At 41.5% G+C, this 144179-nt stretch overlaps 1 long non-coding RNA gene and 1 pseudogene across 2 annotated transcripts; both read left to right on the forward strand.

Annotated features, from left to right (window-relative positions):
- Positions 1-33804: 33804 nt before the first annotated feature.
- LOC309631482 lies at positions 33805-105631 on the forward strand. Its single transcript, XR_014246300.1, has 3 exons — positions 33805-38338; positions 42287-42358; positions 103423-105631. It is a non-coding gene; the product is annotated as an uncharacterized lncRNA (long non-coding RNA).
- Positions 71010-81807, forward strand: LOC309631437 (eukaryotic translation initiation factor 4B pseudogene; annotated as a pseudogene). Its single transcript has one exon. The product of its transcript is annotated as a eukaryotic translation initiation factor 4B pseudogene (transcript).
- Positions 105632-144179: the final 38548 nt, after the last annotated feature.

The raw sequence follows: 144179 nt of genomic DNA on the forward strand, positions 1-144179 counted from the left end.
ATAATGTGACATAGAGCAATCTTGTGTGTTACAGAATGGCTGGGTCATAACTGGTTAATTCAATTGTTCAGAACATGAACAATTAGAACAATCTTCTAAGAAACTTAGTGTTTTTTTAGTTGTATTTTTTACCATAATATTGCAGCATAATTTTAAAGGTTACACGCTTTTACAAGACTTACAATGAAAACATGCAGACCCCTTATCTACTCTACCCCACCACCAACTCCCTCTCCCCAGCCATGTTCAGTTTTTCTAGCTGTTTCTTCTGTAATCTATACTGTATTTCTAAATGACGCGCGTGTACTATACTATTGCTTCCTGAGGGGATGGATTAGTTTTCTGTTGCTGCTGTAACAAATGACCATAACATGGTGGCTCAAACAACAGACTTACTATTTTACAGTTCTGTAGAACAGAAGTCTGACACAGGTCACGCTGGGCTAAAATCAAGGTGTCAGCTGTGTTTTCTGGATGCCCTAGAGCAGAATCCATTTCCTTGCCTCTTCTAGCTCCTAGAGGCCACCCACATTCCTTGGCTCGTGGCCCTCTTCATCTATCTTCAAAGCCAGCAAACCTGCATCACTGTGCTTTTCTTCTGTAGTCACATCTTCCCCTGAGTGACACTCTGCCTCCTTCTTTCAGTTTTAAGGATGCTTGTGATTATATTGGGCTCACTAAATAATCCAGCATAATCTTCCTGTTATAAAGTCAACTTATTAACTACCTTAGTTCCGTCTAGTACCTTAATTTGTCTTTGCCATGTAATGTAACACATTCATAGGTTCTGAGGATTAGGATATGGACAGTTTTGGGGGAGGGGGCATTTGTTTTGATTAACACAGGGGCCTTGGGGACTTCACTATCCCCAAAGTAGACTTTTTGCCCAATCCCCTTGTTTTTAGTGTTAGCAGCCTATCTTTTGCTATTCCTGGCATCTCTGAGTCCCTTGGTTCAATTTCTCCCCCAATCTTCAGCTGCTATGAAGGAAGATCAGACTACATGTGATTGGAAGGGGAACCCAGGACTTTATCTGCTTCCTTACCAATTTTTCTATTTCCTATCCTGTCCCATTCCCCCATCCTTAGCAGTGCCATGTCCCTGCCAATTCCTGAAACTCTCTTGAGATTCTTCGGGTTGTGAATTGGCTTTTTTCCCTGAAAGAAGTTGGCTTCTTTCTGCTTATAAGCATTTTTGCCCATGATTTTTACCTCTCTCATTCTCTTGTTTCTTATGGGTAAAATAATTCTTTGCTGCAATTTTATGAGGGTTTCAAGAGGGAATGGAGACAAACATGTGTGTTCCATCAGCCATGTCCAACCAGAAGTCTAGGATACTCATTTTACAGAAGAAAAAAGCAAGGTCCCAAGGATATCAAATAACTTGCTTATGCTCACAAAGCCAGTCAATTTGAAACCAGAATTCCTGTCTAGGCTTTTCTGATTCTTGCATTGGGAAGAAGATTAAATGAGATGAACTTTAAGTTCTCTCCCTAATCTAAGACTTTATGGATACAGTTAACCACAGTGATTCTCAAGATTTATTGCCTCTCTCACCAGAAAGGCAATTTAAATTTATATACATGCCATATAGCATCTACAACATAATAATTACCTGGAGAAATTTATATGTCTTTATAACTCATGTGTGTCATAAACAAAACGGTCACCTGATAAATATTGGAATGAAATAATAATAAATGCTTATTTGCCAAACAGATTTGATCCTCAGGGTCTCCTAACCTATAATTCTAGAAACAGTCACTGTCAGGTCTAAGGCTCAGATTAAGCCCCTGATACAATGTGATGGTAATTCTATAGCAGGATTCTGTGCTTTGTGAGTCAGCAGTCTGCTCATACAGTGTTCCCAAGGCTCTTTCATAAGCACATTTAAGATAAGAGGCCATGGCCATCTGTGTGGATTATTAGCACTTGGTAGATCTTGGCACAGGATCTAGACTTCAGGAAATTTTTCTTGTTAACACTTTTGGTATTCGGGGGCTGGAAGGCATCAGTGTTAGCAATAACGTCCTGCAGTTTCCTATATTCAGACAGAGTGAAGATGGTGTTAAGTCTGGGCTATAACCTTAAATGGTTTAAGAACTGAAAAACTTATAGTGTCAAGAGAATGAGAAGATAAACCACAGACTGGGAGAAAATACTGGCCAAACACAGATCTGATAAAACTGTAATCCAAAATACACAAAGAACTCTGAAAACTCAACAATAAGAAAACAAACCAACCAATTAAAATGGGTAAAAGACCTTAGCAGATACCTCACCAAAGAAGATATACAGACGGCAAATAAGCATATGAAAAGACGCTCCACAGCTTAAGTCATTAGGGAATGGCAAATTAACACAACAGTAAGATACCACTACACACCCAGTAGAATGCCCAAAATCCAGAACACTGAGAATACCAAATGCTGACAGCGAGGTGGAACAACAGGAACTCTCATTCATTGCTGATGGGAGTGTGAAGTGATGCAGCCACTTTGGAAGACAGTTTGGCAATTTCTTACAAAACTAAATGTACTCTTACCATACAATCCAGCAATCGCGCTCCTTGGTACTTAACCAAAAGAGTAGAAAACTTATGTCCACACCAAAACCTGCACATGGATGTTTGCTCATAATTGCCAAAACTTGGAAGCAACCAAGATGTCCTTCAGTAGGTGAAGGGATAAACTGTGATACATCCAGACAATAGAATATTATTCAGTGTTAAAAAGAAATGGCTATCGAGCCATAAAAAGACATGGAGGAACCTTAAATGTGCATTACTAAGTGAAGGAAGCCATCTGTAAAGACTACATAGTATATGATCCCAACTACAGGTCATTCTGGAAAAGGTCAAAAACTATGGGGAGAGTGAAAAGATCAGTGGTTAGAAGGGGTTCTGGGGTGGGAGGGAGGGATGAATAGGTGAAACACAGAGGATGTTTAGGGCAGTGAAACTACTTTGTGTGATACTATAATGGTGATACATGTTATTCTACATTTGTCCAAACTCATAGAATGTACAACACCGAGAGTGAACCCTAACGTAAACTATGAATTTTGGTTGAAGATGATGTGTCAGTGTAGGTTCATCGATTGTAACAAATGTACCGCTTTGGTGCAGATGTTGATAACGGGTAAGTCTGTGTATGTGTGGTGACAAGGGGTACATGGGAACACTCTGTATCTTCTGCTCAATTTTGCTTTGAGCTTAAAACTGATTTAAAAAAAAAATCCATTTTAAAAAACTTTACAGTGCCCTACCTTCATATAATACGTAAATTATAAATTAAAAAAATTATGGTATTCTCCATATAGAATTCAAAATGGAAACAGTATAAATTATAAATTAAATTAAAAAATTTTTTCCTAAATGACAATGTCCCTGTTTTGAGGGGAAATAGCAAATTCTTTCAAAGAATATTTTTCTCTCCTTTTTGTAGGGGTGTTCCTGCTTACTGAAGCTAGTGGTCTGCATTTGGTTACCCAGCAGTAGGTAGGGGCACCTTGTAATTCCTGTATCCTTTTTCCTTCCCCAGTGGTTCCCTCAGTCCCCATGACCCAGACACACGGAAAGGGGCAAGGCCTGAAAACCCCTGCCCACAGCGAGGACCTGCTTAGGGCACAGATATATCCTTCCTCCTGGATCCTGAAATCCCTCCTGAGCTTGGTGAACCTTCAGAGGCCATTTCCAGGGCTGAAAAAGAGGATTTAGACAGATGTGAACTTAAGAGCTACCCCTCTTGTCTAACTCTGCAAACTGAGGCAAGTCATTTTATCTCTCCAAACCTCAGATGCTTCTGTAACATCTGTTTTAAACTACCAACCCCTTAACACATACACACTATACACACTACTATGTATAAAATGGATAACCAACAAGGACCTACTCTAGAGCACAGGGAACTATAGTCAATATTTTGTAATAACCTATAAGGGAAAAGAATCTGAAAAAAAAAAAAAATATATATATATATATATATATATATATATAAATAAATAAAATAACTGAATCAGTTTGCTGTACACCTGAAACTAACACAACATTGTAAATCAACTAAACTTCAATTAAAAAAAGAGAAAAAAAATTTTTAAAAATGCACTTAAAAAAACTTATTTCATCTGTACTGACGTTTTTTCTACCTGTGCCAATATATGTGTTTAAATGAATAAAATACATATTTTCAAAAGATGTTTATAAAAAAATAAAATAAAATACCAACCCCTTGGGAGGAATGTGAGGGAGAAATGGAATAATACACATAGAAGAGTTAGTGCAGTGCCTGCCAATAGATATCAGTTCCACTCTTCCCTTTCCCATTATAAGGAAGGGGATTCTGGTGATAATAATGCAGAACATTTTATAGTAATTTTAAAATTACAAAGCAGTTTCATATACATTCATAGAATTATCAAGTATTAGTCTTCGAAGATAACTTAAAAATCATCTCACTCTTTGTTCCTATCCGTGAATAAACTGAAGTCAAGAGACTTTATGTAACGTATTCAAGGTCACCCAGTTAGATACTGGCAAAATTATGATGGAAAACATGGGTGATATTTTGTTCCTAAACATACTTCTGGGTATATTTTCTCTTTACTGGATATGTAGAGTAATATCTTATAATAGTAGTGATTGTTTATAATCATTTACCAAATTCCACGATTTTCCCAACACTTTCTCATATAATTCCTACAACAATATTCCAAGGTGGGTACTATTATTTTCCCATTCAAGGAGTCAGGAGTGGAGGCTCAGAGAGGTTGAGTAACATCTACAAGGTCACTCAGCCAATAAGAGACAGTGTAGGAATGGGTCTGACCAACTTCACGTGTGTGCTCCTAACCCTGAAAGGTATTGTCCAAATGGGGTTATGGAAGGACAGTTTGGATGGAATTAGTTGCACTGTTCAAACCATCTGTGTAACTCCCTGTGATCGGTATTTATTGCTAGGAAACATGGCAGTGGAAAGTCTATCTGCTTTGGAGTTAGGCAGACTTGGGTTGGAGTTAGAACTCCAGAGAAGGAGGCCTATTGAGTGGAGTGGTTCATTAGGGACTTTGATGTCAATCTGACCCATGTTCCAGGCCTGGCCCTGCCACTGACCAATTATGTGTCCAGGCCTGGCCCTGCCCTGTCACCAATTATGTGACCTCGGGCAAGTTCCTTGCCCTCTCTAACCTCTCTTTCCCATCTGTGAAACAGACATAATAATAGTAGCAAACTCGCTGGGTTGTTGTAAAGAGGAAACGAGAGCAATGATGTTTATAAAGTATGTACAGAGCACTTTGCACCGTACTCATTACCTAGTGGGTTCTCACTGAATGTTAACTCTCATCACTGTTGCCTTCGTTATTGTTTAACCTCTCTGAGTCTCGCTTTCCTTATTGGGAAAATGGGAAAATGATATCTATATTATAGTGTAATCATTAAGGAAATGTATGTAAAGTGCTTGGTACTTAATAAACGGTGACGCAAAAGTCCAGGGTGTCCTAGAGGCTTTCATCACTACGTCTCAGATAACTGCAGATAAATATTAAGCTATTGGAAAAGTATAGGTAAGTAGTCTCAATGCCGGTAATGTTGCCCAGGGAGGGAAGTTGCTTCCTCATCCCTATTTTCTATTTTGTAAAACCAATGATCAGGGGTAAATGAAAAGCTACAGTGTAGGGAAGATGTGAGCTTTTAAATGGCCAACACACTCTCAACCCCAAGGTTAAAAAGCAAAATCTGTTGGTCTCTTGTCTTTCTCAAAAGTTAACCAAGTTCACTAATTCCTGAGTTCACTGAGACATTAGACTTAGCTTATCAGAAAAATGATTTAAACTAATTAAAATAGAAATAGTTCCAGAAGGCTCTTGAGGAGGGAATGAAAGGCGGGGTGTTTCATGGCTTTGCAAGGAGCGTTGAGTGCACGCCTTTTCTCAAGCGCACTGCTTGTGCTGCGTGAACCACGCTCATGCTTACACCCAAGTGGCGGAGTCTCCTCCTCACACTCCTTGGCAGGCAGGGAAACAAGCGGTTGTCCGACGCTAGTGTCACCTTGGGGAGGGTGTGGCGCTGTGAGGGGCATGGCGGGTCCAGGGGAGCAGGCGTCCTGGACCAGAAGTTCCCTTCAGTGCGCACAGGCAGGAAAAACCAAACATCCCCGGGATGCTATTGTTGGGGGGTGGGCAGAGAGACCACCCAGGAGAGCCCTGCTGGGAGCCCGTGCCTTCAGCCACAGTGCTCTGAGGTCTCCCCGCCTGGCACAAGCTCCTAAAGAAGGCTTGTAGGGGCGTAGGGGTGGGTTCTGCTATCACGATGGCCTCTCTTCTTCAGATTCCCTCCCGGAATACAGGGCGCACAGGGGCGGAGTGGGATGTCGGGAACCATGGGGCAATAGAGAGGGCGGGAGACTTAACCCCAGCTCAGTCTTCTATCAGCTGGGGACCCTGGGTAAGTAGGTAAATCAACTACCCTGCCTTGCTCCCTGACTCCGCCATCTGTAGAATAAGAAGGAGGGCTGTGAAAGTGAACTGCAGAAATGTGTTTGCTGGGATGTATCGTGAGTGCTCCGAATATGTCTTCCAATTTTTTTGAGATCATTAATGTCAAAGGTTGGAGAAATAGAGAATACATCACAAGCAAAAACAGACAAAACAAACACCACCTCCACCCTGGAGGCTTTCCAGGCCTCCTGTTCAAAGCATGAAACAACACCCAGGGGATTGTTTTGATAAATACCCAAAGTCTAAATCAGTAGCACAGTTTAGAAAATAACCCTTGATTTAGATTTTCCTGGCTTAAAACTGCTTTGAAAGACGTTTTCATCAAATGGTGACATACTCGTTCCAAATTAATTTGAGAGATTAAGTCATAAGGACTGTTTGAAGAAACTTGAAAAAAATTCTTCTTGAACACTTGTTATCTCAGTAAGTAAATGAATTTCTAACTTTGGTATTTCAAATTAAGTATTTGCCTATTGTCTAGAAAAAAATTCTTTTTGTATTTCTGAAAAACTCCCTACTGTCATCTTAATTATGACAAAGTATTTAATTTTGTAGGAATACTGCCCTTTCCACAGCTCACATGACTGCACAAAGATCAATTAATGAATTCTGAATCCCTGATTTGCATACAGTTTAAGGCCATAACTATGAAGACTCAGAATCTTCCTTTTTTTATAAATTAGCTCATTTCGGAAGAGCAGCCAAAACTGGATCCCTTGACTATTCCAACCTTTACTATAGGAAACAAAGGTGTGAAAAAATATGTATCCTCAAGTAGAACCTGTAGGTTTCCATAGAGAGAGACAAAATCTACACCTCCCCCAAATAACAGTGCCCAAGAGGGGAGAGGAAATAATATTTATCGAGCATCTGCGTTAGAATCTAAAAACATTAGAGGCATGATCTCATTTTACTTTCACAGACTCCATTTCATTTTAACCCTTACAATAACACTATGACAGAGACATCCCTTCCACTTTTCTGCATCCTGCTTCCCAAACCTGTCTCTCTCTCCATCCATCCTCCCTGCTTCAACTCCAGGTAGACCGGCGCTTCCCAGCACTTTCATATTGTGGCACATGTGGAAAAGCATAATATTTGCGTAGCACCTTGAAACAAGGTGCTTCTGAGGCACTTAGATACCTTGAAACAAGAGTCTTCTCTTGTTTCACATAGCACCTTGAAACAAGAGTCTTCTGAAACACTTCGATAAGGCTTGGTGAGAAAATATATATAATAAGAAAAATAAAATATATATAGTAGAAGATATTAAATACTGAATTTGTACTACCCTTACAAATTAAAACTTTTGGATTTTTTGAGAAACTTAAGCCTGCTTTTGCAAACACAGCTTCAGTATTTATTGGAAAAGTTTATTTAAGCTTAACTTACGATCACTGAAATGCACAGATTTTAATACACCTTTGATCAGTTTTGACAAGTGTACAAATACTACCCCTGCCCCCAATCAAGATACAGAACATCTTTCTGCCTTAAGAAGTTTCTTTGTGCCTGCAATCAGTCAATGCCTGGCCCTAGAAGCAGCTCCTTGATCTGGTATCTAATATTGTGGAAAGGACTTCATATAAAAGGAATAATACTTTATATACTCTTTTGTGTCTGGCTGCATTTATTAAGCACAATATTTTTAAGATTCATTCAGTTTGTTGCATGTATTGGTAATTTGTTACAGGTGTACCTCGTTTTATTGCGCTTCACTTTATTATGTTTGAAGATATTGCTTTTTTTTTTTTTTTTTTTTTTTTTTTACAAATTGAATGTTTGTGGTAACCCTGCATCGAGCAAATCTATCAGTGCCATATTTTCAACGTAGTTTACTGGATATTTGCTTGCTTCATGTCTCTGTGTCACATTTTGGTAATTCTCATGATATTTCAATCTTTTTCTTATTGTTATAGTTATGGTGATCTGTGATCAGTGATCTTTGATGTTACAATTGTAATTGTTTGGGGGCACCATGAACCATGCTCATATAAGAAAGTGAACTTAATTGATAAATGCAGTGTGTGTTCTGACTGCCCCACTGATAGGCTGTTCCCCTGTTTCTCTCCCTCTCCTCGGGCCTCCCTATTCCCTGAGACACAACAATATTGAAATTAGGCCAACTAATAACCCCACAATGGCCTCTAAGTGTTCAAGCAAAAGGAACGCATCTCTCAGTTTAAATCAAAAGCTAGAAAGGATTAAACTTAGTGAGGTAGGCAAGCCAAAAGCTGAGATAGGCCAAAAGCTAGGCCTCTTGCACCAAACACTTAGCTAATTTGTGAATGCAAAGGAAAAGTTCTTGAAGAAATTAAAAGCACTACTCCACTGAACACACAAATGACAAGAAAGCAAAACAGCCTTACTGCTGTTGTGAGAAAGTTTTAGTGGTCTGGATAGAAATTCAAACCAGCCACAACATTCTTTTAAGCCAAAGGCTAATCCAGAGCAAAGCCCTAACTCTCTTGAGTTCTATGAAGGCTGAGAGAGGCGAGGAAGCTGCAGAAGAAAAGTTTAAAGCTAGCAGAGGTTGGTTCATAAGGTTTAAGGAAAGAAGCCATCTCCACACATAAAAGTACAAGGTGAAGCAGCAAGTGCTGATGTAGAAGCTGCAGCAAGTTATCCAGAAGATCTGGCTAAGAGAGTTAACGAGGGTGGCTACACTAAACAGCAGATTTTCAATGTAGACAAAACAGCCTTGTGTTGGAAGAAGATACCATCTAAGACTTTCATAGCTAGAGAGGAGAAGTCAATGCCTGGCTTCAGCGCTTCAGAGAACAACCTGACTCTCTTGTTAGGGACTAACGCAGCTGGTGACTTTAAACTGAAGCCAATGTTTATTTACCATTCTGAAAATCCTACGACCCTTCAGAATTGCACTAAATCTACTCTGCCTGTGCTCTATAAATGGATCAACAAAGCCTGGATGATAGCACATCTACTTACAACATTGTTTACTGGATATTTTAAACCCACTATTGAGACCTACTGCTCAGAAAAAAGATTCCTTTCAAAGTACTACTGCTCATTGACAACGCACCTGGTCACCCAAGAGCTCAAATGGAGATGTACAACAAGATTCATGTTGTTTTCATGCCTGCTAACACAACATCCATTCTAGAGCCCATGGATCAAGGAGTAATTTCGACTTTCAAGTCTTATTATTTAAGAAATACATTTTGTAAGGTTATCATTGCCATAGATAGTGACAGATTTGGGCAAAGTAAATTAAAATACTTCTGGAAAGGATGCACAATTCTAGATGCCACTAAGAACATTTGTTATTCATAGGAAGAAGTCAAAATATCAACATTCACAGGCATTTGGAGTAAGTTGACTTCAACCCTCATAGATGACTTGGAGGGGCTCAAGACTTCACTGGAGGAATTAACTGCAGATGTGGTGGAAATAGCAAGAGAACTAAAATTAAAAGTGGAGCCTGAAGATGTGACTGAATTGCTGCAATCTCATGATAATACTTTAATGGATTAGGAGTTGCTTTCTTATGGATGAGCAATGAAAGTGGTTTCTTGAGGTGGAATCTATCAGTACTCCTGGTGAAGATATGAAGATGGTTGAAATGACAACAAAGGATTTAGAATATGACATAAACTTAGTTGATAAACAGCAGCAGGGTCTGAGAGGATCGACTCCAATTTTGAAAGAAGTTCTACTGTGGGTAAAATGCTAACAAACAGCATTGCGTGCTGCAGAGAAGTTATTAATGACAGGAAGAGTCAGTCTATGTGACAAACTTCATGGTTGTCTTATTTTGCCATGGCCACCCCAGCCTTCAGCAACCACTACCCTGGTCAGTTAACAGCTATCAACATTGGGGCAAGACCTACACAAACAAAAATCTCCCTTAAGTCTCAGATGCTGGTCAGCATTATTTTTAGCAATATTTTTTAATTAGGGTATGTGCATTGTTTTATAAGACATGATGCTATTTCGCACTTAATAGACTACAGTCTAGTATAAACATAACTATTATAGGCACTAGGAAGCCAAAAATTTTGTGTGACTTGCTTTACTGCAGTATTGGGATATTCACTTTATTGCAGTGGTCTGGAACCAAACCTGCAATATCTCCAAGGTATATATGTATATGGATATCCTGTTGTACCTGTATATGGATATCCAGTTGTACCTCCATCATTTTTTTTAATGATACTTTTCTTTTCTCTCTGAATTTCTCAGGTGCCCTTGTTGAAAAATCATTTTACTATACAGGTGTGGGTTATTTTCTGAACTCTCTGTTTAATTCCAAGAATCTATTTGTCTATCTTTTACCAATATCACACTATTTTGATTAATGTAGCTTAAAAGGAAGTACTGAAGTGAGGTTAAGTCCTCCAAATTTGTTTTTTCTTTTTCAAACTTGCTTTGACTATTCTAATCCTTTGTTTTTTCTCTAAAGTTTTAGAATCAACTTGTCAATTTCTACACACAGTCTGCTGTTATTTTGGCTGGGATAGCACTGACACTAGGGCGTTTGTGTAGAATTCCCATAGTAACACACTGAGTCTTCCAATTCATGAACATGGTATATTTTCCCATTTATGTCTTTAATTTCTCTTAGCAATGATGTTTAGTTTACAGTATAAAAGTATTGTGTATCTTTAAAAAAATTTTTTTTAAATTTTTTATTGACATATAGTTGATTTATCTTTTGTTAAACTGATTCTTAAGTGTTTTATGTTTTGGGGTGCTATTATAAGATGGTATTTTCTTTTAAGTTTTCAGTTGTTCATTGCCAGTATATAGAAAAAACATTTGATTTTATATATTGACTTTGTATTCTGTATCTTTGTTAAATTTTACTTATTAGTTCTAGTCTTTGTACATACTTCAGTATATTCTGTGTACAAAATTATTCTATCTAGGAAAAAAGACTTCTGCCTTTATAAACTTCATGCTTTTCATTTTTTAGTGGTCTTACTGTGCTGGCTAGGACCTCTAGTAAATCTGTGATAAAGGATAAGTAGTGACAATGAACATTCTTATCTTGTTCCCAGTCTTAGGAGGAAAGCATTTAAAATTCATTGATATTAGTAATAGGTTATTCATGGATGACTTTTACTAGGTTGGGAAATTTACATTGATTCTGAGTTTAAGATATTTTTTATGATGTGAAATAGTGCTGAATTTTGTTAAATGATTTTCTGAATTCATTAACAGAATCATATGATTTTTTTCCCTTTAATCTGTTAATATGGTTAATTAGATTGATTCTCCGAGGCTTAAACAATCTTACACTCCTGGGATAAACTCCACCATGTCAGGATGGATTATTCTTTTTATACATATATATGTATGTTTTATATTATATATATATATATATCTGAATTCAATATGCTAATATTTTGTTAAGGATTTTTGCATTTATATTCATAAAGACTGGGGTTTTTGTAGAAAAATTTTAATTGACATGTTCAATTTCTTTAACGGATCTAGGATTTTCTTTTTTGTTGTGTCAATTATGCTTTTCAAGGAATATGTTTATATCATTTGAGTTATCAAATTACTAGTATGAAGCTGTTCATAATATTCTCTTATTATCATTTAATGTCTGGAGGATCTGTAATTTTGCTGCTTCCTTCATTGTTGATATGTGTATGTGTGTGTGTGTTTTTTTTCATGCTCGATATTTATCACTCATTGATCTTTTCAAAAATTCTACATTTGTTGATTTTTTTGCTATTACTTGTTTTATATTTCCTTGATTTTGCTCTAGTTTTTATTTTCTTTTACTTATGTGCTTTGGATTAATGCTCCACCTTTTTTAGCTTCTTAAAGCAGAAGCTTGGGTCATTGATCTTACATCTGTACTCTTTCTTAATATAGACATTTAAAACTAGGAAGTTTCCTCTAAGAACTGCTTTATCTGTGTTCCATAAAATTTGAAATTGTGTGTTTCACTATATTTCTGTTCAAAATATTTTCCAGTTTATTTTGCTGATTTTTAAAAACCCATTTGTTATCAGAAATGTGTTGTATAATTTCCAAATATTTGAAAATTTTCTAGATTTGTACTATCCAATACAGTAGCCACTGGTCATATATGGATATTTAAATTTAAATTAATTGAATGAATTAAGATAAAAAATTCAGTTGCTAAGTCACTCTAGCCAAATTTCAAGGGCTCAGTAGTCACACATGGATAGTGACCACCTTATTGGGCAGTACAGATACAGAACATTTTCATCATTGTGGAAAATTCTATTGTAATATTTTATTGCTGTTGATTTCTAATTTAACACTATTGCAGCTGGAGACTGTACTCTGTATGATTTTGACTTTTGAAATCTACGGAGATATTTTATGGCCAAGAAAATAGTCTATCTTGATGAATTTTTCATGTGCACTCTATTATTGGGTGTAGTGTTCTGTAACTGTTAAGTCGAGTTATATCTTCCATGTCTTTGTTAATTTTTTTGTCTAGTTGTCCTGAGAGATAAGTGTTAAATTCTTCAACAAAAATTGTGGATCCATATATACTATTTTTTAGTTCTGTTGCAGTTAAAATTATTATATTCTCTTGATCACCTAACCCTTTTATCGTTATGAAATGCCTCTCTATCCTAGTAACACTCTTTATATTGAAGTCTACTTTTGTCATAAAATATAGTAATGGTAGATTTTAATTATTAGCATTTGTGTGGTATATCCTTTTTCATTTTCCACTCTTTTACTTTCAAATTTTCTGTGTCTTTACATTCAAAGTGTATTTCTTGTCAACAACATACACTTTGGTCTTGTTTATTTTTAGCCAGTCTGACGATCTCTGGCTTTTAATTTGGCTCTTTAGTCCATATGCATTTATTGATATATGTGAATTTTAATTTACCATAGTGATATTTGATTTATATTGTTCCATCTGCTCCTTGTTTTCATTTTGTTCCATTTTTTTAAATTGGAGTATAATTGCTTTACAGTGTTGTGTTAGTTTCTGCTGTACAACAAAGTGAATCAGATATATATATATATATCTCCCCTTCCCCTTGATCCTCCCTCCCACCCCCCCATCCCACCCCTCTAGGTCATCACAGAGTACCGAGCTGAGTTCCCTGCACTATACAGCAGCTTCCCACTAACTATCTCTTTTACACGTGGTAGTGTATATATGTCAATGCTACTCTCTCAATTCGTCCCACCCTCCCCTTCCCCACCATGTCTACAAGTCCGTTCTCTACGTCTGCATCCCTTTTCCTGCCCTGCAAATAGGTTCCTCCTTTTCTGCCTTTTTTTGTGTGTGTGTGAATTAAGTATTTTTAGGTATTTATTTTATTTTTATTTTCCATGGTAGTTATTATCATTAGTTATGTCTCTCATTATTATTTTTTTAGTGGTTGATCTAGAGGTTACAATATGATTTCTAACTTGTCACATCTACAATGAAAAATTATTCTACCACTTCACAAACAATGTAAGAATCTTAAAATAATATATTTTAATTACTATTCTCTCACTTTGTGCTCTTCTTATATATTTTACTTCTAAATATGCCAGAACCTCACATTACGATGTTATTATTTTTACTTTAAAATGTTGTCTTTACATTGTGTATATTTATGTGTGTGTGTGTATGTGTGTGTGTTTTCTATGTCCTTTATATTTACTGACATGTTTTCTCTTCCTTCACAGAGAACTGGGTCTCTATCTAGTATTATCTTTATTCAGCTAAAATAATTTATTTTAGTATTCCTTATAGTAGAGGTCTGTTTGATACAATTTCCTTCACTTTTACCTTTTTGAAAATATCTTTATTTTGCCTTCCTTAATTTTCATGAAATATTTCCACTAGACCTAGAATTCTAGATTGATTTTTTTTCTCCTTTCAGTACCTTAAAGATGTCATCCCACTGTCTTCTGGTCTCCATTGTTTCCAGTGAGAAGCTATGATTTCTATTGTTGTTCCCCTTTACGTAATGTGTCTTATTTTCTCTGGCAGCTTTTAAGATTTTCTCTTTATGTTTGCTTTTCAGCAGTTTGACTATGATGTTTCTAAGGGTGCTTTTGTTAGTATTTCTTTGTATTTATCTTTCTTTGGGTTTGCTGAGCTTATTGAATCATGGGTTGATGTCTCTCATGTATTTAAAAAGATTCTAGGCCATTCAAATATTTCTCGTGGGACACAAATTACATGTTTATTTGGACATTATATATATCCCAGGTGTGTGTGTGTGTGTGTGTGTGTGTGTGTGTGTGTGTGTGTATGTGTGTGTGTATATATGTGTCAGATATCTTGAATGCAGAGTTTCAGATATCTCTTGAAAATGAACTGTCTGACTGTTTTCAATTTCTCTGATTCCTTTTTCTGCTGTGTCCAGTCTGCTAATAAACTCATTGAAATAAGTCTTTATCTCTGATATATTTTTTGTTTCTAGCATTTCCATGTGGCTATGAAATTGTCCATCTGTTCAAACATGTTCACTTTTTCTATATATTTCTATATTTTTCTACATATATATCTATATATTTTTCATTATATATATTTATTATTATTATTTTTAAATGCCTGTCTGATAATTCCGACAGCAATGCTATTTACTAGGTGTGGTTCTATTTACTGTTTTCTGTTTAAGGAAGACTTACTTTTCCATGTGTCTTGTAACTTGATTTTGACCGAATTCAGACATGATAAATTATCAGTGAATATTAGAGTTTGAAGAAAACAATAATGATATCTAGAAAATGGTAGACTTTTTTGCCTGGCAGACTGTTAGGGAGAAGTTTTGAGACAATCTAGTCTGTCATTGATCCAGGTCTGAAAGTTTTGCTGCTTGAGTTAGATTTAGTTCACTGTGTGCTTCACATTATTTGACGGAGGAATCAGAACCTTTCCTTTAGCAGAACTTGGAATATAAGTGCCTGGGGGGATTTTATCACTTCTTCTTTCCTGCCCTTAACTTTAGCAGCCTCTGTGTGCTTTGTCTTCTGCCTGCCTCCCAACTGCCCATGGCCCCTGCCTTGTACTCCGTGTTAGGCCTGGGGGTTTCTCTCAATACTGCTGTTCTGCCCTTGGACTCCGGCTGGCCCTATGCACTGATGTTTGGGGGTCTTCCTCAGCTCTCCAGCTCCTCCCCCAGTAGGGAGAAGGACCGAACCTGGTAAGGTAAGGTCCTTAAGTGTCTGTGGCATTTCTTTCAGCTCTCCTTGGACTCCAGCAGGCTCCACCCACCTGCACATGGGGAAAGAGAGGGGTGCTTTCCTCAGCTCTCCAGCTCCTCTCCCAGGAGTAGACAGCTACTGCCTCAAAATCAGCACCAGGATCTTAGAGCTGGGGGAGTTCCCTAAGTTCTCCTGCTCAGACTCTGCAGTCTCCACACACCTGTGCATTGGGGGTGTCTCAGCAATCTTGCCATACCCCAATCTGTCTGGTGGGCATTCAGTGAAGACTTGCAGAAGGACTTGGTGGATAGGGGCAGACCCCTCTGTGTCTGAGCTCCTGAAGATATAAACCCATTTAAAATTGCACTAAATACAACGCACCCCAATATTCATAGCAGCATTACTTACAATAGCCAAGACACAGAAGCAACCTAAATGTCCATCAACAGATGAATGGATAAAGAAGATGTGGTATATCTGTATGTCTTCTCTGGAGAAATGTCTATTTGGATCTTCTGCCCATTTTTTGATTGGGTTGTTTGTTTTTTTGATATTGAGCTGCATGAGCAGTTTGTATATTTTGGAGATTAATCCCTTGTTGGTCGCTTCATTTGCAAATATTTTCTTGTGTTCTGTGGGTTGTCTATTCATTTTATTTATGGTTTTCTTTGCTGTGCAAAAGCTTTTAAGTTTAATTAGGTCCCATTTGTTTATTTTTGGCCAAAAAGCACATAAAAAGATGCTCAACATCACTAATTATTAGAGAAATGCAAATCAAAACTACAGTGAGGTATCACCTCACACCAGTTAGAATGGGCATCATCAAAAAAATCTACAAAAACAATAAATGCTGGAGAGGGTATGAAGAAAAGGGAATCCTCCTACACTGTTGGTGGGAATGGAAACTGGTACAGCCACTATGGAGAACAGTATAGAGGTTCCTTGAAAAACTAAATATAGAGCTACTATATGATCCAGCAATCCCACTCCTGGGCATATACCTGAGCAAACCATAATTCAGAAAGATACATGCACCCCAATATTCATTGCAGCACTATTTACAATAGCCAGGACATGGAAGCAGCCTAAATGTCCATCGATGGATGAATGGATAAAGAAGATGTGATACATATATACATATATACATTGAATATTACATATATACAATGAATATTACTCAGCCATAAAAAAGAACAAAATAATGCCATTTGCAGTGACATGGATGGACCTAGAGATTGTCATACTGAGTGAAGTTAAGTCAGACAAAAACAAATATATGATATTGCTTATATGTGGAATCTAAAAAAATGGTACAAATGAACCTATTTACGAAACAGAAATAGAGTCACAGATGTAGAAAACAAACTTATGGTAACCAAGGGGGAAAGGCATTGGGGGGGGTGGATAAACTGGGAGATTGGGATTGACATATACACACTACTATATATAAAATAGATAACTAGTAAGGACCTACTGTATAGCACAGGGAACTCTACTCAATTCTCTGTAATGACTTATATGGGAAAAGAATCTAAAAGAGAGTGGATATATGTATATGTATAACTGATCCATTTGCTGTAGAGCAGAAACTAACACAACATTGTAAATCAACTATACTCCAATAACAATTAATTTAAAAAAAGAAGAAGATGTGGTACATATATACAATGGAATATTGCTCAGCCATAAAAAGAGAATGAAATAATGCCATTTGCAGCAACATGGATGGATTATCATACTAAGTAAGTCAGATGGAGAAAGACAAATATCTTATGGTGTCACTTACATGTGGAATCTAAAAATATGGTACAAATGAACTTATTTACAAAACAGAGATAGACTCACAGACATAGAAAACAAACTTATGGTTACCAAAGGGGGAAGCGGGGGAGGGAGGGATAAGTTCGGAGTTCGGGATTAGCAGATACAAACTGCTATATAAAATAGATCAACAATAAGGTCCTACTGTATAGCATAGGGAACTATACTCAATATCTTGTAATAACCTATATGGGAAAAAATCTGAAAAAGAATATATATATCTGAATCACTCTGTTGTACACCTGAAACTAACACAACATTGTAAATCAACTATACTTCAATTTCAAAAAATGCACTAAAGAGTCAGCTGTTTTTCTCATCAGCTTCCTCTTCCATTCACAGTGCTGCCAAGGATAAAAGCCGCTCTCAAGGAGAATGTTGTTGCTTTTTGGATTTGGGTTCATTAAGTTTCTTTACGACCTGAACACTTGCACAGGCTTTAAAAAACTACGATTTTGTAGATATCTGGCTTGTTCTTGTTGTCAGGGTAAGAGCGATGTTCTCTCGTGACTTTCCTCATCCCAAGTGGAAGGGGAAGTCACCATAGCTTTTTCTATCGAGTTTTATGCTGAAATGGTTGCAAGCATATCCTAACTAGCTTTTTAATGTGCCCTCGTCAAATTCGCATCACGACCATTGAAAATAGAGTTTCACACAGAGGTGATAAAATATTGGAAACCATTTTTTATGACCATTCAAACATGTGCAAGAGTTAAAGTTATGTTTGAAAACCTTAATAGTGCTTCCTTTTCTTCTATTGACAAATGGTATGTTAAATTTTATTTTGTAATAATGCAACCAGAGTTCAAATGCAAACTATTTTTGGCATATGAAGTGTTTGAAAATAACAGTGAGGCTCCAATTTACAAAACATGCATGGCAAAGACTTCACCGGGAAGCTATCTGGATTGCTACTAAGAGCACATCAGCCACGAAGCAACACTTTCTAATCTGTGTGAAATAGAGGTGTGGAGCTACACTACCCAGTGCCTTCCAGGGCCCCTTGGCTACCTTCATGCCAACAAGCTGCACCTTGGCCTATGAGCCCTGTTCTGTGGGCATTTGGAATATGAACTCTAGTGGGTCCATGGGTCTCTTGGTCGTGATGGGCAGCTGAGTGCTTTGCAGCTGGCTGCTGATGTAGAGGTCCAGATGGAACCACTCTGGATGCCACCTGAGAAAACCGTGGGCCCACCATTAGACCTCACCATGCCTGCATCCCCCTTCAAGGAGCCCTAGAAGCGTTCCGTGACTAGAAGTGCCTGGCCTTGTGTTTCTGGCACTCCTGGCTTCCTTGGATGTGCAGAGGGCTGAGGGAATTGGTATCTCAAAGTCCACCTTCAACCATTGGCACACCCCGATTGGGGAGCTCAGAGACAGAAGAGGTCCCACACTGTTTCCAGGCCGCCCAGGCTCCCCTGCTTTTCTCTCACTTAACCCTGCGTTCTGAGCTTCGTTCTCACTTGGAAGGTTGCCAGGTAAAACGCTGACAAAAATAGCAGGTAAGGAATGGATAATGTTTTCATATAAATATGTCTCAAACACTGCAGAAACAAACTCCTACTAAAAAAAATTACTTTCTATTTGAAATTCTAACTTTACTGGGAGTCCTATATTTTTGTTTGTGAAATCTGGAAAGCCTACTCACTGGGATATAGCCAGTAATAAGGCAAACCCCTGGTTATTTTAGTCCTTGATTAGCTATGTTCAGTTGACCAGCACACTCAACCTCTGTACCTTCATCAGCTCCACTGTCAGGCAGGGTTGGGTGAGACTCAAATGAGATAACGAATGTAAGTGCTATTGGTGTATTATAAACTGCTCTACAGAGGTAAGACAGCATAGTGACTACAGAAATGACTAAGTCTAGTTAAACGCCTAACTGTAACAGAGAAGAACAAAACTGACACCATATTGGGTCTCTTCCTTTAGCTCTAACCCTTGTGCTCTGTTGCCTGTGCTTAGTCACGCTGGCTCTGCACCTTTGTAAAAGAATATTGCCTATAGCTTGAAATATCTCAATGCTCTGCCTTCTAGTCTTAGCTTCTAAATGTATAACAATTTTCCATTCATACAGAGACAAAAAGTTGCAGAACAGAAAACAGCAATTGTCTTGGAACATTACAGGAACATTGTGAGGAGACCTAGGCCGACAGCTGCAAGAACAAAGGATTCCGGCATCAAGAAGTCTGCAACAGCCAGCCACACCCCTTCCCCTTTTAGTAGAAAAGAAGCCTGAATTCTAACTCAGGTAAGATGGTCCTTTGGGACATTAGTCCACTATCTTCTCAGACTACTGGCTTTTTAAACAAAATAGCTTTTCCTTGCTCCAGCACTTTGTCTTTTGATTTATTGACCTGTTGTGCAGTGAGTAGTACTAGCTTGGACTTTGTAACATAGCCATTTTTTAAAAGTCCTTTTACACTGCTCTCATTTCAGGCTGCAATGTCTGTCCATGGAGGAGACAGGATAGCATAGTTGTGGACTTCTAAACTTGAAACCTTAGTCTAAACCCTGACTCTACCAGTCAACTAGCTGTGGGATGTTGGACAAACGAATGGCCATGTCTATGCCTCAGACTCCCACTTTGTAAAATAGAGGTACTGTTAGTACAGAGCTCACAGGGTGCTATGTACTTGCACTTAGAATAGTATCAGCAGGTAGCAAGTGTTCAACATGTGAGCAGATCATCCCTATTCTGCATCAAACAGGAGATTGCCACCACTACCTTTTTACAAGCATTTCCCCACGATACTGATAGATGTTCTATGAAAAAAAAAAGTTTCTATGATTAAAAGTTTGGGAAATGCTACACATCACATGCCCTTTTGAAGCTCCACAGCATATATTTGCACATCAAAGCTACTGAGATGATCCACTGTAGAGAAACTTGTTCTATTTATTGACCCAGGATTTCTTAAACTTATTAATACATAAAACACCTTTTTAATGGCCCATCTATTAACAACCTGTGTAACTATGTAGACATCCCTGTTAAAAAAGTCCTTCCAATGCAAGGGAGAAACTCAAGAGGTATTATTGTTTATGGACAATGGGACAAGACATAAAGGTTATGGAATATCATTAAAAGTGACAAAAATAATCAATAGAGGAAGTACAAATGGAGATAAAACTTTACTGAGGTTAGGGGTTGGGATGATTGTTACAGGTGAGCTAAACCTGCATCTACTAAAGAGGGTCAGGAGAGCTCTCAGATTAGCACATAAAGCAAGAGTGATATAAACACATTTTTTTTTTTTTTTGTAGGTCGGACAGGAACTACCCAAACAACTGAAAACAGGGGTGTGGGGAGGGTATGGGACAGGGATGTTGTCTTTCATCACCAATCCCTCTGTAAAGCCTGATTTAAAAAAATATGTACATGAACTACTTGGATAAAAATTTACAAATAAGAAAAAAGACCTTTGAATTCTCAAAGTTTTCAGGCTTAGTTAACTCTGGGCTGGGCCAACCCTACAAGTGATGAAAAAGGAATTTCTTGGGACTAGGACACCCACCCCTCCCACCTCCCCCATTTTGACCACAAACGAAGCTGTGATCACTCACTGCCAGCCAGCTGGAATCTCATGCACGGATTTCTACTTGCTCCCTTTCAATCTTGTGCTTCCTTTAATAATCTTTCCTCTCTCCCTTCTCTCTTTTACACATTTCATGCCATCCTGCAGTTCTATATTGTGGCGTAAGATTAAAAAGAAACTAATAAGCCCAGGGCAACTGTGATTGGTGAATTCAACTACCGTACTATCTAGACAATATTATGACTATTTTTTCTGCAGCAACTCCACAAATGCCTGCTCCTTTATGGCATGTTTTTTAGCAAAAAGATGCTGAAAAGTCTTAGTAATCCTAAGATAAGGACAATTTCAAGATGCAGCAGACTTTAGAAATGGGATCCAGATGCATTGTCTAAGCCCCCTTAAATCACCAAAGCAAGTCAAGGTAGCCTGACTGACTGATTAAATGATTAATTCTGCCTGGATTTAATTTCTGGCTCTTTTTGAATTCAGCTGTGGTGTAGATTAAAACTTTAGTCGTTAACTCAGAAACATGAATTTGCTTTACATGTGAAGATCCCATTAAGGACTAATTCTCATCCATCAAATCTCAGCTCATAATTCACCTCCTTTCTCAACTCCATTTTTCTCCTTCTTCTTCAATTTTACTCCTAATTGCCCATAGGTCTCATACACACCTTTTGTGCCAATGCCTCCTATGCTGTATTACAACCTGTTTACCTGTTTATCCTCACCTTACTTATTAAAAGGTACATTTTAGACACAAAGGTGGTATGTATAAACCCCTCCCCTTGCGTGTAGGCAGGACCTGTGAATATGATAGATTATCACTCCATTGATCAGGTTACTTTATAGGGCAAAGGTGAAGGGAGAGTCATTCTGTGATTACCTTACGTTGTGTAAGACCGTCATCGCAGATGGCAGGGACTCAGCACTGCTGATACCTTCATTTCAGCTCATTGAGACAGATTTTGGACTTCTGATCTTCAGACCTGTAAAATAATAAATGTGGGGTATTTTAAGCCACTAAGTATGTGGTAATTTGTTACAGTAACAATAGGAAACTGAGAGAGATTTCAACCCCTGCCCCGTTCTATATTCTCTTGGTGACTGTCAATCACTGTGCTTACCTTACTTCCTCCCCAAAGAGAAGACAGGATCCAGATTTCCTATCCTGGAATTTGAATTTTAAATGAACTGAGACCAGGATCAGAATGGAAAGCATCTGGAGCTAAATCATCCCAGTGCGAAACCCAGAATAAGTCTCTTAAATGAATTTCAACAGTTGAAATCCCTATAGTTACATCCTTCCCAAGGTTGATTGTTCTGATTACTCTTTGAGCCAGTGCCCCAGCATCTTTATAAATTCCCTTTTTTTTTTTTTTTGGCTTAAGTTAGCCAAATGCAATTTCTTTTGCATGCAGCCAAAAAAACCAAACCAAACCAAAACAACGACAACAAAAAACCTACCAGCTATCATTTTGTCAGCACTTACTATCTTATCTTCTTCCTCAAATATTCTCTCCAGCTTGACTTCCCCTCCCAGGTATTGTGCTTTGCCTTTAATTACATTTTAACTCTATTACAATAATTAACTCTTTACAATAACTCATAATAATTTTAGGATTAGCTATTCTTAGACCCATTTCACTGAAGGGAAACAGACAAAAAAGGGTTAACTTGCCCAATGCCACATGGCTATATCATGACAGCACCTGAATTCAAACATGGGTCTCCTATTTTCGAAGGTCCATTTGCCTGGCCATGAAGCTATATTCCTTTAAAATAAGTGATGTCTGTCAAAGAAAGAAGAAAGAGGCATTCCTCTCAGAGAGAACAGGAGAATCTAAGGTTAAGGGCAAGGAATAGGCTATGTAGTTGCTGTAGCTATAGAAGCTAAGAGGGGAGGCTATTTTCAAAAGGCAGGAAAACACCTGGCTAGAGGATGAATCTATCAAACAACGTTGGTTGCTCCTCTCAATATTGTGTTCTGTGCCGTGATGTTTGGACCACATATTAAGCAAAAGAATTATGAGAAACAAAAGACATAGTTTCTGTTCCCATGAGTCTCAGTAATCTACTTTTGATGATAAGACCAATGGAAGCAAAGGAAAGGGCTGTTGGGGGGATTACAGGAGATAATGCAGGGGAATCTCTCAGCAGGGTGTTTGGCCAGTATCAAGGCTAAATAAACATTTGCTCCAATTCGAGGACTGATGCACCCCTCTGTCAAGGAAGAGAGTCTTCCTTTAGCTATGCTAGTGCCTCCAGCCGAGAGTTGCTCCGGCTTATAGCCCTGATCCAAGGTTGGCTGGTTTCCTGTTTGCCTGTCTGAAGGCAATCTTATTTTTCTCCTATCTCGATTCCTTGGGTGACTTTTCACTTTTTGTTCTCATACATCATCACCAATGCCTGTCAGATAATGTGGCAGGATGGAGTTTTCTCCTTCCACCCCGTGCCCCCCCACCATCCTCTCCCTTCCTCAATAGTGTGGCCAGAAGAGCATCTTCGATGAGATGAAAAAATATGAACATAACAATGCATTGGAGCTATACTTTTAGCAACATTAGCCAGACAAAGGTTGATTTGTCTTTGAAGATTCCCACTGAGGCTGGATGATTCAACCTAATATCCTCCAGAAAGACTGGGAGGACCTAAAACCTTCTTCTCCAGTGCCACCTGGGGGAATCTGATACAGAGTCGGGGTCTAGAGGAAGAGATGAAGGCCTGGAAGAAGGGCAGAGATAAAATGACCAAAAGAGACAAAAGGGAGAACTGGTGGAACAGAGAGGAGGGGGACTGAGAGTCAATGAGAGGGACACGTACACGCCTTCATTCATTCTATGGAGACTTATGGGCACCTACTGTATTTCAGAGAATGTGCTCATGGGAAAAGAAGGCCCCTGACCTCAAGGAATTCACATGACAGTCAATAAACTGGTGAAGAAATGGGCAAACCAGATGAGTTCTGAGAGTGGTGAGTTCTAAGACGAAGACACAAGAGGATAATGTACTGGAGAGGGCCTGGGGATGAGAGTTGGGGGGAGCGATACTGGATTGAGGGCTTGGGAAGGTCTCTGAAGAGATGATAGTTAAGCTGAGATCTGAATGGTGAGCAGGCAGCATGTGGAGATGAAAAGAAAGAGTGGTCCAGGCAAAACCAAAGCCAAAACCAAAACTGCAATTCAACATGAAGGTGCAGAGAAAACTGGTCCAGGTGAAAAGAGAAGGACCAAAGTCTCGGTGGTCATGTACCTGCCATGGTCAAGCAATGGGAAACAGACCTCAGCCAGAGGTGTTCCTGCTCCATCCTTTGGAGCACAGGTATAGGCAGGTTGGTCCATGGTAAGAATTTTCTCTCAGGTAGTGGCCTCCACTCCACTCTCTCAGATAGTACCCTTCCAAATATTCAGGGGAAGCACAGGGGTAAGGTTGCACCTTTTACAGAGGAGGAATCATAGGCACAAGAGTGGGGATGATACTCCCAGAGAAACAGAGCAAATAAGTGGCTGAGCGAAGGGCTCGAGCATATCACAGCCACGTGATGCGTCTCTTAAGCATCCCTTAAGTGATGTGTCACACAACACATCCCTTAAGCCACACAGATGTTCTCTGGATCCAGCTCTTGGGCTGCCTGCTTTCAAAGAATACGCTTCTCTCTTTTCTTTACTCTTTCCACTGCATCTTAAAGAAACCTTGAGTGACATCATTCTTATCAAAAGTTAATATTAACCTTTGAGTGACATCATTCTTATCAAAAGTTAATATTAACCTTTGTTATTTGGCAGTTCTATCATTTTCTTCCTGTTTCCTGTCTCTTCTTCTTTCCTTGTGAAGTCAAGCCTGCCTCCCCCCACTTCATTTACATAGCTGCTGACCCCTTCAGCAGGCCTCTAGAGATAGGGTCTTCTTGGCCAGAAGGGAACACAGCCACTTCAATGTGTCAGAGAAAGGGAGGTAGGCTTTAAATCACAATGTCCCTTACCAAGTATCCAGGAGCATGGGGGTGGCGGGGCCTATCTCTGACATCTCCCCCTCTGCTTATTCTAACATTCCCACTCATCCTGAAAGCAGATATCGTAGGGATTCTTGACCTTTGTAGAAGGTACTGGAATTCTGTGTGGATCCTGGGAAGAATGCAAATTCCAGGGTGCTACCACCAGAGATTCTGATTCAGTGGCCCTGGGATGGGGCCCAGGAATCTGAAGTTAAAAAGCCCTCTCCATTGATTTTTTTTCCTCTCAATCAAATTAAATCTGATTCTGGAGACGGAACTAGTCTGATTTCATCGTTCAATTCAAATACACAAGTTAATATGAGTTTCAGGAGTATTTAAATATAATTTAGATTTAATATTGAGTAAAACTAAGATATTAAAACTGAGAAATAAATGAAAGGATTCATATTGAAGAAGGCTAAGATGATATAATTATTGATAACTTATCCACTTTAAAGTTGTAAAAACAACTAAAACATCAAGTTGCTGTTTCCAATTATTCATCACAAAAATAACTTGACTCCAAGCCTGAATCTCAGTCAGTATTGGGGACTCTCCCTTCCCGGAGGTTAGAGAATCAAGAAGGCCTAGATGGTGTCTGAAAAGCAGTGAGGGTCCTCTAATAACCTGTCTGCCATGAATGCCCTAATAGCTACATTTTCTAAAAGTATCCTTGAATATCCCTTGAATCTGACAGGTATCACTTGAGTTGGACCGTTCTGCTGCTTCCTGGCTGGGCTTGGGTTCTGGGAACCTGGGGGAGGGAGACAGAAGGCTAGGACCCTGGTGTCAAGTGTCCAGCCTCCCCAGGTCGCCAAGGAGTTACTCCCTCCATCCCACTTGGCACTTTCTTCTGGAGAACTCTGCAGAGCCGTGTGGCAGTCAAGCCTCCCAAGGGAAGCTTAAGAATTCCTCTCCTTACCCATCAGGGAACCACTCAGGAATCTGCATTTATAATAAGTTCCCCTGAGGAATTCTGACCTAGGTGGTCTTTGGACCGACTTCTGGTAATGCTGCCTTAAGGAATGCATTCTGGATTCATTTGTTCTTTCATTCATTTTATTCATTCATTCATTCACAAGTGCTTATTGACTGTCCAGGTACTGTTTTAGACACTGAAGAAGGAGCAGTGATCAAAGCAGGAAGAAGTCCTGCCCTCATGGAGCTTACATGTCTCTGTCGTTAGGCAGGCGACAAACAGGTTAACAAAGAAATACACATGCGGCGTAGTGTCAGATGGTGATGGGGAGGAGGATGCAGGGGAAAGGGGAGAGGGCAAGGGTACTACTTTATAAAGGGTGATCAGGTCTCCTGGAGGAGACGTGACCTGGGGCAAGGCCTGGGGACAGTAAGACTGTTCTCTAGGAAAATGAGTCCTGAACAGAGACCTGCACAGGTCTGAGGCTGGGGTGAGGCTGGTGTCTCTGAAGGACAGTGGGAGACCAGCGTGCCTAGAGCAAGATGAGCAGGATGGGGGAGGCAAGAGGAGGAGGACCGAGTTACATGGCTATAGGCAGGGCCAGTCAGGAGGCCATCTGGGCCACGGAAGGATCTAGACTTGTACTGGATTTTGCAGGATAAACCCTTTTGGATGCTGAGGATGACCACCACGGTGCATGCTGCTGGTGCCCTGCCCGAGCCTCTGGGACTCCTTTTCCTTGCTCTGTGTTTCCATCCCCCAGCTTCTCTGAGCATTCAGAGGATGACCCACGCACACGGGAGCCGTCACCCCCGGGAGAACCAGAAGGGCCAGAAGAGCTTGCAGAGCTTAAGGCCTGCCTGGGAGCTGTGGCCCCAAGTCAGTGCTGACTGGTGTGGTTACAAAGGTCCACCTCTTCCCCTTCCCTGGCCTGTTGCCTGCCCACCACTCTCTCACTGGTGTTTTGTCACTTGCACCAAATCTTTGCTTCAAGTTCTGCTTCTGGGAGAACCCATGCCATGACAACCCCTGGGTTGGCTAATTAATACCCACTGAGCCCTCTCTTTGTCAGACCAGGTCCCTCGTCCCCTGTGGCGAGCTGGCTGGCAGCCTCCAGCAGTGATTTTGTGTAATTCCCACTTGCCTCCTATGCCTTTGGCTTTATCTTCCTGATCCTTCTGAATTTCAACATCTCTTTATTACTGAGGGTTCAAAGTGTAATTCTGGGGCGGCAGACTTTCCCATCCAAGAGAGTTTTGGTCTTGGCTCTGACACTTGCTGGTTTTGTGGCCTGTGCCATCTGAGCTGCGGTTTCCTCTTATGGGAAACAGTGACAATCAAGCCACCTGGCCAGGTGGCTGTGCTAGTTAAATGCCACAAAGCACGCGACGTGCCTGGAGTTGCTCAACAAGTACCATAACCTGCCTCTCCTGTCCCACCCTTAGAGCTTAAAACTCTCCTCCCTTTCCTCAAGGAGCTGAAGAAGGCTTTTGAAAATGATTACATGAATAGCAAACATATTTGCATATTGACTAATACTCCAGGAGAGTGCTAAACGCTTTGCAAATGTTATCTCTCTGCGCTCTCCTAAGTTGTCTGTGATTTACTTGAAACCTTTGAGCCAGACAATGTATTCTTTGTGTGTGTGTGTGTGTGTGTGTGTGTGTGTGATTGCAGTTAAGTAGTCATCCGGGTGCAGCTGGTATTGCAACGTGGGCTGAATGTCCAGGAGTGGTCTGCGAACATTCTACCCAGGAGGCCTCTCCCCGGGCTAATGCAGGCTTCTGTATCTGCATCCGCATCAAGATCAGATGTGTTGCCTATTAACTCAGAGAATGTCAGAAATGTTTCCTTACTGGTGAAATTAGTGGCTTCTTAAATAACATGGCATCTGTTAGACATGCGTTTCAATGAGGAAATAAAAATCTTCAAGATATTTGGGCTGGATAAAATATTTTAGAAATGCTCTCTACCTTTGCATGAGTTGGGTATAAAAAACCAGAAAGACCTACAGCCTGATTCCTTAGAAATAACTCAAGAGGGCTATCTCCCTAATCTGTCTGGTGTCCAGAATAAGCAAGGAAGAAGATTCTGGAGCCTGATGCCAATTATAACATGAACAGAATCCCTGCCTCGACAGTCACCATGTGTCTGCTCTGAGGGAACCTCCCATACAAATTGGGGTGGGAACATGAAGGGACTGAGAACTTCGTGGAACTTACAGGCAGGCACTATGGGTCTTTTGGGTTTGCTTGCTAATAAATGCCTATATGTATGGCAGAATTTTGAAATTTCCTTCCTTCTTAACCTGGTGGTTAGCTTGTAGAGGAGAAGTTGGCCAACTCTTCCCTACCTCAACCCTCTTTGGTTACCCGCATCTCCCTAAAAGAACCCAAGAAACGTGCAAGATGAAATCGGCTTGGGTTGGTTCACAATAAATCCTACAGTGGAGGTACCCCAGTTAGAGGAGTCAAGCCACTTGTCTATGGTCGCCAGGAAGTGGCAGAAACAGGGTCCCAGCCACACTCAGTGCAGAGTTCACTCTCTTGAACACTGTTGTTCTACCACCAGACACCCCTCTGTTATCAGCACCTCCTCCATTTTTCTCCATGGATAGGCGTCCATGGCGTGACTGACAGTTGGGCTGGAGAATTCTCTGTTGTGGAGCTGTCCTGTGTATTGCAGGATGTTTGGCGGCAACCCTGCCAATAACATCCCCTACCCCTGTTGTGACGATCAACAGTGTCTCCAGTCATCGTCAAATGTTCCCGGGGAGCAAAGTTGCTCCTGGTTGAGAGGCACTGGTATAGATCCTACCTCCTTGGCAAAATGCTACCTCTTCGTACAAAAACAGCAATGTTTTCCTGAGTGCTTACTATGTGTCAGGCACTGTACCCAGAGCTTTAGCTGTGGATTAGGTATTATTAAGCACCACGTCGGCTCAGAGGGGTAAGACGTGTTTACTTTAGCTGATCCAGGTAAAAGTATGAGGAGCTGAGCCAACATTGCCTACAAGATATGCCAGACTTTTACTGAGCCTGTGTGTGTGTCTGCCTGCTGCAAACAGACCTAAGACCATTGGGCCCTTCGCAGTTGCAAGGCTGTTTAGCGCAGACATGCCTAACATCTCACTGCTAGAGGTCCGTGAGGTCTACAGACCCTGCCAGGCAGGACACACAGTGCACAATGGCCAGGCCCCATATGACAATACAACTCTGGTGCACAACCTCTATAGCAACGAGTCCAGAATGGTCTGGTTGGTCAGTGACCGCCAACTTCCTTATTTTTTTTGGCCCCATTTCAAACTCAGGACCAGCCAGAGAAAGCCGAACACATCCCTCAAGCCAATCACATGAGACCCCTGGCCTCTAGTTATCCCATCTCCAGCTTCTTCATGCCAACAACCTGAAGCCTTCCCTTTCTCTCACTGTAAAGCTTTCCCACTCCTCCACTGGCTAATGCTAGTGATGGTGGTGGACCCCCTTGCTGGAGCAAGCTCTGAATAAAGAACCTCTGTGTTCTCTCCCATGGGTGGTCTCCATTTATTTCCACAGTCTCCTTCCCACCACCTTGCCACCAGGTAGTACGCTACAAGGGAAGCAGGTCTCAGGAGGAATTCTGCCACCTATACAAATACTGAGCAGCAAGCAAGCACAAAAACTGTTATCCAAGCTTGCTCTGCAGGCTTGTGGAAGCCCTAGCCCTCAGTTTGCCCATATGCTTCCAAAGTTTCTTGCACAAAGCTTCAACTGGAGGTAGAGGAGATCATATTCTAGACAAGAGAGGCAAGACACCTTAACTGTCCTCTTGGAATCCCCTTCTCAGGATCTGAACAAGGATCAAATGGGAGTCCTAAGCCTTGTGTCCCACTTGAGAGGGTTTAGGCTGCTGGGTTCACTAAATTCTTATCTTCCTGTTCATACAAGGGCATGCATGCCTGTGCAATATTTATATCCTTTCTACATATACTGAACGCCACTTATTGCACCAATGAGACATGACTTTTGATATCCCTGATGCTACTCTGTAAGCCCTCTAGCAGAGATCAAAATAGCCAGATTGGGAGAGCTGCCACAGAGCTCTGGGGCGTGCATGCCTAATTAGGATTTTTTTATGTGCTAACTAACAGTCCCAGGAGGGTGGATTCCCTGAGAAGGGAGTGTTGGAACAGTATGTGGCACTTAGCAGATGTTGAGATATTATTTTTTGTACGACAGGATAAGATGGAAACATCAAGGTGATGTGTCCCAGATGGACCTCACTTACCCAGGTGGTCACTGGATGAGGTGTGCTCACGTGTGGTTCTGAGAACTCCACCAGCCTGCCCCTGGAGCTCTAGGCTCAGTGCACCCTTTCTGCTCTTCCTAGACAGTGAGCCCCTCTTCTGGAACCTTCCTCCAGAATCAGCATCGAGTTGCTGCTCCCCAGGCCTCCCCATCCTTCACCTCTTCTGTGTCAGGTCTCAAGAGTTTCTTTTGTCCTTCCATTCAAGAGAATCCTGCCTTCGCTTTTCACGCAATTCCTCATCCCCAGGTCTTCTCTTTTCTCTTTTCTGTCCATTCATCTATAATTCTCTCTTTTCTTTACAAGGGAAAAAGATGACTGTGTAAATCCACAGCCTTGGTACTAATGAACCCCCAAGACAGTATTGATAACACTGTTTTCTTGAGGACTGGGGCTATAAATTAATCAACAGGAACTTCAGTTGAATAGAGTCAGGAGAGCAGAATGCAGAGCTCTCACGTCCTGCGAGGACAGCAGAGCTCGACAGGAAGAACAAAGACACCCCTTCTTCCCTGGCAAAGACCCAGCCAATGAAAAGCCATGAACTCTCCGTTCACTGGAGCCCTCCCAACTCCCTTTTCCTCTTTATAAAAGCATGCTTCTCCCCTCGCCGTGGGGGGATTTGCATGGGGCTCATCAGGACTGCAGACTCCAAATCGCAATTCTCTGCTGAACCCGGAAAAACCCATCTTAGCCAGAGAAACATTTGGCAGTCTATTTGCTTCTGGGTCAACATGTTGATGGTCTGCGCGCGAAGCACAGACACTGCTGAAGGCTCTGGGGCTGGTGAGCAAACAGGTGCTGTACCCACAGTTTAGCTCAGTGTCGCTCATTACTTTTCTCTTCAACCCTGGACTTGGAAGATGAATCCCCTGTTTCCCCTGAATCTGAGCTCATTCCCTCTTTGTGTTTGAAACTCTCCAGGCTTTATTTGGGATCTACTTTAAGGTTTCATTTTTCTGGTTAAGGCCTTGTTCTGTAGGCGAGTACACGTTTGGCAGTTCAGTGTGAAAAAAAACCTTTTTCTATATTAAAGTATAGTTGATTTATGATATTATATTAGTTTCAGTTGTATAGCACAGTGAGTCAGTATTTTTACAGATTATACTCCATTAAAAGTTATTACAAGAAAATGTCTATAATCCCCTGTGCTGTAAAACATATCCTTGTTGGTTATCTGTTTTACACACAGTAGTTTGTATCTCTTAATCCCATACTCCTAACTTGTCTCTCCTTAGTCCTTCTCCCCTTTGGTAACCACTAGATTGCTTTCTATATCTGTGAGTCTATTTCTGTTTTGCATATACCTTTGATATTTTTTTAAACATCTTTATTGGAGTATAATTGCTTTACAATGGCGTGTTAGTTTCTGCTGTATACCAAAGTGAATCAGCTATATGTATACATATATCCCCATATACCCTCGCTCTTGCGTGTTCTTCCCATGCTCCCTATCCAACCCCTCTAGAAGGTCACAAAGCACCGAGCTGATCTCCCTGTGCTATGCAGCTGCTCCTCACTACCTATCTATTTTACATTTGGTAGTGTATATATGTCCTTGCTACTCTCTCACTTCGTCCCAGTTTACCCTTCCCCCTTCCCGGGTCCTCAAGTCCATTCTCTACGTCTGTATTTAAACTTGTCTTGCCCCAAGGTTCATCAGAATCACTTTTTTCTTTTAACATTCCGTATATATGTGTTAGCATATGGTATTTGTTTTTCTCTTTCTGACTTACTTCACTCTGTATGACAGACTCTATGTCCATTCACCTCACTACAAATAACTCAGTTTCATTTCTTTTATGCCTGAGTAATATTCCGTTGTATATATGTGCCACATCTTCTTTATCCATTCATCTGTCGATGAACACTTAGGTTGCTTCCATGTCCTGGCTATTGTAAACAGAGCTACAATGAACATTGTGGTACATGACTCTTTTTGAATTATGGTAGTCTCAGGGTATATAGCCAGTAGTTTGATTGCTGGGTCATAGGGTAGTTCTATTTCTAGTTTGTTAAGGAACCTCCATACTGTCCTCCATAGTGGCTATATCAATTTACATTCCCATCAACAGTACGAGAGGGTTCTCTTTTCTCTACACCCTCTCCAGCATTTATTGTTTGTAGATTTTTTGATGATGGCCATTCTGACCGGTGTGAAGTGACACCTCATTGTAGTTTTGATTTGTCTCTAATGATTAGTCATGTTGAGCATCCTTTCATGTGTTTGTTGGCAATCTGTATATCTTCTTTGGAGAAATGTCTATTTAGGTCTTCTGCCCATTTTTGGATTGGGTTGTTGGTTTTTTTGATATTGAGCTGCATGAGCTGCTTGTATATTTTGGAGATTAATCCTTTGTCAGTTGCTTTGTTTGCAAAGGTTTTCTCCCATTCTGAGGTTGTCTTTTCGTCTTGTTTACAGTTTCCTTTTCTTTGCAAAAGCTTTTAAGTTTCATTAGGTCCCATTTGTTTATTTTTGTTTTTATTTCCATTTCTCTAGGAGGTGGGTCAAAAAGGACCTTGCTGTGGTTTATGTCATAGAGTGTTCTGCCTATGTTTTCCTCTAAGAATTTTATAGTGTCTGGCCTTATATTTAGGTCTTTAATCCATTTTGAATTTATTTTTGTGTATGGTGTTAGTGAGTGTTCTAATTTCATTCTTTTACATGCAGCTGTCCAGTTTTCCCAGCACCACTTATTGAAGAGACTGTCTTTTCTCCATTGTATATTCTTGCCTCCTTTGTCAAAGATAAGGTGACCATATGTGCATGGGTTTATCTCTGGGCTTTCTATCCTGTTCCATTGATCGATATTTCTGTTTTTGTGCCAGTACCATAATGTCTTGATTACTATAGCTTTGTAGTATAGTCTGAAGTCAGGGAGCCTGATTCCTCCAGCTCCATTTTTCTTTTCTCAAGATTGCTTTGGCTATTCGGGGTCTTTGGTGTTTCCATACATAATTGTGAAATTTTTTGTTCTAGTTCTGGGAAAAATGCCATTGGTAGTTTGATAGGCATTGCATTGAATCTGTCGATTGCTTTGGGTAGTATAGTCATTTTCACAATATTGATTCTTCCAATCCAAGAACATGGTTTATCTTTCCATCTCTTTGTATCGTCTTTGATTTCTTTCATCAGTGTCTTTTAGTTTTCTGCATACAGGTCTTTGGTCTCCTCAGGTAGGTTTATTCCTAGGTATTTTATTCTTCTTGTTGCAATGGTAAATGGGAGTGTTTCATTAATTTCTCTTTCAGATTTTTCATCATTACTGTATACAAATGCAAGAGATGTCTGTGCATTAATTTTGTATCCTGCTACTTTACCAAATTCATTGATTAGCTCTAGTAGTTTTCTTGTACCATCTTTAGGATTCTCTATGTATAGTATCATGTCATCTGCAAACAGTGGCAGCTTTACTTCTTCTTTTCCAATTTGGATTCCTTTTATTTCTTTTTCTTCCCTGATTGCTATGGCTAAAACTTCCAAAACTATGTTGAATAATAGTGGTGAGAGAGGGCAACCTTGTCTTGTTCCTGATCTTAGTGGAAATGGTTTCAGTTTTTTACCATTGAGAATGATGTTTGCTGTGGGTTTGTCATATATGGCCTTTATTATATTGAGATAAGTTCCCTGTGTGCCTACTTTCTAGAGGGTTTTTATCATAAATGGGTGTTGAATTTTGTCAAAAGCTTTTTCTGCGTCTATTGAGATGATCATATGGTTTTTCTCCTTCAGTTTGTTAATATGGTTGATCACACTGACTGATTTGCGTATATTGAAGAATCCTTGCATTCCTGGGATAAACCTCATTTGATCATGGTGTATGATCCTTTTAATGTGCTGTTGGATTCTGTTTGCTAGTATTTTGTTGAGGATTTTTGCATCTATGTTCATCAGTGATATTGGCCTGTAGTTTTCTTTTTTTTGTGACATCTTTGTCTGGTTTTGGTATCAGGGTGATGGTGGCCTTGTAGAATGAGTTTGGGTGTCTTCTTCCCTCTGCTATATTTTGGAAGAGTTTGAGAAGGATAGGTGTTAGCTCTTCCCTAAATATTTGATAGAATTCGCCTATGAAGCCATCTGGTCCTGGGCTTTTGTTTGTTGGAAGATTTTTAATCACAGTTTCAATTTCAGTGCTTGTGATTGGTCTGTTTATATTTTCTATTTCTTCCTGGTTCGGTCTCAGAAGGTTGTGCTTTTCTAAGAATTTGTCCATTTCTTCCAGGTTTTCCATTTTATTAGCATATAGTTGCTTGTAGTAATCTCTCATGATCCTTTGTATTTCTGCAATGTCAGTTGTTACTTCTCCTTTTTCGTTTCTAATTCTGTTCATTTGAGTCTTCTCCGTTTTTTTGTTGGTGAGTCTGGCTAATGGTTTATTAATTTTGTTTATCTTCTCAAAGAACCAGCTTTTAGTTTTACTGATCTTTGCTATTTTTTACTTCATTTCTTTTTCATTTATTTCTGATCTGCTCTTTATGATTTCTTTCCATCTGCTAACTTTGGGGGTTTTTTTGTTCTGCTTTCTCTAATTGCTTTAGGTGTAAGGTTAAGTTGTTTATTTGAGATGTTTCTTGTTTCTTGAGGTAGGATTGCATTGCTATAAACTTCCCTCTTAGAACTGCTTTTGCTGCATCTCATAGGTTTTGGGTCGTTGTGTTCTAGGTATTTTTTGAATTCCTCTTTGATTTCCTCAGTGATCCCTTGGTTATTTAGTAGTGTATTGTTTAGTCTCCATGTGTTTGTATTTTTTACAGATCTTTTCCTGCAATTGATATCTAGTCTCACAGTGTTGTGGTCAGAAAAGATACTTGATACGATTTCAATTTTCTTAAATTTCCCAAGGATTGATTTATGACCCAAGATATGATCTATCCTGGAGAATGTTCCATGAGCACTTGAGAAGAAAGTGTATTCTGTTGTTTTTGGATGGAATGTCCTATAAATATCAATTAAGTCCATGTTGTTTAATGTATCATTTAAAGCTTGTGTTTCCTTATTTATTTACATTTCGGTTGATCTGTCCATTGGTGAAAGTGGGGTGTTAAATTCACTTACTATTATTGTGTTACTATCGATTTCCCCTTTCATGGCTGTTAGCATTTGCCTTATGTATTGAGGTGCTCCTATGTTGGGTGCATAAATATTTACAATTGTTATATCTTCTTCTTGGATTGATCCTTTGATCATTATGTAGTGTCCTTCTTTGTCTCTTATAATAGTCTTTATTTTTAAAGTCTATTTTGTCTGATTGGAGAATTGCTACTCTAGATTTCTTTTGATTTCCATTTGCATGGAATATCTTTTTCCATCCCCTCACTTTCAGTCTGTACGTGTCCCTAGGTCTGAAGTGGGTCTCTTGTAGACAGCATATATACAGGTCTTGTTTTTGTATCCATTCAGCGAGCCTGTGTCTTTTGGTTGGGGCATTTAATCCATTCACATTTAAGGTAATTATCGATATGTATGTTCCTATTACCATTTTCTTAATTGTTTGGGGTTTGTTTTTGTAGGTCCTTTTCTTCCCTTGTATTTACCATTTAGAGAAGGTCCTTTGACATTTGTTGTAGAGCTGGTTTGGTGCTGAATTCTCTTAGTTTTTGCTTGTCTGTAAAGCTTTTGATTTCTCTGTTGAATCTGAATGAGATCCTTGCTGGGTAGAGTAATCTTGGTTGTAGGTTCTTCCCTTTCATTGCTTTAAATATGTCCTGCCACTCCCTTCTGGCTTGCAGAGTTTCTGCTGAAAGATCAGCTGTTAACCTTATGGGGATTCCCTTGTATGTTATTTGTTGCTTTTCCCTTGCTGCTTTCAATATTTTTACTTTGTATTTAATTTTTGATAGTTTGATTAATATGTGTCTTGGCATGTTTTTCCTTGGATTTATCCTGTATGGAACTCTCTGCACTTCCTGCACTTGATTATTTCCTTTCCCATATTAGAGAAGATTTCAACCATAATCTCTTTAAATATTTTCTCAGTCCCTTTTTTTTCTCTTCTTCTTCTGGGACCCCTATAATTAGAATCCTGGTGCTTTAAATTTTGTCTGAGAGGTCTCCGAGATTCTTCTCAATTCTTTTCATTCTTTTTTCTTTATTCTGCTCTGCAGTAGTTATTTCCACTATTTTATCTTCCAGGTCACGTATCCATTCTTCTGCCTCAGTTATTCTGCTTGATTCTTTCTAGCATATTTTTAATTTCATTTATTGTGTTGTTCATCGTTGTTTGTTTGCTCTTTAGTTCTTCTAGTGCCTTGTTAAACGTTTCTTGTATTTTCTCCATTCTATTTCCAAGATTTTGGATCATCTTTACTATCATTACTCTGAATTCTTTTTCTGGTAGACTGCCTATTTCCTCTTCATTTGTTTGGTCTGGTGGGTTTTTACCTTGCTCCTTCATCTGCTGCGTATTTCTCTGTCTTCTCATTTTGTTTAACTAACTGTGTTTGGGGTCTCCTTTTCACAGGCTGCAGGTTCATAGTTCCCATTATTTTTGGTGTCTGCCCCCAGTGGCTATGGCTGGTTCAGTGGGTTCTGTAGGTTTGCTGTTGGAGGGGACTGGTGCCTGTGCTCTGGTGGGTGGGGTTGAATCTTGTGCTTTTGGTGGGCAGGGCTGCATCCGGTGGTGTGTTTTGGGGTGTCTGTGAACTTAGTATGATTTTAGGCAGCTTGTCTGCTAATGGGTGGGTTGTGTTCCTGTCTTGCTAGTTGTTTGTCATAGGGTGTCCAGCACTGGAGCTTGCTGGCTGTTGGGTGGAGCTGGGTCTTAGTGTTGAAATGGAGATCTCTGGGTGAGCTCTCGCCAATTGATATTTCATGGGGCCAGGAAGTCTCTGGTAGTCCAATGTCCTGGACTCGCTCTCCCATCTTGGAGGCTCAGGCCCAGTACCCCGCTGGAGCACCAAGACCCTGCCAGGCACACGACTTGGAAGAAAAAAAAAAAAAAAAGATAGAACCCCAAACCGAATGGTAAAAGCAAAACTAAACAGGAAAATCACACAAAAGAAACATACACACACACACCCACACACACACACTGATAAAAAAAGAAGAAAACAAACAAACAAAGAAAAAGAACAGACAGAACCCTAGGACAAATGGTAAAAGCAAACCTAAACAGAGAAAATAACACAAAGAATCATACACATACGCACTCACAAAAAGAGAAAAAAGATAAAATAATAATAATAATAATTAAATAAGAAAATAAATTTAAAATTTTTAAAATTAAAAGAAAGAGAAGAGAGTAACCAAACCAATAAACAAATCCACCAATGATAACAAGCACTAAAAACTAAACTAAGATAAACGTAAAACCAAAAACAAATCAGACGCAGAAAGCAAACCCCAAGTCTACAGTTGCTCCCAAAGTCCACTGCCTCAGTTTTGGGAACATTCATTGTCTATTCAGGTATTCCACAGATGCAGCGTTTATCAAGTTGACTGCGGATTTAATCTGCTGCTCCTGAGGCTGCACAGAGAAATTTCCATTTCTCTTCTTTGTTCGCACAGCTCCTGGGGTTCAGCTTTGGTTTTGGCCCTGCCTCTCCGTGTAGGTCGCCCTCAGGCATCTCTTCCCCGCCCAGACACGAGGAGGCTAAAGCAGCAGCTGATTAGGGCTATCTTGCTCACTCAGGCCAGGGAGAGGGAGGGGTACAGTAGTCATAATTGGATTGCAGGGTGAGCCTGCGGTGGCAGAGGCTCATGTGACATTGCAACAGCCTGAAGCATGCCATGTGTTCTCCCAGGGAAGTTGGCCCTGGATCATGGGACCCTGGCAGTGGCGTGCGGCACAGGCTCCTGGGGTGGGTGTGGATAGTGACCTGTGCTTGCACACAGGATTCTTGTTGGCAGCGGCAGCAGTGTTAGCGGTTCATGCCCATCTCTGGGGTCCGAGCTGATAGCTGTGGCTCGCTCCTATCTCTGGAGCTCGTTTAGGCGGTGCTCTGAATCCCCTCTCCTCATGCACCCTGAAACAATGGTCTCTTGCCTCTTCGGCAGCTGCAGACTTTTTCCCGGACTCCCTCCTGGCTAGCTGTGACGCACTAGCCCCCTTCAGGCTGTGTTCACGCCGCCAACCCCAGTCCTCTCCCTGGGATCTGACCTCTGAAGCCCGAGCCTCAGCTCCCAGCCCCAACCCACCCTGGCGGGTGAGCAGACAAGCATCTCAGGTTGGTAAGTACTGGCTGACACTGATCCTCTGGGTGGGAATCTCTCCACTTTGCCCTCTGCACCCCTGTTGCTGCGCTCTCCTCCATGGCTCCAAACCTTCCCCTCACCACCCCCTGTCTCCGCCACTGAAGGGGCTTCCTAGTGTGTGGAAACTTTTCCTCCTTCACAGCTCCCTCCCAGAGGTGCAGGTCCCGTCCCTATTCTTTCGTCTCTGTTTTTCCTTTTTTCTTTTGCCCTACCCAGGTACATGGGGAGTTTCTTGCCTTTTGGGAAGTCTGAGGTCTTCTGCCAGCATTCAATATGTTTTCTGTAGGAGTTGTTCCACATGTAGATGTACTTTGATGTATTTGTGGGGAGGGAGGTGATCTCCAGGTCTTACTCCTCTGCCATCTTGTAGGTCTCCTCTATAATTTTGATCTTAAGATCAGACTGTTTCAACTGAAGCTGGCTGAGATGCTTTCTGCTGATTCCTCTAGGAACAGAGGCTGTTTCAGTGAAACTGTGCCTGTTCGGCTATTGGCCCATTCCTTTGGAATAGGGACTGCTCCCTGGAAACTGGCTGAAAAAACTTTTGGTCTGGCTCCTCCCAGACCAAGCTGTCTCCTTAGAACTGGATGGTATTAGCTTGCAAGCTGTTTGAATTGACTGTTTGTACTGTAAGCTGTTTGAACATGGTTCTTCTACTCTAGAGAAAAACCTCTGAGAAATAAGATCCTAGTTATCTAAATATTTTAGGGAACACTCCCACCAGGGACTCCAGCTGATTTTATGTTTAAAAACCACGATTCTTCCTCATGCACATTTCTAACTAATTGGACTGACCTAACCAAAGGCAATTTAGAGTATCAATGGCCATTATGGGGAACTTTTGAAATCCCCAACTTAATTTTCTTAAGATTGAATTGGACTACAATAGCTCACATTTTTTTTCAGAACTGAGTGGAATGCTTATTTGGATTGGTATTTTGAGGCTTTCAAATGTTATGAGGAACCTAAAATTGCCTTTCTGCAACATAAGATTTTAAGATTAATTGAGACAAACAAAGGATTAAGGAAAGAAAAAAATGGCTTTCAAAGCCTCAGGCTCTTCTTCCTTGGCTTCTTTGTCTCAGGCTCTGCCTCTGGCACCATCTCCTTCTTTCCTTTCTACCCTGACTTTGACTCCTCTATACCCTCAGTTCCCCCATACTAATTCTCTCGCTAAACTCTCTTTTCTCTGAAACTCTCCCCATTCTCTTTTTCTCTGACCTTGTCAGACTTGTCCCTTTAAAATTAAGCCTTCTGAGGATCCAGAGTCTAAATCCTTAATTTCTTATATTCCCTGGACTAAAGCTGAACTGTGACCCACAAAGATTATCCCCAAAATAACTGAAAATCCTCACATTTGCTGAGGAATTAATATAGTCATTCAAACGTATCAATATAGTTTCTTTGGCTTATGTCAGCTAGTTCATTATGCTTGTTGGTGAAGGCCAGACCCAGCATTGGATGAAAACAGCAAATTGGGAAAATCCTGAAAGTTCTCTAGAATTACAATTGGGAAACCAGCCCACTAACTTCATCAGCCTCAAACAATTGCTAGGTGACTTCATTAAGTACAGTAATTCCTAGGGCCTTTCCAAAGCCTGTTGATTGGAACAAAATTCAGCTTTACACACAAAGATCTAATGAATCCAATTATGACTATTACAATTAACTTTAGATTGATTTTAAAGAAAATTCTAGTCTTCCTTCAGATGTTGATTTCACCCAGGGAAGCTTTTAACTCTATGTTAATGGGCTGAACTGGGACCTTTCCCTTCTAGTAAAAAAGCCAGAATGGGATGGGAAACTATGTCCATTCTAGATTTAGTGAATCTGGCAAACCAGCTCTCTCACACTCTACAAGAGTCACCAAAAAGGAAAACTGCCAAAATTCTTAATCTTCAACTCCAGCAAATGAAGGCTCCTAAACAAAACCCAAACCCTTCGAGTTTCTGATATTATTGCAGACAGCCAAGACATTGACAAAGAGATTGTTACACATTTAAGTGTTTTAGGTGCCTTCAGTTCTCTAATCAGCCTTTCCAATGCCCTCTAATTCTCAATGACAGGGCTCTGAGGAACTACAGGGGCTCTTACCAATCCTCCCTCTTAATTGGCTTGGAGAAACATTTCTCCAGATTGGGGATGAATCTCTTCCAGTCCTAAATGACACTGGAGTCATACTCTCAGTGCTCAACCCCACTACTATAAAACAGCCCCTGCCTTGGACTACTAAAACAGTTCAAATATTGGGGAAACACTAACGAACATCAAGAGGTTCCTGTCTCTGAACCTATTCCCTTTTGTTTAGGCTCTTTGCGAGATATACATTCTTTTCTCCTTAGTTGCTCTGTTCCTACCCATTTATTAGGCTAAGACTTCTTAGAGAAGTATCACGTTGAACTTTTACCCAAAAGGGAGAAATAATTCTAGAATTTGACAATAGTCATCAAAGTAACCAACCAGGTGAACTAAATGACTCTTTGACATATTTTATTTGTTCTGTCACTGATGGTACTAGAACTGATTCTGGAAACACTGATCATTTGTCCCTACTGAATCAGCTACCACCCTCCTTATGGGCAAAATCTCCAAATGATATTGGCAGAATTCACAGTGTACCTCCCGTTAAGATTCAAATAGATCTCTCAAAACCTCTTTCCAGAATTAATCAGTGTCCTATAAGTAAAGAAGCCCTTCAAGGCATAAAGCCCATAATAGAAGATTACAGGCTCAAGGTCTCATTATCCCTGTACTAGCTCCTGAAACACCCCCATTTCACCAGTGAGAAAACCTAAGGGCAGAAGGTGGAGGTTTGTCCAGGACCTCCCAGCAATGAACAGTATTATTATCCTTCAACACCCTTTTGCTTCTAACCCTCATACATTACTAACATCCATTCTCACCAGAAATAAAATTGTTGCTGTAATTGATTTATGCAGTGTATTCTTTAGTATTCTAGTTGATGAAGCCAGCCAATACCGTTTGGCCTTCACTTGGGAAGAAAAATAATTCACCTGGTCAGTAATGCCTCAGGGTTTTACTGAGAGTCTTTCTTATTTCTTGCAAATCCTGAACGCTGAGCTGGATGAGATAAAGTTCCCTAGACGGTCTACTTTCTTGCAATATGTGGATGATTTGCTTCTTTGCTCTCTTTCTCAAACCTCCTCATGGGAAGACAGCATCCAAAGCTAAATCTTACAGCCTTAAAGAGACATAAGGTCGCCAAAGAAAAATTGCAGTTTGCCCAAACCCAGGTTCAACATTTAGGGCATCTGATATTACAACAAGGGCTACACCAAGTCCACAGAGACTTCATGGCATCCTAAGTTTCCCCAAACCCAAAACTAAGGGCCAACTGCAAGGTTTTCTCAGGCTACTTGGTTGTTGCTGAAATTGGATTCCAAACATCTCTCTTATGCCCAAACCTCTATATGTTTTACTCAACAATAACAAGCCAAAAGCAATTTTACGGGAAGACCAGGATGACTTTGCCTTCAAAGCCTTAAAGGGAGAGTTTCATTAACTTATGTGCCCTTGGACATCCAAATTACCAGATTTCCTTTCTCCTTTTTGTATATGAAAAGCAAGGGAATGCCCTTGGGGTACTCACCAAAAAGCACAGGGACCACCAGAGGGTATTATAGCCAGCAAATGGACCCTGTTCCATGGGGATACACCCCTTTCCTTAGAGTCATTACTGCACTTTTGGTTAAGGCCACTGAGAAAATTATTGTGGGTTCTCCTTTAACCATTATTTGTGCCCCATGCAGTAGAAGTTCTCTTGAATTCTCATCACATTCAACATTTCTCAGCCAGCCACCTCACCTCCTAGGAACTCCTTTTGTTAACTACTCTCCACATAACTCTTTTATATTGTAGTAATCTTAAACCTTGCTATTCTTCTCCCCTCTCTCACCAACAAAGTCCCTCATGATTGCTTAATGCTGATAGACCATCTCCTGACTCCTTGTGATGATCTACATGAAATTCATTTGGGTAAGGCTGACTTCTCATGGTTTGCTGATGGTGCTTATTTAAAAGGTGACAATGGCAAATATTGTGCTGGGTATGCTACTTTTGATGTTGTTGAGGCAGTATCTTTACATATGGCTATTGCAGCTTAACAGGCTGAATGATACCCTCTTACATGGGTCTGTACTTTAAACAAGGACAAAACTGGCAATATTTATACTGATAGTAGTGTACTTTTGGAGTAGCTCAGGGTGTTGGAATGTTGTAGAAGCAACATGGCTTCCTTACTTCCAGCAGAAATAAAATTAAAAATGGTTCCTATGTTCACAAATTATAGGATGCAATACTTCTACCTGCCACTTTAGCTGTTATAAAGTTTGCAGAGCATCCTAAACTTGACTCTCTGGATGATAAGGGAAACCAACTTGCTGATATTTCTGCAAAGAATGCTGCCCTTAAAAGTACCAACAGCAGCCAAACCTCTGCCATGGTCCAAAGGGATATTTCCCCAAATGATAACTTAGAAAAACTGGCTAGAGAAGCCCAACAATTGACCTCAGAAAAGGAAAAACAAGATTGGAAATTCAACAATTGTTGGTTTGATAAAAAAATAAAGCTCTGATTTGGACCAAATAACAACCCAGGCCTAAAATCCCCACTCCTCACCACTATACATACAATAAACCATTGGTTTACTGACACAGTGACAGCCTTCTTGAATCAATATGGTAGAGAAACATAAACAAGACTGTGAAAGTGCTACCACACTTGTCCCAGTTGTTTGAAGTACAACCCAGGAAGACTGCTCTTACTGCTCCCAGATGTTTTAAACTGTATAATGGACCATGCAAGTTCTGGAAAATGGATTTCATACAACTTTCTCCATCTTGTGGATATAGATATGTTTTAGTCATGGTCTGTATGTTTTCACACTGGACTGAAGTCTTCCCTTGCAGACAGGCTACTGCCTGTTCTGTGGTCAAAGTCCTTTTAGAAAAGATTATCTCTATGTGTGTGGACCTCCCCCTTGAACTTCATGGTGATCAAGGAACTCATTTTACTGGCCAAATATTTTGACAAATCTGTGCTGTTTGGCCAGTTTTACAACACTTTCACTGCTCTTACCACCCGCAATCCTCTGGTTTAATTGAATGCCCTAATGGCATTGTTAAGACTCAACTGGCAAAATTTGTAGAGATCCTCCAAATACCTTGGCCAAAAGAATTGTTGTTAGTCCTTCTTAATCTCAGATTCACTCCTTTTGGAACTCATAAACTCTCACCCTTTGAGATAGTCACAGGGCATCCAATGGACTTGGCTCCTGCTTTTTTTTGACCTACAACTGATAAAAGAAGAGATGCTCCAATATTTCAAAGGTCTAATTGTTTCCATTGAAAATAACCATATTTTGATAGAGCAATCTTTTCACAGTGCACTCTCAGGAGATGAAGACCTTAAGCATCACAACTTGCAACCTGGAAATTTCATCCACTGCAGAAGATACCTCCAGAAGTATTCTCTTCAACCTCACTGGAGAGGCCCCTTTCAGGTTCCGCAAACAAATCCTTGCATCAACAAACTCGAAGGAATAGACTCTTGGATTTACATGACACACCTAAAGAAAACACCAAACGCTGACTGGACCTGCACATCATCTGGTGACCTAAAAGTAAAGATTTCCTAGAGTTGAAGCAGATAACATCTGTTAAGACAGCTTTCCTAAGAGACCAGGACCAGGCCTGTTGAAAGTTTATCTCCACATCTTTGATGATGACATATTGCTTCAGATCATCTCCAATATCTATTATCTTGATAATATATGGACTTTATATTAAAAAGATCCTGAGAGCTCTCCCTCCTACCCCTCTTTTTTACTCAAATGTGATCTCAGTAGGTTTCCAATCTGCGTGCTTTTCCTCTGACATGGACACTATACTTAAGAAAGATCCTTTCTGACACTGAGGGACAAAAAGCTGCTGAAACTACAAAACCTGACTCTTGATCAGTGATGCTTTCAGAGAAAAATCGTGATCAAAAGGGGGAAATATAAAAAATAATAAACAGAAACCTCAATTAAATGGAGTTGGGAGATAGAGATTTAAGATGGTGGAGGAGTAGGTGGACGTGGAGTTCATCTCTCTCCATGGATGCATCAGGAATACATCTATAGATGCAACAATTCTCACAGAACACCAGCTGAAAACTAGCAGAAGACCTTGGACAACAGAAAGGACTATAAAGATCCCTGCATAACTGGGTAGGATGGAAAAAAGAAGGGAGAAGGAGGAGGAGAGGAAGGAGGACGGGACCTGCACCCCGGTGCAGGGGAGCTGAAGCAGAGGAGAGGTTCCTGAATTTGGGGAAACCCCCTCTCTGACTGGGAAATTGACTGAGACAGAAGGGAAGCATTTGAGGCTGTCAGAAGAGGGTGAAGCGGCCAATCTGTGGCAGACAGGACAGAGGGAGAAATACACAGATGGTCCGTACCATGGCCCTACATGCCCCGGACGGGGACGTGTGTTCACCGGTGTTCAAGGGGGTGGGGAGCTGGTGCATGGGGATTGGAGAACAGGCCCAGAGCGAGAACTGCTATTGGCTGTGGGGAGATGGACCGAGGAGACAGGAGGGAGGAAATCCACAGCAGGGAATGCTACAGAGGAAGACTGGACTGCCATGGAAGCAGGGCGCTACTGCTGAGTCACACACAGGGGGAGGAGCCGCTACTGTAATCTCTCTCTCCCCACATGCTGGCGCCTGCCGACAACAATAAAAGAAGCCTGCTCAGGGCTGGCTCTCATGCGCCAGCTTCTGAGCAATAAGAAAATGCCCCCATCAGAGCTGGCCCTCACGTGCCTGTTGCTGGGCGCCAGAAAAGGCCCTCACTAGGGCCATATCTCTTGCGCCTGTGGCCACCACTTCCCTGTGCATTTGGCGCTACCAGGACTCCCACGATCCAGTCATACCACCTCTGTGCCCAGTCCTCACAAGGGCAGACCCAAGAGCTCCAAGGCAGCCTCAGGACCAGACTCCTGTGGGTGGACCACAGGCAGAGGTGGGGATAAAACCAAAGCTGAGGGCTTCCCTGGTGGCACAGTGGTTGAGAATCTGCCTGCCAATGCAGGGGACACGGGTTCGAGCCCTGGTCTGGGAAGATCCCACATGCCGCAGAGTGACTAGGCCCGTGAGCCACAACTACTGAGCCTGCGCATCTGGAGCCTGTGCTCCACAACAAGAGAGGCTGTGATAGTGAGAAGCCTGCGCAACGTGATGAAGAGTGGCCCCCGCTTGCCACAACTAGAGAAAGCCCTCGTACAGAAACGAAGACCCAACACAGCCAAAAATAAATAACTTAATTAATTGAAAAAGAAAACACAACAAAAAAAAAACCCAAAGCTGAACCCCAGAGACGGGGTGACTAAGGAAGAAGATTGAAAATCTTTCCATCAGCTGTACAAGCTGCAGATTAAATCCCCATGATCAGCTAGGTAGACCCTGTGTCTATGGAATATCTGAGTACACAATGAGTGTTCCCACAAATGAAAACAGTCTAGCTCTGGCAGCTGTTGACTTTGGGGGCAAGCACACGCAGGAACTGGGCCAGATCAGAGTCTGAGTGTTCACCACAGGGCCCACAGCAGGTCCAGAGACCAGCCCAGAGGCAGAGGAGGGCATCCTGGGGAGGCGGAGGAGGGCTGTGGCTAACGGCGTGTGCAAGGACACTTACAGTGTAGACCCCAGGGAAAGATAATTATTATTATTAATTTTATTATGTTTTGATTCATTCTGCTGTTGACTCTGGCTTTTTTTGTTTGTTCTTCTTTTTTGTTTGTTTGTTGTTGTTTCAATATTTTTAAAAAATTTAGTCTTTTGGGATCTCCACATATTATAACATATTTTTAATTTTTATTTTTTATATATTTCTATTTTTACTTTGCTTTTCTGTTGTTCTGTGTTCTTTTCCTTTATTTTTTTCTTCTTTTTCCTTAATATATTTTTCTTTTTTTTTTAATATTTCCATTTCTATTTTGATTTACTGTTGTCCTGTTTTTTTTCACTTTTATTTTGCTTTATTATTTTTTAAAATCATTTTTATCGATTTACTCTCTTTCCTTGCTTTATTCTTCAGTTCACACACTGCTTTGGTTTTGTTTTTAGGTTATGTCTTTTTCTGATTTTTTTTTTCACTGTTTTTGTCACCTTTATTATAAATATGTAGATTCAACCATTGATTAATTTATATTAATAGGCAGGATCTTATCCTGCTTATTTTTTAAATTTAATTTTAATTGTTATACAGCAGGTTTTTATTTTTTTATAATTTTATTTTTTGAATTTTTGAATTTTATTTTATTTATTTTTTTTAGTTCTTATTAGGTTCTTAATAGGTTCTTATTAGTTACCTATTTTATACATATTAGTGTATATATGTCAATCCCAATCTCCCAATTCATCACACCACCACTACCCTCCCCTGCCACATTCCCCCTTTGGTGTCCATATGTTTGTTCTCTACATCTGTGTCTCTATTTCTTCCTTGCAAACTGGATCATCTGTACCATTTTCTAGATTCCATATATACGCGTTAATATACGATATTTGTTTTTCTCTTTCTGACCTACTTCACTCTGTAATGACAGTCTCTAGGTCCATCCATGTCTCTACAAATGACCCAGTTTCTTTCCTTTTTATGGCTGAGTAATATTCCACTGTATATATGTACCACATCTTCTTTATCCATTCATCTGTCAATGGGCATTTAGGTTGCTTCCATGACCTGGCTATTGTAAATAGTGCTGCAATGACCATTGGGGTGCCTGTGTCTTTTTTAATTATGATTTTCTCTGGGTATATGACCAGTAGTAGAATTGCTGGGTCATATGATAATTCTATTTTTAGTTTTTAAAGGAACCTCCATACTCTTCTCCATAGTGGCTGTATCAATTTACATTCCCACCAACAGTGCAGGAGGGTTCCCTTTTTCTCCGCACCCTCCCAAGCATTTGTTGTTTGTAGATTTTCTGATGATGCCCATTCTAACTTGTGTGAGGTGATACCTCATTGTAGTTTTGATTTGCATTTCTCTAATGATTAGTGATGTTGAGCATCCTTTCATGTGTTTGTTGGCAATCTGTATGTCTTCTTTGGAGAAAAGTCTATTTAGGTCTTCTGCCCATTTTTTGATTGGGTTGTTGGTTTTTTTAATATTGAGCTGCATGAGTTGTTTATATATTTTGGAGATTAATCCTTTGTCCGTTGATTCATTTGCAAATATTTTCTCCCATTCTGAGGGTTGTCTTTTCGTCTTGTTTAGAGTTTCCTTTGCTGTGCAAAAGCTTTTAAGTTTCATTAGGTCTCATTTGTTTATTTTTGTTTTTATTTCCATTACTCTAGGAGGTGGATCAAAAAAGATCTTGCTGTGATTTATGTCAAAGTGTTCTTCCTATGTTTTCCCCTAATAGTTTTGTAGTGTCTGGTCTTGCATTTAGGTCTTTAATCCATCTTGAGTTTATTTTTGTGTATGGTGTTAGGGAGTAATCTAACTTCATTCTTTTACATGTAGCTGCCCAGTTTTCCCAGCACCACGTACTGAAGAGACTGTCTTTTCTCCACTGTATATTCGTGCCTCCTTTGTCATAGATTAGTTGACTGTAGGTGGGTGGGTTTATCTCTGGGCTTTCTACCCTGTTCCATTGATCTATATTTCTCTTTTTGTGCCAGTACCATATTGTCTTGATTCCTGTAGCTGTGTAGTGTAGTCTGAAGTCAGGGAGTCTGATTCCTCCAGCTACTTTTTTCCCCTCAAGATTGCTTTGGCTATTCAGGGTCTTTTGTGTCTCCATACAAATTTTAAGATTTTGTGTTGTATTTCTGTTAAAAAAAATGCCATTCATAATTTGATAGGGTTTACACTGAATCTGTAGATTGCTTTGGGTAGCATAGTCATTTTCACAATAGTGATTCTTCCAATCCAAGAGCATGGTATAGCTCTCCATCTGTTTGTGTCATCTTTGATTGCTTTCATCAGTGTCTTATAGTTTTCTCAGTACAGGTCTTTTACCTCCATAGGTAGGTTAACTGCTAGCTATTTTATTCTTTTCATTGCAATGGTAAATGGGATTGTTTCCATAACTTCTCTTTCTGATCTTTTGTTGTTGGCATATAGGAATGTAAGTGATTTCTGTGCATTAATTTTGTATCCTGCAACTTTACCAAATTCACTGATTAACTCTAATAGTTTTTTGGTGGCATCTTTAGGATTCTCTATGTATAGTATCATGTCATCTGCAAACAGTGACAGTTTTACTTCTTCTTTTCCAATTTGTATTCCTTTTATTTCTTTTTTCTTCTCTGATTGCCGTGACTAGGACTTCCAAAACTATGTTGAATAATAGTGGTGAGAGTGGACATCTTGTCTTGTTCCTGATCTTAGAGGAAAGGCTTTCAGTTTTTCACCATTGAGAATGATGTTTGCTGTGGGTTTGTCATATATGGCCTTTATTATGTGGAGGTAGGTTCCCTCTATGCCCACTTTCTGGAGAGTTTTTATCATAAATGGGTGTTGAATTTTGTCAAAAGCTTTTTCTGCATCTATTGAGATGATCATATGGTTTTTATTCTTCAATTTGTTAATATGGTGTATCACATTGATTGCTTTGTGTATATTGAAGAATCCTTGCATCCCTGGGATAAATTCCACTTCATCATTGTGTATGATCCTTTTAATGTGTTGTTGGATTCTGTTTGCTACTATTTTGTTGAGGATTTTTGCATCTATATTCATCGGTGATATTGGTCTGTAATTTTCTTTTTTTGTATTGTCTTTGTCTGATTTTGGTATCAGAGTGATGGTGGCCTCGTAGAAGGTGTTTGGGAGTGTTCCTTCCTCTGCAATTTTTTGGAAGAGTTTGAGAAGGATGGGTGTTAGCTCTTCTCTAAATGTTTGGTAGAATTCACCTATGAAACCATCTATTCCTGGGCTTTTGTTTGTTGGAAGATTTTTAATCACAGTTTCAATTTCATTACTTGTGATTCGTCTGTTCACATTATCTATTTCTTCCAGGTTCAGTCTTGGAAGGCTATAGCTTTCTAAGAATTTGTCCATTTCTTCCAGGTTGTCCATTTTATTGGCATAGAGTTGCTTGTAGTAGTCTTTATGATCCTTTGTATTTCTGCAGTGTCCATTGTAACTTCTCCTTTTTCATTTCTAATTTTATTGATTTGAGTCCTTTCCCTCTTTTTCTTGATGAGTCTGGCAAAAGGTTTATCAATTTTATCTTCTGAAAGAACCAGATTTAGTATTATTGATCTTTGCTATGGTTTTCTTTGTTTCTATTTCACTTATTTCTGGTCTGATCTTTATGATTTCTTTCCTTCTACTAACTTTGGGTTGTGTTTGTTCTTCTTTCTCTAGTTCATTTAAGTGTAAGGTTAGATTGATTATTTGAGATTTTTCTTCTTTCTCGAGGTAGGATTGTATTGCTATAAATTTCCCTCCTAGAACTACTTTTGCTGCATCCCATAGGTTTTGGATCATTGTGTTTTTGTTGTCATTTGTTTCTAGGTATCTTTTGATTTCCTCTTTGATTTCTTCAGTGATCTCTTGGTTATTTAGTAATATATTGCTTAGCCTCCATGTGTTTGTGTTTTTTACGTTCTTTTCCCTGTAATTGATTTCTAATCTCATAGCGTTGTGGTTGGAAAAGATGTTTGATATGATTTCAATTTTCTTAAATTTACCAAGGCTTGATTTGTGACCCAAGATGTGATCTATCCTGGAGAATGTCCCATGTGCACTTGAGAAGAATGTGTAATCTTCTGGTTTCAGATGCAATGTCCTATAAATATCAATTAAATCTATCTGGTCTATTGTGTCATTTAAAACTTGTGTTTCCTTATTAATTTCCTGTCTGGATGATCTGTCCATTGGTGTAAGTGAGGTTTTAAAGTCCCCCACTACTACTGTGTTACTGTCGATTTCATCTTTTATAGCTGTTAGCATTTGCTTTACGTATTGAGGTGCTCCTATGTTGGGTGCATATATATTAATAATTGTTATATCTTCTTCTTGGATTGATCCCTTGATCATTATGTAGTGTCCTTCCTTGTCTCTTATAACATTCCTTATTTTAAAGTCTATTTTATCTGATATGAGTATTGCTACTCCAGCTTTATTTTGATTTCCATTTGTATGGAATATCTTTTTCCATCCCCTCACATTCAGTCTGCATATGTCCCTAGGTCTGAAGTGGGTCTCCTGCAGACAGCATATATATGGGTCTTGTTTTTGTATCCATTCAGTGACCCTGTGACTTTTGGTTGAAGAATTTAATCCATTCACATTTAAGGTAATTATCGATATGTATGTTCCTATTACAATTTTCTTAATTGTTTTGGGTTTGTTTTTGTAGGTCCTTTTTGTCTCTTGTATTTCCCACTTAGAGAAGTTCCTTTAGCATTTGTTGTAGAGCTTGTTTGGTGGTGCTATATTATCTTAGCTTTTGCTTGTCTCTAAAGCATTTGATTTCTCCGTGGAATCTGAATAAGATCCTTACCGGGTAGAGTAATCTTGGTTGTATGTTCTTCCCTTTCATCACTTTAAATATATCATGCCATTCCCTTCTGGTTTGCAGAATTTATGCCAAGAAATCAACTCTTAACTTTACGGGAGTTCCCTTCTGTGTTAGTTGTCATTTTTCCCATGTTGCTTTTAATAATTTTTCTTTGTCTTTAATCTTTGCCACTTTGATTACTATGGGTCTTGGCGTGTTTCTTCTTGGGTTTATCCTGCCTGGGACTCCCTGTGCTTCCTGGCCTTGGGTGGCTATTTCCTTTCCCATGTTAAGGAAGTTTTCAACTATAATCTCTTCAAATATTTTCTCAGGTCCTTTCTCTCTCTCTTCTCCTTCTGGGAACCCTATAATGCGAATGTTGGTGCGTTTAATGTTGTCCCAGATGTCTCTTAGGTTATCTTCACTTCTTTTCTTTCTTTTTTCCTTATTCTGTTCCATGGCTGTGAATTCCACCATTCTGTCTTCCAGGTCACTTATCCGTTCTTCTGCCTCAGTTATTCTGCTATTGATTCCTACTAGCGTATTTTTCATTTTAGTAATTGTATTGTTCATCTCTGTTTGTTTGTTCTTTAATTCTTCTCAGTGTTTGTTCTTTAATTCTTCTAGGTCTTTGTTAAACATTTCTTGCATCTTCTCGAAATTTGCCTCCATTCTTTTTCCGAGGTCCTGGATCATCTTCACTATCATTATTCCTAATTCTTTTTCTGGAATGTTGCCTATCTCAACTTCATTTAAGTGTTTTTCTGGGGTTTTATCTTGTTCCTTCTGGTATATAGCTCTCTGCCTTTTCATTTTGTTTATCTTTCTGTGAATGTGGTTTCTGTTCCACAGGCTGCAGGATTGTAGTTCTTCTTGCTTCTACTCTCTGCTCTCTTTTTTGTTAGTTTTAATCCTAATTGTTTGATTTCATTTTTGAGTTCTTCTATTTGTCTGGTTGTTCTCTTGCTTTTTGTTTTATTTGGCTCTGTTTTTTTTTTTTTACATGTGTGTGTGGTTCCTTGTTTCTGTTTTTGTTTGTTTGATTTTGTTTTTACCATTTCTCTAGGGTTTTGTTTGTCTTTTTAAAATTTAATATATTTTCTATTTTTTTTAATATTTCTATTTCTACATTGCTTTTATGTTGTTCTGTCTTCTTTCCCCTTTTTCTTTTTTTTCAATCTTTTTTGTCAGTTTGGTTTGTTTCTTTGCTTCATTCTTCAGTTGACACTCTGCTTTGGTTTTGTTTTTTGGTTTTGTGTTTTTGTCAGTTTTCTTTTTAATTGTTTGAGTTCGGTCTTTTGTTTGTCTGGTTGTTCTCTTGCTTTTTGATTTGTTTAGTTCCTTTTTTGTTTCTTGTGTGTGTGTGCATGCATCCTTGTCTCTGCTTCTGTTTGTTTGATTTTACTTTTTACCATCCATCTGGGGTTTTGTTAGTCTTTTTTCTTTTTAATCCCTTTTGCCGTGTTGGCAACTTGCAGGGTCTTGGTCCCTCGACCAGAAGTTGGGCCTGTGGCTCTTGGGTGGGAGCACTGAGTCCAGGACGCTGGACCACTAGAGAATTCCTGACCCCAGTGAAGATTAGTCACCAAGAGCTCTCACGGAGACCTCTGTCTGAATCCAAGACGCAGATCCACCCAACTGCCAGCAGGTCCCAGTGCTGGACACCTCACACCAAACAACAAACAGGACAGGAACACAAACTCATACATCAGCACACAGACTATCTAAAGTCAAACTAAGCTAAAAGACACCCCAAAACACACCACCTGACATGGCCCTGCTCATCAGATGGAAAAGACTCAGCTCCACCCACCAGAAAGCAGGCACCAGTCCCTCTCATCAGGAAGTCTACTCAAGTCACTGGACCAACCTCACCCCAGGGTCAGAGAACAGAAGCAAGGGAACTACAACCCTGCAGCCTGGGGAAAGGAGACCTCAAATACTGTAAATTAGACAAAATGAGAAGGAAATAGGCAAACTACCTGAAAAAGAATTCACAGTAATGATAGTAAAGATGATCCAAAATCTTGGAAATAGAATAGAGAAAATAAAAGAAACGTTTAACAAGGATGGAGAAGAACTAAAGAGCAGACAAACAGTAATGAACAACACAATAACTGAAATTAAAAATACTCTAGAAGAAATCAATAGCAGAATAACTGAGGCAGAAGAACAGATAAGTGAGCTGGAAGATGGAATGGTGGAAATAACTGCCACAGAGCAGAATAAAAAAAAAAGAAGGAAAAGAATGGAGGACAGTCTCGGAGACCTCTGGGACAACATTAAGCACACCAACATTCAAATTACAGGTGTCCAAGAAGAAGAAGAAAAAAAAAAAGGTCTGAGAAAATATTTGAAGAGATTATAGTTGAAAACTTCCACAACATGGGAAAGGAAATAGTCAATCAAGTCCAGGAAGTGCAGAGAGTTCCATACAGGATAAAGCCAAGGAGAAACATACCAAGACACATATTAGTCAAACTAACAAAAATTAAACACAAAGAAAAAATATTAAAAGAGGCAAGGGAAGAGAAACAAATAACATACAAGGGGATCCCCATAAGGTTAACAGCTGATCTTTCAGCAGAAACTCCACAGGCCAGAAGGGAGTGGTAGGATATATTTAAAGTGATTAAAGGGAAAAAACTACAACCAAGATTACTCTACCCAGCAAGGATCGCATTCAGATTCGACGGAGAATCGAAAGCTTTACAGAAAGCAAAAGTTAAGAGAATTCAACACCACCAAACCAGCTTTACCACAAATGCTAAAGGAACTTCTTTAGGGAGGAAACACAACAGAAGGAAAAGACTTACAAAAACAAACCCAAAACAATTAATAAATTGGTAATAGGAACATACATATCAATAATTACCTTAAATGTAAATGGATTAAATGCCTCATCCAAAAGACACAGACTGGCTGAATGGATACATAAACAAGACCCGTATATATGCTGTCATTAAGAGACCCACTTCAGACCTAGGGACACATACAGAATGAAAGTGAGGGCATGGAAAAAGACATTCCATGCAAATGGAAATCAAAAGAAAGTGGGAGTAGCAATACTCAGATCAGAGAAAATAGACTTTAAAATAAAGGCTATTACAAGAGACAAGGAAGGACACTACATAATATCAAGAGATCAATCCAAGAAGAAGATATAGCAGTTGTAAATATCTATGCACTGAACATAGGAGCACCTCAATACATAAGGCATACGCTAACAGCCATAAAAGGGGAAATCAACAGTAACACAATCATAGTAGGGGACTTTAACATCCCACTTTCACCAATGGATAGATCATCCAAACAGAAAATAAACAAGGAAACACAAGCTTTAAATGACACACTAGACCAGATGGACTTAATTGATATTTATAGGACATTACATCCAAAAACAACAGAATACATTTTCTTATCAAGCGCTCATAGAACATTCTCCAGGATAGATCGCATCTTGGGTCACAAATCAAGCCTCAGTAAATTTAAGAAAAATGAAATTGTATCAAATATCTTTTCTGACCAAAATGCTATGAGACTAGATATCAATTACAGGGAAGAAAACTGTAAAAAATACGAACACATGGAGGCTAAATGCTACTAAATAACCAAGAAATCACTGAATAAATCAAAGAAGAAATCAAAAAATACCTAGAAACAAATGACAATGAAAACACGATGACCCAAAACCTATGGAATGAAGCAAAAGCAGTTCTAAGAGGGAAGTTTACAGCAATACAATCCTACGTCAAGAAACAAGAAACATCTCAAATAAATAACCTAACCTTATACTTAAAGCAATTAGAGAAAGAAGAACAAAAAACCCCCAAAGTTAGCAGAAGGAAAGAAATCATAAAGAGCAGATCAGAAATAAATGAAAAAGAAATGAAGTGAAAAATAGCAAAGATCAATAAAACTAAAAGCTGGTTCTTTGAGAAGAAAAACAAAATTGATAAAGCATTAGCCAGCCTCATCAGGAAAAAAAGGGAGAAGACTTAAATCAACAGAATTAGAAATGAAAAAGGAGAAGTAACAACTGACATTGCAGAAATACAAAGAATCATGAGAGACTACTACAAGCAACTATATGCCAATAAAATGGAAAACCTGGAAGAAATGGACAAATTCTTAGAAAAGTACAACCTTCCAAGACTGAACCAGGAAGAAATAGAAAATATGAAGAGATGAGTCATAAGCACTGAAATTGAAACTGTGATTAAAAATCTTCCAACAAACAAAAGCCCATGGCCAGATGGCTTCACATGCGAATTCTATCAAACACTAAAAGAAGAGCTAACACCTATCCTTCTCAAATGCTTCCCAAATATACCAGAGGGAGGAACACTCCCAAACTCATTCTACGAGGCCATCATCACCCTGATACCAAAACCAAACAAAGATGTCACAAAAAAAGAAAACCACAGGCCAATATCACTGATGAACATAGATGCAAAAATCCTCAACAAAATACTAGCAAACAGAATCCAACAGCACATTAAAAGGATCATACACCATGATCAAATGGGGTTTATCCCTGGAATGCAAGGATTCTCCAGCATATGCATATCAATCAGTGTGATACAGCATATTAGCAAACTGAAGGACAAAAACCATATGATCATCTCAATAGATGCAGAAAAATATTTGACAAAATTCAACACCCATTTATGATGAAAACACTCAGAAAGTGGGCATAGAGGGAACCTACCCATGCCCACTTTTACTGTGTTGAGAATAATAAAAGCCATATATGACAAACCCACAGCAAACATCATTCTCAATGGTGAAAAACTGAAAGCACTTCCTCTAAGATCAGGAACAAGACATGGGTGTCACTCTAACCACTATTATTCAACATAGTTTTGGAAGATTTAGCCATGGCAATCAGAGAAGAAAAAGAAATAAAAGGAATCCAAACTGGAAAAGAAGAAGTAAAACTGTCACTGTTTGCAGATGACATGATACTATACATATAAAATCCTAAAGATGCCACCAGAAAACTACTAGAGCTAACCAATGAATTTGGTAAAGTAGCAGGATACAAAATTAATGCCCAGACATCTCTTGCCTTCCTATACACTAACAATGAAAAATAAGAAAGAGAAATTAAGGAAACACTCCCATTTACCATTGCAACAAAAAGAATAAAATACCTAGGAATAAACCTACCTGAGGAGACAAAAGACCTGTATGCAGAAAACTAAAAGACACTGATGAAAGAAATCAAAGACAATACAAAGAGATGGAAAGATAAACCATGTTCTTGGATTGGAAGAATCAATATTGTGAAAATGACTATACTACCCAAAGCAATCGACAGATTCAATGCAATGCCTATCAAACTACCAATGGCATTTTTCCCAGAACTAGAACAAAAAATTTCACAATTATGTATGGAAACACCAAAGACCCCGAATAGCCAAAGCAATCTTGAGAAAAGAAAAATGGAGCTGGAGGAATCAGGCTCCCTGACTTCAGACTATACTACAAAGCTATAGTAATCAAGACATTATGGTACTGGCACAAAAACAGAAATATCGATCAATGGAACAGGATAGAAAGCCCAGAGATAAACGAACGCACATATTGATCACCTTATCCTTGACAAAGGAAGCAAGAATATACAATGGAGAAAAGACAGTCTCTTCAATAAGTGGTGCTGGGAAAACTGGACAGCTACATGTAAAAGAGTGAAATTAGAACATTTCCTAACAGCATACACAAAAATAAACTCAAAATGGATTAAAGACCTAAATGTAAGACCAGACACTATAAAACTCTTAGAGGAAAACATAGGCAGAATACTCTGTGACAAAAATCACAGCAAGATCCTTTTTGACCCACCTCCTAGAGTAATGGAAATAAAATAAAAAATAAACAAATGGGACCTAATGAAACTTAAAAGCTTTTGCACAGCAAAGGAAACCATAAACAAGACGAAAAGACAACCCTTAGAATGGGAGAAAATATTTGCAAACAAAGCAACTGACAAAGGATTAATCTCCAAAATATACAAGCAGCTCATGCAGCTCAATATCAAAAAAACAAAAAAACCCAATCCAAAAATGGATGGAAGACCTAAATAGACATTTCTCCAAAGTAGACATATAGATTGCCAACAAACACATGAAAAAATACTCAACATCACTAATCATTACAGAAATGCAAATCAAAACCACAGTGCGGTATCACCTCACACCGGTCAGAATGGGCATCATCAGAAAATCTACAAACAACAAATGCTTGAGAGGGTGTGGAGAAAAGGGAACCATCCTGCACTGTTGGTGGGAATGTAAATTGGTACAACCACTATGGAGAACAGTATGGAGGTTCTTTAACAAACTAAAAATAGAACTACCATATGACCCAGCAATCCCACTGCTGGGCATATACCCTGAGAAAACCATAATTCAAAAAGATACATGTACCATTATGTTTATTGCAGCACTATTTACAGTAGCCAGGACATGGAAGCAACCTAAGTGTCCATTGACACATGAATGGATAAAGAAGATGTGGCACATACATACAATGGAATATTACTCAGCCATAAAAAGGAATGAAATTGAGTTATCTGTAATGAGGTGAATGGACATAGAGTCTGTCATACAGAGTGAAGTAAGTCAGAAAGAGAAAAACAAATACCATATGCTAATGCACATATATGGAATCTAAAAAAATAGAACTGATGAACATAGTGGCAGGGCAGGAATAAAGACACAAAGTTAGAGAATGGACTTGAGGACACAGAGGGGGAAGGGTAAGCTGGGACGAAGTGAGAGAGTGGCATGGACATATATACACTACCAAATGTCAAATAGATAGCTAGTGGGAAGCAGCTGCATAGCACAGGGAGATCAGCTCAGTGCTTTGTGACCACCTAGAGGGGAGGGATATAGAGGGTGGGAGGGAGATGCAAGAGGGAGGAGATATGGGGATACATGTATATGTATAGCTGATTCACTTTGTTATGCAGCAGATACTAACACAACATTGTATAGCAATTATACTCCAATAAAGATATTTAGAAAAATAGAGTTGGGAGACCAGAAGGGAGAGCCCTCATGCCCTGCAATGATAACAGAGCCCAACTGGAAGAAGAAAGATTCATCTTCTTTCCTGGCAACAACTTGGCCAGTGAAAAGTCATGGATTCTATGTTTACTCTAGTCCCCCCAACTTCCTTTCTCCCCTCTATAAAAGAGTTCTGCTTCCCTTGTTGCATGAAGACCTGCATGTGGCTTGCCTTTGTTTCAGACCCTGAATTGCAATTCTCTGCTAATCCTGAATAAACCCATCTTAGCTGGAGAAACACCTGGCAATCTGTTTGTTTTAGGCCAACAGGACAGAGAGGGCTCCATTTTCAAAAACTCTTCAAATGGATAAAGGATATTATTTGCAGAGACAGAGAGAAAAAATAGATATCTATCTTCTGACAAACAGCTGATGGAAAGATACATAGATATAGATAGATAGATAGATAGATAGATAGATAGATAGATAGATAGATAGATAGGGAAAGGTACAAGAACCATCCAAGTGTTCACAGTCTCAACACATCTATCTTGTTTTATATTCTCATGACCACTCTGTAAAGTGTATGTTATTAGCCCCATTTTCGTGTGAAGGAAACTAAAGATCCAAAAGTTTAGATAATGTTCTTAATGCCACACAGCTGATAATAAAGGAGATTGGATTAGTACCCCCCAACTTCACAGGCCCTGCCCTAGATCACCTCCCAGCTAGCAACCTTTGACTCTCAAGCCTGGGGCACTGGGTGAACAGGGCAGGAGATATCTGCCTTGGGACAATGCTTCTCAAACTACCTACGATGGGGGCCAGTTCATTTCCAATCTTGTTTCCCATCAATAAGTGTGTTTACTGCACAGGACCCGTTCGTATCTCTTGCCACAAGTGACTCGCCAGCAAGTTTGTAACATCCCGACTGGTCCAAATCCGTGCAACTGATCCCAGCCTGGGATGTCACGGCAAAGTCGAAATTGCCTCACCAGTTTCTAATGCTTCCTCTCACCCTCTGTGCCTATCTCCTTGTGGCCTGGTAGCAAACTATTCACAGATAGGAAGCACTTCGTGAAGCACACCCAGTAACAGTGGCGCAGGACGTGGCTCTGGCACGAAAGCCAGGCCTCCAGCAGGGCCCTGAGGTCAGGGATACTGTGCTGCCCCATGAGCTATCGTTCTCCCTACTAACCGCATAGCAAGCTCTAGGCAGTTTACAGCTCAGAGGACGCGCAGCTGCCTCAAGATAAATAATTTGACAATGTCCTCATTCATGGGGAAGAATATCTGGGACTCCTCTGAGATGCTCAATGAAATATTTTCAAAATTTCCTTTGCTCTGCGCGTGATGTTAATCATAGTGTATCTACGGCTGTTGCTCTGCATTTTTGGCTAACAGGCAGTTGATTCATTTAAGAGCTGCTGTTTCAACAAGGACTTGTTAAGGTGTTTGGACATCCTCACTCCTGGTGACTGCGCCTATAATTTTTCTTTTCTTGGAGCACCCACGGGGATTTCTGTGTGTTCCTGGTAAACGCGTGTATTCAGATAGTCTGCTTTTCTAAGGATGATGATTTTTCACTGAAATACAAACATGAGGATTTGCTGCTACCTTTTCCCATCAGCATTTGACACCTGAGGAAACGTGTTTTCCAATCTGTTTCTTTGGCTCTTGGCTTATTTCCTTCTGGGAAGGAAGCTTTGCTTCCCTGTTTGCACACAGCTCACCTGCAGAAACACCTCAGAGCAGGAAACAGCCCTTGCTTGCTGGCTTTTGTGTCTCAGACATACTTTTTTGGTGCCACCTAGTGGCCAATTAGGTTAATTTCAGGCCTTGGAATTGTGACCGCTAAACGTGGATGCACATTGTTTAAGGAACAGGCCAAATGTTTGAGAAACTGAGGCACCTTAAGACAGTGGCAAAGGAAATGGCCGTCTAGAACAGTTTGGATTTTTTTTCCCAAAAGACCATACTGAAAGCATAGCTTTAAGGGTCTGTCAGGTTTGGGCTTGAACTCCAGCTCTGAGGCTTGCTAGCTGGGTGACATTAAGCAAATTACTTAACCTCTCTTGGCCTGGCTTACTCATGGGTAAAAAGGAGATAATAATAATATGGTGGTGAGGATTAAATAAATAATATATTTCCAGTGCATATCACAGTAACTGGCACATGATAACAGCTCCCTTATTATAACGGCCATTATTCCTATTATTCAGCACCTAGAACATAATAGGCACTACATAAATGGCTGCTACAGTAATAATAACCAAGTCCAAATTATCAGTCAATTAGCAAATATTTATCAATGACATTTTATGCATTCAAATCCGTGTGTTGAGTCTGGCACTAAACGAAATGCTTGGAGGTGGCTATAGGTTCTTTGCCTCTTAAGAGCTGAGAACCATCTAAGTGAGTGGAGAAACACAGCCAGCGACATAGTAGTTCTACACAAATAACAAATGTTGGCGCGGATGTGGAGGAAAGGGAATCTTTGTTCACTGTTGGTCAGAATGTAAATTGGTGCAGCTGCTGTGGAAAACGGTATGGAGGTTTCTCAAAAAACTAAAAATAGAACTACCATACGACCCAGCAATCCCACTCTTGGGTACATCTCCGAAAAAACCAAAAACACTAGTTTGAAAAGATGCATGCACCCCAATGTTCATTGCAGCACTATTGACAATAGCCAAGACATGGAAACAACCTAAATGTCCATCGACAGATGAATGGATAAAGAAGGTGTAGTATATATATATCCAACACATACAATGGAATACTACTCAGCCATAAAAAAGAATGAAATTTTGCCATTTGCAGCAACATGGATGGACTTCGAGGGCATTATGCTAAGTGAAACAAGTCAGAGAAAGAGCAATATTATATGCTATTGCTTATATGTGGAACCTAAAATACACAACAAACTAGTGAATATAACATAAAAGAAGCAGACTCACAGATACAGAGAATAAACTAGTGGTTACCAGTGGGGGGCAATCAATACAGAGGTGGGAGAGTCGGAGTTACAAATTACTGTGAATAAGGTAGGCTCAAGGCTGTATTGTGCAATACGGGGAAGATAGCCAATATTTTGTAATAACTGTAAATGGAAAGTAACCTTTAAAATTGTATACAAATTTAAAAAAATGGTAGTTCTATCTGGCACAGAGGCTGGGGGAGGAGGGGCAAGGGGGAAAGGGGGAAGGGAAAGTGAGCGCTGGGGTGAAGCCCGGCTGGATGGAAGGAAGGGAGAAGAGTGGGGTATGTTAGTGAATCCCTGAGACAGGAAAGTACAGGCATGCTTGATGGCTGTGCCGGAGGCTGAGGCAGCTGTTTACTTAAGGCAAGTAGGGGAGGACCTGCCAAACAGAATGAGGAGATGTCCTGTCATCTTGTACACTAGTTTCCTGTGGCTGTGAGGACCAATTGCCACAAGCCGGGTGGCTTAGAGCAACAGAAATGGCTTCCTTTGCTGATCTAGGGGCTAGAAGTCCGAAATCAAGGAGTCCGCAGGGCTGTGTCCCTCCAGAGTCTCTAGGGCAGAAGCCGTTCCTTGCCTCTTCCAGCTTCTGGGGGCACCAGGTGTTTCTTAGCTGGTGGCCGTGTCCCTCCAATCTCTGCCTCTGTGGTCATATGTCTTTCTCTTCTGAGGTCTTCTTCTTGCCTGTCTCTTATAAGGACACGTTTGATGGCGTTTAGGGCCCGTCAGATAATCCAGGGCCATCTCCTCATCTCAAAATCAGTAGCTGAAGCACATCTGCAAAGACCCTTTCCCCCAACAGTGTCACATTTACAAGTTCAGGGTTGAGAACTTGACATCTTTGGGGCCATTTATCCCACTCACTGCATCTTCTTTCTTATTTTCTCCTCTAGTCTGAATTTCCTGGCTTCCTGTTCTTTTCTAGTCCTCTTTTCCTTAAATCTGCTTTTCTGTTTGTCTCATTCTCCTCTGTTATATTGGGTTGGCCAAAAAGTTCATTCCGTTCTAAGTAAAAACAAAAGACGCATTTATTCATTTTCCTCAAGAACTTTATTGAACAACGTATTCATTAACCGAACGAACTCTTTGGCCAGCCCAGCACTTTCCCCCCCCCACCCCCTCTCTGTTTTCCTTTTCTCTGGTTGGAGTTAGGCTGGTACCAAAGTCTACCAGGAGAGAAGGAGCTCTTAGGTAAGCCAGGCCTTTGCTGATGGCTCTATTCCCTTCCCCTCTCTCCGTCCCTCCTTCCCTCCTCACTCCTCTGGCTGTTGATCTGGGTCTTCGCACATGCTGTTTCCTCTTCCTGCAATGCCTCGTTTCCCCTCCACACCACCAGCCCCTTTGCCCTGCTACCACCTGCTCGTTCTCCACTCTTACCCAGTATCAGCACAACCTCGTCTAGGAAGGCTTCCCCAGCCAGCCTCCCATTCCTTGAGATGTTCTCCCAAGGACTCCCACAGCATCCTGGGCTTCTTTTGCTTCACGTCCACTGGCGTTTGGCCGGTGGCTCTGTTCAATACCATCTCTTAGGGACCCAGGCTGACAGCAGGTTCCTCTCAATGCTTGTGTCCACCATCACGCTGGCCCCTAAAGCTTCCACCTAGAGACGACCCACGTCCCTGCTGCTCACATTTTATTGACCAAAGCAAGTCACATGGCCATGCCTAACTCTAAGTGCTGGGAAGGGCAAGCATAACGGGGTCCCGGAGAAGCCTGGAAACATTTGCTGGATGACACAGATGCCCACCACGAAAGACGGGCCTGCTGTCAGAGCTTCAGTCCAAGCTAGGAGCACAGCATCTCTGCCCAGGTGACCTCAGGCTCAGCGCGTTCGGGCATAAAGGGATTTGTACGCACTTCTTCATAAATTCAGGACAGATACAGAAAGAGGGAGGGCATGGAAGTAACTGTCCACACATACCCCCAAATTCACCGATTCAATTCCTGGGCAGTGGGGTGGGGAAAGGGAAGGAGGAATTGGCCTACAGACTTAAGAAGCTAAGAATGGGCTGAGGAGTTGTAGTTTGACTGAAGCGTCAAGAGATGCATCTCAGTTCCCCCCCCACCTCTCTCTGCTTGAGAGGTTCACGTGACAGGAAGGAGGGGGCAACTCTGCCCTAACCCAGTCTCTGTGTGCGTCCTCCAAAGATTCCAACAATGTGTAGGAACAAAAGTCTGTTACACCGGACACTGTAGGCTCGGAAGGAGGGACTGGGGTCTCAGTGGCACCTCTATAAGGAGAAGGGTGTTTGCAGGCACGAGCGGGGAACACTCGGGTCTCAGTCCAGGAGCTGCCCTGACAATTCCCCAGCACTGCCTCCTTGCTCTCACTGAAAACAAAGTGTGACTTCAGACCTGATGCTTTTTCGGGGTGCACAGTTTCTTGAGTGGCAGCGGCAAGCTGCACTTGAAGGAAACTTGACACACGAAACTGGAGATAAATTAGGGACTGACTCTTTGCTCTGTGAAAGGGTTCTTTGATGTAGAAAGAGGATTTGTCATGAAATTGAAGATACTGGAAATATGATCTGAGCTACAAAATCTCAGTTTGTATACAACGTTACACGAACATATGTCTTTCTTATCTAAAGCTCATCTGCATATTGGAACCTGAAGAATAAGGAGCCATTAAAAAAAAAAAAAGAAAGAATAGAAACTGACTCTTCAGATAGGGAAAAACCATGGACTTTGGGTCATGCAGACATGGTACCAAACCCTGTCTCTGCCCTTTACTAAGAGTTAAGTGGTCTTAGGAAGGATGCACATCTGAGTTTCTTCAATGGGCAGGAAACCACACACCTCAGGGGCCACATAAGGAGCTCACAGGCACGTAGCTTTAACCTGGCACTGAGGTGGCTCTTCGTAAAAGTCTATTTTTCTTCCTGTTCCCCAAGGAGTTGATCAAGATTGTATCCTCACTGTGTTTACAGGCTGTGTACGTGTGTGTGTGTGTCTCAAAACAGACTTGTCCACTTCACACTACAGAGGAAGCGGGGTAAGAGGCTGGGCTTTGGGCTACAGGAATCTTCCATCTTTAGTTCACAGCCCACATCTGAGTGAAATCAATATGAAGGCAATGGCTGGGAATTCCCGGGAGGTCCAGTGGTTAGGGTTTCACACTTCCACTGCAGGGGGCACAGGTTCTATCCCTGGTTGGGGAACTAAGATCCCCCATGCCACACGGCAAAAAAAAAAAAAAAAAAAAAGTGAAGGCAATGACTTGGGCTTCTCTTCAGTTGCCTCCATGATAGCCCCAGGTTTCTCCCTCTCGTGATGTCAGATGGAGGAAAAGGACCATACATGAGGCAGAAACATTAGTAGGTTGACAAGTCCCTAATATTTAGTTGCAGAAATCTCCGTATGGGATTGTACTTCCTCCACCAAGTTGACCAGGAAAGCTGCCCTGTTCTAGCCAGGTGGGTGGGGTGGAAGGGTCCCTAGAAGTCGCACAGCCTTCTGCTGCTTCCTCATCCAGGACCCTGGAGACCTGGACCTCCTCTGACCACCTCCATGCTTCCCTGGAGAAAAGACAGAGAAACCACTGGCAGAGTTCTGGACACTGAACTTCATTCTCTGCCAATGATGCATGAACGTGTTTCCTCCTCTTCCTTCTGTTCTTCTTCCTCTTTAATGTTTTTTTTTTTTTTTTTTTACAGAGATCATTATTCCCTTCAAATAATTTTTTCAACCTTTAGATTTGGATGCACTGATTTTTCTTGTCTCCCCTCCTACCTCTCCGATTGTTGCTATTCAGTCTCTTTTGGGGACTGACTCACTCCTTTCTGAATTGTGGAGGCCCCTCTATTTTCCCTTCACACTTCCTCTTCTCTCCCCAGGCAACATGACCTTCCCCTGTAGTTTTAGGAGATGCTACCCCAAGTCTCCTAAATTCATATTTTTGGATGAGACCTATGTCCAGCTGCCTGATGTGCATTGTCACTGGGTTGTCCCACTGACATCTTGAGGTCAACCTGCCTTGGGCTGAACTTACTTCCTGCATGGACCTATCTAGTTGCTCAAGCCAGAGACCTGCATGTCTTATTTTACTGTTTTCTCTCCATCAACCTTCATAGACAGTCAATGACTGTTTCCTTGCTTCTGTCTCTTCTTATTGTCACTTCCCTAGCTCAGGCTCCAAGACCTATTACCTGCATCCTCCTCCTAATGTATCTTTGGCCTCCCGTCTTGACCTGCTCCAATGTGTTCTCCAGAGAACCACCAAGGGTCTCTTTTCTAAGAATGCATCTGCATTTCTTCACTTAAAAACTTGCAGTGGCTCCCACGCTCCATAGGATAAGCCTCACTCTTCCTAGTAAGGCAAGGAAGGCACTCCAAGGTCTAGTCCATCTCCCCGCTCTGCCTTTATCTCCCTCCACCACCACGATGCATCAACATCACATGTCTTGCAGCTCCCCAAGCATGCCATGCTGCTTCCAAGCTCTGTTCTCAGTTTCTGGAAAGCCTTTTCTTCTGCCATACACTTGGTGAACTCAAATGCATCCTTTGATTTTAATTTTTCTCTATAGAGTTGTCTCTGCCTTTCGAAACTGAATTAATCATTGCCCCCTCTGGGCAACTGCTGTAACTCATACAATTGCACCTCTGTTGTTGCACTCGAGATTGCTTTTGATGAGTTCATTTTTCCCATTAGACTGTGAGTGCTTGAGGGCAGGAACTGAGTCATATTCATCTTTGTATCATCAACTTCTGGTCCGAGGCCATACTGTCCATATTAAATAGATATTGTGGTTGAGACCTCAAGTGTTTCATAGGAGACTTTCTGTGCATTTAGAAGGAAGAGGCACAGGAAAATCATCTGTCCGGCCCTTGCGGGCCCTTCTTGCACAGCTCCGAGAATCGTCCTGATGTCTGAGAACTGCTCCCTCGCCGCTCCACAAACACAACATCTTTTCCTGGTCTATAAACTTTCTGAACTAATTTTTTCTTTTCCAACTGTGCTCCATTTTGCTTTACAATGTGACAGATAAGCTAATCTGGTCTAATTCTGACAAAGGTATTGATGGCTGATAACAACATGAATACTAATTATAGGCAGTATACATTTACATAATATAACTGCTCCTTGGATTATTTATGTTTTAGTAAAGATGGCTACCTTTGTTGTTTTTTTTCTTAGAAACTTGGTTCGGTATGCATATTATGGTATGGTATTATGGTATGCGCATTAGTAAAATATAAAGTATGGTTATCAATATGAATATAGAAAAAGAATCTCAAATAATTGCTGAACTTTAGCTAAAAGTGTCTTCCAGCAGAAGAGATATCAGTTTCTCAAAAAATTTAAACATTAAAATATTCATAAAGAAAATTATAAAAAAACTGTTAGGAATTAGAGTCAGTACATTTGTTTAACTACCTGTTTCAAATTCAGGCAGTATCTACTGAGTCCCTTCTTTCTTGCTATAATTTTGTTCAGGTCTCACCCTCTTCTTTGTGTTCTAATTAACCTGTACCCATCATGATAGTCCCATTCAACTTGTTAGAGACTGGATTCGGACTCAGTTCTGGCAATGAAATGTGGAAGAGGGTCTGCAGGAGAGTCTTGAAAAATATTTTGGTTTTTTTACTCTTCTATTGGACACGATCACATCTACATGGATGCCTGTAGATGTGGCAGCCATGGGGAGAGGGCAAGCAAGGGCCAGCCCAACATGTGAATCACCGGGCGGACACGTGGAAGTGACCTGGATCCTCTGTGACATCACAGCTGCTGAATTAACCTACTTGGAACCTCTCTACATGGGAAGTTTTGCAATGTGGGTAAATAAATCTTCCTTTTTGCTTACTCCAGTGGGTCTTTGAAAAGATCAACAAAATTGACAAGGTTTTAGCTTGACAGATGAAGAAAAAGAGAGAGAAGACTCAATTAATACAATCAGGATTGAAAGAGGAGACTTCATTACTGATCTTACAGAAAGAAAAAGGATTATAAGGCCATCAACAATTCCATGCCAACAAATTAGAAAACTATGATGAAATGGCAAATTCCTAGAAAGAAAAAAACTACCAAAAATGACTCAAGAAGAAATAGAACAGCTTAGTAGACCTATAACAAATAACGAGGTTAAACTTGGAATCAAAAAATTCCCCAAAGAAAAATCCCAGGACCAGGCTTCACTGGTGAATTCTACCAAACACTTAAAAGACAATTAATGCCAATTTTTCACAAAGTCTTCCGAAAAATATAAGAGGAAGAAACACTTCTCAACTCATTCTAAAACAAGTCAAAGACAGCATAAGAAAACTATAGCTTAATATCCCTTATGATAATAGACTAAAAATCCTCTACAGAATACTACCAAACTGATCCAGCAATATAAAAAAGATTATACACCATGACCAAATGGTATGTTTCCCAGAAATGTAAGGTTTGTTCAAAATACAAAAATTAATCAATATAATACAACATTAATAGAATAAAGGATAAAAAAAAATAGAATAAAGGATAAAACTACATGATCCTCTCAATAGATGCAGAAAAAGTGTCTGACAAAATTAACACTCCTTTATGTTAAAAACACTCAATAAACTAGGGATACAAGGGAAATTTTCAACCTGAAAAAGGGCATCTATGAAAACCCTACAGCCAGTAGCATACCTAATGTTTAAAAACTAAAATCATTCCCCCTGAGATAAAGAACAAGACAAGGAAGTCTATGCTCGTCACTTCTATTCAACATTGCACTGAAGGTTCTAATCAGGCCAATTAGACAAGAAAAAGAAATATAAGACCTGCAGATTAGAAAGGGAACAAAACCTCTCTTTTTGCAGATGATATGATTCATATATATATATGAAATCTTAAGAAGTCCACACAAAAAAATAATTAGAGCTGATTTCTTCAGCAAAGTTGCAGGATATATGATCATTATTCAATTGTAATTCTATATACTGGTAATGAACAATCTTAAAATGAAATTAAGAAAACAATTCTACTTACTACAGCATCAAAAAGAGTAAAGTACTTAGGAATAAATTTAACAAAAGACATGTAAACATTGTACACTGAAAACTATAAAACTTCAGTGAAATAAATTTAAAGACATAAGTAAATGGGAAGACATCTTGTGCTCATAAATTGGAAAACTTAGTATTGTTAAGTTTAAATCTCCCCAAACTGATCTACAGATTCAGTGCAATCCCTATCAAGACCCCAACCAACTTTTTCTTCAGAAACTGACAAGAGAATCATGAAAATCCTATGGAAATGCAAGGGACTCAGAATAGACAAAACAATTTAGGAAAAAAAGTTGGAGGACTCACATCTTCCAATTTAAAAACTTAGGACAAGACAACAGTAATCCAGACGATGTGGTACAGATGTAAGGTAGACATGTAGATCAATGTAAAATAATTGAGAGACTCCAGAAATAAAGACTTACATTTACAGTAAGCTGATTTTTGACAAGGGTGCCAAGACAATTTAATGAGGAAAGAATAGTCTTTTTAACAAATGGTGCTGGGACAACTGGATAGCCTCATGCAAAAGAATGAATTTGGATCCCTGTGTCATATTAGATACAAAAATTAACTCAAAATAGATCATAGAGCTAAATGTAGGAGCTAAAACTATAAAACTCTTAGAGGAAAACACAGGAATAAATCTTTGTGAGCTTGAATCATGTAATGGTTTCTTAGATATGACACAAAGCACAAGCAACAAAATAAAAAATAGATCAATGGAATTTCATCAAAATTAAAAGCTTTTGTGTTTCAAAGGATTCCATTAAGAAAGTGAAAATATCCCACAGAATGGGAGAACATATTTACCAATCATACATCTGATACTGGACTTAGGTACAGAATATATAAAGATATTTTATAGATCAAAAATAAAGAGACAAATAATCTAATTATTGTAAAAATGAGCAAAGGATTTGAATAGACATTTCTCTAAAGAAGATATTCAAACAATCAATAAACACATGAAAAGATGTTGAACATTATCAGTCATTAGGGAAATGCCAATAAAACCAAAATGAGATACCATTTCACACAAACTAGGATGGCTAGAATAAAAAAGACAGAAAATAACACATGTTAGCTAGGAAGTGGAGAAACTGGAACCCTCATACATTTCTGCTGGGAATGTAAAATGGTGCAGATTTTTGGAAAGCAGTTTGGCAGCTCTTCAAAATGCTAAATGTAGGGTTGTCATATGATCTAGCGGTTCAACTCCTAAGTGGATACCCAAGAGAATTCAGAACATGTATCCACATATAAACTGTTCATAGCAGCATTATACATAATAGGCAAAAAGTGGAAGCAAATCAGATGTCTATCAACTAGTGAATAGATTAAAAAAGGTAGTATAGCCATACAATGGAATATTTTTCAGCCATAAGAAGGATCAAGTACCGACTGATCCTATAACATTAATGAACCTTGGAAACAGTATACTAAGTGAAAGAAGCCAGACACAAAATGTCACATAATATATAAATACATTTATATGAAATGTCCAGACTAGGCAGATCTAAAGAGACAGAAGACAGATTAGTGGTTGTCAAGAGCTGGGGGTAGGGTGTGACCGATAATGGGCATGGGCTTTCTTTTTGGGGTGAAGAAAATGTTCTGGAATTAGATAGCTTGATAGTCACACAGTTTTATGAACATACAAAAACTCACTGAATTGCATACTTTAAAAGGGTGAATTTTAAGGGTATGTCAATTATATCTTAAGAATTTATATTAAATATAGAAAGAACAGGAATAGTTTATTGGCAGGGTTCCTCTTTCAGATTCCTCTCTCCTAGCCCTTCTAAAGAATTATCTTTTCTATGACTGTCTCTGACCCTGGATCTTTAATTGAAGGATTAATGACTTTAATGTCATGGACATTGGCTATGACTTTTATGGTAGTGAACTGTATTTTTTTTATTGAAGTATAACACACTCAGAAAACATCACCAACCCTAAGTATACAAAATGAACACACCTGTTTAACTGTGAACCAGGTCAAGAGAAAGAGTATTTCCAGGAACCTAAAGGTACAATTTGTATATCAGCCCATTCCATAACCTTACTACCTTCCCTAAATGTAACTAGCTGACTTCTAACACCATAGATTAGTTTCACTCATTTTTGAAATCTTATAAATGGAATTATACATCATATATTCTTTCCTTTCTGACCTCTTTTGCACAATACCATGTATGTGAGATTCATTCATGTTGGTACATGCAGCTATAGTTAAGCATTTTTTGCTGTATTGAATTCATTGTATACATACACCATAAAAGTATTCTTAAAATTTTTCCGCTGTGATGAACATTTGGCTTGCTACCTGTTCGGGGGCTACTATGAATAATGATGCTGTGACCTTTGCTGCACATAACTTTTGGTGCACGTGGGCATGAATTTCTCTATTTTTTATTTTTATTTTAACTTTAAAAGATTTTTTAAAAATTAAATCATTTTTTGGACATGTATATAGGAATTGCTGGGTCATTGACTATGCATATGTTTAAATTTAGTGGATACTGCCATACAATTTCCTAAAGTGCTTGTACAAATTTATGCTCCTATTAGCAGCATGTGAGAGTTTCAGTTGCTTTACATTCTTGTTAAACTTGGTTTTGTCAGGCTTTTAAATTCAAATTCAGGCATGTTAAATGTTCCACAGTGGTATCTTACTGTAGCTTTAATATGCATTTCTCTTAATGAGTTTGGGTATATTTTCCTTTCTTTTCCTTTTTTAAAAAAATTGTGGTAAGCAACTTCTCTGGTGGCGCAGTGGTTAAGAATCCGCCTGCCAATGCAGGGGACACGGGTTCGAGCCCTGGTCCGGGAAGATCCCACGTGCCTCGGAGCAACTAAGCCCGTGCACCACAACTGCTGAGCCTGTGCTCTAGAGCCCGTGGGCCACAATTACTGAGCCCTTGTGCCACAACTCCTGAAGCCGTGTGCCTAGAGCCCACGCTCCGCAACAAAGAGGAACCACCACAATGAGAAGCCACTACACCGCAACGAAGAGTAGCCCCCGCTCGCCGCAACTAGAGAAAGCCCGCACACAGCAACGAAGACCCAACGCAGCCAAAAATAAATAAATAAATAAATAAGTTAATTAATTAAAGAAAGAACAGATACAGTGTTCTAGAAAAAAAATTGTGGTAAGAACACTTAATTTGAGATCTACCCTCAATGTTTTAAATGTACAGTGCAGTGTTGTTAACTATAGGCACAATGTTGTATAGAAGAGCCCTAGAACTTCTTTATCTTGCGTAACTGAAACTTTATACTTTTTGAACAGCAACTTCCCATCCCCCTACCCCCCCCAACCAGACACTGGCAATCACCATCGTACTCTCTGCTTCTAAGAGTCAGACTATTTTAAATATAAAAGTGGAATCATGCAATATCGGGTCTTCTGTGACTGGCTTACTTCACTTAGCATGAGGTCCTGAATGTTTAATCCATGTTGCTACATATGGCAGGATTTCCTTCTTTTTAAAGACCGAATAATACTCTATTGTATGTATATGCTACACTTTCTTTATCTACTCATCTGTCAATGGACGTTTAGATTGTTTCTACATCTTGGCTATTATGAATAATGCTGCAATGAACATGGGAGTGCACATATCTCTTTGAGATACTGATTTTAATTTTGGGGGGTAAATACACAGAAGTGGAATTGCTGCATCATATGGTAAGTCTATTTTTAATTTTTTGAGGAACTTCCATATTATTTCTGTAGTGGTCACACCGCTGTATGCACATTCCCACCAGCAGCATACAGGAGTTGCAATTTCTCTATATCCTCACCAAAACTTATTTTATATATAAACGAATATATATATGTATAATATGTATACACTCAAATATATATATACAGATATATATACACAAAAATCCACTTTAATATATAAATATATAAAATAAATTTTACATATATAAAAAGTATATATATATAATAGCCATCCTAACAGGTGTGAAGTGATAGCTCATTGTGGTTTTGATTTGCATTTCCCTGATGATTAGTGATTTTGAGCATCTTTTCATACACCCAAGAAGGTATGCAAATGGGAACATTTTCATATGTTTATTGGCCATGTAAATATTCTTTTTGTGAAGTGCCCATTCGAGTATCTTGGCAGTTTCTATATTGAGTTGGTGGCTTTTTCTTATTTATTGGTAGACTTTCTTTATATAGTCTGGATATGTGTCTCTTTTAGTTACATGTAGTGTAAGATCTCCCATTTTGTGGCTTGTCTTTTCGCACTCATAATGAAGTCTTTTCGTGAACAGCTATTTTTAATTTAGTCTAATTTATTATCTTTTCCTTTATGGTTAGTACATTTTGTGCTCTTTTCAGAAATCTTTGCCTGCTCCAAGGTCATAAAGATATTCTACTATTTTTATCTTGTAGAAGATTGTTTTATATTTCACATTTAGATAAACAACTCATCTGAAATTGATTATTTTGCATGGTACTAGGTAGGAATTGGGTTTTGTTTCTTTATATATGGATATCTAACTGATCAGCAATACTTAATGAGAAGACTGTCTTTTCCCTGCTGCTTTCCATACTACACTTGCCATAAATCAAGTGTTCATACTGCAAGGGTCTCTTTCTGGGTTTTCTATCCAGTTCCATTTTCCAATTTCTATCCAGTTTTCTTGCATCAGTACCACACTGACTTAATTACTACAGCTTTATTATGAGTCCTGACATCTTTTAGAAATCTTTGAATTTGTCTTGAATATTCTTGGTACTCTACACTGCCATATCAATTTGTATTTTGTCAAATTACACACACACACATCCACACACATATCCTGCTGAGATGTTGTTTGGAACTGTGTTGAATTTATAGATCAATTTGGGGAGAATTGAAACAATTATAATACTGAAACTTCCAATTCAGGAACATGGTATATACTGTTGTCTTATTTAATTTCTTTCAATAATGATTTAGAGTTTTCTGTGTAGATAGCTTGCATATCCTCTGTCAGATTTATTTCCTAGGCTTTTGATTTTTTAATGTTATTAGAAATAGTATAAACTTTTTTATTTTCTAATTCTTTTTTCCTAGTATGTAGAAATACAGTTTGTTTTTGTGTACTTACCTTTTGTCCAGCATAATTGCTAAGCCCACTTCTTAATTTAATACTTTGTCTATAGTTTGTGTTTCTGTGCACACAATTATCTCTTACGCAAATTATGGCAGTTTTCCCTACTTTTAATCTTTTTTCCCCTTACCTTATTAGACTGGATAGGACCTCCAGTACAATGTTGAATAGAAATTAATAAGTTCCATTATTGTTTCATTCTCAATTTAGAGAGAAGGTATCCACTATTTCACTATTAAGCATGACATGTGTTTTTAGATTATTGTAGACCTCATTTATCAGATTAGGAAGTTCACTTCTATTCTTAGTGTTCTAAGATTTTATTATAAATAAGTATTAAATTTTATCAATCTTTTTTCTACACCTATTGAATAAAATCATGTAATTTTTCTTTTTCTGTAAATGGAACAAATAACTGAGCTTCAAAACTCAAACCTCCCTTGATTTCTGGAATTAACTCAACTTTTTCACAATGTATTATCTTTCTTTATTTATTGCTGGATTCTTTTCGATAATATTTTGTTTAGTATCTTTAAATCCTGATATTGTGTTTGGGATTCATGTGTATGAATCATGAATTCATGTTTGTTATGTAACTTTCCTTTCTTGTAATGTCACTTATCAGGTTTTGGTACCAAAGTTATACTGGCATCGAAAAATGATTTAGGAAGCACTCCCCATTTAAAAAAATCTGTGGAAGGGTTTATGGACGATTGATGTTCTTTCTTTCTTAGTGACACTTGACTTTGGGAAAATCTGCATCTTCCATGAAGTCTGAGGTAGATGAGTTGACTCTCACCATATTCCCTTGACTAGACTCAGATCTTTCAGTGTTTGCTTTGTTTATGCTTTGGGCACACATTTGTTTCCTTACTTTATTTAAAATGGTGTTATTTCTCTATCTTTTGTTTCTTTTTTTAGTTTTACTCAATTCATAAGGAGAGAGTACAGGAAAAACACTTCTATTCTTCCACCTCTCAGTGAAAATTTTTCTCCTCTATTTTAATGTGGGAATCCTTGCTTTAAACCAAAGTAATGAATCTTTCTCATTGGAAATTTCAGACACCTAAGACGGGAGGATGGAGGGACTGTTTTTGGAGAAGCATGGCTCTTAAGAAAGAGAGACACAATGGCATACTGGAAGACCACTGGATTGGGAGTTAGCAGGCCTGGGTATTTGACTACGTTTCCTCTCTTATTATCTGTGCGAGGCACTAAACTTCTTTGAGTTTTAGTTTCTTTTCATGTAAAACAAAGAGAATAACACCAGCCTTGCCAAGCTCATAAGACTAATGGGGAGATCAAATGGGATAAACGATATTATCCTATTTGTAAAATGCTATAGAAATACAGTGTATTATTTTCATGCCTTCACACTGAGTGCCCTGGAAAGCTGTCAGGGAACATGAAACAAAGGATGTCATAGCTCCTGTTGCCTTTTTATTCCATCTTAATGAATATCCCCCAGCTAATCTGCAGTCACAGAGGAGTCACATTAATATGGAACTTTTATAATTCATAAACTGCTACAGCAGCCTGGAAAGGCTTTAATCAGTTGCCTTCACTCTTAATTATTTTAAAACCTCGATGATGATAAAATGAGCTACCTGACAGTTTAATTAATTTGCATGAAGCCCAAAGGTCCTGAATGAGTGGTGAGCTTATGAACACAAAGTCTAAGGGTTCAGCAGGAACATGTCAAGCCTGAATGGGTATCTGGTCTCTGGTTCCCTTCCTTTTCTCTCACGTCAAGCTCTGTGTGTATGTGTGTGTTGCATTCACACAATCTGTCTCTCTGTTTATTACATTAGAATTGTCCTTGAAGCCTCTGAAAATGAGATCACTTGCTGTCACTTGCTAGAGAAAAGCTTTGGAATTATCTGTGAATTGCAATTGCCTCTGCTCTTATTGCTCCAGTTTCTGTGGTTAATAGAGAGCTGGCCGCATGTCATTTTTATTTTTGTGGAGGAGAATTGGTGCTTTTTACTCCCTGCCCAGCATACTGGCTTGGTCATTAGCATATTACAATGCAAAAATCCCATTGGGTGATGGTGGCATTCCTGAATTGTACCAACCTGAGCCAGAGGCTGCACTGAGTTGGCCCTGCTCATTCTCAGCCTGGGAGGCTGTCTTCTCAGGCGTGGTCCTGGGCAGGATTTATTACCCACATTACCATCTCTCTGAGTTCGGAGTTATAACCCATCCCATTGTGAGACTTTTATACCAAAATGGTCAGGAGGGCAAAGAGGAAAAAAAAGGAAGTAGGTAAGTAGAGTCATTCATCTGGCTCATTTTTCTGGTCTTCTATTTTCTATCAAATGCAGCCACCAAGTGTGCAATATTTTGGAATGGCAGCACCAGCAAACTAGTTCAGGGGATAATAATATACTACATATATCCCTAATTGTGACCATCTAATGATGGGCTGTGTGTGAAGCGTGTACAACAGAATCTGGTGTGTAGTAAAAAGAGCGGATGTTTATTGAACATTTCCTATCTAAGTGCAAGTCATCTTGCTGAGATGATGTTTCACCTTGGTGTGTGTTCAAGGAATCTAGGGCGATGCTGTTCCATAGATCTTTCTGTATTGATAGGAATGTAACGTAGCGCTGTTCAATATGGTAGCCATGGGCCACATGCGGCTATTGAGCACTTGAAGTGTGACTAATGAGACTGAGAAATTTAAATTTTTATTGAATTTAAATATAAATAGCCACAGGTGCCCATACTAGTAGCTACTGTATGGGAAAGTACAGATCTAGACTCCACTAGAAGAGGCCAATTTAAACCTGAAACAGTTACATGTCAATCCCAAACTCCCAATCCATCCCTCCCTCCCACCTTCCCCTCCCCATCCCCCAGCAATCACAAGTTTGGGATTGACATGTACACACAGCTATGCTTAAAATAGATGACCAACAAGGACCTACTGTAAAATAAATAAATAAATTAATTAATTAATTTAAAAAAATAAAAATAAACTTGAAATAGTTAAAATATGATCTCATCCATCAGCACTGGGGAGCATGTTCCTTGCAGTCTCCTAGACCAGTCTACAATGCCATCGATGTCACTGTCACTTAGAATTACACAATGTCAGATCTTGAGTGCCCAGCACATTAATTGAATTCTTTGCTATTTCCAACCAGACATGTTAAAATCCCCATTGCTGCACATTCTACTGGTAGAAAATAGTATCTAAAGAATGGCCTGAAAGACCCCTAAAAGGCTTTTATTTGGCGATTTGAGGGAATTTTCATCTCTGCTCAGGTTTGGATGAATCTCTACCGTGAAGAAGGAAAAGTTGAAAGTGGTAAGGAGTTTTCTGAACAGGACTGGAGGCATGAAAGTGAGGCAGAGGTGGTGAAACATGGCTTAGAGATGGGTGAGGATTCTGGATTCTCACTCTTTGCTTCTCAAGGGAGGTTCTCATGGTGAGGGGCCTCTGCTTTAACCTTAGAGGAGAATCATTACCCCACAGCTTCAATATATCCTGGTGTGTCAGAAACACAAGCCCAGCTGGAGGAGCTGATGGTTGGAGGAGGAGGTATTTATTATGTAAGTCAATATTTATTTGACTGGCTGCTGGGTATCAGGACTCTAGGTAGGGAATATAGTGAGCAAAAATGGATGCTGTTCAATGACATGATACTATACATAGAAAATCCTAAAGATGCTACCAGAAAACTACTAGAGCTCATCAATGAATTTGGTAAAGTTGCAGGATACAAAATTAATACACAGAAATCTGTTGCATTTCTATACACTAACAATGAAAGATCAGAAAGGGAAATTAAGGAAACAATCTCATTTACCATCACATCCAAAAAAAAAAAGAGAAAAACATAGGAATAAATCTACCTAAGGAGGCAAAAGACCTGTACTCTGAAAACTATAAGACAGTGATGAAAGAAATTGAAGATGACAGAAACAGATGGAAAGATATAACATGCTTTTGGATTGGAAGAATCAATATTGTCAAAATGAATATACTACCCAAGGCAATCTACAGAGTCAATGTAATTCCTATCAAAATACCAATGGCATTTTTCACAGAACTAGAAAAAATAATTTCAAAATTGGTATGGAAACAGAAAAGACCCCAAATAGCCAAAACAATCCTGAGAACGAAGAATGGAGCTGGAGGAATCAAGCTCCCTGACTTTGAAGCTACAGTCATCAAAACAGTATGGCACTGGCACAAAAAACAGAAATATAGATCAGTGGAACAGGATAGAAAGCCCAGAAGTAAACCCACACACCTATGGTCAATTAATCTAAGACAAAGGAGGCAAGACTCTACAATGGAGAAAAGGTAGTCTCTTCAATAAATGGTGCTGGGGAAACTGGACAGCTACATGTAAAAGAATGAAATTCTTTAACACCGTACACAAAAATAAACTCAAAATGGATTAAAGACCTAAATGTAAGACTGGATACTATAAAACTCTTAGAGGAAAACATAGGCAGAACACTCTTTGACATAAATTGCAGCAAAATCTTTTTGGATTTGTCTCCTAGAGTAATGGAAATAAAAACAAAAATAAATAAATGGGACCTAATTAAACTCAAAATCTTCTGCACAGCAAAGGAAACCATAAACAAAATGAAAAGACAACCCATACAATGGGAAAAAATATTTGCAAACAGTGCAACTGACAAGAGATTAATCTCCAGAATTTACAAACAGCTCATGCAGCTCAATATCAAAAAAACGAACAACCAAACCAAAAAACGAGCAGAAGACCTAAACAGACATTTCTCCAAAGAAACCATACAGATGGCCAAAAGGCACATGAAAAGATGTTCAACATCTCTAATTATTAGAGAAATGCAAATCAAAACTACAACGAGGTATCACCTCACACCAGTCAGAATGGTCATCATCAAAAATTCTACAAATAATAAATACTGAAGAGAGTGTGGAGAAAAAGGAATCCTCCTACACTGTTGGTGGGAATGTAAATTGGTACAGTCACTATGGACAACAGTATGGAAGTTCCTTAAAAATCTAAAAATAGAGCTACCATATGACCCAGCAATCCCACTCCTAGGCATATATCTGGAGAAAACCATAATTTGAAAGGATGCATGCACCACGATGTTCATCGCAGCACTATTTACAATAGCTAAGACATGGAAGCAACCTAAGTGTCCATCAACAGATGAATGGATAAAGAAGATGTGGCATGTATACACACACCACACACACACACACACACACACACACACACACACACACACAATGGAATATTACTCAGTCATAAAAAAGAGTGAAATAATGCCATTTGCAGCAATATGGGTGGACCTAGAGATTATTATACTAAGTGAAGTTTAAGTCAGAAAGAGAAAGACAAATATCATATGATATCGCTTATATGTGGAATCTAAAAGAAAAAAAAAGACACAAATGAACTTATTTCAAAAACAGAGAGACTCACAGACACAGAAAAGAAACTTATGGTTACCAAAGGAGAAAGGGGGTAGTGGGAGGGATAAATTAGGAGGCTAGGATTAACATATACACACTACTATGTATAAATAGATAACCAACAACGACCTACTGTATAGCATAGGGAAGTATACTTAATATTATATATTAACTTATAAGGGGAAATAATCTGAAAAAGAATATATATATAGATAGATAGATAGATACATAGATACATAGATAGATAAAGATATAGATATACATATATATAAAATTGAATTGCTGTGCTGTATACCTGAAACTTACATGATATTGTAAATCAAGTATACTTCAATTTAAAAAATTTTTAAAAATAGATGTTGTTCTTGCCCTCATGGAATATACAATCTAGTGGTACAAACAGGATTACATAATGACACAAATAGCTGTGGTGACAGGTAAAGAAATTTACTGAGGAAGGGATGTCTGGGTTGAGTTCTACAGGACGGATCCTATGTCTCAGGAAGTGTCTCCTGGGGCTGAAGATGAAAGAGCAGAAGATTAACCGTTCACTCAATACCTTAGTATTTGAGGCACTACATTAGCTACTAGTACAAGAGGCGAATGTGACTACGATGATTTCTTCCTCTGAAGACTAGGGGAAGACTAGGGATGGGGCAAACTGGAGGGATTAAGTGTGTACAAAATAGATGCCAAGGCATATGCTAGAATGCAGTCAACATCAAATGGGGGGTCAAGAGATGGGGTTCAGAAGAGACAAAGATCTGTCCTGATAGAAAGGTTGGGAAGACCTTGCTGAGAATGGGCCTTAGACTGGACTTTGGAAATAGGCAAGAGGTGGTGGAGCCACCTGCTTCAACTTGACCATGTGGGCTTTGGCAGTGAGCACCAAAGCTGACAGCACCCTACTCAAAGGAGGGCACCCTGCTCATGTAATATGCTCCCTTGTATACTCAATATTGTATAGTCTCATGGTGATGGTAAGAGGGCAGATGGGAGAAGGAAGCTCACCAAAGGCTGAAATTTAATGTTTCTCCAGCTAGGTAATAGAGCTTAGAACTAATTTAATTTGGTTTAGAGAAAGAATGAAGTGATATTTGATGTATCTTAGGGTTCTGGAATAAAAATCATACTGTGGCCTTTGCGTTCTCTCTCCCTCTCCCAACATGGCGGCCTCAGCAAAAATGAAGAAGAAGAAGGGGAAGACTATCTCCCTAACAGACCTCCTGGCTGAGGATGGAGGGACTGCTGGAGGAAACACCTGTGTCCCCAAACCAGTCAGCTGGGCTGATGAAACAGATGACCTAGAAGGAGATGTTTCAACCACTTGGCATAGTAATGATGATGACCTCCAATTGACCGTTCCATCCTTCCCACTTCTCCACGGGCTGCTCGGGAATCCAATATCCACTGGAGCCGTCTTCCCAAATCGCCACCTACACTGCTTTCCTAGGGAACCTGCCCTGTGACGTGATAGGAGACTCCATTAAGGAATTCTTTAGAATTCCTTTAGAGGTTTAAATATCAGTGCAGTGCGTTTATAACGTGAACCCAGCAATCCCGAGAGGTTGAAAGGTTTTGGTTACGCTGAGTTTGAGGACCTGGATTCCTTGCTCAACGCCCCGAGCCCCAATGAAGAGTCTCTAGGTAACAGGAGAATTCGAGTGGACGTTGCTGATCAAGCACAGGATAAAGACAGGATGATTGTTCTTTTGGCAGAGATAGAAATCGGGATTCTGACAGAACAGATACAGACTGGAGGGCCCGTCCTGCTACAGACAGCTTTGATGACTACCAACCTAGAAGAGCTGATGATAGCTTTGGAGACAAGTATCGAGATCGTTATGATTCAGACCGATATCGTGATGAGTATCGGGACAGTTACCGTGATGGCCCACGCGGGGACATGGATGGATATGGGGGCCGAGATCGCTCTGATGACCAAGGCAGCAGAGACTATGATAGAGGCTACGATTCCAGGATAGGCAGTGGCAGAAGAGCATTTGGTAGTGGGTACCATAGGGATGACGACTACAGAGGAGGCAGGGACCCTATGAAGACAGATATGATGACAAGATGACCGGTCATGGAGCTCCAGAGATGATTACTCTTGGGATGGTTATAGGCGTGATGATAGAGGTCCCCCGCAAGGACCCAAACTGAACCCAAAGCCTTGGAGTGCTCCTAAGGAAGATGATTCCTCTGCTAGCACCTCCCAGTGCCGTCGGGCAGCCTCTATCTTTGGAGGAGCAAAGCCTGTTGACACAGCTGCTAGAGAACAAGAAGTAGAAGAGTGGCTACAGAAAGAACAGGAGAAACTGCAGCGTCAGCTGGATGAGCCAAAGCTAGAACGACGGCCTCGGGAGAGACACCCAAGCTGGCGAAGTGAAGAAACTCAGGAACGGGAAGGGTCGAGGGCAGGAAATGAGTCATCACAGACGGGGACCTCAGCCACATCTGGAAGAACTAAGTCAGACCAGGATGCACGAAGGAGAGAGAGTGAGAAGTCGCTAGAATATGAAACACCCAGTAAAGAAGAAGACAGTCAGTCTCCAGCCTCTAAGCCTCCCAAACCTGAACTGCCTCTAAAGGTAATGCCAGCCACTCCACCAAAGGAGAATGCTTGTGTGAAACGAAGTTCTAACCCTCCTGCTCGATCTCAGAGTTCAGACACAGAGCAGCAGTCCCCTACAAGTGGTGGAGGGAAAGTAGTTCCAGCTCAACCATCTGAGGAAGGACCAGTAAGGAAAGCAGATGAAAATAAAGTAGATGGGTTGAGTGCCCCCAAAGGCCAAAGTGGAAATTCCAGCCATGGTCCAGGAGATGGAGGGAGCAAAGACCACTGCAAGGAGTCAGACAGGAAAGATGGCAAAAAGCATCAGGACTCCAGGTCTGCACCTGAGCCAAAGAAAGCTGAAGAAAATCCAGCCTCTAAATTCAGTTCTGCAAGCAAGTATGCTACTCTTGCCATTGATGGTGAAGATGAAAATGAGGGAGAAGATTACACCGAATAGACCTCTGCATTCTGTGCTTTCTCCTAGTCTCTCACCACCCTGGAACATTCGAGAGCAAATCAAATCTCTATCCAGACAAGACAAAATAAAACTCACCATCTCCTGGAAAAAAAAAAATCATACTGTGCATGATTCCTACCCTCAGGGAGCTTACTGTCAGGAGGATGGGTGTATAAAAATGCGTTAATATTGTATTTGCCACAGTGCAATTAGTGCCATAGATAAGGCCTCTTACAGGGCATTCAGAAGAAGGAAAGACCACTTGGTAGAACCAAGAAAGGCTTAGAGTATGAAGTGATATTTGTAATAGCTCATTAAGTATAGAAGGGATTTCATAGAGAGGAGGGAAGGGCACTCCAGGTAGGGAAAAGAGTTTGAACAAAGGCTTATGAAACGCGTCCCTTGTTCTAGGGATAGAGATGAATCTGGTACTTCTAGGGAAGATTGACAGAAAAACCTTGCCTTCTCCTGGCTCAGGGTCTGATCATTCCCTACAGGGACAAGTCCCCATTGAGAATCACTATATTTTCATTGTATTCCCCCAGATCAGGGATATTTTATTGAGATATACTTCATGTAGTTTATATTAAAAATCGATACAAATATTTATTATTTGAAATACAGTGTAATATTGGACATGCTTTTTATAAAATACAAAGGACATTTAAGGACTCTGCCTTTAGACTCTGATTCACTGCCAATCATCTTCCTCCTCATTTGAAAATCATCAGACTTTACTTGGGTTTAAGAAATATGTATGGGGAGCTATGAGAGTTAGTATTGGGAAGTTTGGGTCAGACTTAGCAGTTAATACTGAGCGGACACAGAAGAAAGAGATAAGATCAGAGGACTCTGGTCAGAGGAGGATGGACTTAATCAAGGAAGACATCTTTGGAAGGGTACCATGAGCCAGGCATTGATGAGCATAAAGGATGTGAAGGGATAGTAGGGTAAGGGGAATAAATGTCCACTGAGTTCTGTGTTGCAGAATAAGCAGATAATGAATGAATAAATGAATGAATAAATGCAGGTGCTGTGAAATTATTCAAGTGAAAGATCCTATGGATAGAATGAGCCACCAAGAGACGGTTTCTCCAAAGATGAGTCGCAAAAATTTGGAACCCTGTAGGCTGATAGCAGATAAAGAAAAAAAGTTATTATTGCTACAGTCACATGAGAAGAAAATGTGTCCGTGGGGCTAACTGAAATTGAGTGCCACCACCAGACTGGTTACCTGGAGTCAGCAGGAGCGGTTGTTTGACTGAGGGGTACCCTGGGAATTTTATCTAATCTCAGTTAAAAATCAGAGAGCTCTTCCCTTCATGTGAAATAACCCCTGAAAATCTCCTGGGTTTTCAGCAGATGAACTGTGAGCAAAATTCAGGCAGAAAATAGAGGCGATGGGCAGGCTGTGGTATCAGCTGTAGAACCCAGGGTATGGAATTGGATTTAATTCAGCAGAAAATGATTTCAGGGTGAGAAACCCACCTATCTGGATGCCCAGGACTGAAGCAGAGTCAGTAATTTTGGTGGTCTGGCTGCCCGTTGACAAGGGGCTGTTTTATCTGAGATGCAGGGCCTCCTGCCTAAAAGCCAACCACACGAAGGGCAGCTTGGGGGCTGGCCTTTATAGCGTGGATGCGGCCATGGAATGCTTTGTAGGTGGCTCTTGCACAAGAGTTCTACCGCCATGTTTTAAAGAGAAGGCAAAGCACAGTTATTTTCTAGAAGGTTCGAAACCTGGTCGGCTCCCCTTTCCCTGCCCAGGTTCTGAATGATTTGAGAGCGAAGACAAAGGAGAGGCAGATAGAAGCCAGGATGGAGGGCACAGCTTTGGTCTGTTAATGCCTCCAGAACTAGGTATGCTCGTACCCTGCCACACACATATGCTGGAAAGACCGTGCTCTGGAGCAGTTCCAGAAACTACCTGCTCCCCAAGGGCACCTCATTCGCTGGAGGAGAGAAGGGGGGCTGAGACAAGCAGGCCCAGTGGTTCTCAAACTTATCATTCTGGTCCTTGATGGGATGAGGTACCAGCTGCATGAGGAAATAATACCCTCCTCTGAACCAAGTGGTTTTCCTGATTCATTTAGGAATTAACTCAGGACTCAGAGGGTAGCAGCTTCCTCTACCTCTCCTTTCCCCATCCCCTTTAGACCTACTGTGGGCTTTGAAATCAACTGGTTTCTCTAGGACTTTATAGTAAGAAAGGCGGCTTCAGTCCCAGTTTCCTTGAAAAGGCATCCAAAAGTGCTTCCGAGGTTGAGTCTATTCAATTCAGTGAATTTCTCTCAGATCTACTAGAGGAATTACGGATTCTGCATACTGGGAGCTGACAATAAACCTGTACTCAACATTGGCTACGTAATCTGCAGAGCCTAGGCTGAAGGGAAAATGTAGGTCCTTGTTTCCAAGGTTATTAAGAATTGTAAGACAGTGACAGCATAGCATTGATCCAAGTTTGGGACCCTGTCTATACAAGGCCTGGTGCAACTGCAAAGCTCCCACACCGTGAAGCTAGCCCTCAGTGCTTACAGGTATTATATATGGTCTCTGGGCTATTTCCTTCCCTTCCTGCTCTGCAGTCAGGAGCACCTCTGTCTGTCTCCCTTTTACACACACACACACAGACACACACACAGACACACATACACACACACACACACATATACACAGAGACACACACACACACACATATACACAGAGAGACACACACACACACACACAGAGACACACACATATACACACACATTTTAAATGTAATTTATGTATAACATGTATAAGAGAAATTGCACTTATCAGAAGTGTACAGCTTGACTGATTTCCACAAAATAAACACATCCATGTAACCACATCATTTAACAGAACGTTACCGGAATCTCAGAAAACTCTTTGTGTTCCTTTCTAACCATTACCTTGCTTCTTTTGTGATTGGCGTCTTTCCTTCAACTGTCTTTGTGAGATTTATCTGTGTTGTTGTACATGGCTGAGTTCATTCATTCACTTTGCTATATTTTAAGTCATTGTATTTATTCATTGATGTTATTTATTCCTTCTACGGTTGATGAACAATTGGGTTGTTTCTAGTATTTGGCTATTACAATTAGTGCAGCTGTGCACATTTCAGTGCATCTCTCCTGGTGCATATGTGCACTTATTTTGTTGGAATTGCTGGCTCATGGATTAAGCTTATGCTAAACTGTAGTGGTTACTAGTATTTCCCCAAAGTGATTGACCAATTTACCCTCCTATTAGTAGTAAATGATGTTCCATTTGCTTAATACTGTTGCCAACGTTAGTATGTCTTTTTTTAAAACGGTTTTTATTTTGGCCATTCTGGTTGGAAAGGTATAAAAAATTATTTATCCCTTGCCTAAGTTCAGAAAGGATGGAAAGATTCTTAGCCTTGTGCATAAAACACCCCTCCTGTCTCAGCTTCTCTCTGTCCAGTGGCTTCACTTTTTGCATCATTTTTTTTTCTCCACCTGGTGGCACAGAGAGTCACAGCAAATTCTATTGCTGTTAGAATTTGGAAAAGGAGAACCCTACAGACTAGAGGAGTCGAGGAAGACTTTGTGGAAGTGATGGGATTTGAGTTAGATTTCCAAGCACTTGGAAAAGGTGCGGAGGAGGGGAAGGGATTCTTAGGTGGATTAAAGTGGAGAGAGTGGTCACATCGAAGCTGTTCCGGCTGCAGTGGCAGATTCGGCTCGGGACCAATGGCTGGTGAGGGGCCAGAGTGTGCAGTGACTCCCTGTGGCTGAGAAGCTAGGCTGCCACCACTGGTTTGCTTGTGCCTGGTTTAGAAAAATTAATCTGGCCAAGGTCCATTCAAGGGAACCCAAGAGGAAAGGCTGGCAGCTGGCCAGGATAGGAGGAAAGGCTGATGGAGGGTCTGCATTAGGGTTCTCATTAGTGTCAGAAGACGAAAAAGGAGTTGGATGTATTTGGAAGGAAGAATGGATTGTCCTTCATATTCCTTGTTCCTGTGTCATCGTCATAGGAACAAGGATCGTCATAGGATGCCTGATTAGATGGCTCCTGGAGAGGCACCGTGCTGTCTCCTTGTTTGGGTCCTTCCCTCCTTGCCTCCAGTACAGAAGAACCAATATATAGATATGTATATGAGGCACCTCTCATGAAATCGTTGTCTAATTGACTAACAAAATTGTGGCAGTGCCTCTTGGGCCCAAATTTAGAAGAATGTTATAGGATTAAACTACTTGGGTGCATTTCAGCTGATTTCACGGTTTCTCATGATGGAAAGGAAGGTTTCTTTTATTTGTTTATTTATTATACTTCTGTAAGGATATGAAGATTATTTTGGTAGTTGGAAACCTCAAATATATATTGAATATATTGCATGTTTGTACCTATGACATGATATAGGCTATTTTGTATAGTTCTTTTTCTCCATGGTTGCAAGTGATGACTTCCTGCCAGGTCTGCTGGAAAAGGCGCAAGTTACCACTTCAATTTCTCTCACATTTTAATACTTGCATATCATGCTTTTTGTGTATGAAGTTGACTGTCTCTCTATAGGGATATATGTAGTTCTTTTAAATATTTAAAACAATATTGCCCCTAAAGAATCCACACAAAAACTACTAGAACCGATAAACAAATTCAGCAAGGTAGCAGAATACAAGATTAACATGCAGAAATCAGTTGCACTTCTTCACACTAACAATGAAATATCAGAAAGGGAATGTAAACAATCCCTTTTAAAATCTCATCAAAACAATAAAATACTTAGGAATAAAACAATATTTCATTCTGCCCCATCCTCAAATGCCTATTTTAGGATGCAGGAGATATGTACCTAATTCTCTCTTTTGTGTCCAAAAAGCATGAGCACATGTATAGAACCAGCTTTCAATGGTTTGTGCTGAAGGGAGGTGGTGGTGGAAGGTGAATGGCCAGGGGTCTCCAGTCTTTGCCAGGATGAGCCACTTCCTTTCTCACCTGAAGCCAAATGGTTGTTATTGATGTATGTGTGTGTCTGTGCATGTGGGCATCTTCAAAATAAGCTGAGGTGGGTGAGAGTTTGGGGAGTAGTGTTCCGAAAGAGGGCTCCAATTAGCCAATGAATAGGAAAGGTTGTAGATTTCTAGAGTGATGGTTTCCTGCCCTTTGCCCCACCATAAATGTCCATAAGCCTCCAGACAAGCCACCTACACTCACTGGGCCTCAGTCTCCAACCATCTAGGCTGAAGTTAAGGCCGTTTGTCCTGCTTTTCTCTCAGCTGGATTGTGAACATCACATATACGTGAAAGGTCTGTATAACATAAAGAATTTTTGTTATTCGCCAAATAAACACTTCAGAAATCCTTCAGAGATGCCCCGTGAGACATTTAGACTTGGAGCATTTGACTTGGAAGAATTAGAAAAGCAGGAAAAGAGAATATTTATTACCAGTTCTTATTTAGGCAGAGTTTGCTTATCCTGTCTATCAAAAATAAGAGCCAACAGGCTGGAGTGGTTTTGATTGGATCTCAATATTTCTCCACATTTGAATGGACTCCAAGGGTCTATTCCAACATTTGGGCCAGAAGATCTGCATGTTCCGGAGGGGAGCAAGTTCGTCTATGTGTGCAATGGCCCTGCTCTAGCTGCAGACAGGCGATGGTGTCATGTCCCCGCCACACTAGCCATCTCCACCGAGCAAGTTGCCTCTTCCTGCTCTGAGCTGGGTGGGTGTCGAGCCCTGGACTTAAATCCTATAAGAAACAAGCTTCTGCTTTTAGCAACTCAGGCCACTCGGGACATTTTAACTCTGAGAAGCTGGCCTTTGCTCAGGCACTGTTCATACTTTGGGAGAGAAGAATTATCACAGCTAATATTTCTTGAGAATTTATGCACCAGTCATCATTCTAAGCACAGTCCTTCTGTTGACTCATTTAATCCTCCTAACACTTGAGGTAAGTAATGTTACTATTCCTGTTGTACAGATGAGGAAATCGAGGTGTGGAGATGCTTAATAACTTAAATTCAACTCTGCAGAAAGTGACAACATGGGTGATATTCAAAAAACGTAACAACTAGGATGGTCCAGACACTGGCCAATCAGAGGCAAGGCTGTGACCACTCAGAACAGATGCCACCTGTAAACAAAGCTGGTGTGGCTATACAGGTCCCGCTGGCTGAGCGTCACCCCAAGTGGGGATTCAAACCCGGGCAGTATGGCTGCAGGGTCCACAGGTCTACCCTGTGCCAGAGTGTCTGGCACAGAGTAGATGCTCCAACAATAGTATGCAAAATTAAGGTGCTATGGTCTAATTGCTCCCTGGTGAGGGCTTCCTGTTTGCTCTGTCTCCTGTCCCTCCTCTTGGCACCTATGACAATGCCCAGGGCATGGTCGTGCTCTTGTGGCACTATTCATAAGTGTTCTTCTAGTTTCTGCTCCACGGTACCCCTTCTTCCACCCTTTCAAGATCCAGGGCTCACTCACCTCCTTCCAGCCTCTCCCCCAAACAAACCACCCTTTACTCTACATGTCAATACTTCCAACATTCCTGCTTTTGCTCTCTCTCACATTGTTCTATGCCATGTGCTGGCTTCCCTGACGGCATTGAGAATCTGTGGTTCTCAAGAGGCGCCTTAGGCTGGTCCTGGAAAAAGTGGGGCAGGGAGGATAGGCACATACAAGGGTTTAATGACCAACCCCAGTAGGCCCTTCAAGTTCCCAAGAGTCTTTTAGGGAAAGAAATAGAATTTATAGACTGGAATTTCTCCACAGATTAAAAACTGACATAGAGTTTCTGATTCACTAGGTCTGGAGGGGATCCTGAGAATTTGCATTTCTAACAGCTTTCCAGGTGACGCTGCTGCTGTTTGTCTGGGTACCACACCCTGAGATCATAGCACATTATTCCTCTGTCTTTAGAGCCAGCCCTTCTCTACTTGAGGGGAGACTACTACGGATTGATTTCACCTGGGAGCTCCTGGCTCATGGCCCAGGGCCTGTTCTAGTCACTTCTCAGTGGTGTTGGCCACATCCTCTTCATGGGCACTTGTGTGAAGATTTTATCCTGAACAAACTCTAAACAGCTGGTCTTGCTGGCCTGAAACCAAGGGCTGCTCAGAGTGTGGTGTGGTATGGTGGTGACCATGGACAGGCCAGGAGCGCATGTGATCAATGTCCGCTAGGAACCCATCAATCTCCACTTCCACAGGCCTTGTGTTTTCCCATTGGGATCCTGATGTCAAAATGCACAAGACAGGGCTTCCCTGGTGGCACAGTGGTTGAGAATCTGCCTGCCAATGCAGGGGACGTGGGTTCGAGCCCTGGTCTGGGAAGATCCCACATGTCGCGGAGCAACTGGGCCCGTGCACCACAACTACTGAGCCTGCGCGTCTGGAGCCTGTGCTCCGCAACTAGAGAGGCCGCGACAGTGAGAGGCCCGCGCACCGCGATGAAGAGTGGCCCCCGCTTGCCGCAACTAGAGCAAGCCCTCGCACAGAAACGAAGACCCAACACGGCAAAAATAAATAAATAAATAAAATGCAGGCTTAAAAAAAAAAAAGAAAGAAAGAAATGATGTGCTGATTATATTAAAAAAAAAAATTGCACAAGAGAGTGCCTAGTGGAAAATATCCCTCTTACTGCTCCCCAACCCCCCTCCCAAGTTTTCCTCCTTAGAACAGTCAATCTTACCTCTTCTCTGGAATCTTCTCCATCCTCTCTAGATAGATTACAGCTTTTGCTTCTGGGCTTCCTGAGCACGTCTTTACCACCACACTTGTGGCATCGATTTAGACTGTCAACGGCTGGAGGGCATGTCTCTCTGCCTTGTTGATCCTTGTCAAAGTGCAGGACACACCGTAGGTACTCTCTGAATGTTTGATAAATGAAAACAAAGGCAACGGTTATGAAGACAACATAGCACAACAGGTGTAATGTAGCCTGGCCTTGGAGTCATCAGACTTGAGCGTAGTTCTCAGTTTTGCCATTTGTTAAATGTGCAACCTTGTATAGGAATTACTTAACTCAGCTCATTCTCAGTTTCTGATCTGCAAAATGGGTACAACAGCATCTTCCTCATAGGACTGTTGTGCTATTAAGATAATACATATAAAGCTCCTATCACTGGGCACAAAATAGGTTCTCAGACAATGATATTTATTAGCGGGAGAACCATGTGCTGAACAGATGAGGGGTGGGTGGGCACAGGAAGAGGAGTCCTGGGCCCTTAGCTTTCAGGGTTTTACCCAATATCATCTTTCAGCCTGATTTATTGAAGTGGGATAAAGCAAGAGGATCTAGAGGGTAGGTGTGTCCTATCTGAAAGGACAGAGCAAAGAACATGGAAAGAGATAAGACAGACCCAGCAGGCACTTCACAACCTGTCTGGCCTTTGTTTCCATTTCTGTGTTTGTTTCTAACGGTGTTCATTCTCTGTCTGCTCTCTTTCAGGGCACCCTTTCTGTCTGTATACATCAGTGGACCTGAGCCCGACAATAAAACCTGAATCAGCCTGTGCTGGGAATTGTGACACCAGGGATCTGTGTTTAATAGGTGTTTAAGAATGCCATCGCTTATTAGTGTACACGATATGTCAGGGCTATTAAAATACACTCCTCGTTCAGTCCTCTAAGCTGCACATGGCTCTTGTATTAGCTAACCTCCCTTTGGTGCTATAGAGAGATACACCATGTAATGCGGCAGACATCCTGAGTCCCGGTATCACACTAGTATCAGTCGGGTTTTCCTCCGCTTCCAGGCATATGGACGACAGGCCCCCTGTAGCTGGGCAGCACCCTGAGCTTAGTCCTGGGTGACCTGTGAGTAGAGGCAGTGGAAAACCCTCACAGCTCTCTCTGTCTTCCCGAAGGCACGTGATCCTGCAGGAGGCTCTGTTTTAGGGGCAGAGCTGCAAGATCAAAACGACCTGGACCCTGAGCTGCACCGTGAGGCAAGCTGCCTTAAAGAGCCACCTGTATCACCCCAAATCCTTTGTTGCATGAAGCCAATGAAATCTGGAGGCTGTCTGTGACTGTCAGATATCCTGGCTCATTCTAATAAAAAAATCAATGAGAAAACATTACAAGTCTTTTCACACTTTTCCCACCATCGGTAGGTTATCTGCCTGTGCTTTTCGTATAGTAGCCCAGGCACATCAGTTTATAATTTTCTTGATAATTGTGTTTCTGGCCTGGAGCCTTTCCTGTATTCTCCACTCCCCCACCTAATTTTGGAGGAATCATATTCACCAAAACTGTTCCAGATGAGAACTAGATGCCACCCTGGTTGGACCAAACCTATCCCTATCCTGCTGAAAAATATTTCTCTTTTGCTCATGGTGAAGAATGTGTACGAGCTGCTTGGTAAACAGAGTCCGATCTCCGGATGGATCTTTTATTGATAAAGTCTAGAGACATACATGAACCAATAATTAACTACTTTGTCTATTTGTATTGTTTCTTGTTTGTGTGGCCCCAAATAAGAGGAAGTAGCATAGCGTAGCTATGTACACGACGGACCATGAAACTGGGTTTCTAGAGGAGGCTTGACGGGGATGAGCAGTGTCGTTAAATGTAATCCTATGTCTAGGTCCCTGTTCACAGATCCCAAAGGCACTGTTCCTATTGTGTGTGATGGAAATGGGGTCTCTGTGCTCAAGAAACTGCACAGCATGGCAGGGCCTGAATGTGTCCCATCTGCACCTCAGTCCCTCACTGTGAAATGGGGCTACTACATACTTCCCAGACCTCTAGAAAAGACCCAATGCTTTGTACTTTACTGTATAGTTGTACTTTTTCTTTTTTACTGTGGGTAAATTTCAAAAAAAAAAAATCCACAAACAATAAGGACTTCAAAAGAACCCAGGATCAGAAACATGGATGAAATCAAAATTCTGACTGATAAAGCATCCTATAAAACTCTCAGGGGTGTATCAGGATCTAGTAGGTTGGAGGACTAACCTTGTCTCCCTACCTCCCTGGGACCAGATCTAGCCTCCTGATTATTTTCTGTAAATAAAGTTTCATTAAAACACAGTCAAGCAGACTTCCCTGGTGGCGCAGTGAATTAAGAATCCACCTGCCAATGGAGGGGACACAGGTTCAAGCCCTGGTCCAGGAAGATCCCACATGCCGCGGAGCAACTAAGCCCGTGCGCCACAACTACTGAGCCTGCGCTCTACAGCTCGCAAGCCACAACTGCTGAGCCCACGTGCCGCAACTACTGAAGGCCGTGCACCTAGAGTCCGTGCTCCGCAACAAGAGAAGCCACTGCAATGAGAAGCCTGCACACCGCAACGAAGAGTTGCCCCCTCTCACCGCAGTTAGAGAAAGCCCACACGCAGCAACGAATACCCAATGCAGCCAAAAATAAATAAAAATTTATTTTAAAAAAAGCATCTCCCTAAATTACTAAAAAAAAAAAAAAAAGTCAAGCTCCTCCATCTTACACATGTTCATGGCTGTTTTCACAGTACAATGGCAGAGGTGAATAGTTGTGACAGGAATTTATGGCCCACAAAGCTTAACAGATGTAGGATTTGGTCCTTTACAGCCAAGACTGCAACAGTGGTTCTCAAACTTGAGCAAGCATCTTAGAATCACATGGTGGACTTATTAAAATCCAGATTCCTGGACTTTACCTGTAATTCAGTAGGTCTGGGGTGGGGCCCATGAATCTGTATATCTATCAGGTCCCGTCCAGGTAATGTTGATGTTGCTTGTCTGGGGACCACATTTTTCTGAACCACAAGACTCGGAATTATTGTTGTCAAGCTCTGCTGATGAGACAGATTCTAATGGAACAGAATGGGCATCAGCTGTGCCTAGGGCGCTTCTCCAGTTTCCAGAACAGAGTCGAGGAAAGGGGGGGCATGCCTGTTTCTCTAGGACTCTTTGGCTTGGTTAAACAAACAAGCAAAAAGTGGCTATTCCAGGGCTGTACAGAAGATAGTGTGCATGTATCTGGGGAACCCCGTGAATAAGGCTGGCTATTAAACAACTCCTCTACTTGTGGGTATGTGGGAATCCTCTAAATCTCTAGTGCCTGAGGTAAAATGCTCCTTAAGTACAGTTAGCAGGTATCATCTTGTAGCTATATAATTACTGAATTCCAGATGAACATGTTGAAATTCATCCGGTATCACTTCTTTCTAATGGGTGTCAACTGCTGAGCTCTGGGAACTAGTCTTTGGGAAATGAGACCAAGCAATCATAATCAGGCTTTTTTTTTTAATACTTACTCATCTTTGCCCCCATATCCCCTTTGGGACATTGATTAATTGGTGTAGGGATGGAGAGGAAGCCACTTGGTGTAAAAAAGAAAGATGGTAGGTGGTAAAGTCAGACCCGGAATAGGGAATGTGATGGAGGTTGCCCACAAGAGTTCTTGTTTTGAAAAATCAGCTGTAAAGGAGGAAGGCTGGAGTCTTCTTACCTGTGAGGATTCAGGAGTGAGATCCTGCTTTTATTGCTTGCTCCTGAAAATTCTCTCCACACAGCCACACAGCTAGGAAGATGTAGGGGAAAGGAGAGGTTTCTGGTCCCTACCGTCCCGTACAAATTGGACTTGGTTGTCTTTCAGGCTGGGCTTGGGTTCTTTGGGAGGGAGCTCGTCAGAGACAGCGGAAGGAGGAAGGCTGGAATCTACAGAGAGCCATCTCTGTCCTACCCCCTCCCCACGCTGCTCTCCTCTTCATCTCTTCAATGTTCTGATGGCTCCGCAAGGAATCACTGGGGCAGCACCGCTGCAGCTGGTTTGCATTGGCCCAATCACGATGGTCATGCGTGAAGTTGACCAATTATCCAAGGACTGACGAATCAGGGATCAGGTTTTCAAAGTAAAACACCTGCGCACAACTTTTGCAGCCCAGCCAAGGGGCACTTCTTCTTTTTTTTTTTTTAACATCTTTATTGGAGTATAATTGCTTTACAATGTTGTGTTAGTTTCTGCTGTATAGCAAAGTGAATCAGCTATACATATACATATATCCCCATATCTCCTCCCTCTTGCGTCTCCCTCCCACCCTCCCTATCCCACCCCGCTAGGTGGTCACAAAGCACCAAGCTGATCTCCCTGTGCTATGCAGCTGCTTCCCACTAGCTATCTATTTTACATTTGGTAGTGTGTATATGTCCATGCCACTCTCACTTCGTCCCAGCTTACCCTTCCCCCCTCCCCGTGTCCTCAAGTCCATTCTCTACGTCTGCATCTTTATTCCTGTCCTGCCCCTAGGTTCTTCAGAACCACTTTTTTTAGATTCCATATATATGTGTTAGCGTACAGTATTTGTTTTTCTCTTTCTGACTTACTTCACTCTGTATGACAGACTCTATACAGAGCCAAGGGGCACTTCTTGCTCTGGGGCTTGTCTCTTCCAGGAGGGCTGGGAAGACACCAGACCAACTAAGAAGGGCAACTTAGATGTCTGGATGTTACAGAGCCTCTCCTTCCTCCTTTGCCTCCCTGGAGAACTCCTTCTCACCCTGTAGATTCAGTGATAGGACCATCTTCAGTCCCGCAGAGGCAGGCCGGCTTTCCGCATGTGCTAACTAAGCTGTTTGCAAAGGTGCACTCTTGCCTCTGTCAGGTATGTGGCCGGGGATGGGGTGAGGGGTTTGTGGGTAACGCATGCAGAGTGTTGGGGAGATTCACAGGTAAGGCATCCCCCGTGGCTCATGAGGGGCCTCCCAGGGGAGCCTCTGATGTGTCAGTAGGATCTGTGCCCCTTTGATGAGTTCTGTTCTGAGCTCTGGCTGCTGATGTCTTAGCTGCTCACCAGTCATGCAGTTCACGATTTAGCCTTCTGAACGGGGTGAGAAACAAATGCACCCCTTTGGCAGTGACCTGCTCAGCTGTAGAAGTCGGGAGCTCGCTTACACGCTCTCATTTTCCCCATGGGAGCAGTCATGGGCTGAGAAGGTCTCTCTTGACACTGAGCTGTGCCATCTTGGGGGAAGGGGTGACACAGGTAAAGTGAAACAGTTCCTCTTATTCTCTTCAATGTGTCCCATCTTAGATTTTGTTTTTTTGTTTGTTTGTTTTTGTTTTTGCTCCAACAGTGTGCTGGAACTTCTCTGCTGGAATCCCAGACTTCTGCAAAGCCCCTCTTGTCCATAGGTGATTGTCAAAATTGGTGTTTGTTGAGGGGAAGATGGTAGAAAGCTTTTATTTCGCCATGTTGATGATCTCACTCTCCTCATTTAATCTTCATAACAACACTGTGGAGTAGGTATTATTATTATGCCCATTTTGTAGATGAGAAGACTGAGTCACAGGGAGGTTATATAATTGCTCATGACCACAGATCTCATAAGTGACAGAGCTGGTATTCATAACTAGGCAGTCTGGCTCCAGAATCTTAACTACTGTGCTATGCCACTCTCCCTTAAATTTACCATTTATGTTTTATTCATCTTTTACTTCTAGTTTCTAAGACCGGGCATAGAATAAGGCAAAATTTTAACAACTGTTTTTGAAAGAAAGAATATACTTCTTATTTGTTAAGAAGACAGAGGACTGAATAATTTTTTGGAGTCAGTACCCATATATTCCATTTAATGGAATCTACTCAGTGCTAGTTTATTATGTTATTTGTCTCTGAACTTATTTTCCTAGCAAAAACATGTGTGTGTGTGTGTGCATGAAAAATCCTTTGTAGTTTACTGTTGCATATTTTCCCCAATGTGTCTTTGTATATTTTCACTTAAAAAAAAGTGAGAGTGCAGACATAGAGAACAGACTTGTGGTTGACAAGGGGGAGTACTTTGCTGTACAGCAGAAATTAACACAACATTGTAAATCAACTCTACTTCAACAAAATAAAATTTAAAAAAGTGAGAATGGCAACTGTTCTGCACACTCTTAACTAATGAGCCCTCTACCCTCACTCTCTTTTTTTTTTTGGCCACTGTGTGGTTTGTGCGATCTCAGTTTCTTGACCAGGGATTGAACCCAGGCCATGGGAGTGAAAGCCTGGAATCCTAACCACTAGGCCACCAGGGAACTCCCATACCCTCAGTCTCTTGAGTTGAGTGTATTCCACAAAGAGGGCTGTTAATGTCTCTGTAGCCTCTCTTTCTGCTATTTATTTTGTGTTCCAGTAAATTATTTTAATCTACAATTACTGACCAAAGAAATGTATAAGTTAAGGGCCTGAGCCTGCATCAAAGAAATAGGTAGAGGATCAAGTTGGATTTTAAAAGACAGGCAAAGTTGTTCTCTAGACCTAGCAATGTCATTCAGTAGCACAGCTCTAAAGTGTAATATTCTATAAGCAGTTCTTTACTTGGAGAAATTAGAGAGACTCTTCAATCATCTCTAAGCACCAAGAAAAGAACCACGAACAAAAATATCTGGAACCAGACCTGGTTGATGCGACAGATTCAAACACTGCAGAAACCTACAAGGGTAAAAGGTTTAAGGAGGGAGCCAGTGTTGACCAGCAAGCTGTGTTTGGATTCCGCAGCACCCCAAGGATCCACAGGCCTGGTATCAACCCTCCCAGCTTGCGGTCATTGTGGATAAACCTTGCCTTTATTGGAAGTATGTGTTACTGAGCCATTTGACTCTTGAGAAAAGAACAATGCATTCGGGTGTAAAGTCACCAAGGACAACTTCACACTCTTACTGGGGACCATGCTTTGACAGAGTCTAACTTGAGCCCCATGATTACCTAGCATTAAACGACAGCCAACACCTTCTCCCCATGCGACTGCATTTGTCACACTGGGGCTGTGCTGTTCCCAGATACATACATAACTTTCTGAATTTCATTTTCTTTTATTAGTATGCACTTTATAATACATAACATTTTTATTAATCTGCTTATTACTTGTACTATAGTTTAAAGAATCGAGTAAACCCATAATTCTTAGTAATATATAAAGAGTTAGGATTTCAGGAACACATCTCCATTGGGACTGTTATATAAGGCACTTTACTACAGATTTAGAGGTCAGGTTTTCAGAAGTATTCACAGTACTAACTGCTATGTGCCATGTTCTGTCCTAATCTTTTTACATATTTTATCTCACTCAATTGTCGAGATTCAAACTTAGGAACTGCAAGGTTGAAATTGCAACCAAGTAATAAAATGTAGGTTTTAGCCAAACAACTCATGAACTCTCTGTGTGGGTTTAGAATTGGTAGGCAAAAACTGAGTGCCTCTTTAGTGCCAAACACTCTTAGTGACTACCTGCAATTGTACTGATTAAGAAAATGAGAAAAAAAAAATCTTTCCTTCCTCCATGACTGACTAGGCAGCTGCTAATGATGCCGAAATCTCGGCCTTTATGCACTGGTGCCGAATCAAATCTCAGAGACAGAGTTTTGGGTGAAGTAGAAAAGAATAGCTTTATTGCTTTGCCAGGCAAAGGGGGACACAGTGGGCTCATGCCCCTCAAAAACTGTGTGTCCCAACCTGGGAGGATGTGGTGAGGAGTTTTACAGCAATAGTTCAAGGGTGGGGTTATTGATAGGTTAGGGGGTGTGCAGGGCCTGCACTCCTTTAATCTGGCCTCAGGTGATCTCCTCCTAATGAGCTTCTCTGGTTCCTTTAATCTGGAATGAAGAATGCTAACATCTTCCATTTGTTGGGGGTCTTAGTTCTGTAAAAGAGCTCAAAGATATTGTTATGTGTATCCCTTGAGGCAGAATCAGGACCCTGTCCCAAGGCTGCACTATTGTTTCTTAGCCATTCCTCCCTTGGCTCTGCATCCCCTCCCTTCCCTGATTAGCAACTGTTTGAAGGGATTCCTTGACCAGGAGCCCCACAGGGTCCTGCTCAGTTTCAGTTATTCAATAATAATTGTCCTGTATCACTTAGGACTTACATTCAGCAGCAAATATCAGATGTTAAAAAGATAATGGCTTATTCCAATGAAGGGTTTTATTTTTCTCATATAAGGTGAAGTCTGGATATAGTCAGTCCAGGACCGGAAGGGCAACTCCATAATGTAATCAGAGACCCAGCAGATTCTACAACCTTTCTGCTCCGTCATCCTTAGTACATGCTTGTCTCATGGCCACAAGATGACTGCCATCCTCCAGCCATCTTATTTGCATTCCTGGCAGGAAGAAGACAATGGGCAAGGGGTGGAAGGAACATGCCAGTTGGTTGAGCTCTCCTTTAATGGAGCTTTCCCAGATTGCTCACCCATGAACTTCCTCTTGCTTCTCATTGGCCAGCTTTGTGTTTCATACTCACTCCTAAAGGCAAAGGTGGCTGAGAAAATTAGTTATGTTTTTGAAAGGGATATATAAACTTGCCATGCATCTTTGAGCTTTGGTTTACCGTTTCTGGCTTATATAGTCACTCTAGTAACTCTTGGAGTGGGGGCAGGGTGGGTGCAGGCACAAGTAGACTCATAGCTGCCTACGTGGTATAGGTTAAGGAACACTGGGTAGGCTCAGAGGCCCAAGTCATACAGTCAGGTAGTGACAGAAGCTGGAACCAGCATCTTTGGGCCTCTCATGACCTTGCCACTCTTATCATACTTCATCTGAGAGCTCAAACTCCTGTAAACTGACAGCTCCCTGAGTATCTGAGTGGATGGCTCCAGGCAATAAAAGTTCTTTCTACACGGTATGACCTCCAAGTGGCCAGTAGGACATTTACATCCCTAGGGTATCAGTTAAGAATGGAAAATGTCCAGGTGGTGCTTTTTACTTCCAGCCTCTGGGCAAATGCAAAATAGGATAGATCAATCTAGAGACAGTTGAACCATTATCTGTCTTTACTACAGTCATAGATTGGGGTTAGAATATGGGTGGAGAGAAAATCCTTTATACTGTAGAGATACAATTACAGGACAGAAAAAAGCAAGTGAACCACACGTGTAGTTAAAGAACTTAGTTGTTTCTGAGGTGGTACAAGCCTCATGGCAACCAGATTTTAGACAGAATTTAATAAAATCATGAATGACAGAGTCATATAATTGATTTTATCCCATCTCTGGGGTCAATTCCATCCAGGAGCTCTATACTCATTAACACGTTTAATCCAGGTAACAACCCTCCAAGGCAGTTGGTCATTGCCCTTGCACAACGGAGGACACTAGGTTTAGCAGCTGGCCCTGGGACACCAGGGTGGTTGGGCTGAGTTCAGCTGCTTCTCATCTTGTGTGCTTCCCACCACACTATGCAAACCCTACAAGGCACTGCTAACCCTTTCCATGCAAAGAGGAATAGGTTTCTTTGTTCAAGTATCACAAATGTTTATTGATGGATACACATCTATAAAATAATGGGTATGGCTTGATACATTAAGCAGACTTAATTTCAATATTATAACAAGAGGAACGAATTCAATTTCTCACCAATTGTTTCATATCTACAAAAACCACTCTAAGGGCATTAACTATCTCTCAGAACTCATCAGTTTTATACAAGTAAACTATGTTTCTTCTAAAAAGACTTGTGTACTTGACCAGCCTCAAGGATATTAAAAATTAGGAAGTTGGGATTAACACATACCTACTACTATGTATAAAATAGATAACAAACAAGGACCTACTGTATAGCACAGGGAACTATACTCAATATTTTTAATAACCTATAGGAGAAAAAAATATATACGTATAACTGAATCACTGTGCTTTATACCTGAAACTAACATGACATTGTAAATCAACTATATTTCAATTAAAAAAAAAAATCTAGCACCACAAAAAAAAAAAATCTAGCACATAAAGCTCATTCCTAGAGGTAGAAATACAGGCACTATAATATTACAGCAACAATCATCAAATGACCTGAAATATTCTCTTCTTCACTAGGATTCGCGTGGGAAATCTGCCCTTTCTCCATGTTTGCAGTTTTCCAGGAGATGGCACCAGATAGCTTAGAATCAGTTGCAGAGAGAGCTAAACTGGATTAAAGTGAACCCGACCAACAGCTTAGGTGCCTGTCAAAGGGGAAGAATCTCAGTACAGACCTAGCACCGCCGGGATTTAAGTATTCTCTGTCTATTCAGGGACCTCTGGCCTGGTTCTGAGGTGTCCGAGACGTGCAGCCCTCTGAGAATCGATCTCGTGACCTGAGAAGTGTTTGGGAAGGGGGCAGACCGTTTAAAGGTGAGGCTGGATTCTGAAAATGGAGAGGTTGGCTTCTGGATAGTCAGAAAGAAACAAAACAACCAACTTCATTCTGTGAGGAGGTGGACCCCTCAGTGAACTCTCCCGGGGGATCTCATCATGTGTGACCTAAACATTTAGTCTATCCAAAGCAGAGTGGGAGGTCCACGAGCTACAGAAGCCACAGGACAGGAAACAAGTATCACCTCCCAGGGGTTTCTTCTTGAGGCAAAACTGGAGGAAAAAAGAGAAGAAAAACAAAACTAAAACCCAACTCCAAACATTTTTTTGGGGGGTCAAATTACATTGTTTGCCCACCAAAATGGCTATCTGCAAAACTACAGGTGACCCCTCACCATTTGCTCTCCCTGCCATTAAGTTGAGAGCAGCCAGCCACAAGCAGCACAAGGCAGGGCCTGTGTCAGCCCCGAAGCTGAGCTGTTAGGTGATGTCAGTCACCTGCCCTTATTTCTGGAGCCCTTTCAGGTTCAATTTCCACATCCACAAATCAATTTTACCTGCAGCCTTGAGTCTCTGGGGATTTGCCCGGGGGGCCCAAAGTGAACGCCCCCTCCTTCCAATGTTTTTATTTCTCCCTATTAAATGCATTTTGAATCTGGCATGGGTACAAGAATTTTTTTTTAGAGGATGTGTTTATATATATTATCAAAATGATAGCACCTTGAAGCCATGTGGAAACTTAGAGATCTTGAAAGCGGTCCAGTTCGGAAACAAACAGAGCACTTTTAAAGTGTCTCCCTTTACGGCCGTTTGCCTTAGTGAGCCCGCACCTGGATCCATGCGCTGGAAGCGCAGAGTTGTACGTTCCCTGTGCCCTCGCTACTCAAAGTGTGGTCCACGAACCAGCAGCATCGACATCACCAGGGAGCTTGTTAGACATGCACCATTTTGGAACCCAGAACTATTGCATCAGAATCTGCATTTTAACAAGAACCCCAGGGGCTGTGTATGTGCTTTAAAGTCTGAGAAATGTAGCCCTATGAGACTCTTTTTAAAGCTGACTCTCAGAGTCTAATAGGGTGGGGAGGACCCCAGAGCTGGGCTCTGCCTCCCGGGGTGGATATCCTGTATTATTATTAATCATCCGGGACTGTGTTTTCTCTCTCGTTGTCCCGTTTGAGGAGAAGAGAGGCTGATTGATGGGTATCAGCGCATTGCATTAGATAATAATAGGCAAGGGCTACATATCTGTGCCATTTAAGGCATGGGGTATGCATAAATGACATATGGAGAAAGATAACTCTTCTGATGGGCAAGTAATGGGCACAGAGTGTTCTGGAGAGAGAGGTGGCAGGAAGGGGCAAGAAAACAGTGGGAATCTCAGCACAGACATGTTAAGGCAGGCTGCCAAAGACCACCTGGAATCATAAGGCACCTCCTTAGATGACAGTGGGGAGGGCAGTCTGACCTGGAAACTCCCAGCCTTTTTGGGCAAAACCCAGGAAGATCAAGAGATTTTCCACGGCCAAGGGGCTCCTAGTGTTGCCTCAGACTGTGCCCAGGGTCTGTCCCCAGCAGCTCTCTGTGCTGAGGGCGACAATCTGGTGGTCTGTTAGGTGGCAGATGGAGACACCGTCCACCTGAGGAGACACAGAGTGCAGCCCTCACAGTTAAGAGATTTTTGTGCTTACTAAATAAGAACATTAGCGGGCCCAAAGGGGCCATTCCCATTCTTTTCCTGACCATCACAACTGCCTATCACGTAGCAGAGGCAGATCAATAGCGGTGACTATGCAAGTATTACAAGTGCTTTTAAAGTAGGATCCAGCTTTTGCCAGGGATGAAGACAAACGCCTTCTATGAAATTCTCGGACGAGTGGATATAATCCAATCTGATTTTTCTTTTAAAGTAAAAGCAATATTCACTGCCACTGTTAAGGAAATAATTGAAGTGAGGGAGCAGGTGTTACCCACCAGAAAGGCGGGTTCACCTAGATTGTGAGGGAGAGGAGTGCCGGCGCGTGGTCCTGGGTGGAAGCAAAGACCCACTCCTTTTTCATATGTGCACAGGGCGTTAGAAGTCAGACTGCCCATTCAGAGCAGGCTTCATTACCTGACCTACCCCTGAGTCTCCAAGGCCACCCAAGCACTTGGAATTTCATCTTGGCACAAGAGGAGGAAAGAATCTCTCTCTCTGTCTCTCACTGGCTTCCTTTTCCCCCTGGGGCCCTCAGTTACTCATCAGGCTTCAGTTTCTCTCTGCAGAACGTTACCCAGAGAGAAATACAGACCTGAGGGCAAATGGCAGCACGTCCCATGCGGGGCCTCTGTCTGGCATGCAGGGCCTTGAAATTTGGTCAGATTCCCAAATCTAGAGGTTAAGGTTCCTGACACAGTCTGAGTCTCCTCTGTGGGCCTCTGAGTTTCCCAGGTATAATCTGATACTTCAGAAACCAGCAAGCCATCAATTCTGGTTTCCTCTCCCCTTGAGTGTTGGTCCCTGTAGGACGGGGACCTGGCAATGACTCTGACCCTGCAGCCTGGTTGGTTGGTTTACCTAGTTCTCTGGATGTAGGCGGGGGAATCTGAACTATTGATGGCTAGGGCCTGGCCAACTGTGTTGAGTGCTTTGTTTTGACATCTGGGAGCTTGAGGACTCTGGAGAGACTGCCTTCCCAGGATTAGCAAATCCCTAGAGACACTAAGGCACCTGCCTAGAAGTTCACCTTTCATATGCAAACCAATCAATCCAGAATCCACACCCCACCACACCCTCCATCAGGCTTTTATGCTCTGGCCACTAGCCTCTGGCCCTAATCACATACCAGCCAAGGACTAGGCAACTAGGGACAGACTCTATGTCCCGCAGCCTGCCCAAAGCATTCAAGCCAGCCAATCCTTGGATGTTTACCACATTTACCAGTTCCTTCCCACGGAAACCACAATGAAGGCTCTTGCCCACATCTTCTCTCCACTCTCTCTGCCTCGTGACTGGCCCTGGTGCTTCGCTGAGTGGCCCAGCCTGGCATGCTCTATCTCTTGTTTCTAGGGAACTATGAGTATAAAAGCTTCTTTCTCCATGACAGCCGTTTGTCTGCATGTCTCACCATACCTGATTAAAACAGATCTGGGGTACAATTTCAAACGCCATCCCTCCTACCCCTAGACTGGGATTGGGTCATGCTCCTTGAGCCCATATTCCATGGGGCTTCCCGTCCTGGGTGGGTCTACCTCCTGCCTTCCTGCCTTCCAGCGTGAAATTATTTCCTTCCACACACATTTTGTAATTTTTTATCATCACTTTATTCGATATCCTAGGGCCAGCAACATCTGGAACTTAGGAATATGACTATACTGCACTGTACCTGACCCCCTGAGATGAATTTTCCTGAACTGGTGCTGTTGTTTCTGTGGGATGGATTCCAGGAGTAAAACTGCTGGGCTGGGGGATATGTTAATGCAGTTAATTTTGATAGATGTTTCCAGATAGCTTTACAAAAAAGCCGTCATAATTCACATTTCCATCAGCTAGAGATGAAATGAACCCTTTCCCTGAAAGCTCTTGAAGATCTTGGCGTACCTGGAATCTAGCCCCCAAGCATCCCAGGTGGCGAATACTCTCTGGGGCTCCCAAGGGGGTGGCGTAGGGCTGTGGGCGGCTCACGGAGGTTGGAGTCACCTAAGAACCCAGGCTGACTGGTGAAGGCAGGGGGTGGCTCCCACTGGCCTGCGCATCGTGGGTGCTGCTTCTCTGACCTAATATCATGCAGGCGACATTGTTTATGGTCCATCCCCTTCCCTCTCAGCTGGGACCCCCTGGCTCAGATCACTCTGCAGGAGGGGCAGTTATTGCTTTAGAATCAATTTAGGGGAGTGAGAGGGGAGAAGCTTCCTCTCAAATAATTCCTGCCAAATTTGCTTTTATAATTAGTTGACTATCAAGGATTTTTATGGTTCCTGGGTTGATTATTTTATCTTTCTCAAACCATTTTGACTTCCAGGTCATGACAGGTCTTGGTGGCCATTAGTTGCCATGGGTGGTGGCATTTCCTGGTGAGACTCAGGACACAAGGCTTGCTGCTTACCCCTCAAGATCACGCCAGTGACCCCCTCTTTCTATGCTCTAGGACTCCCTTTTAAAAATGTATTTTGCTTTTTTAGAAAATTGCACAATTATTATTTTATAGGAGAAAATACAGCTAATCAAGAGAGAAACATTTATTTAAAATCTCACTAATCAGAAATAACTGTTACTAACATTTTGGGTGGATTGCTTCTGGACTGTTTTCACGAAAAAAATTATTTGGGGGCCATACCTGCATATTTCAACCTAAGAAAATCATGTGTGTCATTCTTTGTCAGTATATTGGTTTATGGCAGCACTTTCCATGGGTGCATAAGTATTGTGTCATGCCTTACATTGTTTAAGCAATTTCCTATCGTTGGTTGATTTTCCCAGATTTTTGCTATTGTAATAACTTCTATAATAAACATATGTCTGTATAATTGTCCAATTATATTCTTAGGCAAAATGCCTAGAAATGAGATTACAGAATTAAAGCACAGTTACTTTTTAAGAACTTTTGAGTTGAATTGTACTCCAGAAAGTGTATACCAATTTACTTACTACCAAGAGGTATTTGAGTAACTATTTTCCCAAACTCACCCCAATAGCTGAGAATTATTTTCTTTATCTTGGCCAATTTGATAGGTACATTTAACAAATATACCGTAGGGGTAATAACCCCCTATTCTCAGTTTCAATAAAGTCCAATCCTTTACCACCTCACCATCTAACATGAAGGGCTAAGAACCTGGGGTCTGCAGTCAGAAAGACCATGTTTATAGGACCCTGGGCAAGTCACTTGATCTCCATAAATCTCAGTTTCGTCAACTCTAAAATGGCACAATAAAAAAAAAATTTATATCACTGGTTTGCTGAGGGTTTAAATAAAGGAATGTAGATAAAGTATTTATTTAGCATATGCTTGGTACAACGTGTAATTTCAATAAATATCTTTTTAGAGAACCCTCAATATGTCACCTGATTGGTCTCCTACCTTAAGCAAACCCTTACTCAAGACATAGAGACCCTTCTTAAAAGAGCAAGACCTCAAGAAGAGATATGGGCATGCACTTGGACGTTGCTTGTCAACGAGAAGCTCTGTGCACAACCTAAGTTCTGTTTAGAATAATGAAGGAGCAGTTATGTGCACACCATATCTGAGCTCTCTCTCTCATCTTACACATATACACGCACACGCACATGTACATATATGTAAGATTTCAATTTGGTCAATACTTAATGAGGACAAACAGCATGTAAGATTTAGTTTCTGGGGAAATTTGGACAGATCACTTTACCTCTTTGTGCCTCAGTTTCCTCATTTGTAAATCGGTGATAATAATTGTACCTACCTCATAGAGTTATTGTGAGGATTAAATAGGTTAACGTTTGGTACTTAGACCAGAGCCTGGCACGTGGCAAGGGCAGTGTAAGTTGTTTCCTAACTAAATAGGTGAATGCTGACCCAATATGCTGGTGTACCGGCTGTGTTCTCACTGAAGGGTTGGCTTCTGATTCTGAGGGGGGATAGGAGTGTAATAGCCATGCAGGAGGTAAGATTAGGGGAGGGGGCCCACCGTCAGGGGTCTCTGTACAGCGCAAGTGGAGGATACTGGAGGGGAGCCCTGGTTTCCCCAGCTGCACACATAGAGGAGGAGTGGGTGAGGATACATGTCCATGTGCTGTCTTTCAATGAAAGAAGAAGGGCAGGAAAGAGGGAGTTTTAATAAAGCTTTTGGAAGGGAGTTCTGCCAGTCTGACGAGGGTCAGATGACTTGATCAAACCTCAACCTCGTCTTATCTCCCTGTCACTTCGACTCCAGAGATGATTCTTCCAGAGAAACTTGAAACCAGAAGTCCAGGTGAGATCAGAGCATCACAGGTTGGCCTCCTGACTTACCACGTGAGACTGATCGGAGAGCCGTGGGGACTTGCAGCTGTCGTCACCCTCCTCATCTAAGGGCACCTGGGTGTCCTTGGGCCCAGGTCAGGCCTCAAGCGAAGGAGTTGTTGGGTCCCTGGAGAACTTTAAGCAGGAATGTCCCTGTCACTAATGTCAGCCTCAGGCTGGCCATTTGGATCAGACCCAAAGACGGTGAGCACAGAAGGACCCCAGTGAGGGCCGTGGCTCTCTCCTGCGAGGCCTCCTGTCACCCTGGGGTGGGGGACAGGCTGGGGGGGGGTGTGTGGTGTGCTTGGGGGTTGGAGGATACTGCAACCTGCCTTCCTCAGGCAGTGCTGGCCCCCAGAGGAGCTCTGTGTGTCTGACGGAATGTATTTTAAAAATTCAAATCGGGATGCCCTGGGGGTAATTGGTGGGAGTTGCCTGCACTATCTCAGCCATTCCCCGTGGTCTGATCCCTTGCCTGAGCCCCAGGGCACTTGGCTGGCTCCCACGGGCCTTTGGGATTGCCACTTTCACGTGGAAGAGACCCTGAATCTTGTGTGATTCTCGCTGAGTGGCAATCGAGCTGGCCCAGACCACAAGATGTGGTTTCTGTCTCTCCTGCTTAGCCTGACACCCTGCAGGGCCCAGCTCTCTGCTCCGACCCCCAGCCTGAGGCACCTTACACTCTCCACCTCGGTCACCAAAGCGATGGGCTGACTCCGGGTCCTTGATCCCTCAGAACCTGCTGCGCCTCCCAGAAAGCCCTCAGGAATTCCCTATTGTCTGGATTATCCTACCCCTGAGCCCCACCCCCAGGGAGGAGCTCCTCATAGAAAAACATCTGTCGGAACTAACACCAACTCCATGATACCCCTTTGGGTGACCACTGCGAATGGACAATTCCTCAGGGTTCAGCCTGAAAGCAAGATCGGCTCTCCTGGCTTCCACTCCACCATCCCAAACTCTCCCTTCCCACTGACCACCCTGCGAGGCCCAAGCAGGTCTAGAACCCTCTCATCATGACCTCGGAACTTTACTCAGAATCTTTTGAGTCGCAGTTTATACTCTCTTCTAGCAGCTTTGGTTATCAGACTCAGCCCGATGGCAGATGAAAAACAATGAATTGTGAAGCAGAACAAAAGGTATCCAGAAGGAAAACGGACAGTTGACAAGGTGGCAGAAGTCAAAACCACTGATGACTTTGGTATAGAGTCATAAGCTGCGTGGACCCAGCTGAGAGGTTGCCTGGAGCCCCTCGGATGGGTTTTCGGTGTGAGCCCGCCTTTCAGTGAAGGCCCTGTTCTAGCAGGAGCCTCTGGGCTGGAGTTGCCTGTTATCCAAGCACGTGGTGGCATGCCTGACTAAGACTTTCATCCCATGTCTGGCACTGATTGATTCGACAAAACTCTAAATTCGTTATGGTGAGCAGAGATCAGCCCCTCTGTGTCTGGTAGAAGCTACTAGGAAAACCCAACACGATGCCAGGCACATAGTAGGCCTTCAGTGGGCACATAGTAGTCCTTTTAGTTCCCTTTCTGTTCCCGTTGAGCTTGTGTAAGAGGGACTTGGACCTGGGGCAAGAGGAGCTGGACCGTATACTGAAAACTTTTAGTTTCATAGTTACTCATCTCTATTTCTTAAGATCCATTGTAAGATGCACCTGGATTTCAGAGACATTAAAATAGAAAAATATATCCAACTTGGAATTGATGACATACATTATTGGTTTGAGAAATCCTTGCCTTTGGGAGATCTATTCTGCTCATCAGCATGGTAACAGCTCCAGGAAGTCCTGGAGTAGAGGCACCTGCTTAACTTTGAGTTCTTTTCTCCCGGACTGACTTCGTCCGTCAGAGAGCCCTCTCTGTGTGGCTCCTTAGGCATCCTTTGGAACTTGTATTCTGTGGGACCTATTTTAGGTCACCTTAAGCCATTCAAAAAAGTTTAAATTATATTCAGTATACTTTCTTCATTGACCTTAGTTCTGTGAGGTGATATATTTTAGAAAGATTTTTATTAAACATGCTTAAGGAAATGTCAGTTTTAGCTACAAATTTGCATAAGTGCTTCAGGGAGCTTGGGACACTCCTGGCTTGCTCCAGGGGCTGATTTGCATAAAGGGCCCTAGGCTTTGGGGAAATTGCTACCAGGCCTTCCCACATTTAGATTAAGACTGTGCCCTCCTGAAGGGGTGATGTAGAGCATGTCGCCATCCCAGGACCACCAAGAGCTGGAAGTACCTTCTATCCCACCCTCTTCCCACAGCCAGTGACTGGTGCCTGGCTATGAAAGCCCAGCTCCCTTGTCTGACAGTGGGACAAACTCTATAGTGTAATATCCATCCCAGAGCTCCCTACAGAATCAGGCTGAGACTAGGACTTAGCCTTAAATTGCACCCTTGGGCTTCCCTGGTGGCGCAGTGGTTGAGAATCTGCCTGCTAGTGCAGGGGACACGGGTTCGAGCCCTGGTCTGGGAAGATCCCACATGCTGCGGAGCAACTAGGCCCGTGAGCCACAACTGCTGAGCCTGCGCGTCTGGAGCCTGTGCTCCGCAACAAGAGAGGCCGCGATAGTGAGAGCCCCGCGCACCGCGATGAAGAGTGGCTCCCGTTTGCCGCAGCTGGAGGAAGCCCTCGCACAGAAACGGAGACCCAACAGAGCCAAAAATAATAATAATAATAATAAAATAAATAATTAAAAAAAAAAAATTGCACCCTTGCCCGACTTCTCTTCCCCTATCTTCCGCCCTGGCTCTCTTACCAGGTTTTCCTGGGGACACCTCCTTAGTAAAGCACTGGCCTGTGAATTCTTGTCTCAGAGTTTGGGTCCAGGGATCCTAAACCCAGAGAGGCACTAAAAAATTAATAACAGTGCTTAAGTATTTTACACATTCAGTTTGCATGAAAATTTCACCAGTGTTTTTTAACATCAGGATTCATATATGATCCACATATATCAATGAGGTGACTTTTAAAATCCCTTTTAATCTTTAGATTCCCTTTCTTTTCTTTCTCATTGCAGTTTTTGTTTTGTTTTTGAGAAATGAGTCTGCTTTCTTGAGAGTTTTCCACAGTCTGGATTTGAATGCTGGCATTCCGTTGATCTTATTTAACATGTTCCCCTGTCCTTGTTTTTCCTATAAATTGGTAGTTGCGGGATCTGATTCAGATTTGATTTTTGGCAAGACTCCTTCATAAGAGGTGTTGCGTTCTTCCATCAGAAATTGCTAAATTTCTGGTTGTTTTTCTCTTTGTGATGTTGGCGTCCACTGACGCTCAATACTTGGGTATATTAATTCATTGGGGGTTGCCAAATGGTGATATTCAAATTTCATTTTCGTTTTTTATTAGCCCAAATATCCTGGGAAACCTTCCTTATCAACTATTTAGTAACTTTGAAGTACAATTTGTATAGAGAATTCGAAGAAGTAATGTTTGATTTTATCCTTTAATTGCCTATTTTCAAAATAATGAGTTGGTTCCCTCGTATCCTTGAAAGTTTTCTTATTATATTAGATTTCTTTTTGTATCATGATGAGCTCAGGGATTTAATCCATATATCATGCTTTTCAATCCACTGCAGTTACATGAATTTTCAAAAGTAAATATTATCCTACTATATATTTTACTTTGTAATTTCCTGTTTAAAAAACTCTGAAGTATGTCTTGCAGATCTTTTCATTCTTGCATGTAAAGATCTACCTCATTCTTTTTCATTGCTACTGAGTGTGACACTCTATACATGTGTCTTAGGGGTTACATTAGAATCTTCTGTATTAGGCTGAGCCTTTTGTGTACATTATTTCATATAGCCTTTAAGACACTCTCTGATGGAAGTATGAAATTCTTATTTTTTGGATGCAGAAATGGAGCTCAAGGTTACCCAGCTTCGAAGGGATAACCTGGGAGTTGAGCGCAAGTCTGCTTGGCTTTGGAAGTCTCATACCTGACCCCTGAGTCTCTGAGTGGGCCAAGCCAAGCTGCTTTTCTGTTCCAAGAGAGTTATTCACACATCCCCTCCTTTGTCTGAGGTCAGTCCTCCTCTGGGATCTGGGTGGAACCTCCAACCTCCTTAGGAATCCTGCTTTAATTAATTATCCCTCTGTGTACACACATCTGCCTCTCATGTGGACTCTTTCCCTCAGTAGAAAAGCATGCTCCATCCTAAGAAGACCACCTGCTCACCCCTTGACCCATGTGCCCTTGACACGGCCCCGCCCTCTCCCACAGCTGCAGTTTATTTGATCACATCAGATGAGAGTGGGACGGTCTGTGAACTGGCTCTGTGTTTGCTCCCTGAGTGACCTTTGGGTCTTTGTACCTGCCCTGGAGGGACCATCTCAGCCCACCCACTGCAGTTAGCTCAGTCTCTGCAGAATCCCCCTAAGACCACTCCCACCTGCCTTCCCTTGGGTCAATCTTGAGGAGCAGGTAAATTTTGGAAAGTCAAACATGGCCTTTGAACTCCTGGCTTGAGATGTTGGGAAAGTTGCAAGAGAGAAATCTTGATTTAAAGAGCATTAGTCTTTTCATAGCCAGGGAATATCTCTTTCCACATCCTGGATATTCATTCTTTCTTGATGAATTCTTCCTTGATGTGCTCAGCCTTCATTAATTTTTCTTTTTCTGTACAACTAGTACCGGTTCTTTGCATATTCTGCTTTGCATTATTAGCCAGGTTTGAATAAACACATTTGTAAAATCTTTGAAGGCTTGTATATCTTCTGGTCTTTGATTCCTTCACAATTAGCTAGCCCACTAATTACCCCCCATATGATGGGCACTTAGAGTTGTTGGAGGATGGTTTAATTTATTGTTTTTACCGAACTTTGGGGACAAATGAACTATAATAACAGATAACCCTGACAACCCAGGCTTTAGACGCTATCTACTGATTTAAGAGATCAGACTATGGTGATGACCCTGGGCAGTGTCTTGCATGAGCTCCCCCTAAAACCTTATTTCTGACACCACTATTGTCTGAGGTATCTGTCTTAGAATTTTCTGGTGTTTGTGTATTCAGGGAGCGTCACTGTTCCCACCATAGCTGAATTATGGGGTTTCCTGGTGTCCAACTTTTAATACTAAGTAATAGGGCTGGGATGGCTTTGCTTTTGCCTGTCAAGAATCGCTTATGCCTTTTAGGAATAAATTTTCCATGAAAGACCACCCCAATACCCATAATCAGTCCATGTCATTTGGGTAGGCCTGATTTTCCCTCTTGCCCCAGTTCTGGGTATGTGGAGGTCACAGGACCAAGCAAATGAAGCTCAACTTTTTGTGGCAGGACCAGGAAGGATGCATTTCCTGTCTGCTGGATTTGTAAGAATGGAATTAACAGGCTGCCATGAAGAGAGAGCCTTTCTGAGAGAGATGCCAACACACAGTAGAGTGAAGCAGAGAAATCGAGGCAAAGCCAGGTCTGATGACTTTGTGTGAGCCCCTGGATCCACAAGTGCCTGAAGCCTGAATACCCCCAGATTAATAGTTACTTGAGACAATTGGTTCCTCATTTTGCTCAAACCAGTCTGTGTACATTTCCATCACTTTAAACCTAAAGAGCTTTAACTCATAACATATCTTTCCCGTTTAAGCTAGATTGTTAGAGGGGTACAGAGTTTGCAGGGGAGGAGCTCTGTTAACTTGATTTTTTTCTATGGGTTCCCTGCTTGCCTCCATACTTTGACAATGGTCCAGTGTGGAAAGGGAGACAAATCAAAGCAACAGACCCATGTTGAATGAGAACCTCCTTCCCCATCCAAGGAAGGCTTTATTACTGGGTATATCAGTTATAAATATGTTTGGCTTTAGGTACTAGAAAAAATCCAACAAGAGAGGCTTAAACCAATGGACATGTAATCTTGTCATATAACAAGGATTCTGTAGGTAGGTGGTTGTTGGTGCAGATGAGGAGAGTAATCATGTCAGTCCAACTTCTCTGCCAACCCCGTGGTGTTGCTTATTCTTCTTCCTTCATACTGTTGCCTCATGGTCATAAGGTGGCTGCTGCCACTCCAGACATCACATCCATATTTAAGACAGAATGAACACGGAAGAGAGAAGGGTGGTATGACCTCCATGGCTCCCTTTTCATTTGAAAAGTGGAAGCTCCCTGAACCTTTGTGTAGATTTCTCTTTGTGTCTTATTTGCCAGAACTCAGGAATGTGACCCCTCCTACCTTCAAGGAAAGCTGGGGAAACAAACGTTCAGCTAGATGTATTGATTCTCCTACCAATATCTGTGTTCCTTTAATTCAAAAGAGGTGAGGAATGGATCTTACCTACTCAGCGAACATGTGTCTTTTCTTCCTCGACTCCCTTAGTGTGACTTCTCTTCCAAAAGGCTCCTCAGACTTTTGCAAAAAGACTCCAGCAGGCCTCCCTTGCCAGGTCGTCAGACCTGTCCGAATCCCAGCTAAAAGTCATTCTGAGTCCCCTCTATATTTGACAAAAGTGGACTCTTGACAAGTGCAAAGGCTAAATTATAAATACCAGTGTTTTAACTTGCTGTGTAAAAAGGGCATAATAAAAATTACTGCAGAAGGTATCATAAAATAAAAGACAAGAAGTGCCTAATGCCGTGCCTAGCATCTGGTTGGCATCAAATGAACATTAATTCCCTTCTCCCTCTCCCCTATCAGTGTCCTCCGGCTCCCTTTTACCCCCTTATGTCAGTAGGAAAGGTCCTTGCAATGTTCACTGGGCACTTCAGCTCTTTGGTTCATGACCCTGAATGCTCAGAAAAGGATGTTAAAGAACGCATCCATGTCCAAGACCGAAAGAAGCCACAAATGTCACATATCTTTATTTTAATTCAATTCACAGGTTGCTCAGCCAGAAAACTTGAATCTATAGCAAACCAGGCCCAATTTGTTCTGATGCTTGCTTCATGGATCTGCTCATTATCCTGTAATAATGTGCTCGATACTGTTCGCTTGGCATGGAGCAGAGGTTCCACACGATGCAGAGACACTAAGAGGGCATCCAGTCTGCAGCGTGACAAAGGGACCTTATCCTAATGTTTTCCAGCAGCATCCGTTCTGCACAGCGGCAGGGAAGATGGCTGCCGATGTGGCGTAGTGTGATAAGATTAAGGCAAGGACCTCTCCTTCACCTTTACTTTTTCCTTCTTGAGAGATCATGTGCTGAAGTAGAAGGAACATCCAACTGACGGTCAAAATAGGGGTTTGAATTTTGGTTCCATCACCGATTAACTATACGATCCTAGGCAAATCATCCAACCTCTCTAATCCTGCACCCTTCCTAGCAAAATGGGTTGTGGAAATTAAAGGAGAAAACTTCTGTGAGAGGATATGGTACATGGTAGGTTTCAATTACTGCATGTTTCTTCTCCTACCAAAACAATAAGAGCACCTACTGTGGACCAGGTGTTTTCAATATGTCAGGTCATTAATTCTCACCATAAAATGAAGTGTGGGTAGAATCTCCAGCTACAGATGAGAGAGAGCCCTGAAGCCCTGAAAGTCTAAATAACCTGCCCCAAATCACACATTGGTTAAGTGGTGGAGCCAAAATGTGTACCCAGGTTGGCTTTATTCCATATCTTTCTCTCCACGGACATAGTGCTTATCAGAGAGAATTTTTACTATTCCTGGCCTAAAATCTTTCGACTCTATCACATTTTCATTTTCATAGGAAGTAAAGTCTTAAACTAAATGGAAAGCCTTTGTAGTGGCATTCCAGGCATGAACAAGTTAGATGAGGAGATGAACCCATCCACCAAAGGAAATTTGATCTATAAGACATCGACGGGCACTTCGGTAAACCCGCTCTGCCCAGAGATGGATCACGGGGAAGTAAGAGTCCACACAGCTTCCCTTGCCCCTCAGGCCCTTCTGAGGGGTCCACTCCTATTTTCTCTTGTAGACCCTGGCATGGGGCCCACCCTCCCTCTATGAAATCCCAGCAGAGAAGGGCAACATTTTTCTTTCTCTCCTGTCTGTTGCCTTCCAAACAATACAAAATCCTTTTGGATTTCTGTATGCCACAGAGAAAGAGAAAAGGGTTAATCCAAAGGTGAACTACTTGATAAATGATGTAATGATAGGAAAACCCCCGAAGCTATGGGCATCATCGCTGCTGACACGGAAAGGTGGCTAGTCTCAGTTCTCCAGTCCCCTTGCCAGGCGTACTCTCAGCACCTTCCTGGGAACATCCAGCGTGGTTTACATTCCGTTTATTCTTTTCCCCTTCCTCTTCTCTGGGAGGATATCTCCCAGCTTCACTGACGGCAGGCCAGGCGTGGCATGCAATAGACCTGGTTTGAGTCTCAGCTCTGCCCTTTGTATGGCTTTTGGTATTTCATCCCACTAAGCCTCAGGCTCCTTCTCCAAATGGCATCTCCTCCTGGCTTTGTTATGAAGATCAAATAAGAACACACGGGGATGTGCTCAGCCCAGTGCCAGCGCATGGTAAACAATAAGTGTGAGCGGGCTTCCCTTCCCTGGTGGCGCAGTGGTGGAGAGTCTGCCTGCCAATGCGGGGAACACGGGTTCGAGCCCTGGTCTGGGAAGGTCCCACATGCCGCGGAGCGACTAAGCCCGTGAGCCACAACTACTGAGCCTGCGCGTCTGGAGCCTGTGCTCCGCAACAAGAGAGGCCGCAACAGTGAGAGGCCCACGCACCGCGATGAAGAGTGGCCCCCGCTCGCTGCAACTAGAGAAAGCCCTGGCACAGAAACGAAGACCCAACACAGCCAAAAATAAATAAATAAATGAATTAATTAAAAAAAAAAATAAGTGTGAGCTACTAATAATAACTACCATCCTGTAGGAAAATCCAAATGAATGTCTCCATTATTTTTTTATTTTTATTTTTTTACTGTTTTTTTCCTCTGGGGAACTACAACAACAAAAAAGAACCGGCCAACCCAGACCCCACCCCAGAGTTGAGAATCCATCACTATTCTATATCTTCATGACAAAGGGAAAGACTCATATTCAAAAAGATAAATCATTTCATTCATGGAAGAAACACATACTACTCAGAGACGGAATGATTGAAGGACTAGAGGAGAGTCCGGAAAGAGACTGAGGACATAATATATTGCCACAGTGACATTGGGGAAATTATTGTGTTTTTTTTTTTTTTTTTTTTTTAGAGGAAGTCAGCAGACAATCGAGTGAAAGATTTGTCTGGATTTTTTCCTCTGCTTTTTCTTCTTTGATCTGAGATCAACGGGGCTGTTCTATGAAGAGCTGATTTCTGAGGCTGCTGGTGAGCTGCAGGTGGCTTTCAGAGCCGTCATGTGATCATTCATCATTCTCCATGACATATTTTGCCAACTCTCAGGTGGAAGTTTTGAAACCTTTTTGGCTGATTTATGAATGCAAAATGTGACAGGTGCATTCTAGGTCCTTATTTGAGGCTAAAGGATGGCCCTGTCTGCTTTAAGCATGAACCCGCTCAGTTACCTATCAAAACGTTTAGGGTTGCTAATGGGGATGGTGTCTGCAGACCACCCCCGAGGTCACCCAAACACTGCAAATCATTTACAAATGAACAGCTGTGTTCTTTACACAACATGACTGTGTGGGCAGAGACCAAAAAAAGCATATATTTTCAAAATGTCCCTGGTGATTGGGATGCTATTTTTGTGATTCCGGTAAACCATTCGGAGCATGATTATTTTCCCATATGTGTCATATATATTAGTAGGAAAGAATCAAGGAAGATCAATGAAATGCTTTTTATGTTTTGTGGGAATCTTAAGTACTACCTGAATTTGCTAATACATGAGTTCTGGCCTTGAAATTTCTTGAGATAATCCTTTAGGTGAATTACTCAGTAATTTAAAATATTTACTTTAAGATTTTTCAGATTAAAATGACTTTTATATTTTCCCAACCCCGAATTCCCATATTCTTTGAGCCCAAACTGATAGTTACAGGATCGCTATCGCCTGCTAAGTATTTTTTTGGATCAGCCCGTCCAATAGAACTTTCTGTGGTGACAGCAATGTTCACTCTCTGTGCTGTCCAATCGTTAGCAACTAGCCACATGTAGAACTTAATTTTTAGTTTAATTTTAATTATTAAAATGTCAATTTCAGCAGCACATGTGGCTGGTAGCTACTTTATTGGGCAGGGCAAGTTTGGAGCGTTCGTGGGAGGGATGTCAGAGGATCTGGGTGTTCTGAGCTTGACTGAGGTCAAGGAGAAGGGCCTCACGGCCTCTCTGGGTCAGGAACGAGAAGCAGCGTTGCAATGTGCCTACTGGTTCCCACCTCTCCAGCCTTGCCCAAGTCTCACAGTCCTGACGCCTTCCCTGCAACCCCTAGTGCGATGCTCCTCCCTTCTGGGTACCTGTAAATCATCATCCCTGCCCCTTTCCTGGTACTCTTGAGAGGTTGCCTTGCATAGCAAGCTTTTATTTATTTATTTATTTACTTACTTACTTACTTATTGGACGCACCGTGTGGCATGCGGGATCTTTGTTCCCCGACCAGGGATCGAACCCGTGCCCCCTGCACTGGAAGCGCGGAGTCCATTGGATGGCCAGGGAAGTCCCCATAGCAAGCTTGCATCCTATACGTCTACACTCTGTGTCCCCCTAGACTGTAAAGTCGCTGGAAGGTCCTGTCCCGGTACAGGGAGAAGAACCAACCCAGGCAAAAACAAAGCAGAAAGACCACATGCCGGGGCTTTTGAAATTCATCCGGAACTCATCTTGACCTGCTTTGTGCCCTCTTCCCTCCCTACACCACATTTATTTCCCCTTGCTTTTTAGCAGCTCATTTGTTTTTTACCCCATCGTCCTTTCTCCTATTACTGTCTCCTGGCTTTGACCCTCCCCCTCAGTTCCCACGCTAGGACCTCTCTAGTTTCTGGTACCTTGTGAATTTCCCACTGTGCTTACTGGGAACTGACCCCTTCAGAGGACACAGGTGTCCTCCTGAGGTCTGAGCCGGGGCCAGACCCTGCCGAGGTGCCTGGGACTCTGGGGTTGTCTGCCTCCCCTATTTGATAGAGGGGCCCATAAATACTTGCTGAGACCTTAAACGACAAAAATCTTTTTTAAAAAGACCTTTCTATTTTGTTTTGTTTTGGATTGCATGTTTTACCGCACGCAGTTGCTTTGAAAAAGCAAAACCAAAAGAAATGGCAACATGGGGGGATCTAAACACCCAATCTGCTTTCTCCGCTTTGTTACTGTTGACCTGCTGTGAGGTTCCTGAGCCATCAGGTTCTTTGTATCCAGCAATAGTGTAGCGTGCTGTGGGAAAGGTAAACCGTAAGTAAGATAAGGAATCCCATTCATTTGTCTTCAGTGTATGGGCAGGGTAGCCCCAAGGGAATGAGATTTTCCACTGTTAAGGGTCAGGAAAGGTGTCCATGGAGATAAGAGGGGTAGTGTCGCCAGGTTGGAAGGGTGAGTGTATCCTCGGGCTGTATTTTATCAGACATGTGACCAGAGGGTCAATGCTTTGAACATAACATGGAAAAGTGCTATCAGAGGCTTCCCAGGGCAATTCTTAATCAGGGAGACATTTTTTCCTAAAATTTAGGTAGCATTTAATCCTTCCTTTGAATGGAGCGCCCAGTTGTAAGGCACTAGATGGTCTTATATAAAATATGTGCATGCACACACACACATAGATGTATGTACTCATAAAGATATTTATTGGATGACTCTTAGCACACTCGGGGATGCAGAAAAATGTGTTTTCCTTATTCTGCCCGTTACTGATAGGATTTCCCTATGAGGCCCCTCCCTATGGGAGGTGGGGAGCCCAGAAGGGACTCAATTTAGTCTAACCTGGTAGTCTTATTCTGAGCTGACAGTTTGAACAGTCTCTCCAGGTAACTTTGTTTCTGTGGGGTAAATGTTGCCTTTCCTTTCCTGCCCCTCCCCACCTTCTTCCCTTCCCTTGACCCACATGGCCTTTGGGTATATGGAGAGAGGGGTGTGGCTTAGGTGACCTGAGGGCAGTGGAGGGAAGATGGGTACTTTTGCATCCACAGGGCATCCTCTAGGGGGCTCCCTGGTCTCTGGTACAGTGAGGCAGGACTGGCATGTGTGGGGCTGGTACCACCGACAAGGAACTGTTGAGGTTGTCCAGATGGGTTGATGGGCTGGTGTTCATGCTGCAGTCATTGGCTCCCACCTTTTGCATCTGTTTTCAAAGCTCCAACACATCTTTAGGGACCCCAGCCTTCTGCTGGGCCATCTGGGCTTGCAGCATCTCCAAGACCCCCACTAGGGCCTCAGAAAGACACAGGAAGCCAACTCCTGCTGTCAGTGGTGGGCAGCCCATCCAACAGTGGTCTGAGGGGCTACTGGGGGTGTCTTAGTCAGCTCAGGCTGCCATAACAAAATTCCTCAGACTGAGTGGCTTAAATGGCAGACATTTATTTCTTCAGAGTTCTGGAGGCTGGAAGTCCAAGATCAAGGTGCTGGTAGGGTTGGTTCCTGGTGAGACCTCTCTCCTTGGCTTGCAGATGGCCACCTTCTCACTGTGTCCTCATATGACCTCTTTTCTGTGTGTGTACATCCCTGAGGTCTCTTCCTCTTCTTTTAAGGACTCTGGGAGTGAGCTTAATTACCCCCTTAAAGGTCCTAATTCCAAATACTGTCACATTGGCGGTTAGGGCTTCAGCATCTGAATTTATGGGGGGAACACAATTCAGACCATAACAGGGGACTTCTTTTGGATGCTTCTTCCACTGCACCTGTAGGAGCTGCCACTGGCTGTCACGTCTTGCTCCCTGTGTCCTCTACACCCATCTGGAGGTTTCCAGGCTGCCTGCAACTTCCAGAGAAGTATCAAAAATGAAGATACTTCGCCACCCTTGTCTCTCTCTCTTCCTTCCCACAACCACGGAAGAAATTCTGTCATCTGGGTCTTCCAGTCTTCATTCCTGATAGGCTGAAAACATCTAGATATGTCTTTCTTTTTGAATAATGCTGGCTTTCCAGCTTCTTGCCAAACCAAAATCCAACGTGACTTTGTTCTGTTGGGAGCCCACCCTGAAGCACCGAGACCCATGGTCTGGAAGTCCCAGGGACAAGGAGGGTCACAAGGTGAGAAATGTCTTTGAAATTATCTTTAAAAAAGTCACATATCGACATTATATTTATGCACAAACACGATACCTTCAATGCTACATCTTTTGCTTCCCTCAAATTCAATGGAATTATTTGTGTAAATATTCCAAGCCCTGAGGGATAGGGGTGTCCTAAAGGAATTTGTTACATTTGCTTCTGGGCTCTCCCCTGTCCCTCAGGCTCCTCCAAGTGAACTGGGGCTGTGTGTTAGGCGGCACATTTCACGGTTCTTACGTGTGAGACCATGAGGTCTCAGGAGAATACGGCATCCTGTACTGTCAGCCTTCAGGGCTCCCCACTTCTACCCATGCTGTTCTCACACCCAGGCCCACTGATGCCTCCGCCTCCTGACCTGACATTTAAAAAGAAATGATTGTTTTAAATGGTACCATGTCCGCTTGGTTCAAAATGCAGAACAATAAAGGTGACTGTGAAAAGGGTTTCTTCCACCCTGCCTTTATCCCCCATCTGCCTCATCTTCCCACACTGTCCCAAATAGGTAACCATTTGTATCGTTTTTTAGTGTGTGTGGGGCGGGGGGGAAGGGGAGTTTGGAAAGCACATGGAGCAAACATGAATACAGATTTTTATCTTCCCTGCTTTCACACAGAAAAGGTAATATACTCCACAGACTGTTTGGTACATCGCTTCTTTTCATTTCAGGTTTTGGAAAATTTTCCATATTAGTACATAGAAAACACCATATTTTTCTTCTTTTTTAATAAAATGGTTGCCCAGTATTCCATTCTTTGGCTGTTTTAGGTATTTCACTAGTCGTTAGCTATTCAAATGATTTAACCATAAACTATTTAACTAGTCTTCGCTTAAGAAACGTTGGATTATTTCCAATCTTTGGTATAAACAAAACTGCAATGGATAACCTCATGTCATCTTGTACCTGTGCAGGTATGTCTATAAAGTAAATTCCAAGAAGTGGGATCGATGGGGCAGGTCTATATTCTTCAGCGGTTTTGCTAGCTACGGCCAGTTGCTCTCTCCGGAAGTTGTACCAATGTGCACTCCTACCAGTAACCTCTGAGATGCAGACTTGATCCAGTCATGCATATCTCAGATAACTTAGATTTCGGGTCTTCAGTGTGACAGGCACGGAGCTGAGTCTGATGGAGGCAGCAGGCCGGTGAAAAGCCTTCCCCTCCCTCCCCTCCGTCAGCACTGGACTCAGAGACCTCCAGTTTTGGTCTTATGCGTGGAAGCGCCCCCATGCTGGAGGGCTGTGAATCACCCAGGTTGAGGGGATTTACCCCAGACCTCCCGCTCTGAGCCCTCACAGCTGCTTCTTGTGGCTTCTTTTTTTTTTTTAATTTATTTATTTTATTTATTTATTTTTGGCTGCGTTGGGTCTTTGTTGTTGCACGTAGGCTTTCTCTAGTTGTGGCGAGCGGAGGCTACTCTGTTGCGGTGCGCGGGCTTCTCATGGTGGTGGCTTCTCTTGTTGTGGAGCACGGGCTCTAGGCACGTGGGCTTCAGTAGTTGTGTCACACGGGCTCAGTAGTTGTGGCTCGCGGGCTCTAGAGCGCAGGCTCAGCAGTTGTGACGCACGGGCTTAGTTGCTCCGCAGCATGTGGGATCTTCCCGGACCAGGGCTCGAACCCGTGTCCCCTGCATTGGCAGGCAGATTCTTAACCACTGCGCCACCAGAGAAGCCCTCTTGTGTCTTCTTGACGGCTTCTGACCCTGGCTGCCCATCTGTTCTGCCGGGGGTCTCTTGGTCACCGTTCCAACCGCACTCCTGTGTCATTGCTCAGCCTTGGCCTCTGCTTCTCCTCAGGGTGGGAGACGGTCAACCTCTCTGTCTGGGTGTCTCTGGCAGGAGGGCCGGCGAGGACCCGAGAAAACAGAGTCTGAGCAACACACACCAGAGCAAGTGTCCTGGCTGTCTCCCCCTTAGGCTGTTGGAGCTGCCTCAGGTCTGTCTGGGCTCGCCCTCCAAGTCTGTGTTTCAGCACTAGAGGAGGGGTCCCGAACTTAACTGCATATGGGGCCCTCCAGACAAAGTACAAGAAGGCCCTGGGCTGGGCGTGCCTGGGGAGAAGCAGAGAGTGCTGGTCGAAGGCTCCGGCAAACTGCCCTCTTCTAAGCATTCTGGGCCCAGGGAGCCAGAACATTCGATATTTGCAAGAGAAGCTGGAAACCTAGATTTTTGCGTTAAATTCTACAATCTGCAAATGTTGGCAACTAATTCCTGTTGAAATAACACTGCCACTGCTAACAACTGGAAGGACTCCGTATAGCACATCCGAGGGTCGGGTTTGGTCTGGGGCTACAGTTGGCACCTCTGGCTTAGCTCAGTGTCTGGCTTCTCAGTAACGTCCCAGGCTCTTCGTGTCCTCAGGCCAGGACCCACTCCCAGCCTGGACACAGCGTTCAGCTGCCATGCAGAACTGCTGTCCCCAAGGTGCTGTTTGTTAATATTATTGGCTGGAAATAACTTTTCCAGGATGATACTCTCGTCTGTAAAATCTTGACTGCTTTTAAGGTCATCAAACCAAACGTGGATCTGCTCACCCGTGCACAGTAAAGCCAATCTACTGACGCTTGGTTGTGGTGAAGGACGGTGCAGCGTTTATTGCAGGGCACCCGGCAAGGAGTCCACGTAGCTAGTGCTTAAAAGACCCAATTCCCCAAAAGCTTTCAGGGAAAGGTTTGTAAAGACGGGGTGAGGGAGGGGGTTTGTGGGGCGTGTGATCAGCTCGTGGACATTCTTCTGATTGGTTGGCGGTGAGGTAATTGGGAGTCAGCATCATCAACCTTCTGCTTCCCACCGAGCTGGGGGTCTGCGTGCTTGTGGGGAGCATACAGTTAACTTCTCCCACCTGGTGGGAGTTTCAGTATCTGTAAAACAGCTCAAAGGACATGACTGAGAATATTATCTATAGCCCTTGAGGAGGAACTAAAGGTCCTTGACTTTGTATAATGGCTAAACTATTATCATTTTGTCTTGCTTGACGGTTTTCCTTTCTATCTGCATTTCTCACTTCTCTGATTAAATTTGTTCTTTGGAGCTCAGGAAAGGCCTAGGAGGCTAAAGTTTTTCACAGACAGGAGGCAGGCAGAGGACATGGGTGGAGGGGGTCTGTTCTGGGAAGGTCCCATAGAGTTCTGCGTGGTTACAAAATTACAATAAAAAGTCTCATGACTTCCAGGAATGTTTACCTGGGAAAGCCCAGTGGTCCACCCACCCCTACCACGTCTGTTTGTGCTGAGGCTTGGTTTCTCCTCTTGAGGGCGTACAAAGGGTCTCTCCCTTTTGCATTCATGAATAGACAAAGACTGCTTCTCAAAGGCAAGGTCAACATCATCTTACATGTCTCTGGCCATCTTCACCACTGCTTTCAGAGCCTGAAGCCATCTTGTCTTGAGTCACAGCCTCACCTTGGTTCTTTCTAGAATAGTCTTCTGATGAACCCTTTGCTTGATCCTGCCTCTCCTCTTAGTTCCTCCCTGGAGCAGCGTTTTCTTTCTTCTGGGAGGTAGAGCCCAGTAAAGGAAAGAATATATTGATTCTGCAGCCTGTGTTCTCTCTCCAAGCCTCAGTTTCCTCAACTGTAAAATGCTGTCATTAACAGCACCCTCTTGGCTTCTCAGAGTGGTAGTGAGAATCAAATTGCTATATGTGGAAATGCTCTGTAGACTGAAAAGGGTTACAAAGAGTATATATTTTTCTTCCTTATTTTTATATGTGGCCCAAGACTGTTACAGCTGCAAAAAGGAAACATTGAAGACATAAAAAAGGGACTCACGATCTCGTTATGCTAACCCACACAGTTACTGTTTTCTGGTATTTTGTATTCTCTTCCTGTTCTTATCCACATAAAAACAATCAGAGGTGATCCTGAGCTGAATCACTTCTCCCTCTAGGCTGCCCTCTGCCCTTCTGTTTTCCAGCATATGGGAGGGAGCAGAACCAACCCCTTCGGAGGATGCTGGGTGAATGATTTATCTTTGAGTATTTTTCAAGACATCAGACATTTTATGCAGAACAATCAGCCTAATGCAGAGTTTGCCTGACACCAAACAGGTATACAACAGACAAAGAAAGAAACACTCAAAAAAGACTTCTTCACATCGATGACTAATTTTTCCAAGTATCTCATAGTTTTTAAAGCGTTTTCATATGTATTAACTCTTTCTAACCTTTTAACAGTGCAGGCAGGTAGATAGGACAGAGCCCATATATTTATTTTTATTTTCCAGTCGAGGACGAGAAGCCCAAAGAGGCTAGGTGATTTGTTCAAGGTTATGGTTAATTTGTGCTAGGGTTGGGATGGGAACCCAGATTTGATAGATTCTTTTCTTGATCTTTAAGTTTCTGTTGATTTAATTCTTCATTATAATCTCTGCACTCAGTGACTATATACTAGTACTGCTTTTGTAGCCATCCCTCCATGGTATCTCTCAATAAATACTTACTGATCATTTGATTAATAAAGTATACTTGGAAGCCAGCTGTATGGTTATCTGAATATCATAACAATTGTCAGATATAACTTACTATAACCCTTTCTAATGAACCCCAGTGAACTATAAATCTGGTGGCTTTGCATTTGCTTGGAAGAAAAGGGTCACAGACTAGAGATCTAATAATTCAGATCTAATAGTACCCTACTCTGTATGTTATTGCAAAATTTGCCAACTACTTTCACATCTTTTATTTCATGGTCCTCACTGCATCTCTCTGAGGTAGTTATGACAGCTCTGAAGCCCAGATGCATCTGGGTCTGCCACGCTTCTGGGGTCACATTTCACTTGAACATCCAAATAAGAGGACTCAAGTCTCCTTTCTGTGTGGTGCAGAAGGGGCCACCCAATGGTTTCATGAATTTCCAGGGGAGACAAGCTTGGGACCGAGGAGTTTGAGAGATGAGTTCTGCCTCAGAAGGGGCCCTTGTGAGGGAGGTTTACAGCCCCCTGGTCAGCCCACCCTGCTGCCGTCTGCCTGCAGGAGGCTGTATGACCCACAAGAGTGCTGTGGGCCAGCTCCTCGTCATCCTGTCAACAGCCTTTCTTCATCCTGACAATTTACCACTCATACCAGACTGATGTGTACTGCCGATTTATTGAAGTTTGGGGGGAAATGGAAGGTAATTACACCGCAGGTAGAAAAGCACTTCAACTTCCATTCAGATGTTCTTGTTCCTAGAAAGCTACTAAGCACTTTTCACCGCAAGGGATTTCTTATTCACTTGCTGCCGTATTGTCGGAGCCTTCTCGCTGCCTACAAGGTGTCCATCTTTCCTTTCTGATGACGCTCTACCCCTTTATTCTGGGCTTAAATTTTCTCTTACTTTGATTTGCAGAACAATTCCTTTTTCCACTTTTTTTAACCTTCTCTTTTCAGACCATGCTCTGGAAGTTCTCACCTTTGATTCTCAAAGAAGCTTATTAAGGAATTTTCCTAAATAAAGAACTATCACCCCAGATTTGAATTCCTGATTATACAAAAGTGGCTGCAGCTGATTTTTATAGTAAGTACTGGTTTTCCTTTTCCTTTTCATGAATAACTATTTCCATTTTGCAGATGAGGAAACTGAGGTTCCGAGACTATAAAAGACTTAAACGAACACCAGAGCTAGGAGCGGTGGTGCTGAGACCTTGTTTCTCTACTCTACCCTTCTGTTTTACAAGAGACTTCAATGTTAACTGTGTTTGTTGTCCTGATATCAAGCTTTATCTTAATTTACTTTTCTCCATTAGAAGTGATTACCTCAAAGAACACTTTGCATTGACTTTCCATTGCTCAGAATTCAAGGAGCAAAATCTTGACCCTAAGGAGCAATGGATGTCATGGCTGTTGTTCACACAGCTGAGTCAGGTTGTTTATACTCCTTGTAAAAGTAATTATCTCATTAATCTTCACCTCAACCACCTAGCCCTGTTGCCAAGGTCAAAGATGCAGGTGAATTGCAAATATGTCCTTGCGCACACAGAACACAGTGCCCACACCAGTTTTGTTTGAAGTGGCAATGAATGTTGAGGGCTCAGAAGCTGGAGATGAGAGAGATGGGAGGCCCACCTTCTGCAAACATGCAAGGTGGCCCGCTTTTCGTAATACTGGAAATATATGAGTGTTACCTGGGCACGGAAAGTCCTGTCCATCTAGGGAGGGCTGATTTCCCATGGAATTTAATTCTACCAGATCTACTCAGTGTTGAATTAAATGGTAAACTTTTACTCCATTACTAGGCCAACATTTCTTTTTTAGTGGTCATCCTGCTGTCACAGAGGCAGTGACTTCTATGCAAAAGCATCCACACAGACAAGAGTTTTTGCTTCAGTGCGTAAATTACATCACCAGGTAATAACTGGAAAAGAAAGTATCACGGCAGGTCACTGATTTGAGGGCTAAGCTTAGGAGAAAGAAATGAGGAAAAGGATCCTTAGAGGTAGATTATACATTTTTTAGGAGAGAGACACAAGTATTTGCCTTTAATTTAGTTTTCTTATTCCACAGTTATCCATTGGGCCAGGTACAGTGTTAAATACAGGAGAAGCAAAGGTGACAAGATGCTGAGCTTGCTTTATGGAGCTGAGGGTAAACAGATGAATACATTATGACTGCTCAGATGTGCTGACAGGCGGTGGGAGAGAGGTAGAAATCCAGGGTGCCGTGACAGCCCAGAGCAGCACAGTTTTGGTGGGCAGAGAGAGCTTCTTTGAGGAAATGTAACCAAGTAGGACCCTATGGGGCCTTCCTGTAACAGACCGCCACCCCCCATGTCCTATTCTTGCTTCTTATTTGTAGAAAAACTTTAGCTTCCTAGGCCTTCCCTGAGTTCCAAAAAGTAAATTTTATCAGAGAAGTGAGAAAATGCAGAAAGAAAGGAAAACAGTCAAGCAAGACAAAATAATAATAGTGTAGCCATTAAACAAAGTCAAGGACCTTTAGTCCCTCCTCAAGGGCTATAGATAATATTCTGAGCCATATTCTTTGAGCTGTTTTGCAGATACTGAAACTCCTACCAGGTGGAAGAAGTTAAGTGTATGTGGCCCACAGACCGGTTGGAAGCAGAAGGTTGATGATGCTGTCTTCCAATTACCTCACTATCCACCAATCAGAAGAAGGTCCATGAGCTGATCACATGCCCCACACACCACCCCCTCCCTCACCCTGTCTTTATAAACCCTTCCCTGAAAGCCGTTGGGGAGTTCAGGCCTTTTGAGCCCTAGCTACCTGGACTCATTGCTGGGTGCCCTGCAATAAAGGCTGCACTTTCCTTCACCACAACCTGGTGTCAGTAGATTGGCTTTACTGTGCACAGGTGAGCAGACTCAAGTTTGGCTCAGTAACAAAAGCAAGCTGGTATTTGAAGGATGAGTAGGAGTTTGGAAGTGGGTATCCCAAGCAAATGGGATGGCAAAGTTCAGAGGTTGGAAGAGGAGTGGTGAGTGAGAGCAACTAGGTGTGGAGCTGGTCGAGAGCAAGGAGAGAAAATGTGGGTTCGTTTTGGACATGTTGAGATTGAGATGCTTCTGGAGCATCTAAGTAAAGATGCTCGGGGAAAAAATAGAGCAGACTAAGGGTAAAATGTGGGCTGAAGAGTCATGACCACTCAGCCCTGGAAGCATTGGGAGTTGAAGCAAGCACCCAGGATGTGTTGTGTAGACTGGGATGAGGAACCCCCAACATATAAGAGATGAACAGAAGTGAAGTGCCCAAAGGAGACTGGGGAAAACAGGTCACAGAGGTGGGAAGGGGAATGGCATGATGCTGTCCTGCTTGTTTCTCAACTGGGGGAACGAGCACTGCATGATCTCAGTAAGAACCTTCAGATGGGCCGGCCCAGGAGATGTCACAAGCCAGGCAGAGCTTGTGTGATGCAGCACACGTGGCATGCAGCAAACATGGCAAATCTGCTGGCCAGATTCAGCTTCATGTTGAGACCCCAAATGAAATCAGTTCATTGATTTCACCCATGAAGAAACTGACAACCATCGTTCAGTGACTTGCCTGGTCACTGACCTTGGCTTATTGTCAAAGCAGAGGGCAAACACGTGCCAGTCCTGAGGGCTTTCCCATGCCCCGCACTGCTTCAGTTTAGAGCAGACATCTGCAGCCCCCAATTCTGTGCCAGGTTTCAGGTGTGATGGGGAGGGTGCGACCCTCATTTATCTGTGGGGATAAAGTCATTAAAACTCTCCGTGCTGCACTGAAGAAATAAGGTTTTTCATGCACCGCTTTCTGTTTCTTTTATGAGCAGACGATAGTGTGTTTGCTTTCCCTCCACTTGGTAGAGATGGTACCCTCATACCCGAGACTCAGAAAACAGTGAGGCAGAACATTCCAGAGGCTACCAGAAACCACAGCTGGAATCCTTCGATAACACAGACCTTCACATTAGAAAGAGAGTAACATTCCCACTCAACTCCACTAGCACTTTGGGGGCTAGCACTGTGTAAAAAGTGTTTTTAGTTTCTTTTCATGGGAATGCAAGAGGTTGTGGGTGACCAGGGGCTTCATAGTAGGGCAAAAGTAATACCACACTTATCTTTTACATCTTGAGGAACACCTTAAAACTCTTCATAAGCCACCGCAGCTTTGGAGTAAACAACAAATGATTTTCTCTCGAAGTCTGCCAAGCATAGCTGGGCCCGTTTGCTACCTCTGAGGTTGGGGGAGGAAGGGGCCAGAGCTTTGATGGCCTGGAGAAACATGAATGGACACAGTAAATTCCTTCATTCTTTCATGCTGTGAATAACAAAGATTCCACTGTATGGAGTTGCTAGATCTGGCTCTCCTTACAAAAATCCTTCTCTAAACTGGATTTCTCTTTGGCCTCAGGCAGGACAAGCCCACTCTATACACTGCCCTGGGCACGGAAACAGCACACTTTTGTCTTTCCTTGTACTCTCTCTTCCTCTCTGATTTCTGTCTAATTCTTGTGCAGTTGAGTTTGGGCCCCAGGAACTTGTGAAGCTGGGGAGAACTCTCGTTTAGAAGTGAGCATGCAAATGGCAGTGGAAATATCCTCCCTTCCTCCCTCTTCCTTCATCCTTCTCTCCTGTTACCAGGCAAGGGCTCCCTGCCCTAGGCCCAGAGAGTCCCAGTACTATGGCACCGGTTTTTGAGAAGAGTTTTATTGTGAGATCAACCAGGAAGAAGATAGGAAGCAAAGCTCTCAAATCTGTCTCCTGGATCCAGGGTTCAGTGTGAAATGTAAGGAGTGGCGGCGGGTAGGAGGTGGGGCAGAGATTTCAAACTTGGAAGCTGATTGGCTGGTCCTGAGTCAGTCCATATAAGCTACTCCTGCTGCTGGAAGTCAATTTTCCTTATTGAAGGACTTCTCACTTCTTAAAGGACTCCAGGGGCAACATTACTATTCTGGGAGCTCCGTAGATTGAAGATTCTTCCCCCTCCCCTCTTGCCTCCCTGTTATGTTTTGCTTTTATTGCTTTCACTTTTCTCTTCCCTTTTCTCACTTCTCTTTTCTTGCTTTCCTCTTCTCACTTCCTTCACTTACTTCCTTATTTTTCTTCCCTTTTTCTGCTTCCATTTTTCCCTTCCCTTATCTTTCTTACCCCCTTTTGCTTCTCTTTTCTTGATTTTGTTCCTTACTTCCCTATTTGCTTTCCTTTGTAGCTTTGTTTTCTCTCTTTTCTCGCTTCTCCCTTCTTCCTTCCCTTTTCTGGCTTCCTCTTTCTCACTTCCATTTTCTTTCTTATCATTTCTTTCTTCCCTTTTTACTTCCCGATTTCATTCTCCTTGCCTGTAGTTTTCACTGCTCTTTCCTCACTTCCCTTTTCTTCCTCCCCAACTTGCTTCTCTTCTCTGGCTTCCCTTTGCTTCATTGTTTGTTTCACCTTTTTTGCTTCCCTCTCTTATTTCCATATTTTGCTTCCCTTTTCTTTCTTGTCTTTTTTTTTTCTTTTTGCTTCCCTTATGAAATGTCCCTTTTTTGCTTTGCTTTTCATGTGGATTAAGAAACAAAAACACTTGTCTACAAAACCAGTACAGGGAAACTCATAAGCCATTGTATCCACTATTTCATTGCCATGGTTTGGAATATCAAATTACATAGCCAGTCACACAGGAGGACCTTGAAGAAACACTGAAACATATATGTAAGCTTTCATGACAGGGAGCAGACAGGTAAGAATTGGAACTAGAACACAGTGGGCAGAGACAGAGGTAATCCTAGGTGGGTCAACTCTCGTTAGGTCACTTATTCATGCAACAAACATTTACCAATGTCTTATTATGTTCCAGACATCACACATGGGAAAATGGAGATGAACAAAGCCCTCAAAGGAGGTGTGGGTGTGTGTGTGTGTGTGTGTGTGTGTGTGTGTGTGTGTGTGTGCACATGCTTGGCTGTACAGACCCACGGACAACCGATTCTATTACAAGGTGAAGGTGCCCTGACATGAGAATACACTGAGAGCAAAGGTCTCAAAGATGAAGAAACAATGAATTCTGCCTTGAGAAGAGGAAAGAGCCACCAGCCTGAATGTTGTTGAGAAAAAAAGTGACTTCAGTGCTGGGAAGTTAGGGACATTGGACTGAGAAGACCAAACTCACTTTGCAATCGTGGATTTTAGATGTGAGGGTTGCTTTGGCTTTCCCATTGGACTCTGAGTTTTGTGTCCACTGTGTTGTTCAAAGGATGGCTCTTTTTACAGTCCTACACCTTTTCTGTTCTAAACTGCAGCCCCTCACATCCCAGGCTTCCTTCAGCAAACACCTCTTGCACAGTGTTTTTATTTGTGCTGGTGGACTGGGGGCAAAGAAGGGTTTTACATCTCCATGCAACAGTGTGGGTTTTGTCTCTCTTTAAAGAAGAGGTGGCAAACTTTTGGTAAACAAGCTACATCTGGCCAGAAAACAAAGGCAGTCCACAGACAGATTGTTTAGCTGGCCTAGTGTTGAACACAAAATTTTTAATTAGGTCGAGCATCTGAAAATTACTTGATTTCATATGAAGACTGTTTTCTGGCGCCTCTTTTGTGGTCCAAATCCTCTAAGATCCACTAATCACTTCCTTCCTGGCACGTTACTACCCTTGAAGCAGTGAACCCAGGACAGACTGTATCTTCTTAAATGGAGAGGAGGGAAAGAGTTCATCAGGAGAAAAATATTATTAGGGAAAAAAAAAACCCATTTTGCCCTGAGTTATTGCTTGAAATAACAGCATCAAGCCTCACCCTCTTGAAATAACATTTTCCTGTTATCCAGATATCTTATTGAGGTAAAGTGCTGTTTTGGGTGGGATACAAATGCAGGGAAGTAAAATTCTTAAAATACTTAAAATTTTTTATTAAATATTTATCCTCACTAATTTTAATATTCTTTTATCTTGGTTCTCGTTAAATTCATGGCTTGTTAAATCCTTGCTTGTTGCCTTCAACCAGTTAGCCAAAATCTTCTTATAAAAAGTTTTCTCACATTGTTGAAGCTGGGATTTCCCTTGTTCTTGTGTAGCCTGATAGCCATGCCTTGCACAAATACACCAGTCCTTCCTTGGGTACAGTGTATCCAATTGAACCCCTAGTGCTCTCCGTCCTCCTTTCCTTTGCCTTTGGTCCCCCTCTCCATAGCGTGCACCACCATCTAACATGGTGTATCTTATACTTTGGAGGGAGTGTTTGTCTCCCTCTGTTAGATGTGAAACCCATGAATGCAAGACATTTGGGGGTTCTGTTCACTACCAGATCCCAGTGCAGTCCTTACTAGGCTCAGTAAGGATTTGTGGAGTAAGTGAATCCTGGGCAGAGAGGGAGACCATCTTTCCCTGTGAGACACCTCACCCTCCAAGCTAGGTGATAAGTGGAGAGTTTACACATAGGGGTATTGTTTTCAAAGGTGTAGGTGGGGCCGAAGGACATTAACAAGGTATAACCTGGGACTACTGTTGACTGAAAAAAAAATGTACAACCTAAAAGTTGAGAATTACATATGTTTTATTTGGTGGACTTCCTGAGGACTTAAGCCCGGGAGACAGCCTCTGAGATCGCTCTGAGAAACTGCTCCGAAGAGGTCAGGGAGGAGCAGGATACATCGGAGGTTGAACAAAAAACCCAGGTAGTTGAACATCGAAAGATTATTGCTAATGAAAGAAAAGCAGACATCTCAGGTTAATGAATTTATTGCTCTTCTATGTATGAGAAGATGCAAGAGCCTGGACTCATTGAAATCATTCCTTTGTTATGCATTTTAACTATCTAGGGCAAATATCCTGTTTTTCTCCATCTTGAATCCCCTCAGAGTGCACAGTTGGGGGCGGCTTGATGGTTACAACATCCTTGTTTACTGATATGGCAGGAAACGTTTTTCATCCACACTAGCAACAGCCTTACCACTCCTACCTGGAAGGAACAAAGGGAGGGAGCTGGGCTTCCCTGGTGGCGCAGTGGTTGAGAATCTGCCTGCTAATGCAGGGGACACGGGTTCGAGCCCTGGTCTGGGAAGATCCCACATGCCACGGAGCAGCTGGGCCCGTGAGCCACAACTACTGAGCCTGCACGTCTGGAGCCTGTGCTCCGCAACAAGAGAGGCCGCGACAGTGAGAGACCCGCGCACCGCGATGGAGAGTGGCCCCTGCTTGCCGCAACTAGAGAAAGCCCTCGCACAGAAACGAAGACCCAACACAGCCATAAATAAATAAATAAATTAAAAAAAAAAAAAAAAAAAAAAGGGAGGGAGCTTCTCCCAGATCCTAAAGCACAGCTACTTGCAGAGGAATGCTTAACAGCACTGTGGCCTTGGAAGAGAGACTCAGGCAACCTGAGGAAAGGCTCTGATTTCCAGCCCTCACCTCCAAGCTGATCAAACCCAGTGGAATCAGAAGACAAAATAACCCATTAATGTGGTCAGTAAAGTCAGCCCCTGGGGTACAGAGTCTGGTGCAGATTCTGGAGGATTAGTGGAAAGCAACCGGCATAAAACCTCTCCTATTAATAAAGACGCAGATGTAGAGAAAGGACTTGAGGACATGGAGAGGGGGAAGGGTAAGCTGGGACGAAGTGAGAGAGTAGCACTGACATACATACACTACCAAATGTAAAATAGATAGCTAGTGGGAAGCAGCTGCATAGCATAGGGAGATCAGCTGGGTGCTTCATGACCACATAGAGAAGTGGGATAGGGAGGGTGGGAGGGAAGGGATATGTGGATATAGGCATACATATAGCTGATTCACTTTGTTATACAGCAGAAACTAACACAACATTGGAAAGCAATTATATTCCAATAAAGATGTTAAAAAAATTTTTTAAATAAAAATAAAACCTCTCCTATTGTGTTCCCAGAAGACTCATCTTCCTTATCAAGCATAGCTGTGTTTAGCCACCAGCAAAGGGAACTACTGGGATGCTGGAAGGGAGCCCCTTGGTTCTAGGTAATAGTCAGTCAGGAGAGGAGTAAGTAACCAAAAGTCAGAGTGCGTTAGCTAGGTTCAGTGCGTTCAGCTGTTCAAAGTCTGTGTAAACAGCAAACTGGAGAGCAGCCTATAGAGGCTGAGGAGCAGGGTGAAAACAGAGACCAAGAGCCTGGAAACCATCACAGCATGGGGTTCCCAGAACAGGGGGCTCCACGGCCTGCCCACAGACTGATGGCCGGGCAACTTCGGTGGCCATTGCACCGCTTTCCCTGGGGCTTCTCCATCCTCCAGCAGCCTGAGGTTTTCTACCTTGTTGCACCTGGAAGGCAGAGCTCTGAACATAAAGGTAGGGGCTGGCAAATGTGTTTCTGGTTGAAAATCTGTCAAGAAAAAAGGCTTTTTCTGTGTGGGGGGAGGGGGCTGAGGACACACATCAAGGGACTGTCCCATGATTGCAAAGTGGGTTTGGTCTTCTCAGTCCAATGTCCCTAACTTCCCAGCACTGAAGCCACTTTTTTTCTCAACAACATTCAGGCTGGTGGCTCTTTCCTCTTCTCAAGGCAGAATTCATTGTTTCTTCATCTTTGAGGCCTTTGCTCTCGGTGTATTCTCATGTCAGGGCACCTTCACCTTGTAATACGGTTGTCTGTGGGTCTGTACAGCCAAGCATGTGCACATTCACACACACACACACACACACACACACACACACACACACACACCCACACCTCCTTTGAGGGCTTTGTTCATCTCCATTTTCCCATGCGTGATGTCTGGAACATAATAAGACATTGGTAAATGTTTGTTGCATGAATAAGTGACCTAACGAGAGTTGACCCACCTAGGATTACCTCCATCTCTGCCCTGTGTTCTAGTTCCAATTCTTACCTGTCTGCTCCCTGTCATGAAAGCTTACATATATGTTTCACTGTTTCTTCAAGGTCCTCCTGTGTGACTGGCTATGTAATTTGATATTCCAAACCATGGCAATGAAATAGTGGATACAATGGCTTATGAGTTTCCCTGTACTGGTTTTGTAGACAAGTGTTTTTATTTCTTAATCCTCATGAAATGATTTCTCCATGTGCCCTCTTCAACCATCCAGTTGTTTTGTAGTGTTTCTGGTCAAGGGCACTTGTAATTGTCTCCTAAGAGACATGCCTCCATGGGCCACCTGTGTTTCCAACTTATGGTCATTCTTTTTTTTTTTTTAATTAATTAATTAATTAATTAATTTTTGGCTGTGTTGGATCTTCGTTTCTGTGTGAGGGCTTTCTCTAGTTGTGGCAAGCGGGGGCCACTCTTCATCGCGGTGCGCGGGCCTCTCACTATCGTGGCCTCTCTTGTTGCGGAGCACAGGCTCCAGACGTGCAGGCTCAGTAGTTGTGGCTCACGGGCCCAGTTGCTCTGCGGCATGTGGGATCCTCCCAGACCAGGGCTTGAACCCGTGTCCCCTGCATTGGCAGGCAGATTCTCAACCACTGCGCCACCAGGGAAGCCCCATGGTCATTCTTGAGTTGACTCTTCACTCTGATTGCCCATCTTCCCTCTTCCCCCACCTTTCTTATCCCTACAACATTTCCCAAACCGTAACAGCTACCTGGGACATGGTAGTTTTGTACTGAGCTTCCCTTCTTGTGGCTGGGTGAATGGAGGCTGCTGTTTCCTACCTTCCTAAAGATACTGAACGGGGTCTTCTGGAATCTCGGAAGGTGGTGAGGGAGAGATCCTTGTGTATTTGTGCGTGTGTGTTAAGCCTAAGCTACTCATGTTCTAAAAATCTGATTGTGACCCAAGGAGTAAAACTCAGCACATGGAGATCAAAATAAACAAAATGAGTGCTTTCCTTTCTAACGTGGTATCAACGTTGGTGTCTACCCAGATAGGAGTCAGTTTTGCAGATGTCTGTGCTCCCGCAGTTCACCAGCGTTCTGCCACCTGACAGCTGATCATTCAGAATTTGCTGATTCAGAGGCTGCTTATAGCTGCAGAAATTTTTTAAATTTATTTTTAAATTTTTTTAACATCTTTATTGGAGGCTACAGAAATTTTAATCCACTCACTGTATATAACTGGTAGCTCCTCTTCTTGTATATAATCCCCCACAGCAGCTCTCAGCCCTACACGTGCTAGGTTTTTGACAAGTCATTTTTGCACGTGTAGGATTAAATTATTTCACAGAGGAAAGAACAGAACTAGAAATGGGAACACTGAGGGCTCCAGAAAAAGGAAGAGCAAGGTGACAGCAGCCGGTTTTTTCTCTTCGGACGCTGCAGGGATCTCTATAAGTTTGCTGGCTTAGAGAAATACTCTAATGTATCAGAATATTTTCCTAAAACTGCCTTGTTCAAAGACCACAAGCCTAAAGGTCTGAACCAAAAAAAGAGCAATATAGAGTCAGGCCTCCGGAAAATTCTTCAGTGGTAGAAATCCTAGTAGATGTCCTTCCTCTGATTCTCACAACCCCTTATTTGCTGAAGCACCTGGCATGTTCACCTGTCGTTTTGATTGTCAGTGGTGTCCTCTAAACTCTGGGTTTCTTGATGATAGGGATTAGACTTTATTCATTGCAGTGTTAAAGTGTGTCGGTCAGAGTACTGATATACTAGCATTTTTCAGACCCTCTTCTAATACAAAGGAGAGAGAGGTAAAAGACTCAAAGACAGCACAGCACAGAGAAACACCACAAGAGAAGGGAAGTCTGGGCCCCCTAAGGGTGTACATGAGAGGGAACCAGAGTGTAGCTGAGGCCAGTAGACCTTGGCAGGCCATGCTGGGGTGGTGTCCTGCTTTAGAAACTTGGTGAGCAGGGGAGGGTACAGCAAAGCAAGCTGTAACCCTAACCTAAGCCAGGAACATCACCTTGGTGCATAGAACATGGTCTAGGTGTCCAAGAGCGTCACTCAAAGTCACCACTGACCTGTATGGGCCCAGCACTCATTCTGTGACTATATTTGAGGTGATGGTGTCAGTGGGCAAATTGCACCTCACAGTTAGTTCTCTCTCTATTTGGCTTTTGGAAGTCACATGGACCCCTTGCGTCTGAAAAAAGGTCTAGGATATCAAAGAATCATAGTAAATGTGGGTCTTAAGAAGGAACGTCTGGATTTCCTATTGGTAAGAACAGGTTAGTGTACTGGTGGTTAACTGGAAAAACAAAAAGAAGCTTTTTTCGTATGTAAAATCTGAAGAATCTATGGAACATCAAGGTGGAGGCTCCAGAAGACACATATGGGCCTAAAAACAAGGAAAGTTTGGGGATAGAAATTCAAGTTTGGAAAGCATATAGATAAGACTGTCTTATATTTAGCTTAATAATCCAGTACCTATATAGCAGGGGTGAAAATTAGCATTTGTTGAATGAACAACTTGATAAGTAAGTGAATGAGTCAAGTTTTAACTACAAAGTAGTATAATTAACTTTTTAAAGCAAATATACTAGGACTTTTAGTCCAGGTTTTTCTCTACTTCAAAGTAATCATCTTGGATTTATTCCTGCAATATCTTTATTGCCTTGGGCGGTTCAAGCTCCCGTAGGAATTAACTGCATTCAGAGCACATGTTTTTACTTATCTTCAGTGGTGATGACTTTTTATCCTTTGAGGGCGACTGTGATTTTTGGAAACAACTGAAAGCAATTCGTAGACACATTTGGTGAATGATTTGGGGGAATAGGAGAGAGAACACAATTTTGGTCATTAAGAGTTCTAAACTTTAACATTACAGAACTTAACTTCTAGTTCTGAAGTCAGTTTCAAGGTACAAGCGCTAAAATGGTTGACCCTCAAACCACAGCCTACCATGGTGAGTACTTTGAAGCCCAATATTGTATTTATTGTAGTATAAAAACCTAAGACAAAAAAATTTTATTTGAAATATATCTATTTATTTATTTATTTTAAAATTACTTTAAATATAAAGTTTAGGTCTTCAGTGCTGGCCAAAAGTATCCTTTCTCAACTTCTTGTTCTTCCTCATTGGAATTCACCTTCTCTCTCTTTTTTGTCCCAATCCATTTGTCATTCCTTGGGTCATAACAACTGTAGTGTTTAAAATGCCCTATGAGTAGAGATAATTACTGCTAACAATAGAGCAGACTCTGAGAACCAACAAATTGCAGGAGATGGGGTTGATACCTCGCTACACTTTGATTCCTATAACTTTTGTTACATTATCTAAGCCCTGACTGGGTCTGACTGGGAGGAAACAAAGTCTTTGGTTGGATGTATTCTGTGCGATTAAATCTTCATTAAGAGGATCTGACTCCAATATAGGTGGGATGGTAGAAAAAACCCAGTGGTATACTCAGGAGACGTGGCTTCTAGTTCTGTCAGTATTTAAAATGATATTACTTTTCCTTCTACTGTTAGTACTGTTGCTGCTACTATTACTACTACTTCTGTATTTTACATGGGCACAAAAAGTTTTATATACTTTGTCTCAATCTTCACAACAGCCCTATGAAATAGGAAGACATCAGTGGACCCATTTTCAGGTAAGTAAAGTGAGTACAAAGTAAACTTTCAAGTAGTCAATCAAGAATGACATTGGACGAATCACTTTAGGTCCTGGAGCTGGACTCTCTAAGATTCACTTACATTATACATTTTATACTCTTTTCTTTTCATAGGGTGCAATATGTCATTATGTATCAGAGTGTAGTTCTGCATTTCATGAGTTCCTCAGAAATGGGATCCCGGGGAAACACTCTCTACTGGTAAGAGTTATAATATGTGCAACAGGCAAGTTTCATACAATTAAATACTTAAGGAAAAAAATGAAATCATGAAAGTGTTTTGAGCATATTTTAGTCTTACTACTTTCCCCTCTAGGCTGAGTAGAACCGTTACTCTCATCGGAGAAGTTGCTATGGAAACAAATTTGTACAGCCTCCCTTTGTCATAGTATTTTTCTCAGGCATGCTCTTTCTCTCAAAAATCTTAAGAGTAGTGAAACATACATTCAACCCCAGAGGATTAAAAAATAGGATTTATATTTCTTCTCTCCACCCTCACCCTCCTCCCTTCAAAGGTGTGCCTACGGACAAATTGGTGGTTCACAAATTCCACCAACAATGGTCTATTTTCCACTCAGACAGACGCTGACAGAGGGGCTGCCGCGTTGATGAAGGAAGGGCTGTGACCGCCAGTCTGTGACTCTCATGCTGACTACAGTCCCACCTGCAGTGGACACCGGTGCTCTGTCCAGCTTTGCAGGATGAGAGCCGTTCATCGCACTGGGAGAAACATAAGGAACACAGAATTACTGTTCATTAACATCAAACTGATCAGGCAGGTAGCAGAAATAGGGAGAGAATGATGCTTGTTTTAATTTTAGGGTTCTGATTGCACTGACCAAATAGGCATTAGGGAAACTTGGGAAGAATCTGGAAACACTGTGTTTGTGGGGTTCTTAATCTTGTCAGTGGATTTTCATTACAGTCTGATGAGACTACTGTCACATCAAGTCTATCCATCATTGGATAATGGGGTGTTCCGCACAAGGGTTCTTGCTGCTATTGCTTGTCTAAAAATTATCTCAAAACTTAGTGATGTAAACTGGCAACCATTTTACTTTGCTCACCAAATTATGAGTCAGAAATTCAAGGCATTTCTGGCTTAGAAGCTCTCACTTGGGACCTCTCATGTGGTTGTCAACAGAGGTTGGCTGAAGTTGCTGTCATCTGAAGGCTCAACGGGGCTGGGTGTCCAAGATGACTCAATCACAGGGTGGCATTTAATGCTGTCTGTGGGCTGGTCATTCAGCCATGGCTGTTGATTGATGGTCTACAATGTGACCTCTCAGAATGGGGGTTTCAGAACAGCTAGATTTCCAGATTTTTCTGGCACTGACTTCCCCCAGAGAGAGCATCCCAAGAGAAGTAGGTGTAAACTTCACAGGTTTTGATGACCCAATCCAAGTCTTAGAGCATGACTTCTGTCATACTCTATTTGTGGAAGCAGTTATAATCCTGAGAAGACACTGGAGAGGGGGATGGGGACCCTAATTCTTGATGAGAAGGCTGTCAAAGAGCTCATGGTCATTTAAAAAACCTTCTAAATAGATGAATTTTCTGGAAAACTGCTGAAGACTTCAAGTGCCAAACTTTTAAAGCTTAACTCTTTCTTGATATCTCAGATCTTCATTAAGAGCATCTGTCTGGAAGTAAGTGTCATCCCTAGGGCATACTGAATAGAATAAAACATTTTTTAAAAATTACCTTTTATTGAGTGCTTACTCTGTTCCAAGTATTTTACATGTTTTGTCTCAGTTAATTTCTGCAATACTCCAATGGTAGGTAGACACAGTGTTTGCTGCATTTTAAAGGTGAGGAAACTGAGGATCAAAGACAAATTGCCCAAAGACATCTAGCTAATAAGCCTCAGAGGTAGGTGGCTAAATCTGGAGTGCCAGATTGTAAAACCCAGATTTTTTTGTGGGGAGTGAAATTGTTCTTTTTTTTTTTTTTTAATTGAAGTATAGTTGATTTACAATGTTGTGCTAGTTTCAGGTGTACAATACAGTGATTCAGTTTTATATATATATATATATATATATATATATATATATATATATATATATATATATATATATATATATATATATATATATATATATATATTTCAGATTCTTTTCCCTTATAGGTTATTACAAAATATTGAGTATAGTTCCCTGTGCTTGGAGGGACAAGGAGGTCCTTGTTGTTTATCTGTTTTATATACAGTAGTGTGTATATGTTAATCCCAAACTCCTAATTTATCCCTCCCCACACTTTCCCCTTTGGTAACCATAAGTTTGTTTTCTATGTCTATGGGTCTATTTCTGTTTTGTAAATAAGTTCATATTTTAGATTCCAATTATAAGTGATATCATATGATATTTGTCTTTCTCTGTCTGGCTTACTTCACTTAGTATGATAATCTCTAGGTCCATCCATGTTGCTGCAAATGGCATTATTTCATTCTTTGTATGGCTGAGTAGTATTCCATTGTATGTATGTACCACATCTACTTTATCCATTCATCTCTTGATGGACATTTAGGTTGCTTCCATGTCTTGGTTATTGTAAATAGTGCTTCAGTGAACATTAGGGTGCATGTATATTTTCAAATTTTGGTTTTCTCTGGATATATATATGTCCAGGGCTGGGATTGCTGGATCATATAGTTGTTTTATTTTTAGTTTCTTTTTTTTTTTTAATCTTTATTGAAGTATAATTGCCTTACAATGGTGTGTTAGCTTCTGCTTTATAACAAAGTTAATCAGTTATACATATACAATATGTTCCCATATCTCTTCCCTCTTGCATCTCCCTCCCTCCCACCCTCCCCATCCCACCCCTCTAGGTGGTCACAAAGCACCGAGCTGATCTCCCTGTGCTATGCGGCTGCTTCCCACTAGCTATCTATTTTACATTTGGTAGTGTATATATGTCCATGACACTCTCTCACCCTGTCACATCTCACCCCACCCCCTCCCCATATCCTCAAGTCCATTCTCTAGTAGGTCTGTGTCTTTATTCCCGTCTTGCCACTAGGTTCTTCATGGCTTTTTTTCCCCTTAGATTCCGTATATATGAGTTAGCATACTGTATTTGTTTTTCTCTTTCTGACTTACTTCACTCTGTATGACAGACTCTAACTCCATCCACCTCATTACAAATACCTCCATTTCATTTCTTTTTATGGCTGAGTAATATTCCATTGTATATATGTGCCACATCTTCTTTATCCATTCATCTGTCGATGGACATTTAGGTTGCTTCCATGTCCTGGCTATTGTAAATAGAGCTGCAATGAACATTTTGGTACATGACTCTTTTTGAACTATGGTTTTCTCAGGGTATATGCCCAGTAGTGGGATTGCTGGGTCGTATGGTAGTTCTATTTGTAGTTTTTTAAGGAACCTCCATACTGTTCTCCATAGTGGCTGTATCAATTTACATTCCCACCAACAGTGCAAGAGAGTTCCCTTTCCTCCATACCCTCTCCAGCATTTATTGTTTCTAGATTTTTTGATGATGGCCATTCTGACCGGTGTGAGATGATATCTCATTGTAGTTTTGATTTGCATTTCTCTAATGATTAATGATGTTGAGCATTCTTTCATGTGTCTGTAGGCCATCTGTATATCTTCTTTGGAGAAATGTCTATTTAGGTCTTCTGCCCATTTTTGGATTGGGTTGTTCGTTTTTTTGTTATTGAGCTGCATGAGCTGCTTGTAAATCTTGGAGATTAATCCTTTGTCAGTTGCTTCATTTGCAAATATTTTCTCCCATTCTGATGGTTGTCTTTTGGTCTTGTTTATGGTTTCCTTTGCTGTGCAAAAGCTTTTAAGTTTCATTAGGTCCCATTTGTTTATTTGTGTTCTTATTTCCATTTCTCTGGGAGCTGGGTCAAAAAGAATCTTGCTGTGATGTATGTCATAGAGTGTTCTGCCTATGTTTTCCTCTAAGAGTTTGATAGTGTCTGGTCTTACACTTAGGTCTTTAATCCATTTTGAGTTTATTTTTGTGCATGGTGTCAGGGAGTGTTCTAATTTCATACTTTTACATGTACCTGTCCAATTTTCCCAGCACCACTTATTGAAGAGGCTGTCTTTTCTCCACTGTATATGCTTGCCTCCTTTATCAAAGATAAGGTGACCATATGTGCGTGGGTTTATCTCTGGGCTTTCTATCCTGTTCCATTGATCAATATTTCTGTTTTTGTGCCAGTACCAAACTGTCTTGATTACTGTAGCTTTGTAATATAGTCTGAAGTCAGGGAGCCTGATTCCCCCAGCTCCATTTTTCGTTCTCAAGATTGCTTTGGCTATTCGGGGTCTTTTGTGTTTCCATACAAATTGTGAAATTTTTTGTTCTAGTTCTGTGAAAAATGCCAGTGGTAGTTTGATAGGGATTGCATTGAATCTGTAGATTGCTTTGGGTAGTAGAGTCATTTTCACAATGTTGATTCTTCCAATCCAGGAACATGGTATATCTTTCCATCTATTTGTATCATCTTTAATTTCTTTCATCAGTCTTATAATTTTCTGCATACAGGTCTTTTGTCTCCTTAGGTAGGTTTATTCCTAGATATTTTATTCTTTTTGTTGCAATGGTAAACGGGAATGTTTTCTTAATTTCACTTTCAGATTTTTCGTCATTAGTGTATAGAAATGCAAGAGATTTCTGTGCATTAATTTTGTATCCTGCTACTTTACCAAATTCATTGATTAGCTCTAGGAGTTTTCTGGTAGCATCTTTAGGATTCTCTATGTATAGTATCATGTCATCTGCAAACAGTGACAGCTTTACTTCTTCTTTTCCGATTTGGATTCCTTTTATTTCTTTTTCTTCTCTGATTGCTGTGGCTAACACTTCCAAAACTATGTTGAATAATAGTGGTGAGAGTGGGCAACCTTGTCTTGTTCATGATCTTAGTGGAAATGGTTTCAGTTTTTCACCATTGAGGACAATGTTGGCTGTGGGTTTGTCATATATGGCCTTTATTATGTTGAGGAAAGTTCCCTCTATGCCTACTTTCTGCAGGGCTTTTATCATAAATGGGTGTTGAATTTTGTCGAAAGCTTTCTCTGCATCTACTGAGATGATCATATGGTTTTTCTCCTTCAATTTGTTAATATGGTGTATCACATTGATTGATTTACGTATATTGAAGAATCCTTGCATTCCTGGGATAAACCCCACTTGATCATGGTGTATGATCCTTTTAATGTGCTGTTGGATTCTGTTTGCGAGTATTTTGTTGAGGATTTTTGCATCTATGTTCATCAGTGATATTGGCCTGTAGTTTTCTTTCTTTGTGACATCTTTGTCTGGTTTTGGTATCAGGGTGATGGTGGCCTCGTAGAATGAGTTTGGGAGTGTTCCTCCCTCTGCAATATTTTGGAAGAGTTTGAGAAGGATAGGTGTTAGCTCTTCTCTAAATGTTTGATAGAATTCACCTGTGAAGCCATCTGGTCCTGGGCTTTTGTTTGTTGGAAGGTTTTTAATCACAGTTTCAATTTCAGTGCTTGTGATTGGTCTGTTCATATTTTCTATTTCTTCCTGGTTCAGTCTCGGCAGTTTGTGCATTTCTAAGAATCTGTCCATTTCTTCCAGGTTGTCCATTTTATTGGCGTAGAGTTGCTTGTAGTAATCTCTCATGATCTTTTGTATTTCTGCAGTGTCAGTGGTTACTTCTCCTTTTTCATTTCTAATTCTATTGATTTGAGTCTTCTCCCTTTTTTTGTTGGTGAGTCTGGCTAATGGTTTATCAATTTTGTTTATCTTCTCAAAGAACCAGCTTTTAGTTTTATTGATTTTTGCTATTGTTTCCTTCATTTCTTTTTCATTTATTTCTGACCTGATCTTTATGATTTCTTTCCTTCTGCTAGCTTTGGGGTTTTTTTGTTCTTCTTTCTCTAATTGCTTTAGGTGCAAGGTTAGGTTGTTTATTCGAGATGTTTCCTGTTTCTTGAGGTAGGCTTGTATTGCTATAAACTTCCCTCTTAGCACTGCTTTTGCTGCGTCCCATAGGTTTTGGGTCGTCGTATCTCCATTGTCATTTGTTTCTAGGTATTTTTTGATTTCCCCTTTGATTTCTCCAGTGATCACTTCGTTATTAAGTAGTGTATTGTGTAGCCTCCATGTGTTTGTATTTTTTGCACATCTTTTCCTGTAATTGATATCTAGTCTCATAGCGTTGTGGTCGGAAAAGATACTTGATACGATTTCAATTTTCTTAAATTTACCAAGGCTTGATTTGTGACCCAAGATATGATCTATCCTGGAGAATGTTCCATGCGCACTTGAGAAAAATGTGTATTCTGTTGTTTTTGGGTGGAATGTCCTATAAATATCAATTAAGTCCATCTTGTTTAATGTATCATTTAAAGCTTGTGTTTCCTTATTTATTTTCATTTTGGATGATCTGTCCATTGGTGAAAGTGGGGTGTTAAAGTCCCCTACTATGATTGTGTTGCTGTCAATTTCCCCTTTTATGGCTGTTAGTATTTGCCTTATGTATTGAGGTGCTCCTATGTTGGGTGCATAAATATTTACAATTGTTATACCTTCCTCTTGGATCGATCCCTTGATCATTATATAGTGTCCTTCTTTGTCTCTTATAATATTCTTTATTTTAAAGTCTATTTTGTCTGATATGAGAATTGCTACTCCAGCTTTCTTTTGATTTCCATTTGCATGGAATATCTTTTTCCATCCCCTCACTTTCAGTCTGTATGTGTCTCTAGGTCTGAAGTGGGTCTCTTGTAGACAGCATATATATGGGTCTTGTTTTTGTATCCATTCAGCCAGCCTGTGTCTTTTGGTGGGAGCATTTAATCCATTTACATTCAAGGTAATTATCGATATGTATGTTCCCATTCCCATTTTCTTAAATGTTTTGGGTTTGTTATTGTAGGTGTTTTCCTTCTCTTGTGTTTCTTGCCTAGAGAAGTTCCTTTAGCATTTGTTGTAAAGCTGGTTTGGTGGTGCTGAACTCTCTCAGCTTTTGCTTGTCTGTAAAGGTTTTAATTTCTCCATCACATCTGAATGAGATCCTTGCTGGGTAGAGTAACCTTGGTTGTAGGTTTTTCTCCTTCATCACTTTAAGTATATCCTGCCACTCCCTTCTGGCTTGCAGAGTTTCTGCTGAAAGATCAGATGTTAACCTTATGGGGATTCCCTTGTGTGTTATTTGTTGTTTTTCCCTTGCTGCTTTTAATATGTTTTCTTTATATTTAATTTTTGACATTTTGATTAATATGTGTCTTGGCGTGTTTCTCCTTGGGTTTATCCTGTATGGGACTCTCTGTGCTTCCTGGACTTGACTGACTGTTTCCTTTCCCATATTAGGGAAGTTTTCAACTATAATCTCTTCAAATATTTTCTCAGTCCCTTTCTTTTTCTCTTCTTCTTCTGGGACCCCTATAATTCGAATGTTGGTGCGTTTAATGTTGTCCCAGAGGTCTCTGAGACTGTCCTCAGTTCTTTTCATTCTTTTTTCTTTATCCTGCTCTGCAGTAGTTATTTCCACCATTTTATCTTCCAGGTCACTTATCCTTTCTTCTGCCTCAGTTATTCTGCTATTGATCCCATCTAGAGTATTTTTAATTTCATTTATTGTGTTTTTCATCGTTGCTTGGTTCCTCTTTAGTTCTTCTACGTCCTTGTTAAATGTTTCTTGCATTTTGTCTATTCTATTTCCAAGATTTTGGATCATCCTTACTATCATTATTCTGAATTCTTTTTCAGGTAGACTACCTATTTCCTCTTCATTTGTTAGGTCTGGTGTGTTTTGACCCTGCTCCTTCATCTGCTGTGTGTTTTTCTGTCGTCTCATTTTGCTTATCTTACTGTGTTTGGGGTCTCCTTTTCACAGGCTGCAGGTTCGTAGTTCCCGTTGTTTTTGGTATC

The sequence above is a fragment of the Balaenoptera borealis genome (assembly GCF_965194805.1).
Source record: "Balaenoptera borealis genome assembly, chromosome: 6".
NCBI lineage: Eukaryota > Metazoa > Chordata > Mammalia > Artiodactyla > Balaenopteridae > Balaenoptera > Balaenoptera borealis.